Source organism: Orbicella faveolata, unplaced genomic scaffold (genome assembly GCF_042242905.1).
Source record: "Orbicella faveolata isolate gen_17 unplaced genomic scaffold, um_ofav_v1 contig_25, whole genome shotgun sequence".
Taxonomy (NCBI): Eukaryota; Metazoa; Cnidaria; class Anthozoa; order Scleractinia; family Merulinidae; genus Orbicella; species Orbicella faveolata.
This window is the reverse complement of record NW_028301553.1, coordinates 26355827-26500005: the sequence shown is the minus strand read 5'-3', so window position 1 is coordinate 26500005 and position 144179 is coordinate 26355827. Positions and strand designations below refer to the sequence as shown.

Sequence of the window (144179 nt, the reverse complement as noted above, 5' to 3'; positions counted from 1 at the left end):
CAATTTTTACTAATATTTTGACCGAGATCTACTGTGGGCGTGGTCACTGGAAATATGAGAGACCTTTTGTTAAGAAGGAGTTTCATATAACTATTTTCGCCCAAACGGTCGCCAAAATGACCAATCGCAAAGACCGAAAATTAGAAATCTAAACTTAATTTGCGTTCGCGTATAAAGAAGAACCAAACCTTATCGATACTTTTTTTTGAAAGACAAGAAAGACAGTTATAAATAGAAAAACAGGTGTTGAAAATTAAAAGTCCCTTTCTTCACTTAGGTGATATTCCCAATTTACGAATAAAATTCAGAGATATTTTTTAACATTTGCTATTACTCCAAATTCCTTGAAACCTCGCCTTCGGAACACTTTTCTGTTTTGGTAACACATGTATTAAAATCAGCTTGGGTTATTAAAACATCACAAAAAGTAAACAATGGATTGCTGCGTGTTGTTCCGAGGACAAGACGGTATAGGCATTTAAAGCCATCACACAATTAGTTCTTTGTAGTAAACACTTTTATGTTGTTTTAAAACATGTATCAAAATCAGCTTGGGTTATTCTTCGCGTGGTTTTTCAGGCGCCGCTGAAATAAATAGATTTTAACGAAAATACCCCAAAAAATTAAACAGCAGACTGCTTGCGTTTTCTTCTGAAGCCAAGAGAGTTTGCTGAAACTCTGCAGTTCTGCAGATCAAGATGCTTCCTTTCAAAATAGAATGATAATGATATAACAGGAGGTGTCTTTTCATCGATTCAAAAGTACCCTCAGTCACAGGGAATATTTCAATATCAGATTACCGACAATGTGTAAATTTCATAGTCACGGCAACACAGTTTTAAACAATTTAACAATTTTTTTGCAGCTGCAGAGTTGGAATTACTTCAGTTGAATATAGAAAACAGGTCTTCAAACTATTTGGGAACAGGCGCTGATTTTCTTACTTTCTAATGTAGAACTTGGCCATGTACAGTGTGGTAGGAAGGTAGAACGGAAGGTGTACTAACCTGCGCCGACAAAAACGACAACATTGGCAGGAAAAGATTCCCACCGACAATCCCGACACGTCTTCGGATGTTTGTTCGATTCTTCTGTCCTTCTATCACTCAACCTGCATTTTCTTATCATTTACAGCTGCTCGCTGACCTCTGACGCCTTCCCCCCACCATCTCGTTTACTCGTCAATAATGAAATAATTTTGTCCACCCGCATTGCTAAGCAATTCTTCTGATCCGAAAGAACAGTTCTTATTTTTCAAAGCAAGGAGAAACGACAGGAACCTTTGAAAACGATCCACATATTGTGAACTTCTGTCGTCTGACCTTTCATGTGACGTGTCACACCTTCCGAAGCAAACGAAGTATCACAATAGCAGAAGTGTCCAAATTAATTTAGGGTAGAGCTTCGATCATTCTTAGTTTGTAGTTTGTTTTATACGACAGAAAGAAAAACAAAGACAGAAAAAAAAACTAAACAAAAACAAAACAAAAAAACCAGGATATATTTCTTTTGTAACATGCACATTGTAGCGTGACGTCTAAAATAAAATATCCAACCTACTTACTGGGTAAATTGGGCGAGTTTGAAATGTTTGCATACTTAAATAACGAAGTCGTTGCTTAAATATTCTATTCTGCCGTTCAACTAACTATTGCAAGCGGATCTTTCAGAGAATCATGGATTATAATCGAAGAAAGTAAAAACAAAGTGAAATTATTAGCAGAACTTCGCTTCTGACCGAAATTTTAATTGGACTTCGCGAGACCTCGAGACAATTGTTACTCCGATTGGTTTTAATTAAACTTAACATTAATAAAAGTACAAAAAACTATCGGAAACATGTTTTACTTCGGACAGAAACTGCAGCTCTTTTGTAAAACAATCCGCTCTGTGAGAATGGCTAAAATTTGGGTCACGTTCACTAACGATTCGGCGGCGATATTTGGCACACGGTGAAAAGCGAAAGCGTCTACTATATCTCAGTGAATTCTTAGTATATGTTATAGGACTACATGCTGTCCAATCTGGAAATAATTGGATGAAAAAAAAAATTCCGAGGACAGCCAAACTTGGACGAGGCCGCAGGCCAAGTCCAATTTGGCTGTCAGAGGAATTTTTTGAATCCAATTATTTTCAAATTGGACAAGCATGTAGTCCTGTTACTTATTAATTATATAGCTCGTGAGGTAATACAGATTTGCAAGGAAAACTACAGTAACTGTCTCTGAAGAAAAACAGACTGGGCCCTCGATCTTCCGAAACTTGGGAAAGCTTCGAAAATATCCGGTGATCTTCGGTGATCGCCGGAGATTGTCTTCGGAAAAATCCTGGGAAGTGTTCGGGTGATCTTCGGAAATCCTCGGAAGTGTTCGGACGACCTTCGGAAGTACTCTAGTGATCTTTGGAAATCTTCGGAGAAGTTCGGGTGATATTCGAAAATCTTCGGAAATGTTCGCGTGTTCTTCGGAAGTCTTTGGAATTGTTCGGGTGATCTTCGGAAATCTTCGGAAGTTTCGGGGGATCTTCGGAAATCTTCGGGAGTGTTCGGGCGATCTTCAGAAATCTTCGGAAGGTTTCGTGTGGCCTTCGATAATCTTCGGAAGGTTAAAAGCTTTTAAATTTGATTGGCTGAGACAAACTGTCCTATTTTTCCCAAATTGGACAGTTTCTGCGTTTTTACTCAGTCCTTAATTATTGAAAACTGTCCAAATTAAATCCCAAATTGGTTTTCAGAAATTGAAGGATAATAGCTGTGCTGACAATACTTGATTAACTGACTGCTATATAATTAAGAGGACAAATACCAACCTCAAAATATAATAGTTTCTAAGTCGTACGCTCAACCAAAGTGGACTCTTATTGAAATTTGACATCGCAAGAACCCGCAATACAAGAGGCTGTGCGGAAAGTGTCGTTGTATCAACCAATAGTTTATGACTGTGTGAACTCATGATTACTCATCAGTCCCTCGAAGTTCCTCCCTTTTTTTCTATTGAAATGACGAAAGAAATTTGCAATTACTTCAAAATTGATACGAGCCAAGAAACGGTGAGACGATCTTTGGGTTGGTTTTTCTAAGGACTGTTCCCATCAGGAGTAAGACATGATTCAGTAATCTTGTATGACAGATCTAAATATGACTCCTCTACTCATGCTCTCATTTTTACTTACCAGTGTATGTGACACCTTCCCTACGAAGCAAATTTAGGAATACATCGTCTTCCCGTGATAAGAGGCCAATAAAACAAGCACATAGTGTAAATGACACAGGAATTAAAGCGTGACCTGGAAATAAAATAAACGGTGAAACTTTTATGATATTTCTTAAGCTCATAAACGACTCAAAGCAACAAACCGAAGTACCGAAGCACACTTCGTTCTTGAATTTGTTCTTGAAGATAAGATAACAATAGTTTTAGTTCTTTCCGGGCGAATTTTCATGTTTAAGAGTAACCTTTAATTTGTCGCCTCCTTTAATTTCACTGCTTCTCTGGTACTCTTTGATATTTTCAAAGCTAAAGGTCTTGTAATATTCTTTCTCATCTCCAAAGAATCCCACCTCGTCTCTTTGAAACCCTGTCACGGCATTCTTCAGCTTTGCAGATCTTCCACAACCGGGAAAAACTAGACAAAATTAAACCGTTTCCCTCCTGATGAAGACTTCATGGTGGTTTTTTTCTTTAAGTTACAATTGAGTTCATCTCCTAAAAATTACTCTTATGATAATAAAAAAATAACTTACTAAGAAGTGTAACAAACTGGCGGGAAACCGATCAACGCTGCAAATTTACATTTCAAATTAGCTCAAATTATTTCCAAAAGCGCACGCTGACTTTGATAATTTATTCATCACAAGGTCAGTTTGCCATCACCTTCGTGGAGTTCTTGCTCCGTTTATGCTGCGAAACATAGAGAGTTTTGCCCCGCAAAGTTTATAAAAAAAAAACAGAAAGTTACGATGTAATGAGAGACAAATACGCTTCCTAAACAAGAGGCGATATTTTGGACCGAAACAACGATATGTTCAACCTCTACTGATGATTTAACGCACACAGAAGCTGCACGTGTTTAATCCTGGAGGTTCAGTCCGACTTGCTCTGTCCTTCTTCTGCTGTGAAGTCTTCCAGTGGAATACTTTCGGGTTGGTGGCAACTTTTATCACCACTATCGTTTAAGTTTGAACATTAGTTTTGTCAAGACTTTTTTCTATCTTTACCTTGAATATAGGCACAATCTTTTTTTGTGTTTAAACTAAAAGTCAGTAAGCGCTCGATCACTGAAACGCTTGCGGAACATTTCATTTTCCTCGAGGCGAACATGATCTAAATTTCGTTTTACGACTAACTTTGGGCTACGTAAAATTTAAAGCCGAGGTCCACAGTGGGTATTTTGAATTCCTCCAACAAGTTCGCAGCCCCCATTATTTAAACCATAAATTCTAGACTCGCGAGTGAACAATCAGTGTTTGATACAAATATAATTTGCGTGCTCTTTATTTTGAGGCTCACTGTGTTTTAAGTTTTATTTATATTTCAATGTATTTTTGCACTTTAGGCCTGCTATGCAAGAGGATCGAAAGAAATGGCTGCATTGTCACAACCACTTATTTCTGATAGGTCTTCACTTGCTGCCTTAACCAAAGACGTGTCGAACAGGTAAGCATAATTGTGTAGTTAGTTTAAGTGTGTTTGTTTGTCGTGGTTTTAAAACTTTTGTTTGTCAGTGTTATTTTTGTTGTCTATAACAAATAGGGCACCACTGATTTTAGTCATTAGGCTTATTTTCCGTTTTTTTGTTTTCCTTTTCAAGGCAAAACAAAGTTTGCAAAGAAACCTCCAATTGTCACTTGATAACTCAACATCACGCTTGAGCAGCAGGGCTTTTGATGCTATTTTATGGTAGGTATTTCGAGGCATGTTTTTGTTTGTACTGGTCAAAGTATGGCTTGGTAACACTTTTATAAGATCGCATGCTGACATAAACAAGAATCAAATCACGCTACAACTTCACGTGAAACATGACAGCCACGTGAAACATGATAGTCTGTTTACGACGAAAACATTTTCTCCCTGGTTAGATGGCTTCCCTCAATACCGATTCTTTCCCCTTCCCCTCTGCCCCCGGCGAGAAAGCTTTTCACACATTTCAATATAAATAGCAGCGAACTGTTTACACGAGAAGTGAGGTTGGTTTAAGGGGAGGGGCTCCCTGGCTGTAGGGGTCACACGCTTGAAGGCAGGGTGACCTTTGGAAGGCATGCCAATTACCTCCATGTAATCTTACTCTCCTGATATTTGCTTCACCTACCAGGGACAAACTGGGACACGTAGAAAATATGCGAGACTGGGGTACAGGGGCAATTTTTTTGTCTCTTTTCGCTATTATTGCTTCGTAAAAGATGCTAACTACGTTATTAAACAACAGCGATGCACATTTTACGTTTTGGAAGGCACAAGAAAGAAAAACTTCTTTTCTCTTTGTAACTTATAATATTTGATTCCCGCCTTTCAAAAATACTATGAAGTGTGCAGATAAATCAAAAACCAAAGATGCAAAATCCATGCGACTGGGCCAGAATTTTTTGGCAAAAAAAAATATTCAACTCAGTTTATTATTTTTTTTCTAGGAACCTATTTGCATGCTGATCGTGCAAAATCTCACGAGGCAGCAAAACGCATTGGAGGAGAGATGATTGGATTTGTAATGAGCTTGTCAGTTTTTGACATCGTGTTTTCAAAGGTAGCTGGCTGTCAACCGGAACCTTCCTTTTTATTTACACTGCTAAACAAGGACTACTGAAAAGGCGTTTCAATTTGCTAAAGATTTCCTGAAAAAAATGGAAGGTTTTTGTAGAACGCAGTACGCCAAATGTATTGTTTGCTTGTGGTTAATTTCACTCAGGTTTGCTTTCGGTCAGCAGTTAGTTATTGGAAAGGACAGCATTATATTGTATTTGGCTCACTCGCCAGAAAGAGTGTTAATTTTTCATTTCGCATTTCAATGGTGTAAGTAATGTAGGTACAATCTTGAAAAAAAGTTTTAGACTATAGCAAACTCAAAACTATTTTTCCGCATACTCGAATTGGCACGGAGAGAGCGGCAAGTTAAAATTACAGATCACTGATTACTGATGATTAGAATTTTGAGGAACTTACAGGACATGGTGTTTATTTTATCAAAAGAGCAATTTCAACTTCTACTGCGCTTTGACATTTTATGAACAAAATTTGTTACGTGCAATGGTATGATCGGAATGTAAACAAATCTTTAGCAAATGAAAGGGGATTCCCAGGGAAGACCAGCCAGACGGCTCATTAACTAATAGTGAACGTGATAAAAAGCTGAAAATTAGTCGTCAATGAATGATAAAAGTTTCGCGGGTTTTCTTTCCTATAATGTTTCTCAACCCAACCCAAAAACGTTTGTTGAAATATTCCGGTTTTTAAAAAAGAAATATGCAAAATGCTAAAGAATGTAGAACTTTGACGCAATATTATGATAATTAGCACGCGTGTTTATGTGGCAGAAACCCGCCAAATTCAAACTCACAGAAAAGTTCAGACATTTTAATGAGGACAGGGAAGGAAAGTTGAAAAAACGTCAAGGGTTTATGTTGACAGTGGATATAGAATTTGCAAAAATACAATAATTTCAAAAAGGTCCTGTTTTCACGTGCTAAACTAAAATTCAAATTAGGTGTCGAAGTTGATTTTAATTATTTTTGTTTTTCAAAAAGTTTTCACCAACGAAGGACAACATAAAGTCATGTGTAGAGTCTTTTGCTCTTCGCTTGCGGTAATTGTATTTGAAGCTTTTAAAGTTGTTTTCAGGGATTTTTTTTTAATTTATTTGTTCGTCTTTTTTGTTTTCAATTTTATTCGTTTCGCGCCTGATAGAGATGGGTGCGCAGTCGCGAAACCCTCGTTTGATTTCTAAATTATCCTGCTTCTTAGTTAACTTGTCTGTAATATGATCAACATCTCACTTCTCCTGGCAATATCAATACATCAGTCAGTTTACCAGTGCGGAGAATAAGGAAGCTAATTTAACTAATGCAACAAAGAAGTGACAAAGTATTGTTATCACACAACTTCCCTGCCTCCTTGGAAAGGCCAAACTTCAGTTTGAAAGTTAATGACGAAAGTACCACAGATAGTAAATCAATTTCACATATAATTCCTGACAATCAATACAGAGACAAAGCAAATTGCCGCATGCTTTGTTACAGCTTCTTTAATTGTAAACAAGTTTCATTTCCTCAGATTTTAACACGCACATTTCCTCTCTTTCAGCGTGAATACTTATTGCTGAATGGTGTGGATCACAATCTAGGAGAGGGAAGACAGAAGTCTGTACGAACTCAACTCCGGAGGACAGGGCAAGATAGTCAAAGATTAATACTAGAGGTAGTAACAGTAATTTAATGGCGGCTGGTACTGAACAATCATTCCGCCTTTGAGACTCCTCGTTAAACGGCAAAATTCAATCATCAGAAGTTTTCGCAAAACCACTGAACAAATTGAAATATCGAGGGACCAGAAATCGAAAGTAAACAAGAACCAGTATTAGTTTTCATCAGGAACTAATTGTCTAGAACCTTGCAAAATCATTAACAAGTGCCTTAACCTAAATTTTGCAAACTCTGCAAATTAGCAAGCATTTCCCTTCAACAAGGGAGGTCAAGTTTCAGTAAAAAGATTTGATAAATCTTAAGCGTTTTAGAGACGGTTTCCCATGAATCAAACAATTTTTTATTTCTTAAATTAATCAAGAAACTCGTACAACTTGCGTAATAGACCTTGCAATCAAAACATGCAAAGCGTGTGTTTTGTTGACATAGTTTATTAGGCTGTTTTTTGACAGCAGTAATTGTCTTTATCATCGTCTTATTTTTGTGTTCCAAGTTTTGCATTCACGAATTATTCATTTCTCTTAGTTGGAAATTTCTAATTTGAAAAATGTTTTAAAATGCCAATGCTCATCGAAATGTTTTTCACATTTTGTATTGGTTAATCAAGAAAGTAGTTGTGATATCCACACTTAGTAATTTTAAGTGTTCTATGATCACTTGCACCTCGCCCATTGTAAATAACGTTACTTCTTATCGAAGGTGTTGTAATTAGTGAAGGATATTGAATAAACAATAAAAACATTTACAACCACTATTGTTTCTTTTGTTTATTGTCTTTCATTGCATACAAATAAGTAAAAAAATATTTGCGCTTTTAAAAGGGGCCTGGAAACTAGTCGGAATGTAGGCTATCTCTTTTACTATTTTTTGACTATGTAGGGTTGCCAAAAAGAAAAAAAATTCTGCGATTTTGAACAGAGTCTAGCCAGAAAACAAACATATACTTTGAATTTTGATGGGACAAATCGGTTGCACAAGGCAAGATTTTTCCCGCCAAAAGACTTAGTATATTTTTGACTCAAAACCAGACACCATTCAAAAGCACAGACTTTTTTTCCTAAGGACAATTTTCCCGCCAAAAGACTTAGTTTATTTTTTTCGACTTTTTTTGGTTTCTTTTAAAAGCGCAGTATTTTAACCGAGAAAACTTTTCCCGCCAAAAGACAGTATATTTTTGACTCGGAACCAGACACCATTCAAATGCACAGACTTTCTTTCCTGAGGACAATTTTTCCGCAAAAAGACTTAGCGTTTTTCCGACTTTGTTTTGGTCCCCTTTAAAAGCGCAATAACCAAAAAATAATATTACGTAAAAGACTTACTAGTTTCTTTTTACGGTCGCTTTAAAAGCGCAACTTTTTAATCCCAAGACAATTTTCGCGCCGATGGACTTAAATGTTTTTATTTTTTTCGCTTGTAAAGAGCAAATTTTTATTTAAAATACACTTTTCCTGTTTTTTCCTCCTTTCTTGAACTCGTCACGTTTTATTTCAACCTGAAAGAAAAAAGGTCGAAAAACATGTTAATGGTACAAGCTTCAGAGTAATTTGTACAGCTAAAATCTATTTCTATTTGCATCTAGCCATATGCTATTCAGTCCCAAGGTTAAAATATCAATTCTCCCAACGAGTCTCATACATTCCTTTGATGAAAGTTATAAATCAAGACAGTACAAGTATATTCTCTAAGATCATGCTTGTCCTTTATATAAGGACTGGCCGCTATGTACATGTACACCACTTTGATCAATCTCTACAAGTTGCCTTTCTTTTCCTTTCATAATTATTGTTCTGAGAACTTGGTGATAAATGAAGACAATTTCTCTAAAAGAATCATTCATATGCACTTGTACTAGTTGCCATTGTTACGTTAGCTGCATGAAACTGGTGACAGATAACCCCTTGATTAAAGATTTTTCTCCAACTGTATACTTTGTTGTTTGTAATCTGTGTGAAGTCTTTCCTTTCTTTTCTGGTGTATTTAATAAACTAACATTTGACATTTCTGGTACATTAGCAAACCGACAGTCCCTTTATTGTTTAAAAGGTGCTAGTTGAAGTCTAAACTCGAGTGCAACTACCTGACAGCAGAGAATCCAACAGTCTTGAAAAATAATCACGACTTTCAGAATGCCCTTTTAACAATAACAAACAAGACAGAGTCATTTTTACATCCAGGTAATTTTCAACAGTCTTATGTCAAAAGCATAACAACTGATCAAATTATTTTGAGCAGAAAATATAGAACAGTTGTTTTCATTCTCCTAAGAATGGTGCCTGCTAGATGCAAAGGTCTTTGCCCGAAATAAAGCCACGAAAAAAAAAAACTGAACAGGTAGAACTAGTGGAAATAGAAGATTCCAACAAGGGCTATAAGCCTATGGGAATCTCAGAAGAAAAGTGAAAAAAACAAAAGTGGGGAACAAAAATGCTGACATCAACATATTTTCTAAAAAGAAGAACAAAAATTTGTCTTCACAGATTTCCTTAGAATTCGCCTTTACGTACACAAAAGCAATAATGTTTATAGAAATCTTTAAAATGCATAGCAAGTGGTGACACAAAATCACCTTTCCTATGTAACTTTTAATAACAAAAAAATAATCGTAACAACAGCAACATTAATCTCTCTCTGTTTAGCAAAAAAATACAGCCTACATAGCTCTTGCACACAACAAGTTAATCACATGTTCAATAGGCTTAAAAGTTAAACTAGTTGGTTTCATCTTTTTGAAATCGTTTTCATAGTCTGCGACATTTTTCCTGTCACCTACCCAATAAATCAAAGACTTGCATCCCTCGCAATAATTGTGCAATACATGTATATGAAAGATCATATATTTGAAATGCGGAGAAAGATATGAAGGCGTGATTGATTATTGCAGTTATACACACAACTTAAGCAGTTGTGAAATTAAAACCTGAAAAAAATTCAGCCTTTAATTTCAAAACTGGTTAAGTTATGTGTATAACATTAATGATCAATCATGCCTTCATATCTTTCTCTACAGTTCAAATATATGACCTTTCATATACCGGTATTCACTTGTATTCTTCACCATCTACGGGTATATTACGAACTCACAATGTGATCAGCTCCCAGATGGCTTGATAGCTAAGTTGGTAGAGCACTGCACTGGTACCGCAGAGGTCACGGGTTTGAATCCCGTTCAGGCCTGAATTTTTCTCAGGCTTTAATTTACAACTGCTTAAGTTGTGTGTATAACTGCAATGATCCATCATGCCTTCATACAGCTATGTAATGTATAAATTATGTATACTTTGTTAATAGCTCATTGCACCTGGGTGCCTTGTTTTCTTGTGCTGTACATTGGCATGAAATTAGCTGATTACAGCCTCAAGTTTAGCAGGCAATCGTTTTCTTCACTTCACAACAGTTTGCAATATGCCAGCTGCTATCCTGGTGTTTCTTGTTTTAGCACATTTTCATTAAACTTGATTTGGTCACAGAAGGAAAATGTTTTCTGATATTTTAGTTGTACACTTGGTAGCTTACATGTAGTTGATTCCACCAGTTTCAACCCTAGCAAATGTGTGGCATATAATCCATGCCTTGTGTGATGCGCAGAACGTGTGGGCACTAACATAAGGAGGCACTGTCCTTAAAAACATTCAAGCTTTTGTAACCAGCTGTTTGTTAAAATAATAACTTTTGCATACAGTGTACAGTTAATGTTGTGAGAAACAGTTATTGAGATTCTACATTTCTGACCGACAGCATTAACTCTAGAAACGCCATACAGATATATTCAAAATTACAAACTTATCTTGTAGAGAATCCAAAACGCCACCTACAACTGGTTTTATATCAACTTCAAAATGTTTTAAAATTCTCCTCAGTAATGAGAGCCATACAGCTCTATCAAAACGTGTACTAGTTCTGAGAATTTGATGGTGGATCAAGACAAGACACTGTATCCATTAACTGATGATTTTCTTACTTTATTCTTGTCACCTGCTTGCTTGATAATATATTATTGGTATTGTAACCAGAAATTGGGTTTTGATCAGTCCTGGGTTAACCAGGGATAGGGAAAGAGCTTTTTTAATATCAATAAATATAAAGTAAAAGCTGCCAAGCATTGCGACTTAATCTGAAATTTATCTAAACAATTTGGTATGCAAGACATCTCAAAATACTTCAATTGTAGTGTAGGTTAAGTGTTATGTTGTTGCAAACAGTGGTCATTAAATTATAAAATTTTATTTGATCGTTCTCTCCTGTGAGTTGGCGAGCTCACTGTCTGGGGCTTGGGTCTGACATGGACCTTGACTAGGTTTCAACTGGATATCATCATGAGAGATATTTTCTAATGGCAAATTTAGGAAACCTATCACATCATTTCCTTTCTTAGCTTTTCCTCTAGTATGACTGCAATAAATTATACTTAATCAATATTGAAAACAAACAGCTAAACAGCTATATAACAGCTCTCTCCAGAACTAGTTAGAGGGTTCGAAAAATGATTAGGAAGGCAATTTTACATTCAAAGTGTAGCTCTTTCATCTAAAAATACCACATGAACAATTTTTCTTACTACACTGACTCTACTTTAGTCTTATTCCAACTTAAGTAAGATTGAAGAAATTCTCGTTTATTAAAATTGATCCTGTACAAAAACAATGTGTTATCATGGTTGCTATGGTAAAATACTGGTGCTGATGAAACAAAACTATTTTCAATTCACAAAAATCCAAGGCTCCCTTACGATGTACATGAAAAGTTTGGTTATGAAAAGCTATCCAGTTAGTCTGATTGGCATGACTGGTCATCATTTAAGAAAATACCTCAGCCCAAACTTTCCTTGAAGTAACTGACTCCACAATGACCACCTACTGTCACTTTGCTTTGAAACAACACAAATCTGCCCATCCCACCCTTACATTTCCCCCATTGGATGAAAAAGTAGTTTAAAAGTGCTTTTTAACACTTAATGTGCTGTGCACTGATGAGACATCCAGGATAATGTTGTTTTGTGCTATCGTGTAAACAAAACCATAATTTTTATTGCAAATTATTAGATTCAGACAAGCTCAAGTTTAGGGAGTGAGAGACAAGCACAAAGAAATCAAGGATAAGCATTATATTTATAGAAGTAATAGAAATTCTAGATGTCCCCCATAGTGAATCTACTGAGCTGGAAATATCAATAAAACTGCCTTATTGACAAACTTTTTAATACATGTACATGTACTTTAGAAAAAAAACGTCCATGATCAAGTGAGCAAAAGCAATCTATCAACCAATTATAAATTAAGGCAGTGTAGCCAATAGTATTGTATGTTTGCCAGTATGTAGCCAGCCACAGAGTACTGCTAACAAAGAATACAGTCATGTTTATTGCTAACAAGGAAAACTGAACTCACCAAACTATGATGCATAGAGTTTCTGTTCCATTCCTGCTTTTGAGACTTGTACCATCGATATAGTAATCTTCAGTAACATCAACCAAAAAAATGCAGAAGCTCTTGAGAAAACAAATAAAATAATTTGATAAATATTCTTTTGCCCGGTATCAGAACATAATGAAATCTGTGCAGCACCAGAAATGATTCCCAGACCAGAAATGCATATATAGATATACTTGAATGATGTCCAATATATGTCAGGCCTTCCTCCTTTTCTCGTCCCCTCCCCTAACCTATCCCTAAAGGAAGGCTTGGTGATACTCAGGCAGATTGTTCTAAGGAGCCCAATTCTTCTTGTTTTTCTGAGGATTCTTCCTTGCATTTGGCAGGGCTTGAAATTAAAAAAGAATATATGAAGTTGCAATGTTATGACCTCTTCTGAAAAGTTAGTTGCAAGTTTGAAAATGTTAGTCCCAAACAAACAGAATTTAATTATTAAAAATCAGATTTAATATTTAAAATGTAGACTTGCAAATGATTTTCAAGGCTCCACTTTAATTTTGTCAAGAGCTTCTATGCCATCTAGCATCATTTGCTGTCCAAATCAGGGATCATTTTGAAGTTTGAGATCACTCCATGTAATTTTGCCCTCCAATTTGGAAGTTATTAATTTTCTGCTCTGAGATCATTTCCAGTTGGGGATCCTTTCTGGCGCCAATTTTTGGAGATATCTGGAATGTTTCCCACCAAAATAATAGAAATAATTATTGTGCTTCAAATAAGGTTAAAAGTTTGCAAGCCAACCAAAATGGTCCACATTGCCTACTATATTATGCTCCTACAGCATGGGGTAAACAATAATATTACATGTATTCCTTCCTACCCCTGCCCCCTCTCCCAACCCTGGATGGGAGACTCTTATAGTCTATCACAGCTTACGCCCTGAGTGAGTATTCTGTCTGGCTGCCCCCACAATTTACTGGTACACAAATATACTTTTGGTTGGTCGACAGAGGCACTGTGAGAGTAAAATGACTTTATTGTTCACTTTGCAAGAACAGTGCACAATGGGTGATCAAATTGGTTTGCAATACTAGGCCACTGCTAGGGCTCCATGTATGTTTTCTATCAAGTTACAAGACTTTCATACAGGGAGCACCCTTAAGCCTGAAGCATCTTTCTTTTAGCCCACCCATTTTAGAGAACTGCTTAAGGTTACAGTATACCTTCAGGGGTGTCTCGCGCGCAAGCGATGTAGCGCGTGCAGTTTAAGCTGTAGATACCTAAACCCCCATATCAAATTAAAGCTTATGGAGCTGGCTATCAAACCATACCATGAATTTTGAAAGAAAATGAATTGTCGAATTTTTCACGACCACTAAATGCGAGCGCCCGAATCACCTTTCGAAAGCTACAAGTCAAAGCGAATTTCGTTTTTCGCCAATTTAATTTTTTCCTCGGTTTCAGGGCCCAAAGCGCTTAAAAAGAGTGTCTGCGTTTTGGCATATTCAATTGCAGTAAAAAGTTACAGAACATTTTCGAAATAGGATTAAAAAAATGTGGAGTGATCGTACAAAAATCGCTCTCAAAGAAAAAGTATCTCGAAATTAACAATTCCCAGACACACTTTTGTAGTTTATATGTTAAACTAGCCACTGTCCAAATTTAAGAGCAATTGAACAAAATCCCTTTGAGTTATAGCTCTTTAAAGTGTCTACTTCAAGTGAAAAAATTTATTCGAGAAAACAGCGCTAAGAAAAATTTTATGCTTCGCAAACAAACTCCGCCCACAAACGCCTTCAACTGGGTTCTCAGATAACTAAGCCAATCAGTGCAGGGAAAGTTTACTACCGTTAACCTCCTGGTGAAATTTACGCGCGAATCGCTAAAAAACTCTTGTGTTTAGCAATGCGCTCAAGGAACCGAAGGCAGAGAGATAATTTTTCTGTAGCTCGGTTTTTCTTGAAGCTGGTCTGGCAAAATGGGGAAGACTAAAAAGGATACGAACGCTAGAGTGGCTGAGCGAAGGAAACAAACAAAAGAAAGCGCAGAGAGCAACTGTGTGTGGGCAACTGTGCATGGATAATATTTCAAATGGTCTCAATGAGTCCGACGATTCGTCGATATCGGACTCAGCATCCCTGTTATTGCTGTCAAGTTCCGAAATTTTTACAGAACCTTTCTTTTCTCTTACCACGAATATTTGCCCGCCTTATACGATAACTATAGCTTCGTCCGCGTGGCAAACTTTCGCTTCTTCACTCATTGATGTATTTTCATTTGTTCTTCGCTGTTTTCGCTTTTTCGAACTGGTCCATGGTTTAAACGTGGTCTATGTTTACATATAACTTAATAGAGACACGCCTAATACCAAAAATGCTGGGTAGTCAGAACAACAATGCTGATCAACTGAGTAGTCAATTCGTGACATCCATATAGGTAATTCCCGCGAAAATCGTCTCGGTTGATTGTATACGCGCCATAGGGCTGTCAATCAAGAGGTAAACTTTTACTTCCGGTGAAAACATAAACCGCCATTTCTCCGCCAATATTTAGCCTTTTTCAATTTTTTTTTTCAGAAATTAGAGATTATTCTTCGACCACTAGTTTGACCCAAAAATCCAAATTTGAAAAAAATTGCTGACCCGAAGGTATACTGTAACCTTAAGCAAGTGGCTCTCTCATAGTTTAATACTTTGGAACATTGGATCCTCAGTTCTGAGCGATACATCACACTGATAAAAGAAAAAGCACATCACAACTTACCTATGTGCTGTGGTGAGTGAAGTTGTTCCATTGTCAGTGAAATCACCCAAAAACTATTTAAGAAAGGAAATAAATAAATAAATAAACAAATAAATAATAAATAAAGTACTTCTCATAAATACATGATTTCTGCTCACAAATCAAAGAGTACAAAGGTAAAGGTCAAATAAGAAACAGTTTACAGTGATGTCATGTTTCAATGCACATTCTTACCTAGCACTGACGAAATATGCACACTAATGGAAACTAAACTACATAAATTTATGGATAAATCTCTTTATGCCTAGAGGAATAAACTTTGCCCTTACCTACTTTGTCCTGAAAGTAAAAAATTTCCAATATTATTGTTGCACTGTTTGTCAAGTAGTTAAAAAGCTGCTGGGAAAATCAAAATAAATAAACAAACATTTTATCAATAAATCATATAAATATGGATTGTACTGGCAAAGAAATTAATTCAATGCCTAAATTCGGGAAATGGTCCAGATTATGCTTGATGATAAAACACTGACTCATAATTTACATATTAACCCATTGACTCCCAAGCCGCCCGTAACCGGCCGTGACAAGACTTGGGCTTTGATCCACCTCTTACGTCATCACATTTGACCAAAATTGGCATCATCTATACTCAAGTTCTGCAGGAGGAAAAGATCTTTCCAGTGATACCCAGATTACAGTAATCGGCTCAATGGAGCCTGAAATATGCACGAAAATGCTCAGAAATTTGAGTGAAAAACTCAGAGCAAAATTTCCTGCAACTACACATGGCTGCTCCAAACGAAAAGCCTAAAGTCATAGGTCACTTTCTAATCTCAAAATTGATTTGTGCGCATGCCCAATCAAAAACGTCATAAAACGCGATGCTAGTGGAAGGAAAGGCATGCTGTCATGTTGCAAAGGCCTTCTTGACCAGATTGGAGCTAATTTGGCCCATATCCAGCCTGAAAATCTCCAAAATCTCCAAAAAATGCATTTTTGGCAAAAAGCTCCAGGAGTCGGTGGGTTAAGTAACAAAATATAAGCTTTTAGTATATTCTCAGCTCCGACTATTGCATTTCTAGCTCTCTGATTGGCTCAAAAACTCCGACTATGAGCCATTAGTCGGAGTTTTACCTTATATGGAAAACAGTGCGCCAAGTTTAAAAATTTTCCGCTCTGTAAAATTGTTGAAATAAAAATCGGCGGCAAAAACCCGATTAAGAATATACTAAAACAATTATTCCATTCGACCTTGTTGGATATGAAGTGATCATAACCAACTCGCGCTACGCGCTCGTTGGTTATTTATCACTTCATATCCAACGCGGTTTCATGGAATAATTGTTAAATGTTTTGATTCATACATCAGGAATTCACAAATTGACATCAGTTTTTCATGCACCAGTCATGAATTTTGTCATAACATTGTCAAAGTAGCTGTGGATCTACTTTGACAATGTTATGACGAAATTCATTGTCAACAACAGACCAGATGCATGAAAATCTGACGTCAATTTGTTTTTTACAATAAATTATAAATTCATGTGTCTGTCCGCTTATTGACAATGAAAATAGCCAATGAACAAGAGAGAATTTCTGCAGTTATGGAAAGATAAAAGCATGATTCAAAATTATTTCGTTCTCAGCAACTGTAATCAGTGATTTCAGCTTAAAATGAAGATTAAATTTAAAAGCTTGCTGATTCAAAAACGTCCAGTTCATAAATATTCACAGCTCTTCACAAAGCGATTAGTCCAACATGGCTGCTCAAATGCTTTTATAAATTCAGTATTGCCATCTGCATCTTATATATGTTTGAGAGTCCAAAACGTTTCTTAAACTCACAAAGAACTATACACAACCGTCAAAATAAAACAGATATAACTTTTGCAGTCCATTACCATGCAAAGAGGCGAACCACGGACATCAGCATGGCTGATTCAATTTTCTTGGTGTGCTTAAATTCTCAACTTAAATCCATCTTGTTGACTTCATTTGACTTAAGTTGCGAAGCATTCTGTATCTGACCATCATGTACCTCGCATGTTAGTGCAAATTTCCAGTTCCGTATTCAGCAGTTCGAAGAGCCTTCCCATGTCAGCGACCAGGCAACCCGACGCAGAAGCTGCTCCACAAGTGGTGTTGACAAAATGCAAATTTTCCCGCTACCCCAGCGCATGAATGAAAAATAGGTACGCAATGCATACATGCGTTCATTGCGAGCAGTCTGGAATACTTAGAGTGGAAATTTATACGGCCACTCAAACCAGTTATGTTCGTATTTCCATGGTTAATATGCATGTACTGATTAAACCTTCAATCTTTTTTTAATTATACCTGCATTTCGGGAGCTTGTTAAAGAACAGCTGTTCAGATGTGCAATAGTCACTCTATTTAGACCAATCAAAAATTTGACACTACCCGGCTGTTTGATAATACGGACACCCTGTTAAAATGGCTATATTTTCATGGCTTGTTGGTGACTGTATTAGCGGAGTTCCACTGTATATTCATATTTCTAAAACAACAATCTATTTTGATTTTTCAACTGTCTCTTGAAGTACACGTTTAGTTTATCCTTTATCTATACTCGAAACACAACCCGCAGCAGTCTCTACCACCAATCCGTTTTGGTCAAGACATAATTCAGCCATCTCAATTTGCTAGAAACATCGGTGTGATATTTGACAGTACCATGACTATGCTTCCGCATATCAGTTCTATTTGTAAATCAGCCTCTTATCATCTGCGCAACATCTCCCGGATAAGGAAATTCTTATCTACGAAAACCACCGAGATCCTGGTCCATGCTTTTGTGTCTTCCAAACTCGACCACTGCAACTCTCTTTTGTACAATGTACCGAAGTGTGCTTTAAAAAAGCTCCAGTCTGTTCAGAACGCCGCTGCCCGACTTGTCACCTGTTCCCGAAAGTACGACCACATCACTCCAATACTGAAAGAATTACACTGGCTTCCTATTTCTGAACGCATTAAATTCAAGATTATGTTACTTACCTTTAAGGCTCTTCATCAACAATCTCCTGTCTACATTCAAGATCTAGTAGCGTACTACCAACCTTCCAGAATCCTCCGATCATCACACTTATTACTTCTTAACCCCACGAATTTTCACCTGAAGACATATGGTTCTCGAGCTTTTGCTGTTTCCGCTCCTGAACTCTGGAACAGTCTACCTGTTTCTATCCGCTCATGTGACAATCTAAGTTCTTTTAAATCTAAACTCAAAACTCATCTTTTTAAGAAAACTTATTATTCTTAGCGATTTTTACTTTCTATTACTTTCTTAAATGCACACTTTTAATTATTAAGATTAGTACAGATCATTTTGGCGAATTGTAGAGCGCCTAGAGCAGGCATGGATAGGCGCTATATAAATATTTATTTATTTATTATTATTATTATTATTATTATTATTATTATTACTAATTAGCGTTTCGTAAATACATAATTAACCGTTTACGTCTCAGGCCATAGCCCATAGCGACTCTTAGAAATTTTCATGTTCTAGAAAACTACTAGACTTTCCAAACGTCCTCTCCAATAATATTTCCATTTTGTTAGTTTCGCTTGGGTTCGCGACTTAGTCGCTGATCAAAGATCAGCCTCTCGCTACTCTCAAGGGCGATGATTGAGAGAAGATATTTCTACTGGACCCGGACCGGCAGGTTTCTTTCACAGGTCACAGGTCACAGGTCACAGGTCACAGGTCACAGGTCACAATCAAAAAGCACTCAGTAAAACTCGCGATGTAAATTTTACCCGAGATTCCCGAGAGGTTTATCGATGTTTCCATGCAACAAACCCCGTACTAAAAATGTTTCACTGTATAATTTTAATGAAAAAAAATCTAGGGGTGATATATGTACGAAATGGGTTGAAATGTAGTTTTCAGACATGTAGTGTTACATATATTTTATCGTAATAAGATAATTCATTATGATAGCAAATTGAACTGTTTTATTTCTATCTTTTTTTTAAATCTTTACAACGAGTATGTACTAAACAGAAACAAGAGGGTCCCCTATACCTCTTCTGAAAGCAATTTCACGCATAAGTAGTAACTGGACTTTTCACGCATCACAAAAAATTCGAAAACAGCTTCTCGTTCACAGAAAAAAAGAAGCAATCACTTTCCACTTTAAAATGCAAAGGCTAAATCGTGCGTCAAATAAAAATACAAATTCTATCTACCTTTTGCAAAACATACAGAACCCTCCATTTTGATGCATCAAAATGCCGTGTGTGACACATTGTGACAGACTAGGTTCTAGGGCCCCCTGGTTCACTGTCAACATCAGTGTAAGCCTCTTTCGTTTTCATATTATATTGAAAGGCTACAAACAATTTATGTTTTCAACAGAAATAACTCTTGGCTTTCTTTGGATCAGTTTTTTTTTTTATTTCAGTGCTACAGCTAATTTCCCCTATGCGTTTTTTTTTTTTCGGAAAAGAGCTGTTATAGTTACACTTGGGACGCACTTGTATGCATCTGTTGGCATATTTTTGTGACCTGTGACCTGTGACCTGTGACCTGTGACCTGTGACCTGTGACCTGTGATCTGTGACCTATCAAAGAAACCTGTCGGACCCGGACATGGGTAAGGGATAAAAGAAGATTTTAAAAATTTAAAAACCACAGTCTGATGGTGCAAGAAAGCTCACCTTCCTGGAGCAAACGTGGGGTCCATATTTCATAATACAAGCTATACTTTCTCTGGACTCCACTCACTTTTACATCTGTTACTATTTACTGTTACTTGTAATTTATGCGTCGTTCAATTCCACCCATTACCATCACCCCCGGGCAACTCCCGGGACAAGTCCAGCCCTTCGTGCCCGGGGGTGGAGGATTGTTTAAGGCCGTCTTATCCTGGGGGCAGAGGGGCGGTGCAAATCAAAAAATTGCTTCTTGCATTTGGTTTATCAAACACAATGGTAAAGCACCGCTTGCTGGACATAAAGAGATTTTTTGTACGGGAAAGCCGATAGAGATTGTTTCGGCTTGGCTGGAACAAAACAATCTTTCTAAATTAAATTAAATTAATGCCCATATTTGAAGTTAAGTTTATTTAAAACAAATATGAACTGGCAAAAGAGTTATACATTATTTTAGAAATCTACTAGCGTTCTATCACGAATGCCGTTCTCTGATTGGCTACGCTACTCATTTTTGAGTTATTTTTTTGTAAAAGAAATACCTCTTAGTCGGCGCGTCGGGTATGTTATGGACAGGTCAATGGATGAGTGAGTGAGTGAGTGAGTGAGTGAGTGAGTGAGACATGTATATATGTCACACCAATCAGATTGGATCTACTATAAACAGCCAATCAAATTTCTTGTTGTAAAGGTAAATTGTATGTGAGAAGATTTGATCCCGATAGAGTTCAGAACGGCCATAATTATTCTTCTATAAAAGAGGAGGAAGTTTTCATATATTGGATTTACTTCGACATTGTCTGCGGGTTAGGCTGAGGATTTTAGTTATGAACGAGATGAGCCTTGAGGTTTGAAACAGTTCGTGAGTTAGTAGTATGCAAATGAAACGAGATATTTTCATTTTTAGTTACAAAGGTAACTTGATACTTTTGTTTTTCGCAAGGAGTAAATTCAATTAGAGGTCACGAATCGTCGCTTCTAGTTCTTAGGACATGTTTTAGAGGAGACGAGACTATTAAGATTTGAAAGAGTTCTAACGTTTACAATAGTAAGTGCAGGATGACGATTGTTTTGTTCTTGTTGCATGCAAATATAACGAGATATTTTTATTCTTTAGTTACAAAGGGTAATTTGACACTCTTGTTTTTCACAAGGGAGTAAATTCAATTAGAGCTGACGAATCGTCACCACTTGTTCCCACGAGATGTTTGCTATCTTTAGTTACAAATGGTAACTTAACACTTGTTTTTATATGGGAGTAAATTCAATTAGAGCTCTCAAGTTATCGACTATTGTTTCCAGGATATTAAAGAAAAAAAGAAGCTTTCATATCTGGACGGTTTTAACGTCTCTGCAGTAGCAGTTTAATGGTTTTATTTGATGCCATTCATTCAGTCCGATATTTTTAAAGGTAAAAAGTATGAAAACTACTCAAATGTTCTTTGAAGACTGCGTGGCACCAAGTTAAAGTGCAATTCAATTAAATCAGACTTTCAACGTGTTAGAGAGGTCTTTTTTTTCTCCTTCTTTCTATTTTCAGTGAAGTAGTGTTGTGTTGTGTTGTGTAAAAAGGGTAAACTTACGACTCGTGTAAAATGCGAAAAAGTCCCTTATTTAACTTGAGTATTTTTGGGCAAAAATTCCCCTTGGGGGTTAGAAGGGCTGTGTGATCAGTGAGTGAGGGAGTTATGCATGTGCGCGTGTCACACCAATCACAGTGTGAGTTGTATCAAAGAACGAATCCAATTGCCTGTTAGAAGATAAGATGGTATCCACATTAATCTGGAGACGTGTCAGATTACGGTAGTTTGTTCAGTCAAACATTTTCTGGCTTACTATTTAGCTATCTTACCATGACCGATGTAACATCGAATGTACATCATAAATTCCCAGTTTCTTTCTTGCTGTACATCGCAACCAAAAAACTTGTCAAATTAACCAAATCATTACTGTAAACAGCTCCATGAATGCTCGTATCTCAGACACTTCACCAAAAAAAAAATAACTCTTGCACGCCTTGCGTGCCTATGTTTACAAGGGTGAACCATTTTTCCAAGTGTGACTTTTTCCAAGTGTGACCCCAAGTGTTACCCCTTTTTCCAAGTGTGACCCAGTTTTTCAAGTGTGACCCTTTTTTCAAGTGTGATTCATTTTTTTCTAGTGTGACCCATTTTACCAAGTGTGACTCTTTTTTCCAAGTGTGTACATTTTTTCCAATTGTGACCCATTTTTCCAAATGTGACCAACTTTTCTAAGTGTGACCCATTCTTTCAAGCGTGACCCATTTTTCCAAGTGTAACACATTTTTACAAGTGTGAGCCATTTTTGCATGTATGACTCCTTTGTACAAATGTGACCATTTTTTCCAAGTGTGACCCTTTTTCTTTACGTGATACCCACTTTTACAAGTGTGACCCATTTTCACAAGTGAGACCCATTTTTACAAGTGTGATCCATTTTTACAAGTGTGACCCCTTTTTACAAGTGTGATCCATTTTTACAAGTGTGACCCATTTTTACAGGTGTGATCCATTTTTACAAGTGTGACCCCTTTTTACAAGTGTGACCCAGTTTTGCATGTGTGATCCATTTTTACAAGTGTGACCCATTTTTTTTAAGCGTGATCCATTTTTACAAGTGTGACCCATTTTTACAAGTGTGACCCATTTTTACAAGTGTGACCCCTTTTTACAAGTGTGATCCATTTTTACAAGTGTGACCCATTTTTACAGGTGTGATCCATTTTTACAAGTGTGACCCCTTTTTACAAGTGTGACCCAGTTTTGCATGTGTGACCCATTTTTACAAGTGTGACCCATTTTTTTTAAGCGTGATCCATTATTAACGGTTTCTTTCTCTCTCGAAGATTGAAACCATGATGACCACGATGGATCCACGAACCCGCCATTTGTATCAGACAATTAAAAAAGTATAAACGTCTGCGATGTCAACTTTGAAAAACGGAAAGGAATCGCTTTCGATGAACTCTTGTGGTTTATGAAACAATTCGCTCGACACGAAGAATCAAATTTGGCTGGGATGGAGCGACGGTCCGCGAATTTGATTGATAGAGGTGAACAGAATATTAATTTGCCGCCACGCTCTAGTTCGCCTCACCTGTTCTTTTATCCAATTTCGGGTTATGCATATACAGCGAAGCCTCTGGTTGTAATATTTTAAACTGTTTACACTTTTTTTTACCTGGCCATATATGGTTGGTGATCTGGTTTACCGCATTAAATTACTCTGTCAAAAGCTAAACGGCTCATACACCACAAACACCCACAAATTTTGCAGTAATGACATATTTATAATCTGATTAGCACAAGCACCATGACGTCACCGAAAATTAGAACCCATGTCCCGCTGGGTATTTCAAAGTCTCAAGAATCTCGTCATGTAATAATAAAATAAAAAATATATTCCCGGTCTCCTGGCCATAGAGAAAAGAGTAGATTTCTACATTTACGCTTGGTCTTTGATGAGGTCGCAACTTTTAGTCTGAGATGCAGTCGTTCTATTGTTTTAAAGTCATGTCATGTCTTGAGTGTGCAAAGCTAATAACAGATGATACAGTAGTTGAAGACAAAACTTAATTATGAATTTATATCCTTCGAGTATCTTATTCGGTAGCATGTCAGCATTTCCAAAACCCTACATTTGAAAACGAAATGTTGTTAAAACAGTTCTTTATTCTAATCATATTATTTTATTAGTTTATTTGATATATATAAGCTAAAGGATTTCCTTTGCCTTGTTTAAAAAAACTTATCTATCTTTATAAAATAGACACGAATGTTTTACTGGAAAATACATCACTCGTAAAATTCATACGAAAGCACATCCGGGACACGGATGGCTTTTTTTCCATATCCTCACTAGTGAAGATATCGATTACTTCACTGATATCATGTTTGGCCCTCAAACTGTACTTAAATTTGTTGGTATATAATCGAGACGTCTTCGGATCTTCCTCCTTCTTCTTTCCTCTTCGGAAATCTTCGGTAATCTTCGGAAACTGTTCGGAAACGTTCGTGTGGCCTTCGGAAAATTCTGGGTCGCTTGTTGCTTCTTCGATTGCTTGTAGATATGGAATTTCTCTTCTCGTGTTCAACTTTGTCTCACTCGTGCGCTGCGCTCACTCGTGAGATATCGAGTTGAACACTCGAAAAGATATTCCATATCTACGCGTGCCCCTGTATTGTCCTCTATACATGTATATTAGACCCCAGCAGCACGACCGACACAAACTTTTCTAAGGTTATTTATTTGTTTTCTATTAGTGGTTTTTCCTTTATTTTAGTTTAAAATTTTAACTTTATCAAATGTAAATCAGTTGCAAAAACGGAAAAACTACTGAATCACAAAAAGAACACTATAAACGTACTTACAATACACTACTCACAAGTTAAATAAATTCCTTATTAACATTTACAGACCAATGAGTCCTTTAATTACAGGGTTAATTTCTTATCTGCATTATAACAAAACTTGGATGCGAGGCAATTAAAGTCTCACATTCATGTTGAATTACCATTTTTTAAAAATCTCTTCCCCTTATTTATTTACTTATTTATTTATTTATCTGTCTGTTTTTTTGTTGTTGTTTTTTTTTTACACTATTTCTAATAAGGTTATTTCGTTAGATTCCGGATGAACAGGGGGAGGATTGGAGGTATGAGCGGTGTTGTTGTATTTATTGGGCTTCGTTAGATTGGTTAGTTTAGTTTCAGGGCGCGCAATTGAAGCAGCTCTCACAACATGACAAACATCACTGACACCTGCATGGCTCCCACGCATGCTTACTGCATTAACATTGTAATTTTTACTTTTTTTCTGTTTTACCATATCTAGAATAGATACCTGACAAAGCATCTCTATTTTGAAGTTTTACACTCGAGTGACTTTCGCCACCCGGGAGCTAGTAACAATGGGTACCCTCCCATTAATTGTTTTGGTAACTGCACATGTTACTTAAGGTCTGGTCCAAACGCTGCTCCACTCATGTGCCGAACCATACTTGATTAAGTTCGACTTTAGAGCGACTTTGGAGCGACGGTTGGTTCAGACGGCGTACTTGCGTGGAACTTAATTCGGGAAGGTGGTGGTGACAATTTTCGACGAGAAAATATGCGTTCTGAATTCACGAACTCTGTCCAAATAGAAAAGCTGTGACTAACATTTCGCTGTTACAGCAATATTTAGGGAAGCAAATTCAAACTCAAGGTTCAGTGTTTGTATTTAGACAGGTTTTCTCCTGGTTAATTCAACTTGTTAAAGGGAAGTATCATAAGCTGGGCTATTATCACGAAGAAAAAGCAAAAAATGAATTTGCGCTTAACCGTTTGAATACCAAACTTTTGCCAAAAAATACCGTTTTTAACCTTTTAGTCAGGTTTTTTAGCTGCCACGACGCTAAATAGGTCTAAGTTTTGCTAAAAAAAGCTTTTTTTTTTTCTCAAAGGAGAGATTTTTCGAGGATTAGGTACAAAATTGAGGAAAACTTCAATTCCGGGCATGCGCATAAGCCAAGACTTATTATTATTTTTTTTTTTGCCATTAACCGTTCTCAATAGGCCCTTTGCACGATCCGGTCACATGATACAAAATCACACAAGCTGGTGAGCAAGTTCCGCAGTGGGACTTCCAAAACAAAGGCAGGTCCAGGTGGACTGGTACGAGTGGCATTGTTTTGGAAGTCCCACTGCGCAACTTGCTCACCAGCATGTGTGATTTTGTACCATGTGACAGGATCGTGCAAAGGGCCTATTTCATTTGTTGGCCCTTTCCTTTCTGTTTTTCTCGGCCCTTTTACACTGGCTACCTTTAGCATTGTATGTTCTTTCTGGCTGCAGTGAAAAGTTGGATGTTAATCACGGGCGAAGCCTAGAAATGGACCTTGATCTATCATAGGCGTTGTAGACCATTTTACCACCGTTTTTGCACCAAAACTGATAACGTTGTTTTTCGATTTGTGACGTCGGAATGTCGACGATATCTAAACCTGACCATTGTGCGGAAAGGGCTAGCCTAGCACTACTATTTGCTTATCAAGAATATCTGATGACATTTAAATTGATGACGTCACAAGTGGTACAAAGAGCACGACCATTAATTACGCGTGTATTTGCGTAGTTGGTATTCAAAGGGTTAACAAACGCGCTGAAACAGTCCCGTTTCTTACAAATCGAAGGGCCACCCTAAAACATGGAATCCGGAAACCGGAATCCGGAACCGGAAACCAGAAACCGGAATTTTCGAAAATTTAAGGTGGCTCTGAACCCTACCTAAAGAATTTTTTTAAAACTTTGCCAAAAGTTGTGTCTTATCATGCTTATCAAAAGTTGATAATATTAAAAAATTTCACCGTGCCGTTTTTGACTAATAAGCCCCTAAAGCTGTAATTAAGGGTGTTTTTTTAGGTCATACTGTTGCTATGGTAACCTATTTCGTCACGAAAATGATAACAACGGGTTCACCAATAATTGGGCAGTCTTTTGATACCGTGATTGTAGCATCAAGTGATAAAAAGGGTTATTAACGACCCATCAAAATCTAAGTGTTGGAAACTGTGTTGAGCCACCTTAATAGAGGTATAAACAAAACAAAATCACCCTTGGGACGGCAAGAAGCTGACTGCGGCCGCTCAATAGAGGTTTTTATTACAGTGTATAACTCACAATTCTTCCGGGATTTTGGCCGCTGGCTGCCAACATACTCACACTGTTTAAATGTAGAGCCGCGACTTTGATTGGCTCTCTCATCGCTAGGTAACTATGGAAAAATACGAAAACTAGGGGACACAAAAAATAAGACTATGAAAACGCACAAGGCCTACATTCATTTGACGATTTTTTGAATGGATACTGTGAGAAGAAATTAGACGAAGATCAACCGTGAGAATGAACTAAATATAAGAACACAGGATAGCTTATGGAAGACTGTTTATTTAACAAACTATATTCTTCACCTTAAAATTTCGCAATAAATAACTGACAATGATGAACGTAACCATTACATTTTAAATTTTACGTAAATAAATTCATTTAACAACCCATATCTGGTACGCCATCATTACTAAAATTGAAATTCTAATTTATTTATCTTGTCAAATTATCAACATGTTAAATAATTTTTTTCTTTTTTTTTTTAGCGACTCCCAAGAACAGAGACGAACGAATTCGAGGAGTTGTCGTCGAAGGAAATTAAATGTCAACTAGAGTACTAACTCATTATCAATTCTGCCTACATTCGGAGGTCACTCCATTTAGTACGGATGCATGAAATGCTCATGGAAATAAAATCCTTACAACCATAAGAGAATGAATTTTATCGCACTAGTATACATCGTTACGTTATGAATGTAGTTAAATGTAATCTAAAGGTGCATTTTGACATGCCTTTGCTCCGATTTTCTTGTAATGTACGAAACTGGTGAAAATTGCAATAACCTATTTGTTTCTATTCGAACAATTCTTCCGCATCTAACTTAAATTTACCAATGTGGTAGCAGCTTAACACTGAATTTTACAAGTAAATCATAATTCACTTAATAACTGCTTTCAAGGGGTATATCTTAAAATCCCCAAGAGTTACTTAAAATGTCAGTGCACAAAAAAAAAGCCTCTTGACAGCACGCGTCTGTAAATATCGAGAATTTTGCGCCAGGACCAAAAATTTAAACCAACTTATGTAACGCTTTCGAGAGGTTTATCATGAAATACCCCACGAGCCACTTGAATTTTTTCCTGTTTACACACGAACCTCTTAGCGAGTGTGGGTACCAAGAAATGCAAGTGACTAGGGGGATTTTCCATGGTGTAACACGAGAGAACGTTGCATAACTATTTTATACCACGCCATAGAAAATAACACAATCAAAGCGACATACGCGCGGAGCATGATGGGAAGGTTGGGTGTAATACCGTATTACTGTATTTTGATTGGCTGTATTTTCTACGGCATGGTATAAAAATGAAGATGATACAGTTACATGAAAAATATGACCAAAACGTAAGTTACAAGTTGTGTTCAAACGATGGTATAAACAGTCATTATAGAGGAAAGATAGCTGTAATTGTCCTAAAACAACTGATTTCTCATATCTACTCGTAAGACGTGACGGGTTAGGAGCGTTCGTACTCGGAAAACCTGTCTCCATTTTTCCTTTCCATCGCCTTCTACTCTTTTCTTGTGGCACTCGAGTTCTTTTTTACGTGAAAGAGGTCCATCGATAAACATAACTGCTCCACCCTCCTGCCTCTTCACTTTCGTCATTTTCAGCTCCTAAAAACAAAAGTGATTTTCAGTTTGGAACACCGCAAAGAAGCTGTAAGGACCCCTCCACATTGATGTGCTTTTATTTTTCCCGTCGACATTAAAACAACTAAAAAACCTTTATCGTTTCCATCGAAAATGGAGACTTCTGGTAACTTTTCCGAAAGAGCAAACTATTTCAAATGTGCCTTCATCATTCTGGTGTAGACGAATGGAAACGAGGACTTAACAAAAAGACAATGCTGTGTATCTTGTGAGGAATCGATTAACCATCATCAGCTTCCCTTTTTACTCTCACGTAATGCCAAATCCAAATTGCTTTCGGAGCAGATGAAAACGGGAGTAAATAAAAATACTTTGTCACGTTTTCGGTAGGAACGAAAACTTATTTTCAAAAAGGCTTTAAATATTACTTTTAGCATAAAGAATTTGTAACCGAAAATTCAAACTAACCTCGTGCTTGTTGTATCACCAGGTCCTTCTCGTCCTGACTGAGCTTCAACATAGTGGTGAGGACTGGAACCAAGTGTTCTCGTTCGCTTGGACGACACTTCAAGAACTGTAATATGACGTTCTTTAGGTACTCCAGGTTTGCAGACTCTTTCTCTCGCTCCTGGTTTCTTTCCAGTCTTTGAAAAAGCAAATAGATTAACATTTGAATCAGTTACGCTATTGATCGTATAAATGGACAGATGGGATATTCGCAAACTCTGAAAACGTCGACGGAATGTTGAAACCCACGATTCTGAAGCTGTATAACAAACTGTTTAATATGTGCGGATGTAAAATACATTCTTCAACCACGTTGCTACGGTTGCATACCTTCTTATCTCTTCCTTTAACACTTTCGCCTGCTCTGTCAGTCTCATAGAAGTCGCTTCACTTTCACGCAACAACTGAAGAAACAAACGGAAAAAACACTGTGTTGAGATGGTTCCTTTTTTCCAGACTGTACCAGGGGTTTCCTCGCGCTGCTCTCCGGCTTACTAGACGCCAATAGCTTCTTACAGGCGTTCAGTTAGTTAGGGGGCGCGGCGCGAAAAACGGCAAGCGACAGGGGAGACGCGCGGCGCCGGAAGTTCGCTCACCGTTTTTCGCGCTACGCCAGACTAACTGAACGCGTGGAAGAGGCTAAGTCAATGATCAACAAACTATTTCTCGACAGTTTTTTCCGCCCCAAACTAAGCAATTTTTCAGGTTCCGTAGTTGGTCCGGAGATATATGATCGATGTAAAAGTCTGCTTGAATCAACTTTACTATAAAATATTTGCCCTGGAGTTTATTTGTGTTAACCTGCATTAACATTCAACCAGTATCATGCACTCCCTTTCCCATTCTCAAAAACACAGTTTTACTACGTAATCACTATAATTATAATCAAAATAATAAACACACTAATAAGTAAGTACTCAACGAATTACCTCTGTTAGATGTTCTACTTTCTTGTTAGCCGTTGCGATATTTGAGAGAAGCAGGTTTTCGTCCAAGGGAGGACCTCGTAATGCTGAAGATAAAAACATCAATTGTTAACCCAGATCTTTTCTGCGCAAAACTTCGTTCGTATTTTGTGAAAAGACTTTTTCTGTATATCTCCTTTTTGTAGGCTGAACAACTGAGAACTTGTTGCAACTGTCTATGCCTAACACACAAATTGAGAACTAGACGCAAGTTTTTCACAATTTTTCCAGCAATCAACACCATGAATTCAGAACGCTTAGAAAAAGCAGGATCCCCTATACTTGTCAACACCATCATATTCAATTGGAAACGGATCATTTACGGCGCGAAAAATTACAGGATAACACGTGACAAATCTCAAAATAGCAGCCAAACTCACGCCTTCGATTTCTTACCTTCATCGCTTCCTGGGGTCAACGGACTTTTCGGAGATGTCGGTGAAAGTATTTTCTCAAGAGTCGAGGCGATGGACGGCGTTATTGGTGTAGTGGGAGGAGAACTGACCTGAAAAGACAGGAATCCTTTCATTACGAAGTACTGTATACAAAAGGTCACGCAAGATTGGGTTAGGCTGGGCTAGGTCACGCTACACTAGCTGGCGCACCACCAGGCTACCCTAACGCGTTTCACTTGAAGAAAACGCTAGATGTTTGAAAATGGACAGGTAAAATTTCGCCAAAAAATTGAGGTGATATGTGATTAAGTCACTCTGGTAGAGTACATTTTCTGGTACATTGTTTTTTTTTTCCACGACAAACAAAAATTAATTCCCATTTTTACGAAACCCGATAATATCAAGGGAAGGTAGGTCGACAAACTGAAGTCGTGATTGGTACTTTAAGTTTGTATCCTGTTTACCCAAGCAAACAACAGGTTTGTTGCCATTGGTTAAGGGCGGGGGGGGGGGGGGGGCACACGCCGAATTTAAGTCAAGGAGGGTTTTACCGGAAAATGTACAACTACTAAAATTTAAACGAATTTACATCCGGGACCACTGGGGCGTATTTTCCATATCCTCAATAGTGAGGGTATCGATGACGTCATTTCGCGCCATTGCATTGCACAGCTGCCAAAACTTTGCAAAAGCCGGTTGAAAGGTGGCGAGCAATAGGAATGTCAAATTCACTGAAGCCTACATAAAATCGTTCACTGAGGAGCACGTAAATACCAAAAGTGCCAAATTGAAGAAAGAAACTTCCTGTGGCTAAGAACTATCCAAGGGGTCTCTTCGAAGTAAACTAAAGGAGAGATATTCAAGATATTCCAGCCGCCGAGCTTCAGTCTCGTTGCAGACCAATATCTCACTCGTACATATTGTTTTTGCTACTATCTTACTGCCACCGTGTAACACCCTACATGTATGTGTCAAAAGGAATCTCTTACGAGATCAACTCACCATCGGCGCGGAGTCTGTTTCTGCTAATTCACTTTGATCCATGCCCTAAAGACGAAAAGGAATGAAAAACTCAATGTCTGTCGGGTCCAATTACGAAATGTAAGTACGAATGGCAACTTACCTCTCCAGGCCTCCGCTCCTCTGTTGCCCTTTGCAGCGCGAGATCTGGTGGCGAACGAGATCTGACTATGGCCTGCTGGGACTGTTGTTGTTTTTCCTGCTGTAACTTGCTGTACTTGTTTTCAGCTTCTGTCAGTTTCTGTTGCACTCTTTCCAACTGTGCCCGGTGTTCTTCTTGAATGACGTCGAGTTTTTCCTTTGATACAACAATCAGAAATAATTCGTGTCACCGCGCAAAACTGACCAAGATGTTCACTCTCCCTACAATACTGATATACTGTTAAGCAGGCAGGTAAAGAGAATGAGAGAAATGATCACTGAACTAGGGTGAGATGCGGTCTTGATGTACCAACAAATGCGGAACTCACGCTATTAAACAACGACCTATCCAGATCTTCACAGGACTGACAACACACAATCCACGGAAAAGGGTAAGATTCAGTAGGTTAGTTTGTAAACCACTGGGCAGTAATTTCTCACATGAATAGCAATATCCACCTTATGAGCAACTGGAGTTCGGCTCTCCACATACGAGAAACCCTTTCTGAACGACTTTCCTTTGGGTATACTTTTCAGTCATTAATCTCGGCAATCTCCAACCCCTGCCATCTCGAACTATTTCGCGTTTTTCCTGAGAGTTTAAAATAGCGGAATTCAAGTGAACAATTATTTCACGTCAGTCATTGCTCCTCTGTGTAGTGTAACGCTTCTATATCCTCTTACCTTAAAAGTAGCGGCCACAGACTCATTCTGAAGTGTCATGTGTCTTATCGCCTCCAGATGTTCCTCGTTGGTAGCGGTTCTTTCTGACTTAAGTCGCTCAAATCTATAACACAAAAGAAATGCTTACAACACACAAAACCATAAAATTTGAGGCGTAATTACTGTTCAATCTGAAGTAAAGTGCAAGTGAAATTTCTTTTAGCACGATTTAGATACTAATTATCAAATATTGATTATTATAATCCATCGAATATTTTCCGCTTGCACGCGATTGGTCTGAACGCGCCACGTGATTGAATATGCCACAGCCAAAACTGGCGAATATCCGAGTAACATTTCCTAATTTTTAAACCCGCGCGTGCCGCGAAAAAATAGTTGAAGGACAATGAACCCAATGTTCTTTGACAAAATTCACGAACGAACGGCGACGACAGCCTATGTCCTACTGCTGTTTGTCTCAGGCAACGTCCACACTACGGCGGAGAAAGTTGAAAACGCAGCTTTATATCTACGTTTAGGCCTACCGTCCACACTACATGTAATCCGTCACGAAAACAGAGCTTTACAAAGACGCTCTTCAAACCGGAGGAATTTGAAAACGCCGGCTTTGCGTTTTCGTGTGGAGGAAAAAAATTTTGAAAACAGACTGAGCTTTTTGAAAACGATGACGTCACGATAATCACGTGACTTCCTTGACCGAGTTTTCCTCAAACACAAACCCAAAATGACCGGTGATTGTTACATTTAAAAATTCCTCCGGCGTAGTGTGGACTGAAAACACTTGATGCCTTTTCAGAGGGAAACCTCCGTTTTCAAATTCCTCCGGCGTAAAGTGGACGGGATCTCACTGTATTCCACAGTGGTGTTACAAACTATGGAGTGCTCATGAACACGTTTCAGAATGGCATTAACCCTGGTTTGGGAATGAAACCACACAAGACAAAAAAACCTCATCTGATTTTAACCACGACCTCTTGTGAATAGATCTTGTTTAAATTGTTTACCTGTCTTTCCAGTGGGCTTCCTTGTTATCTATATCTTGTATCAGTTTACTGTGTCTGGCTGTTAGTCTCTCGTGTTCAGTCTCCAATTCATCATACTCGCTTTGAAGCATGCTGCATTTCTCACTTGAAGGAGATAATAAGAGAGAAAATGAACATTAAGGGTCAAGAAAACGACACCAGTACCCAATCTTCTCGATTAAAAGACGGATCTCCCGGATAGATAAAAAAATTAACAAAATAAATTGCAATATTTAGAGTTGAAGCCACATCAGCCTTATCTGGTTTTCATGCAGGTCCTCTATCCTGGTCGAATTGGAATTTGGAGAAGTTCTTTTTTGTGGTGGATGGAAAACCGGAGAACCCGAAGAAAAGCCCTCGGAATAAGGCGAGAACCAACAAAAAACTCAACCCACAATTGGCACCAGGCCGAAACATTGGTGGGAGGCGAGCGTTCTCATCACTGCGCCATCCCTGCTCCCTGAGATTTGGAAATAAGACCCCCAAGGAATTCATATTCGAGTACAATAACCTTTAGTTATAATTATAAGATTTTTAGCTTTCAAAAATAGTGAATATAAATTATAATGAACTCTAGCCTCGAATGTACTGCAAAAGTCAAACGTGCGCCCTATCAATGAAGTCAAGTTTGAAATAAACCCCGGGCGCGTTTTATCAAGAAAATACGGTATATTGTATTGTTAATTTTCTACTCTTATAATATGTTTTATTAGAGAATCACGGTTAGTTAAAGAAGGGAAATTGTTCGTATTTTAATTTCGTTGCCCTTTTGTCTTGAAAATCCGTGATCATTAAATAGTATAAAAACCCACAATCTATGATTTATCAATATAGCGTTTTTTTCTTAGGACCAAAGACCCACCATTACTTACTTCGCTTCTTGTAGTTTACTTTTCATCTGTTCAATACCCTGCTCCAAACGCGTTCTACATATCCAGCGAAAGAAAAACATTAATTCAAATCCAAGCATAAGTATACATCTAAGAAACCAGGTACATATTACAACATTCTCCTTGAACTTAACTGAGCTGTGTGGTGACAATGTTATGAATTGTAATGAATACAAACCTTTCGGAGTTCTCCAGTTCTGGCGGCTGAGGGGCAGGTTTGGTCTTTTGTTGTTTGAGGACACTGTGAACACGAGTCTGAAAACACCAAGCAAAAAAAAAAACAGTAAGATAGAGACTTCAAAAGAAGTGAATTTTCTATATATAAAATAATCCGCATTCTCAACGGGCTTAAAAGACCCTCATCGAGAAGTAGAAGTCGTTAGAAAACCATCTAAAAGCCAAACATGATCGTTATTTTTGAGGAGCTTCTTGGTGGCACAACATATTCAGTACACCGAGTGCCTGATACGGTAATAATCCTGTCTCCCAGAACTAAATAAACGCGAGTTCTGTCAGAGAAGTGTTGTAAAGTAACGAGACATGTTCGTGTGCGAGTGTTTGTGCTATTTTTGTTGAACATAAACAAGAACTGAAAACTCTTCTTGTGATTCTAAGACGTTATGCTAACATACCTTGTAGCTTTCAAACTCGGCCCGCGTGGCTTCATGGGCCAGTTTGGAGCTTTCCCATTCTGCCTTCATTTTGGTTAGTTTAGCCTCCAGTGTTTCTACGCTGCGTTTGTTACTCTCTGTCGATGAACGAAGCTGCGAAGAGAAAGACATTGATGCTTGAGGTTACTTGCAACCTATTTTTCGTCAGTGCGTTTTCCGTTTCTCTTCACTAATTGCCAACTAACACACTTCTGTTTAGCTTCAAGTCTGCACACACACAGCTTCCCTGGTTTCCCTAGCATGACGGGACTGAATATATAAGAAACAACCTACTTACTTGTTGCTGGTAGCTTTGGCTTTCGGCCGTTAGAGAAGACAACTCGACCTAGAAGATTAAACAGGAAAATTCATCACATAACGGAGGAATTCCTCGATTAAAATATACATTGTACGAATCGTAAATATGGGCTTTTCCACTGAAACTTGAATCTATATGTTGGGTGACGAATCGTCGTTGTATCTCACGGTATCTCTTATTACTCAAGAAAGGGAAAGTAATTTCAATTCGTTTCTGAATACTGAGTTATTCTTCAAAGTCTCAAGAAAATCTGAATACTTTCGTTTACCAGCTAATCAGAATGAGACCATTATTTCTGAATAATTATTTAAGTAAGTGCCTGTTCAGCAAAGTCTGAAAATACTACGAAAATCAAAAGTATTTACGGGTAAAACAGCGCAAGAACCAGAATGAACATTCCGAGACTCTAACAAGAATTCACCTAAAATAAAGAAAAACGAAAATAAAAATTGGGGGGAGGAAGGCATTAAGAAGAACAAATGAAATAACCTTGTATTGCTCTGCCTGTTGAGTGGCGGATTCCAATTGTCCTTTCAACTTTGATTCGATTACTTCCTGTTCCATTGTCTAGAAAAACAGTAGCAACAGACTCGTATTATTTCATCAAAGTTTAGGACGTTCCACGTAGGCTAAGTCACGCTATGTTACGTGACACTGCTGCGTCACGCTAAGCTTGGTCACTGTTTGGTTTATTCCAAGCATGCACCTCACAGACTGATCTAAACTTGACTTACAATGGTCCGTCAGATATAATCGTCGTTTGCACAGAAATGATCATAACTCTTGAATTACGCTATACCGTTTTTAAATTATTCTACTGTTTGTTTAAGTGAAAAGTACAATGGATCAGGGAAAAGGTGCTTAAGGAGGAGGGTCCGGGGGGAAGCAAGTGAAGAGAAGCTTGTTAGGGAGGGGTGGGGAGGGAAATCTTCGCACCTGCTTCTTGGCTTCTGTGAGTTCTTTCTTTGTTTTCACCAGCATAGACTTCATTTTCAGCGCTCTCTCCTCAGCTTGTTGCCGTTGATTGTCAACCATTTCTAAACGCAAGCAAAATGGAAGTCCTCAGCCAGTTTCTAAGTATTCGCACTATTGTGTTCTTCGACTGGCTGATTTACCAAGACCAGCCCAAACACGTTATTTTCAGTTACTTTAACCACGTACAAAATTACCTTTAAATAGAGGGAAACCTGAAAATAAAAGTTCTCTAGGATAGAAAAACACCAAAGACATAATAGGTAAAGTCTGCATACGAGCCAAGTGGCCCATCAGGCCGGAGCTTATCCCGGTTTCTGTAGCATGAAGTGACTAGGAGTATTTCTACTCCCCCCTGGATGGGATGCTAGTCCATCGCAGGGTTACCCCCAGCATTAAGTTCGCCGGTACCCATTTATACACCTGGGTGGAGAGAGGCACTGTGAGAGTAAAGTGTCTTGCCCAAGAACACAACACAATGTCCCCGGCCAGGGCTCGAACCCGGACCGCTCTATCCGGAGACGAGCGCACTAACCATGAGGCCACCGCGCCTCCCAAAAAAAAAAAATTTGGAACTCTTCACGAATTTGCGTGTCATCCTTGCAACATAATAATAACCCATACAGGAACAAGGATGGTTAAGGATGGAGAAGATTAACACGGATTACACACAACGAATTTGAAAACTTTAAGCTAAACTTTTCAAGATGCGCAAAGCGTGACGTAGCTGCTTTTAAGTGCGCTAAACGTATGCAATGATGCGTTTTCAATCTCATTGGATTGCAATCCTTTTTAACTGTCCTCACCGATCTGCGTTTTGAAGTCGTCTGCTCTCTTGTCCACTCTAGACACCTCTTCCTGTGAATCTTGTAATGCCTTCTCTTTCTCCGCAAGTTTGGTTTGAAGCGCCTCCAAGGATTTCTGATAATCCTCCATTTCCAAGCTCATCAAGCTGCTTTGATTTGCTTCCTAGGATTTTAATAGGCATAATGATTTGTCAGATGAGTATTCGTACATCGAGCTAAACCTAGTATGCATTCCAGACGTTTACTCTGAGTGGCCACCGAATTGGTCTCGTTTTAAGTTCCTAAGAGGAACATGGAGAATGGAGGTGAGTTACAAAGTTAGTCTTGAAGAATAATTCTCTCTGCAATAAGTTTCTATACGACGATTCTAATACACGAGCGAATTCAGCGATCAAGCCTGTTATAGAAAGGAGAAAGGAGACAGCCAGATCAATAATAGGCAAATCTTCTGCGTGTAAGAATATTGACGCTACTTAGTAGTCCTCCCGGACTCAATCAGAGCCTCGGCCAACCGTAAAGTATGTAGAAATGTAATAAGAGACGTGGACATCAGCTGCCATATGTGAACTTATTTTAAAAATCTTTTTGCTTTTCTTATCTTACTTATGCAAAGTTTTTATCTGTACAATTTATATACATTGTTATATTCTTATACATTCTTAGATATTTTATAGTAATTATGTATTCTTAGATAGTCTAGCTTAAAATTTGTACCCAATTCTACATACATTTTTACTTTGTTATTTTGTTTTTTTGGCGCACATGTAAACTAGCTGGTGCGTCCTGTAGACTCTGCTTATAAGTCTATAGGACGCACCGTTTCCATAGCTAAATGTGTTGTCTATCACACATAGCTAAATGTGTTGTCTATAAATTGTCCATCTCTATGTCTATGTACAATGTCAGCAGCGATGCAGACATCGTCGATATAAATTGAAATTTGCCAAGATATTACCGGCGAAGAAAAAAAAAGAAGATCATTTCCAAGATGAATGAATTTGGCATGAACGTAGCACCACATTTGAGAAAGAGTGACTCACAAAGCCCTCTGTCAAAATCTTCCGCATGTTCAAGTCAGAGTCACAAACAGTTGTACCTTTTCAGCAGCTTCCAGTTGCCGTTTAGTTGTCTCCAGTTGATTTCTTGTCTCCTCGTGACGTCTTCGCTCTTCTTTCAAGTCTTCGTCCGCGTTTTCCAATTTACTCGAGAGCTGATAAACAGTAAACATAATTAAAATCAACGCAAAGATTACATACAGCTTCTTACACACGCATTGCGTGCCTATATTTGCTAGCAGAGAGGACTGGGGATGAACCAAGTTTCTGTACAAACCTCTGAATTTTCCTTGTGTATTTGTTCCAGATCCGTTGTTGTCCCAGAAAGTTCTTTTTCAAGTTCAGATCTTTCTTGTTTATTCCTGATACTCTCTGTTCTCAGTACCTGAGACGACAAAAATTAGAATCGAGGTTACATACAAGTGCTCTCTCGAGGTACACCGTGGAATATCCAACGAATCACTTGAATTTTCTCGGTATAGGGGAATCCTTGTTTACAATATTTGCCTCATTAGCATAAGCAATTCAGTTTCTGATGGAGCTACAAATAAATCAGTTCTGAATATTGAAAGATCATCGCACGATTAACTCTGCCAATGAATATGAGCCCGATGTATTGAATACTCTTTGTGCAACGCGGGTTTAAAAACTCAAAATTTTACAAAGAACGTATGAGCTCATTAGCGCTTTTGCCAGCCAGAAATTTTGTAGTTTTTGAAAGACAATATCTCCTTCAATATCACACCGAAAGAGCTAAAAATTTCACCATGTATTAAGTTTCACTAGCTCTTTAGCTGTCTGGAGTCAATTCAGATCTAACATGTTTAAATATACATTCCCTCAGTTTTCCCTGAGTGACCATAGCAAAAAGCCAATTAACGCTTTAAAATTGATTTATTAGTAGTTTTTATTGACAATAATAAAACGGTCACTCGATATCAAAATTTACTGGCGACCAGCGCGCGAATGCAAGTGACAAATTTTAATAACTTTGGATTTTGCGTTTGCCTGGTCGATAAAACATTTCTGTCGATAAAACATCACTGTGACTGACGTTGCACGAATTATTTTCCCGCGCTTTGCGTTGGTGGTGTATTTTTCCGCGCTCACCGTTCTTCTGCAAATGGCACTGGACAAAAAAAAAATAATTTGATGACTATCACCTCAACTTCTTTCAAAAATTCCTGAATCTGTGTGTTCAGTTTTTCTTGCTCAGCTTTTGAATCATTCCGCTCTCTCTCCACTACCTGTGAATTAGACGACAAACTCAAGTTAATTAAATTCATGTTACTGAAAGGCTAAAAGGATCCTATCAGATCTCAAACAAAAAAACCTAGTTACCTTGAGTAGCGATTCATAATTCTTGTTCAAACTTTCATTTTCCGTCGACAATTTTTCTGCTTCTTGGCGGATGTTTGCCAGTTCCTGTTCGACCTGTGACACATTACGGGTGGAGCTGGCTGAACTGCAAATAAAGTTTACCACATAAGAAAATCTCTCTCTTCACGGACAAAAGTCATGTCAAAAATTATGAACGAAAGCTTAAGTTGATGTTCGCGGCCCTTACTTTGAAAGTCACGCAAAGATTAAATCCCTCTTGTGGTGTTAGTAGAAGAAGCATTGCGTCAAGGAAACCGACGCATACAAAAAGTGACGAAGTCTTGGGTGTTCGAAATTTCAGACACACCATGGCATACCTTGATTTCAATCGGTATGGCAAAATCCATATATCAATTTGCTTCAAGTCACACAATACACACTTTTCTATAGCTTTCAAGACTAGAATTTCTGATTGGGAGTTCAAACTCTCTCTCCCTTTCGGTTGCCTACACTCGCGCGCTGTCATCAACGGTCTACTATTGTCACCGATTTGAACTTACTCAATTGTACACGAGTATGGACCCGAGTTTTCACTTGCGCCCTGCCCCGTTTTTGTCAACTACCATGTACTTTCATCCTCGTTAGACCCGAGCTGGAAAGTTCTGTCAACTCTGAGCAAATTTGATCGTCGTTTAATTTAGACTTCTTGTTCTTCATTAAGACTAGCATGCAGAACAAGTATGACCCTGCCAAATAGCAAATGGCCTCTAAACATGAACACACGTCACTCGTCAAGTTCTGTTACTAGGACGACAAGGCAAGCATTTGACTTAACAATCCCTTCATTTTGTTGCCTCTCTATTTGGTCAACAAGGCAACTTACTTTGTCTTCTCTGCTTCCAGTTCCTCTTGCAGTCTGGTCAGTTGAGTTTGCATTTCCTATAAAGTTCAAGCACGGAAAATTGGATCTCATTTAAGAATTCTCACCAAACAAATTGCATTATGCACTAAGCCAGAGTTCAAAAAAAATTTCTCTTCTTATGCTTCACAGAAAAAATCACGTAAGTGTCACGCGAAAATCTTACTGTCATCAGCATTACACTTAATTAAGTGAACAACACAACGTCCTGGTCCATCACGTGACCCTCCTAGTAGTCACGCAACACTACTCCTTATCCGACCTGATATGACGCTAAGGGGTTACGTGACAAGCTAAACCAACTACTGCAAGAGAAGTTACTGGTTCAAACGCTGTTATACCTGATACTCATTGCCTTGTTTTAGAGTTTCTTCTTGCTGCTCAACAAACTTAGCGTTCAATGTTTGGGCGTCTTCTCTCAGTTCTTGAATTGTGGAAGTCAGTTCGCCTTTTTCATCCTTCCACTAGACATAAAAAGACAACAGAATAAATGATGCCATTTCATTTACTAACTTAATTGTCAAACTATCCGCGAGTAACATGTACAAAAGACAAACCTGTTTCTTGTGATTCTCCAGCTCTTTCTTCGCCTTTAACGCGACTTGTTTGAACTTGTTCATTTTATCATCTTTCTCTTTATTTTCTTTCTCCAATGCATCTGTACAATGTAAAGAAACGACAAGGTAAGTGAGGTAAACGATACTGGACGTAGAAGTTTGAGCTGCAATTCAAGACAAGCTAATAATGAAACCATGATGTGTCCAGTGAACAAAACTATCCCAACCAAAAAGTTGCATCTTCGACTGATCACTGATGGGAAAGCATGGAAAATCGCCACAGAAAGCGCGGTAAAATGGCCTGCGCAACAGGTGTTACATCTGATCGGCTGAAAGAAAAGGGACCCTTTTCTGTTTGGATAAATCTAAAGAAAAATAGTTAAGCCAGTCAGAGCACAATGCCGACTCAAAACCTAAGTCATTAGGAAAGAAACTCCTTCCCATTGCGCGAAATTTCTCGATATTTTCCTATTTATTTTCCTTATTTCACTCATCAACATTTGATTACCCATACTTATTATATGGAGAAGAGTGTTTTACTGGGAACTAAACCACTCGTAGATTCCATACGCCACTTCATCCGGGATCCGAGTGGCGTATTTTCCGTATGTCACCTTTGTGAGTGTCGTATCGTTCAATGAAGTCACGATTCCCGCCTTTTGCTTTTGTTGAATTGGTTTCTCCATATAATAAAAGGAACATTACACGTTGGCTCGAAGATATGAATTTTATGTTCTCGTGGCAAGAACAATATCTCACGAGTGAGCGAAGCGAACGAGTGAGATATTGTTCTTGCCACGAGAACATAAAATTCATATCTTCTCGCCACCGTGTAATATCCTCTATTTATAACAACTTCATAACTCACCTCTAGCCTCCGTGATGGTTTCCAGTTCTTTTTGTAGTTCCTCTATCCTGTTTGTAAACTCATAGACTTCTCGAGCGCCTGATTCCATCTCGCTACTCAAATTGGACATGGCATTTTGCACAGACTCCACTTCTGTTCGCTTTTCGCTCAGCTGAACCTCAAGATTTTTCACCTCCATTGTTTTCGCTTCGAGGGTTGCGTTCAGTGATTGAATACTCGTTTCAAGGGACGAGATTCGCGCAGCGTTTTCGTCCATTGCTTCTATATATTTCTGAAGTTCTTCGTCTTTGTATTCAATCGTTTGATTCTTATCGGAAATTTCATTTTGCAATTTGCTCAATTCCAGTTGCTGAGCTTCCATTCTTGATTCCGCGTCAGCGATACAATGTTCTTTTTCCTCATTCAACGCTCTCAGCTGCTGCACCTCTTCTTCTTTCAAAAGAATATCTTTATCTATAGAGGCAGTTTGCTGTTCAAACGACTCCAGCTTTTTCTTTAATTTTCGCAGCACCTCCTCCTTAGAAGCAATTGTTTCATTAAGAGAATGAACCTTGCTGCAAAGTTCTTTCCTCTCCAGCTGAAGTCTCTCATTCTCTTCTTCCCTTTCTAGGACGGACAGATTCAATTTTTCGTTAAATTCCTGTAAAGTCTTTATTTCGTTGTCCTTTGACGCGGCTTTTTCGTTAAAATCCGCTATATTTTTTGCTTGTAGCTCTACATCCTCCTTCAGCTTGTCGATGGTTTCGTCTCGTTGTTTACAAGTCTTGTCAAGCATCTCCCTCTCCTCGTTGTGACAATTAATCAATTCTTCCAGCGAACGTACTTTCGACCTCAAATCTTCCCCCACTTCTAACTGCTCCCGTAATTTCTCTTCAACATTGCTATTATTCTCTCCTTTTTCTTGCAAACTCGATTGCAGAGTTTCAACTTCGACTTTCAAATTTTGTATTTGCTTCGTGAGTTTGTCGTTCAACTCCTTTGAAGTCGCTAAGTCCATAGAGGTTCCTTCCACTTTAGCATTCAAACTGTTCACAACCTCTTGAAAGTTCTCCAACTCTTTGTCTTTTTGGTTAAGTCTTTCTTTACAATCTTCAATTTCAGCATCCTTGGCTTGAACGCTCTCGTTCCATTTTTCAACGCTCGATTTCAGGGCTTTGAATTCCTCCTCTTGTGCTGTTAATTTATCAGTGGATTTTCTTCCTTCTTGTTCTTTTTCCTCGAGTTTATCGCTCAACATTTTCACCTTTTCTTGCGATTTTAGTAAATTCTGCTTCAGTTGTTTCACAGCTTTAACAGCTTTCTTAAACTCTTCCTCTTTACTTCCCAACTTCTCGGAAACACCGTTAAAACTATCCTTAAGCGTCTCCAGTTCATTTTTCTGCTGTTCAAGACTCGCTGATAACTCAGTTATTCGATTGTCCTTCTCTTCCAAATTCTTGTTCAAACTCTCGATAGTCAAGGCTAGCTCTTCCTTCTCGCTGCTCAATCCCTGTAAGTTCTCGCTCAGTTGGCCCACAGACTGACTCATGGTCTCCTTTTCCACATGAAAGACGTTAAATCTCTCTCTCAATTCCGCAAGTTCTTTATCCTTTGACACAAGAGATTCTTTTAGCGCGTTAAGTTCGGAGTTCAGTTTTTCCGCTTCTTTTTTGCTTTCTTCAAGTTCACACAATGCCTCAGTAAGTTCGCCTCCTTTTTCCTCAAAAGATGTATTCAGTGTACTGACCGTTTCCTTCAAGTTTTGATTATCCTGTCAGGAAACAAACAAAAATTAGAAAAGCAGTGAAAGTGTAGAGATAGCTTTTTTTAACGTCGTAAGGGCAAATATAGTTAGTCAATTTCATTTGGAAAGACACGTCGCCCTTTCTTTGAGAAGCTTCATTTATTTATCAGTTACAGTAAAAGATAGGCTGCTGACTCTTTGACTCTTGGACACAAGATTCCTTACACGATCACCCCTCACATGTACTGTATGATGTCGAACAAGAGACCATGATCGTCTCGTGTGGATACAATATTTTCAGAGTCCTTATCTTCTTTCAATGACGCTTTTGCTTGTAAATCATTGGTTTGAAAGTATCACCATGCACTGTTCTCATATCCTGATAAAATTTTCAGATACAAAATCCCTTTCAAATAAAAGCCCAGCAATTTTTTGAACCAAAAAAATATTAATACTTTACTTCCTTCCAGGAAACAAATTCCTTTAATTTTTCATTGTTAATTTTTCATTTTCGTGTTCCGTGACATACGTCTGTTGCGTGACTCCACAGACGTCCGTTACGTGACTCATCATGCTTCTAAACCTGTAGTCTGTACAGATTCCTTTAGCTTTTCATTATTAATTTTCATTTTCGTGTTCCATGACATACGCATGTTGCGTGACTCATCATGCTTTAACATCTGTAGTCTGTACAGACATTCCTTTAATTTTTCATTGTTTATTTTCATTTTCGTGTTCTGTGACATGCGTCTATTGCGTGTCTCACCTGCTGTAAGCCGGTATTAATTTCTTGGAGTTCAGAAAGCTGTTGATAATGTTGTGATTCAGTGGACAGTTGACCAGATTGGATTTCCGCTAGTCTTCCAGATAAATCCTTAACATCAGAAAGAAAGAAAAATATCTATGTTGTCACCATTTTGCTTCAGAATATTTTGTTATATCATTAAACAAAACGATATTTCATTATCAATACATTAATAAGCAGACATGGGAATTCAATAAACAAATATACATGTACTGTTGTTTTCAACCAGGAGAAATTGACCAGATGGACTACATCACGGCAGCATCCTGAAAACTACCATTAAAATAATTCAGTAATGAGATTTAAAACTTTGAACATGTGTCAATAGAGCGACTTCCTTTTGTTTACGCCATTTACTCAGCCGGAGCAACTTCAATGATTTACATTTGATCGTTGTGTGCAGTTCACAGGTAGCCAAACAATAAACCGGCACCATATGTATGGCAGCCTACCTTGCAGACCTCAAAGGGATACAACTCCCTTCCATTTCACATAATCGTTCTACAGGAGCCGTATAGTGCGTACATGTATTAAGAGTAATTATTCTAAGTCATTCTTTCAAAATATACAGCATTACCTCAACACAGTCGACCAAGGTACAATATAAGAAACTTAAACCGACCAAAAAAATGTTTAAGAATTGGGAAGATTAAGACCGTGGGATTTCAAACAACGAACTAAATAGGCGACACTTTTTAAAGATGGGTCATTAGTTTATATAGTGCGTGTAATAGTCACGAACAATGAAATGGCTTGTTGGAAGCCGAGAAGAACTTCCGCTTTTATATTGAAATGGCTACACCGCTGTTGCTAAGACTTCATTATCAACACTCAAAGACGGTAAGAAAACAAATACTCAAGGAATTAAGCCGTGAGGTATTCTACCACTAACCTTGTGTTCCTTCGACAATACATCAAACTGAACATGTACATCATCCAATTCTTCGTGAAGTTGTTCAATGTAATCATTCAGCTCCTACAATGACACAAACACTTAAGCAGTCAGGGCTTTACTAAAGGGTTGTTTGTAAATATTTTGAGATAGCGGAATACATACAACACTGGAACGGTGAACAAGTTACTCAGTTTAACAACGGCGGGAGGAAGGAAGATTTACGGATTCACTGGATTTCAACGCTACCCCGCCATGCGGTTACTTATCGCACCAATGATCGAACTAGAAGGGCGCAATTGAGATACAGATGTAAAAAGATGTTATTTCCTGATAGAATCGAATAGTTGGGGCAGAAACGGCGGCTACATCTGCATAAACAAGTCAAACATACAAGCAGGCCAGTCACGAGAGCGTCAGATCGTCCCACATGGCACAGTAACATAAAACGACTGACGAAATCATTCTTACCTCAGGCATAAACAGTATTCACTGTTCACTGTTCCTGCACACTTTCACCAAGCTTTTTAAGGATTGTATCTTACAGAGATCTTTGAACTTTTAGTCTTTGACATCTATTGATAAGTACATTCATTCCGTGGGACCTCAAAGAAGTGAAATTATATCCTACTCCGGACTGAATGGTCTAATTGCTTCGAAATATTCCCTTGACACTCGATGATAGCGTGAACAGGAAACTACTGCATACTTCAAAGGCCAAAGGTTAATTGAAAATTCATATTCCCTTACATAAATTTGGGGAGTTTGTTAAAAATAAAATTGCCCGCAAATCGAGTCACTACTCTAACTAAATCTTTGAAAGGTGGTTGGAAAAGCTATAAGAAAAAATACGATAAACAATTTAAATAAAATAAACTTATAGGCAAAAGGCATCAAGGTCTTTGAACATAACTGGGCTATACATAGGAAAATCTAAATAAAGCAATGTATTACTCCGTGAGACAAAAACCGTAAAACTCCAGTTTAAGCTCTGCACCCCGCTTATAGGACCATGTAAACTGAAAAAAACAAAACAAAAAAACAAAAAACAAAAACTATTCCGCTTTTAGGCCGCTTTTATAAGCCCACAAAAACCCTTATGAAGCTGTATAAACCCAAGGCTTATAACCGGAATTTTGCGGTACCACATAACAACCGCTGACAATAGGACCAATAGCGTGACCCATAATGGATTAGCATACCGACGCGACAATGCAAATTTAGGTACAACGTCACGCAATCTAAAAAATGACACTTTCATAACCTGAAATTCATCGGATAATATTTTACCTTTTTCTCTCTCAATTCATCGTTGTATTTAGCTTGTAAATCGTCCTGTGTTCTGAATAACTCTTCGATCTCGGCTTCTTGATGCTGAATAAGGGAAAAAAATCCAAAACAAGCAGTTAACAATGTGGTGCAATAAATGTTTTGCTGACGAAATGAGATACAAGTTGAAGTCGCTATTAGTGTCAATACTAAATCACAAAAAAATCGTAACACATTAATCTAAATTATGACAGATAACGCGGCATAACGCCGCTAGCACACACATAATTGACCGCATATTAAACGAACAGTCTGATATGTACATTTATATTGCTTTCATTTGCAATAACAGAAGTTCTGCAATTTTTTCCTCTCTGAGTTGTAATAAAAGATGGTTTGCTTTATAATTTGTTTCCCAACAACAAAAGTATGCATATCAAGGAAAGAGTTACCCTAAACTAAGCTGAAACGAGTGATAACCTCTTAAAAACAAAACATAATTTAGATGAGTCCACAACACGGACAGAACATACGAGTTAACGAAACTCCGAACCAATCCGAAGTAGAAGTGCGAAAATGGCAGACTAAACAACACACTTTACCGCAATAAACCACCACTCGGTGAAAACTTTAAATACTCCGTGAAGTTCAAAGCTAAGAAGAGATATTTTCGTGAGCGAAGGCTTCGTTGTAAGCAAACAGAACCACGTAGGTCGCTTGAACAAATACTAGTATGCAAATTTCTTAGTGAAACTTTTTGTTTTACTTTTGTTTTACAACTAGACAGGGGTCTATTAACGCATCGCCAGGTGAAAAAAGCTTATTACGCTCAAAAGTTTGCGCAACCGCTAACTAAATATTTAACACGGTATACAGCCGAATATCATTAAAAGTAAACTTTATTTTATTTCCCTGCAATAACCGCATTATAAAATGACGCGCTTGGTAGGGCACTTTGCAATTAGCAGATTATATTTTCACCTTAAGCTTGTAAAGTGCCAATGTTTGCCAGACATGCTAAATTTACAGTTACATTATTTTGGTAAAACGAACGAACGAACGCCAACGACTTGTCTAAACACCCTGAAAAAACATCGCACAAAGGTCCAACATAAATATGACTGCAAGGCAATGATCCAGTTGGGTAGCACCAATACAAAAGTTTCAATTCGAACTCATTAATCTGCGTCTTTTGTTTTTAGAGCTATAGGCATAACATTAGTGTTGCTTATATAAGCTTATATACTGTCTCGTCTTGCCAATTATAAAGAACTTTGAAATGGTGCAGGTCTCCAGTATATGAAATGATGGTTTGGTCTGTCTAACAAACAAGACGGTGGCAAAATATAGAGCACTCGAAAATTTGTCATGCAAATGTGAGCTGTGTTGCTTAGTAACAATCCTGACGAGGACCGGACCACGGGCTCATGTAGCTCTTCAAGATTGGATATTCCCTTGGTTGAGATGAAATGAAGTCAAGCCAGCGACACTTTGCAGTACTGAGTAACATTCACCGATGCGGAGAATAGGTTACCGGGTGACCAAACCTGTATTTCCAAAACAGTTCTCAAAAACAACGCCGGTCGTGTTTCCAATAAAATATCAAAACACGCGAAGAAGACATTCAGAGACCTGCGTCAGATTTAAATCTTTGTAAACGAGTTTCTTCACTTTTTTAGTTTAATTCTACGAGTCGGTTCACATCTCAGTAGCGTTTAGCTGCGGAAATTGCGAACTGCCATCTCAGGGGAAATAGATAAATCAATAAATATTTATTACATCATTTGAATCATTTTGAAAGCGAAAAGCAACAAAAGTTGGAACTATTCTTTCCCACAGAACTGCACTGTGCGCCCTCAAGCGATAATGAAAGTTTGCTTACGTAGACCGTAATTTAATTCAAATAAGAAAAATAACATTTCGCGCTAAAAATCAACCAACAAAACTTCTGGAAGATGCTTCATTAAACCTAGTATAGCGGCCGCCATTTAACAGATTAAAGAAAACGAGGAAGCTATAAACCTTGAATTACCAACGATGAATAGCGCTGGAAGGTAGAGTATCCAAACAATGTCGTGGTTACCTGTAATAATAGTCCAATGAATTAATTTCAAGGAATACTTACAGCTTTTTCCTCATTCGCTTCCTTTAGATCCTTTGATAGTTGTTTAGCACTATTTTCCAATTCTTGAATTATTCGCCGAGATTCCTGCAAAAACGAAACAGCACAAGTTCTATACAGTTTACCGCAAGACAAATTCATAAACAACCGTCTGAAAAACAGATTATTCCTAATAATAAAAATAACACTTGAAACACACAGTCCACCGTTAACTTTCGATCGGCAGTACTGGATAAAAGCTGAGTCAATCCTTTTGCGTCGAGTAATTTAGTTAGAGGTGGTAACTTTGAATGTACAGTGGAGGATAACGAAATACAAACGCGACTTACAATTAAAAAGAGCCTTATAACAATCGAATTCTTCTGAAAACGTTTCACGCCGTTCCGTCACCAAGCAACTAGCCTCCCTAGCAGTCGTTTCCTGCCCAAACGCGCGACAGTGGCCTCTACCCTCTTCCTATTTTTGTGGGTGGGGGGGGGGGGGGGGGCTTTCGCGCCCTAAGCCTTTGTGTGCCTCTCAAGCTTTTCGTTCACCTCTCGTGCGCTTGGGAAGGAAACGACTGCTAAACAGGATTAGCAGTACAATATGAAAGTACTCGACAGTTTTCATTTGAATGGTCACACACTATAGGGTATCATTTAAAGGCTTAAATGTGAGAACCCCCGTGTACAGCAAAGTAAGCAGTACCACACGAAAGTCCTGCTCGAAAGCGTTTATTTGAATGGTCACACATTAGGGTTTTATCCAAAGACTTAAATGTTAGAACCACCTTGTACAGCATTAAAAAACATTACCACATGAAAGTTCTGCTCAAAAGCTTTCATTTGAATGGTCACACACACTTGGTTTATGCGCAGATAAGAAAGAGCTAAATATATTGCGGTGAGGTTTGGCTCGGGGAATGAGAGGTGAAAATAAAAGGCTTGGTTGAAACGAAAAGCTGAAATAAGCTGAGTGGGCTTATGATGGCCGGAGAACAAAAAGGTGGTGATCGCGCGTGTAAATGCGTGACTTTCTCACACGTACGAAACACTGACACGTCACAAACCTCCAGCTTGTTGTTGAGTGTCGTTTGCTGTTCCTCAGTAAGAGACAGCGACTGCTGCAGTTTTTCTTTATCAGTCTGGGCAAAAATCAACTGCTGACGCAAATCCTGGGTGGAAGAGAAGGAAAAAAACTCAATTGAATTGAATCCCTCGTACCTTAACCCTGATATATTATACGATTTTGCACTTTCGTAATGAGCACCATAGAACTAAGCTCAAAGTACAATTGCCTAGTAAACCAATCAGAACTCAAAACAAAGCCAAGGAACTGTCGTCAAGCGCGGGAAATGATGTTCACGGTGTTTTGTGCGGGAAAACGTGTTCACGACGTCTTGCGCGGGAAAACAAGTTCACGGCGTTTTGCGCGGGAAAACATGTTCACGGTGTTTTGCGGGGGAAAACATGTTCACCGTGTTTTGCGCGGGAAAACATGTTCACGGTGTTTTGCGCGGGAAAATATGTTCATTGAGTTTTGCGCGGGAAGACACGCTCGGCAAAAGCGTAGAAAATACGTCACTGGTGTCAAGATCAGAAAAGCACAGTACAGGTGTTAAGTTCGGGGTAAACAAATTTAAGGTGTCAAACGTTGCTAACAAATCTAACTTACGTTGAACGCAGGAAAACCAACGTGAAACAAGTCACGTGCTTTGAGCAGCTTGCTAATTTCTCCGCACAATTACTATGGATGGTGGCTGAAAAACCGCTTTTGCGTTCAAATCAAACATGACATATACATTTCTAATTGTCTACATCAATAAACACAAACCCTTCGTTAAACAAACAAATACATTACTACCCGCAACACGGCAGCAACAATGGCAACACTACAACTCATACCGGAACGGAAGCCAAAGCCCCTTGTGTTTAACAGCCCAGGGCAGATTTCTACACCCTCATTACAAAGACCAAGAAGAAACCCATTAGTAAAAGAAAGAGCATGAATAGCACAAGAATGAAGAAACAAAACTTTCACAGTTTTAAACAGAGAAAGAAACTTGACTGGCAAATCTAGCAGAGAAAAAGGAAAAGCCCTTTTTCTAAGTTTAACTTTTACAGCAAGCAGGCAAACAGGTAGCAAATGAAAGTGTCAGCTTTTAAAATGAAACGAAATTTCCTACTTTGTGTGCGTATTTCGACTAATCTTTCCGATTAACGATAATCAGTGAGATAGGCAGGATCTGTGTGTCTCGTTAAATACTTCTTTCTCACTTTTGACACGATGGCTTTGCAATAGGCCATTTCCGAGTTGCCTCTTGTCTCTTGCCTTTCAAAACGAGTCCTCGTGCAAAACTTTTCTTATAAAAATGAGTTTGATTTGCATGAAAATGAACTTAAACGCATTTTCATAACAACAGTTTCGAACGAAGACTCGCTTTGAAACAGAGGAAAAGGGTAACTCAGAAAGTGACCGACCCTTAAACCAAGTACCCTGGAAAATCATGCACTTAAATAGACCAATTTCGATATATTAAAATTCAGCCTAAAACAATAGACCTCAGCACGAGGTTCTGGGGAATAAACCCCACAAAGTCTGTATTTATTCCCCGGAGCCTCGTGCTGAGGTCTATTGTTTTAGGCTGAATTTTAATATATCGAAATTGGTCTATTGCACGAGCGCTTGTGTCCTCATTACTTGGCTGAGAAGTTTCACACGTGCGGCGGGATTCAAAAATTAATCCAAAACGTTACGAGAGAATTGACTACGATATAGCCACATTTAAATCAATATGCATTCAGCAAAATTGTTTCACAAAAGCTTACAATATCCGGGCGAAGAATAGTACGTTTCACACAATAAAAGAAACTTGCAGCAAATTTGTGACACACTTTGTGTAAAGGCGGAACAGAAATAGACGAAACAAAGTTGTGGTTGTTAGTAGCGAAGCAAAACAATTTAGATATTAAAATAAAGCCAGAAGTTAGTGGTTAAATGGTTATGGCTTTTAGATGGAACGTTTTGATGTAGCAACCATTTGTGATAGGCCATTTCCGTGTTGCATTTTGCCTCTGTCTCGCGAAGAAATGTGTTCTGTCTACCGGTTATTTTCATGCAAAGTAAACTTATTTTCATTTGAAAGGTTTTGCACAAGGACTCGTTTAAAAACAGCGGCACAATAACTCGGAAATAACCTATTGTGAATGAAAGAAAGTACATTCTTCAAGATTCAAAATGGCCGCCACGCATCAAAACATTCCCAGATGAAGCGATGGAAAAGCCGGTAATTGAGCTGTAGCACGCATGCGTCGGTTAAAAAGATCAGTACCGTAGTCGTGCTTTGCTCCTGGATAAAGCTGTCTTGAAGAGTGATCAGCTCGGACAGAAGGGTGCTCTTTTCTTGAGAGATAGACAATAGCTGTGCATTCAGCCCCTGAAAAACGGCATGCAGTGTCACTGAAAGCCTGACTGTCAATCAAATTCAGGAAAGTAAATTTCAGCGCAAGTGCAGCAAGAGTACGAATGTTCGAGGCCATTCTCGACCCTAGTGCCCTCTCTTTCTCGAAGCACGAAAACCAGGGCACTGGGAAAATTCATTTATGCAGAGCCAAAATCTGGCTGGAAACAAGGCCTGCTCAACTTCCAGAACAAAAAAAAATTGCCAGAAAAGTTTCTTGGAGGAAGTCTTTAAGGTCTCCCCTTACATCTGTTTCACAACTTGCCATGTCTCCTGCTACAAGCCTGTAACATAGCAACACTTCGAGTGTGTGGCGAGCCAAAAGGTGTTCATTTGAAGGGGGGGTTGCTAATAGCAATCCAGCGTCCTTTTCTCCTTCCAGCAGAGTAAGAGAAGGCCTTAAGGGTCAAGAATGCGCCTGCGTAGGAGACTCGAGGGAGCACGCATGCGTTGTCTTACAGCAAAGAGTTATGAGGGTTAATGCAGGCAAGAACAAGTTGTAATGTAGTGTGTCACGTGGTACTGCGGGTTAGGCTACAGACCACAGGGCTTTGGCGTGGGAGATTTTTCTAACCTTCAACAATGGACTGGCAATTTTCAATTCAGTATATAGGCAATTTGTTAGTGTTAGACTTCTGAAAAGCATTGCACGACAAAATTAGGAATATTGCTACTCCCAAAGCAGGCTCCGCCTTCCTCCACCCTCCCCCCCCCCCCCCCCACCCCCCGACCCCATTACTCCATTCTGTTGTTGAGTTAGCCTAATATATATTTGGCACATGCAGGAAAGAACCAAGTGTCTCAGCCAAGAACACAACACAAACACTAACGACAAACGACCCCATAAACTTTTTAGCTTTACTTCTCATCGCTTTAAAATAAAGGCTATTTATTTATCTAACACCCGCCCAGGGCTCAAATCATCTCGTTCCAGTACACTGACCATAACTCTACAATACACACTTTGCATTAATGGCGCTTAGATTTGAATACAATACTTACACATCCTTAGCCTCGTACTTATTTTTCAATTCCAGACAAAGGATTTTTCACTGTCCATTGTCAGGGGTTAATTTAACTGTGGTTTAACTGTGGTTAAACTGTGTCCCGACAAAAATACAGAATGACTCTCTGGTGCAAAAGAACAATGTAAACTGTATGGTTACTATGGCGTAATAAAAACACACTCGCGAAATTGGTATGACTGTGACACAAAGAAAGTACGGTACAACTGTGGCGGGACTGTGGCACGAAAAGACTTCAAGAAAAGCTGTGGTGTGGCTGTGGTGCAACACAGCTACAATACGACAGTGGTAAGACTGTGGCCCAAATGCAATACAGCTCCCAGTATGTTTACTGCGATTACTTCCCTTAGTCAATACGGAGACCTTCGTTAAGCCCTAACATGACCTGATGAGACACTCGACCTTACCTCTTGAGTTTCCTCGGCACTTTCTAACTCTGTCCGTAGCTTTTTAGCGTGGCTTTCAAGAGAGATGTTTTCCTCTGACAAGGCTGTCAATTGACTCTTCAAATCCTTAACAAGGAAAAGAACAACGATAAATGGGATCATTCACAACAGTTAAAATATAACATGAAATGGCATTTTCACCTTGTGATTTTCTTCAGCTTTGTTTAGCTTCTCTTCCGATGCCTTGATCCTCTCTTCTAACGTCAACTTTTCCTTTGACGATGTCGCAAGGTTTTCTGTTAAATCCTTAAGCACAAAACCCAGATAACAACAATTTTTGTTTCAGTACTTCAGACATTAAAAAAGCGAAAGCACGCTACAGTAGAATTTTTCACACAGACACTTCTCCTTGTACGCTCAATTCACCCCTCACTCGAATTCCGCGCAAAAAAAAAAAACAATTCATACTGATGACGTAACGGTACAAACTCTGAATGGTTGATAATGGACTTCGAATTTTCGCGCGAAAGTAACCAACAATCAGAGACACTTAGCGCAACCTCGTTTCCAGGGTACTCAGGACCCCGGGAACGAGGTTGCCCCTCACCGAAGGCTGTAAAGTCACGTTATCAATAAGGAATCGCTCGGGTCAAATCTTTAGTCTCACAAGTAGGAAAGCACTCTGCGTCCGAAGAGACCCGGCTACGAAGCTAAAGCAACAAATTATTAGGAATTCACAAAATTGACTTCATTCTCACCTTATTTTTCTGTTCATATGCCTTCGCTATCTCCTCAGAAGTCTGCACATTGTTTTCTACAGTGGTCGCCTGTTCTTGTAATGTTGTTAGCTTCACGTTAAGATCCTGAATGAGGAAAACAACACAGTTACTTTCTAACGTCCCATCGACCTACCTGCTTGGGATGCCCGTGATGTCACATGTGAGCCATCATTTCTTGAAGGAGCTGGGTCACTTATTTTTTATGTTACGTTTTTGTCATGTCCAATCGTACAAAAGGGAATAATCAAGTAATGCAATACAATCAATTTACGATTAAGCTCACCCAGTGAGCCTTTTGTCACGAGAGAACCGTTACCAAGAGGAACACAAAATATAGGATAGCGTGACCTGGCGTGATGTGGCGTGACCTAACGTGACCGAATCATTTGACTACTGTGACCGGCAGTGATATAGTCGTCAAAATCGCCAACAGCCGGCTAATTTGCACCACGCTTTTCTTAGTCTAACTGAAACTGAGCAAAACGTTTCATCACGACACTACAAGTTAAAATTCCTGCTCAGTAACAAGACTAAGAAAAAACCAATGACGACAGTCAGTACACAATCGATTAGTCTCTAAACGAAAGCAGTTCACTGACCTGTTTTTCTTGCAACGCTGTGTGGAGTTCCTGTTCCATCTCAGCAGTCTTGCTTTGTGCTACTCTCAACGCTTCCTCTTTCTCCAATAAGCACTGTTCTAGCTCCTGTGGATTCGAAATCACAACAAGCCATGACATACACACGTACGGACACAAAACAAGGTCTCCTGGTTAGCTCTGGTGTAAAAATACCAGTCAGGGCTCAAAGTTAAGAGTGCGATCCCTGCTGAACTTAGAGTTACTACGTGAACAAATGCCCCAAAAGTTTCGAAATCTCCAAAAGGTCGTCGTTCCAAATCTTCATTCTCGATCGTTCTTTAGTCTTTTCCCTAACAATATGTAACAAATATACTCACTAATGTAAACACTGTATATAGTACACAACAAAGACGTTGAAGTTGAAGTTGACTTAGTAAAATATTATTTTGTAAGGGTTTCTTTGATTTGAAGGCAATTTTGTGTATCACATAACTGAAGTGGCTTATTTTAGTGACTAAGCACCTCTATCCGGCACGACTGAGAAAGAAGGTGTTCCCTTGGTTCTTACAACAGCAAGCGGTCAGACCTCGTGATAGCTCGTATAGCTACGTCAATATGGCCTGCTTCACAAGTCTCCAACAAATTAATAATCTGATGAAAATGGGCTACCCATCGAGAGTGCACTAAAACCTATAACAGCGGCCAGCCTCAGTGACAGTGGTGTAGTCATCGTGGAATGTTTGTTAAAAGAGCTGTTGTACGAACGCGAACACATCTTCAAAGTAAAAAAGCCAAGTGCTGTCGATGAATTTTCGCATTCGGCAAAGAAAATTCTCGAATGGCACTTAGACATGTTTTCTGTTGCATCCTGTCTCTATAGAAACAAATCAGCTTAAGAATATTAAGATGTCTTTGAGCCGGCATTTTACATGAAATCATGCGAGTGAAAAATATATTTCAACTAAGGTCCTTGCGATCTTGACAGTGTTTCAAGGTTTAACATTCATAGCGTTTAGGAACTGTCGGTTATCTTGAATGAAATCCTTTGGTTATTACTTCTTGAAGCCAAAATACTGCACAAAGACATAAGAGGAGTTTACTATTCATTTTCTTCTTAGTCTGGAGTTTCTTTGGAAGTCATTCGTGAACTTTGTTGCACGCGTTCCGGCCGGGGATGGAGGGGGAGGGGGAGGGGGAGGGGAGGGGGAGGGGAGGGGGAGGGGGACGGTGTTAGAGCCATTTTGCCTAATCCCCGCAAAACAACTCAAAGATCTTCCGATTCTTATCATTCAGTCATCAAATTGTGCAAGCAACCGCAACCACTCCGAAAATAGCCCTTTTCACGGTTAGTAATCCAACGTGCATGCGAGGCAATTTCGGGCTGAAACTACCAAATAGCCCGAAATTGCCTCACATACATATTAGATTATATTGTAATGCAAATGAGAAAAGGTACCTGTCAAAAGCGCTATTACCACGTCAATATAACGCATTGCCAACATGACGCAGTGAGAATACGGCACATTGCTGAACCATCCCCGGCGACAAATATCGCTGGGAGCTAAGGAAGATTAATTACAAACATTTCTGGGGAAACATGATGCTCCTGACCGCCCTCCTCTCTCCCCTTCTCCAACTTACTTGAAACTCACTTGGAAAAAAAAATTTTCCTTTTTTAGTTGGAAAAACGCGGCATTTTCCAACATTGATTAGCGAGGGTGGGGGATACTTCATCCAGTTTAAGTTTCTCAACTACTTTCGTCTGGGATTGTTAGTCTTTTTTTGTTTGTTTGTTTTTTGTTTTTGTTTTGTTGTTGTTGTTTTTTGAAATCACTGATTTTCTTCGTGTTGCTTTCCAACTGAGCGAACACGTGGAACTGACAAAATAACACAGCAAAATTCTACCTTGTTAACGCTTTCTCCGTTTCTCGTCATTTCTTCCAAAGACTGAATCTTATTTTGCAGATGCTCCTGATTCTGTTGGCTTTCCTGCAGGGCTCGACTTTGTTCCTAATGGACAGGAAATTTGGCTAATTTAACAACAGCTTTCTCAAAGACAGGCCATCTATCTCAATGCGAAAGTTTATATTTTCATATCAATTTTGGTCGTTACAGGTTATATATAGGTATGTTTTTAAAATTCTGAGAAATTAACTTCTCAAACTCATTAATAATTCATCAAGTTTAAACACAGGAAATCATGACCGTGACGGTGTTTGGATATCTGATCTTAATAGGACATGTTCGATATATCAATATTCTAACATGGCTCCGAGGCTTTCAGAACAAACATCTATATTTGGTGGTGTTTTCTATGTATCCAAGTCTCTTTTTGGGAATGGTGAGACAAAAGAAACTTAAAAATTTTGCAATTTTGACCTGAAACCTTCGGATTCATGTCAGAATATTGATATATCGAATATGGCCTATTGGCACAGATTTTACGATTTTATTTCTCCATTTTCTCCTTAGTTTTAGTTTCGATTGAGAAGACATATTAAACACTCAAGACAGTGTTTGACCACATTTCCAAACACCCGAAAGTTCGTCAAAGATACTCCCCTGCGCATCGTATGTTCAACTCTCTTAACGGTGTTTGGAAATGTGGTCAAACAAGGTCTTTCGTGTTTGATATATTACTTAAGCATGAAGGTGAATGGGGTCATTGGAAACATTGCCTTACTCCACTGATCTTGTTCAAACAACAGCATCGCTCCTCGCGTAGAATATCAGTTATAGCCGCCGAGATCATATCTCTCATCAATTTACTTACTTGATATCTGCTCTCTGAATCATGCAGCATTTTTTCCAAGCTCTCCACCATCCCCTGTAGCTTGCTATCCTCTGAAGAAGAGCTCTTAATCTGATCAAAAAGTTCCTGGAATGAAGACATCACAATTGCAACTGAATCTTCACAAAACGTGACTACCGTTATTATTTCCCTATATTACTGTAAAAACCTAGTGGTTTAATGACCAAAAAATATAAGAACCTGTTTAGCCAAGCTAGACCAAGCAAGTTCTTATATGTGGGTTAGAGTTAAATTATGACAAAAATTTTAACCAAGGAGAACGTCTTTGAGACTGCAAATTTGTTTTATATAATAATACCGTTGCAATACATAACACAGTTGTGAATAAATAATGAAACCCAAGTTTATTTATTTTCCTGATAATCACCAGCTATATCTCCTTCATAGGAAATTAAGAACCTAAAAAAAGTGTTTAAAGTGAACAGAGATAAAATTGCGTTGACTAATCGTCGATGGATGTGTAAAAAAAGGCAAAAGATTGACGATTACCGTTAACTTTTAGGAGAGAAGTTTAGGCAGCGGGGGAAAAAATCGGGCCCGTGGGCCGTATCGTAAAAAGCTGGACCGATCACGTGCGGATGATTAGCCAATCAAATTCGAGGATTTTGGATTCCGGCCCGCTCAGATGCTTGAGGAAAAAATAAAAGAACATATTTTGCCAGACTTCAAAAAATGGAGGTTCTTACACGCGGGTTTTGTACTGTACTACGTCACGCTGGCGAAGTTTTAACTGTTACAAACCTGCTTTTCTTTTTCTGCAGTTTGTAATGTCTCCCGTAACAATGTCATCTGATTTTCAATTCCAGCTTTTTCCTCCGTAAGCGATGTTAATTTCCCTTGCAACACGTTGCGTTCATTTTCAGCTGATAAAATCCTCTCCTCCAAGGTTGACAGATTGCTGAGTAAATCGTTCCTTTCCTGCGCGGCTCTGTCCAACCTGCTGCTTAACTCCTGCATGAAAAGCGACAATAAAAATTAAGGCGAAGCAAAGAAAGCCTCTTTTGGTCTTAACTCTAGTGCTATCATACCCAACCAGTTTTTGGAGCAGAAAAATAAGAATAAAAGGAGATTTGTAAATGATTACAGAACTTTGTAAAATAGACCATATTCGTATTCTCGGTTTTGGACTAGAACTAGCTTGCAATGGAGGTTCATGCGGGAGAATATCATTAAAGAGGGATAAATGTCATTTGCATTTGAAAAGATTCAGCGCATTAGCCGCAGTTAAAAGCTAGTTCCAGTCCATACCAAGAATACGAATATGGTCTATTCTCATTCTCGAACTAGAATCAAACAAGAACGAACTTTGACGAGTGTGTACAAGATTTCAAACTCCGCTGTGGTCTTACCGCAAACTCTCATATAGCCTGCGTAACAAGTCACAGTGTTCTGGCTGTTTGCCCTTCCACCCCCTTCTCCGTCGATTTTGTGCTCTCGCCCCAATTCCGCGCGACCAGCAGACAAGAAACTCTTCCCCCGTACGGGACGTTTGTTACGCAGACTTGCTCTCATACGCACTGTCTGGTATTCTCATCAAATCAAACCCGCCGAGATTTTCACAGAGTAGACGGGAGTTTCTGCTGGTTTGACTGGCACCCGAGAGTACCATGAGATTTTATGGCAATGACAATGACATCCTCGCAACGATGCCGTTTCCTCGCGGCACCATTCAGGATCAAATATCACACACTCTCGGCTCGTTAGACCAGACTGATGAAAGTCAATGTGTGATTTCCAAGAAAATTCCTTGTCCAACAATCATTCCTCGATTGCCAATCTCTCTAGTTATCCTTTCATTGATGGCTACCACATGGCTTATCAAAATTCCCATACATTTCCCTGATAAAAATACAATTTCCCTGACCAAATATGTACAAAATGTCGGATTTAGTAGCGGCTTCTAGCGTAAACTTACAGCCCTCCGCGTTTTCACTCGTACAGAAAGACGATAAGTTTTCAATGAATCTTTTCCTTCATAACGTAAAAATAACGATGAGATCATAGTGACCCCAAATGTTTCTTCCAGCCGTCAATGGTATTAAATCAGTCGCGTTAAATTATTTCGATTTTCCCTGACTTTTCTTCAAAATGTCAATTTTCCCTGAATGTAAATAAAATTCCCTGACTTTTCCCTGACCTCGAAGAATTTTTTTCCCTGACCATTTTCTGACCTGTGGCAACCCTGTGATTTGGTCTTCAGTTCACTTTTAGTTTCTAAAAAGAGAAAGACCACATCTACTTCATCCTCAGAGTCAATGAACCGACACTCAAATTCCTAACACGACAAACCTGCTTTTCTGTTTCTAAACTCTTCGTCACCGACGCCAGTTTCTTTTCAACTTCATCTTTTCCCTCTGTAAGCGCATTCATTTTATCTTCCAATATTTTTCTATCTTGATCAGCTGATGAAATGCTCTCATCCAAACTCGAGACTTTGCTGAGCAAATTACTCTTTTCTTGAGTGACGTCATCCAATCTGTGGCTTAATTCCTGCACGAAAAAAAAACAGACAAACACGGTTGTCTTCTATGATTGCAAGCATCCTGCACTGTCGTCGCTTGATTTGCTCACGCGGGTTTGGAATACAATATGGCTAACTCCGTGAGCGGGCAAGATGAACCCAATCCTACGCTGTGATTGGCTATCCCAACGGGCAAGATGGCGCTATCTTGTCCGCTCGGGATTACGCGTCGTGTCTCGCAAGAAAAATTTTCCAGAAGCCGAAGCAGAAGCCATATTAATAAATCCTTTATTGACCAAGCTTGTTCGGTCAAGATGGCTGGATATTGGCCTCGTTCTTATTTTGAGTGTTAATGGACATCAAATCCGTACTTGGTCCATAAACACGCAAAAAAAAGAACGACGCCACTATCCAGCCATCTTGACCGAACAACCTTGGTGGTCAATAACCCATTTTTATATTATCCCAGAATGCAACAGCGGTAGGTAGCCCTTGTGTTGTTAATCCGCATGTTGATAGTACCACATACATATTCCCTTGTTGACGGGACCCCTCCCTACTGTAGACAGTCACCCTTTTGCTGATCTCTTGATAAGCAGTCAGTCCTTAGATTTTTCCCTTTAATATAGATCACCTACATATAGTCCCCTGGGATATAGTTCCCCTTAGCATAGTCCCTGTGTTGATAACCCCCAATAGATATTCCCCTGTCCATGGTACCCAGGTACAAAATCCCTCTTAATATAACACCCACCTGTATCCTCCGCTCCCTGAAGACAGTCTGCCCACCTTGTGGACAGTTAAGCTATAATTTATTGTACTGTCAATTTCTTTGTAGAAAGCACCATTTTGTTTTCTTTTTTCAGTGGTACAGTGCATACACATTTTGTCAGCACATAGTTAATAGAGGATAATGGTTAGGAAGGCCGTTAAACATCAAAGAAGCAAACAAACAGACTAAGATTTATGTTGGAAGGTCCTTGACCCTGCACGTATTTTGTTTTATACTCATTGCCTATGCATGAATCACATAATCGCAGTGCTTCTATTGGTTAGTTGTATGAGCACACATAACCACTCTTTGTATTTTGCCAGGTTTTGTGCAGGCCAGGGTCAACCCACAAAATAGCGAACAAAAACATACAACAAAGAACTTTTCCAAGTTTCCTAACTACTTCAGTAATTCCATACTAACCTCTTTTTCCTTCTGTTCCACTTGAAGATTCTCTTTCAGCTCTGACAACTGATCCATCACAGATTGAAAATCCTTGTAAAGAGCAGCTTTTTCTACTGCCACTGCATTCAGTTGGTTTTCGAACGATTTCACTTCGCTCCTAAGCTCATCTCTGTCTTGTGACATGGTCTTTAACTCTGCTTGCAGATTCTTCAAGAAAAATACAATCCCTGCAGTTATAGCTTTAATAATTGATTTACAAACAAGCGTGATTTCTGAAGTCAAGGGGACATGACATAAGGTGTTTATTACAAGGAAAAAAAATCAGTCATGAGACATGATCCAGTGAATTAAACAAAAATGTTTTTAAAAGTCAACACTCAATAACAAGGCACACCCATTCCTAGCTTTGATGCTAATTAGTGGATGCAATTTAATTGCAATTTCTGTAGTGCTGTTATTTCTCCTGGAAAGGGAGGGAAGTTTATTGCAGGCTGGCCACCTCCAGGTTTTTCTCTGGTTGACTTAGTAATTCATGTAAAAAATCATAATCAAGAAACGACCAAACACAGGCAAGACTACTTTCCAATGGAAGATGATCGAGAAACTGCAAATTACTTTTAATTACTAGATGAGGCTTTACAATGTATTTCGGTAATCCCATACCTGGTTTTGCTCTGATATTTGACTGTGTTCTTCTTTAGCAGATTCCAAAGCCTTTTGTAACTTCTCCCTTTCAGCGACTAGTTTCTCGGTCTTCTTAAGATTTTCCTGCAATTAAAGAAAGGCAACCAAGTCTTCACTTGAGAGAGCAATCACAAAAAGAGTTAAGTAGACGGCACTGAACCCCTAAGCCCCTCAAGCCAGTTAACGAGCATTTTTTTTTTTTTTCATCTGTGAATAAACTTCCAAAGTACACAACGTGGTTCAAACTTTTAAGTCCACGGATGAACCCCACTGTGTGACAGTGAAAAAGAAAGCTACTGAGCAGTACTTTCATTTGGTTCTGTTTGTTGTGTTGTACAACGTGGCTTTGACATTTCGTCTCTGAACGAAACTAAAGTATGTGACCACCTGAATAAAAGCTTACAAGCAGTACGTAGGTCATAGAAAAGCTGGAAAATTGCCCTTATCACAGTTATCAGCCTCATTAGTGAAGCATCCACAAATTATAGAACTTCCTTTCTCCATTTGAAAAGTAATCCCTGCACATTCTAGCAAGTTCAGTTGTTTATGGGAAAGTTCATGTTTGCCTTTGCTGGGCTGCAGGACATCAAATGTACACATAACTCAAAGTCTAGTACCTTATTGCCTTTACCACACGTCGTGAAATGTTCTTCCCACTGTTTCTTCAGTGCATCATATGCACTCTGTACTTTATTTCTTTCACTCTGTGCGAACTGAAGTTGTTTCTGGCCATCCTTCAACATAATTATGAGACATGAGCACGGTTTTCAATTTAGTGCTGTAAGACCAAAACCAAAGTAATCACTCCAGCCAATCACAAAGGAATCAATCAGCCAATCACAATCCAGTGAACCAATCAAAACCTCGAAGTAATTGAATGTAGCTGACGTAAAGCGCGGGAAAACGAGTGCGAGCGAGCCACGATTGGTTTTGGTTTTACTTCTGATTGGATGAAAAAGTGGTGCGAGTTTTTTTAAGCCAATCATGTAGCGTAGTTGATGCAAAACCAATTACTTTTCAAATCTCAAATGGAAACTACTCTATTACTATACCACAGTATTACACTTGGAATCAAAATTTACATCCACAGTGTTGGAAATCTATCATGGCATTCATACACAAATCGGGGACGGGGGGGTAGGAACATATATTTCAGGTCGTATCAGGCAGTGCTAATTACTTGTCTCCTCTGCAGCTGGCGTTTAAGGTCGTCAGGTAACGTTACATGAGCAAACAATGGCCTCCAGTTTTCAAGGCCAGCACGCTAACGGACGGACGATTGCCCAACCCCAACCCGGGGTGAGGGGGATTTGGGCAATTTCCTGGGCATGAAAGTTTTTTTTCACCTTAATTATAAGGTTGTACATGATTGTTTTGGTGGGCAACAGCTTGAGCAAGAACTTTTTAAAAGTCCAACACAGGACCTGAATATCAGAAAGCAATTGCTCAATTGTTTTTTCTTCAAGGTTCCCCCCTGCACGATTTTTTTTTCAGCCGTTTTTGCTGTGCAGGATTGTTTTTTTGGAAATTGTCCAACCTCTCCTCAAAAACATAATGGTTTGTCCCTAAACACCTAATGTACGCTACCTCCTTAAAAATATTAATGAACATACAAGTAAGTGTCTGGAAGTGGATGCAATTTTTTTTTAAAAAAAATTCTAAGGAGACTTTTAAAGCTGGACATACTTTACTGTTTTCCAGTTCTGTTTTGAGATCCTGTTCTTTCTTCTGTAGCTCTGATTTTAGTTTTTTCTCTCGTTCAATAACTGTCTCAACTTGCTTCTTGAGCTCCTGAAAAACAGAACTCAACAACATCACTCATGTACTTTTCCTCATGTACAATTCCTTGCATCCTGCATTAACTAAGCCTGGTTTTCAGCACAAGTATAATGGTAGTGTAGACGCCCACAACACAAGCATAACCACGTACGCATGCGCAGAATTGATAATTGCCTTATATTCGATTTCATACCTCCCCGATACTTCAAAACAATATGGCAGACTTATGCTTATGCAGCGTGTTCTCACTTGACATAAGCACAAGCACAAGAAGAACAAAAACGTTAGTTCTGCTTACAAGTGCCTATGTCTGTGTTGTGGGCATTCTTACTGCAGCTATGCTTATGCTTGTGCTTGTGCTTACGTGTATGTTGCAATGAAAACCAAGCTTGAAATCTGAGCAAACCTAACATTGCTGACCTTTGATCACCAGTCACGACACATAAACTGTACATTCAAGCATTATTTAATTGGGCCACTCAACTGTCAAGTTCTAAACAGTGAATTCACCTTTTTCTCCAGAATTAAAGGGTTGTAAAATTACACCAGTTGGTCCAATTCAATGAAATGGTTACCATGTATAGTGTACCTGGTTTTCAAGGAAATTAACTTTGACTTCTTCCTTTAAGTCTTGAATAAGATTGTCTCTCTTTGCGTTCTCCGCAACAGCTGTATCAAACTTCTCCCTCAGTTCAGTGAGTGACTTCACAAGTTTCTTCCTTTCTGCTGTCAATTCTTGTATCTGTTTGGTGAGCTACAAAGGAAAAGAAATATCATCTATTCGTGTTAATAAAATTCATGTAAGCTTGCTTTTCATCTGTTCCCTTATTTAGTACAAAACTGTGTCAAAACATTGTCAAATCAGTAGTGGATGACACAGGGAACGTATAAAAATGAATCTACAGGTACATGCATTTGATTTAATTCAATTTTAATTTTTTTAAAACTTCCTGTCATTTCAGAAATTAAACGTTAACGACGCACTTTTGGACCAACTGAAACTTGCATTATAGTCTATACATCTGGCCCACGCTAATTAATTCAGACTCGGTTATTTCGAATTTCCCATTATTTCGAAGTCAAAACAATTTTCCTTTGATAGTCCCTCCAGTCATTTACTCTCGGCTACGTTGAACTCCCGTTTTTTTCGACCTATTTCTTCATTTCTCCTGAGAGTTCGAAATAGCGGGGTTGAACTGTATTTTAGGGGTTTTGGATCTTGCTGTCACATCAATACATAGAAAATATTACATGACCACGCGGAGATACGAAATTTCTCTTCGAAGATTTCCGAAGATTTCCGACCACTTTCCGAAGATTACCTAAGGATCTCGAAATAAAGTTGTGCAAAGGCCACACGAACGTTTCCGAACATTTTCCAAAAATTTCCGAAGATACATGTAACCGAAGATTGCCGAAGACTTCCAGGGAAGATTCGAAAATATTTCGATAATACACAAACAGATTTAAGTACAAAAATGATATCAAATTTATGATATCACACATGTGTGGATAAAAACGATCTCGTCACGTGGGAAAGCGTTTTTATTGATTTCGTACCACTCAGTATACAACTAAATTGTATATAATAAAAAACTTCATTTCCTTATCACATACCTTTGTTTGCTCTTCGTCATTCTCATTTGATGATTCTGAATTCTTCTTTGTACTCTCCATAGCTGAAGTCAAATCCTCAAGTTGACCTTTCAGCCCCTTGACAAAACAAACAACAAATGTTACAATTCAAAGTATAATTATATAATTTTATAATCTCTCTCTAATTTCTGCAAGTGTTGCTGGTCAAGAATCAGAGGTATTGCATAGAAGTAGTTGCTTAAGTTAAGAACAAACAGTTTTATGGGATCACAGTGAAAAGAACTGAACTTCACTTAGTATGATTTAGGGATTAATGTGCCCACAGACCAATGATTTTACTGGAAAAGCTTCATGATAGCCTAAGAATCTCTACTTAAACATATTCAGATGGCTTTATGTCTGCATACGACCTAAGTGGCCCATCAGGCCAGTGCTTATCTTTGGTTTCTGTAGCATGAAGCAAGTAAGAGTATTTCTACTTCTCCCTGGATGGGATGCAAGTTCATCCTAGGGTTGCCCCCAGCATTAAATTCGCCAGTACCAATTTATACACCTGGGTGAAGAGAGGCACTGTGAGAGTAAAGTGTCTTGTGCAAGAACACAACACAATGACCCCGGCCAGGGCTCAAACCAGGAAAACTCAATCCAGAGACAAGCACACTAACAATGAGGCCACTGCACCTCCACAAGATAACCTTAATCTTCCTGTATTTATGGAGGTAGTTTTGGTACATTTTAAAAATTCAGGTTTTCTATTTCTTTAAATTACCTCATTTTCCTTCACTATCTTGTTATGCTCCTCTTGTAGAGACTTGAGAGAGAGACTAAGCTCATCCTTTTCGAAGACAACACATTCCAATTGTTTCTTTGTTGCCTGATATTGTGAAGCAAATCATAGATAAACAAAAATGTAACAACAGTAACAGACATACCGATTACTGAAAAAGAAAATGTCGAAAGCATTGAAAGCTATTGGAGAAAATTAGCCACTGAATCACAACAAAGAAAACAAGGAAATAAGCCACTGCCGGGATGTACCTAAGGGATGACTTAGGATGGCTTATTTCATTGACTGAAAGATACCTTATCACTAACTGACTTTACCTTTATTGCAAAAGGTAAAAGTAAGTCTGCATACGAGCCAAGTGGCTCATCAAGCCAGTGCTTATCTCTGTTTTCTGTAGCAAGAAGCGACTGGGAACATTTCTACTCCCACCTGGATGGGATGCTAAATGTAGCCCATCAAACGGTTACCCCCAGCATTACAATTATACACCTGGGTGGAGAGAAGCACTGTGAGAGTACAGTGTCTTGCCTAAGAACAAAACAAAATGTTCCTGGCCAGGGCTGGGACCCAGACCACTCAAACCGGAGGCGAGCACACTAACCATGCGGTCACTGTGCTTCCACACTTTCATTTAAGAAATAAAGACTGATAACAGGTAATGTTTTGGATGCAAACAGGTCACAAAAAACCAGCTGGGCTTTTTAATGAGCCTGCTTACATGTAGTTTTCTCTTGGCTATGTCCCTGCCGCTTGCACTCATAACTATGACACCATGTAGTATTTAATAAATTAACATGTTAGAAGAGGTAAGGTGTTTTCCCAAGAACAAAAAATAGCAGAGACTCAGTTGCTGAATGTATCCAGTGGGTTTGAATGCTGGCTCAGGTCATTGCTTTGTGTTCTATAACAAGATACTGAAATATTCTGCTCACCTCATTGCTTTCTGCAGTACTTCTATACTGTTGCTGAAGACCAGTGACAGAGTCTTTCAACACTTCATTTTCCACAAACAGTTTCTGAAATTCCTCCACTGTTTCCTTTAAATACAAATACAATGAAGAAACATGATTATGGTATGGCAGTATGCCTTGAGATTAAAACTTATTTCAGTGTTCATGTACGGTTGCATTCTTTGAAAACTCAGCCTCACCCCCTATATTAGTCAAATAGGCATTGCTTCAAAAGAAGTCAACCATAATTTATCTCTACATGCATCATGTCTCTTAAATAAATTTGAGCGCAGTGAGTTATTCAAAATGAATCTACAAGTAACCTGTTCGTTTTCACTAGAATTCTCCAACACTAAAAAATGATAACTTTAAATGTAAATAGTGGGAGCTTCTAAGTGTCTTAGAAAGTCTAAGGTACCCAACTTCTGTTTTGTATGGCCGTTGTTAAAGGTAAATTTAGAAACCAACACTACCCAGAAACATACCTTGTTTTTCTCTTCCAGTAGCTGTAATTCTCTCCTGCTGTCATTTAAGGCTGTTTCAATGTCTTCTTTCTCTATCTTAACAACTGAAAGCGTCTTTCTTAATTCCTATAATAACAGACAAAGAACCATGATTCGCTTGCCCACTAGACCACCTAAAATATCACTACAAGCAGGTCATCTATGGCTGCTTTACAAGTACATGTACAGTAAAATGTTAATAATGCTGCAAAGCAAACAAGAATATTGGAAAATGCATGTGAATGCGAAAAAGGATAGCCATGGATTTGAAATCAATTCAAGTCAGGGAATTTAATTGCTGTTGTTGCTCTTGCTGTTTTTCTTTTCAGGGGAGAGGAAGCTTTCTATATGACTTTGGTACTGAACTTTGCAAACACTAATACAAATGGTAAGTTAAGTACCTTAACTGACATCTTGCTCAAGTCTTCCTGAGAAGAGCTCATTTCTTTTAACTTGTTCTTCAGTCTCTACACATTTTCACAAAACAAGAAGGAAAGCATACATATTAAATTCACTTGCAAGGTACCGGTAAGTAACATCAAACTTACACTGTACGTTAACATGAACACAGTGATTTACAGACAAACATATTTCAGGAATGTGTATATAAGGAGAGGGTATGTGTCTTTTTAACCAAGTATGATAGCTGTACTGAAAGAAAACCAGCCCAGGGCCAGTATGGTCCTGAGGCTGACCCAAACAATTGAAAATGTCCCCATGGATTGTCATCATTTCAGTGGTGCAATAAATGATTTGCTTGCAGGAGAAATAAAAAGAGGAAACAAATCTTGTGCAAATGTCCAGGTTCCTAATTTTTCATTGACCCTTACCTGTGCATAATAAGATTTTAATAAACAAGTTTTATTTTAATCTGACAACCACACAGAATACTTACATCGTGACTAACTTTGAGTGTTTTAAGAGATTTCAGAGCTTTCTCTTTCTCTGCCCTCAGTTTGTTCAGTTGATCACCAAGTTCCTGATTTCAAACGAAAATGTTGTTAGTTTATGTGGGTACATGTAAATACAAATAACTTAATATTATGTTTTTAGTTAACAATTAGACTCCAAACCTGGGTTTTATATGAGTGAATAGTCAACAAGGCATAGCAGAGTTGACAATCACTCATAGAAAACAAGGTGAGTAGTCCAATCGCTTTAGTAGACACAGCAAAAACCCTACAAACTTTCGTATTTACATGTATAAGCCAAAAATTACGAACAATGTTCAGTTTCGTCACATGATCATTGTCTATCAGAGAATAGAAAATAATGACAACACCAATCAGATTCACAGATTTCTAAAAGAAAACAGCCAAGTGCCTACTAATTAACATTATAGGATGAAGTCTGGCTCATAAAATGGAGGGGTCTGCAGGACTTGAAAAAACCTGAGTTCCAACTTGCCCTTTGAACAAGCGGCTCTTAAATTTTGCTCGGGCTGGGTAAGTCTTAGTTAACTTTCTTTTTCATTTAGTTGGTAGACATCTCGCCTGGGTCCTTGCTGAGTGGGAAAGCGATAAATGACACGTTACTTGTCTGCCAGGAAAATCAACAAGTCCCAGATGACTGGACAGCACTGGTCTAACTGTCAGGTCACTGTGACACTCACCAGAAAACTCACCTTGACATAAAACTTGTTCTCCTCACACTCCTTGACAGCAGTCTCTAAATTTTCCTCAACATCCTACAAGACAGATTATCCAATCAGTTCCCTTTTGTACACAACAAATTTGACTGTTACTTGGCAAATAAATAAATAAATTTATATTCAGGATTTTATATTAGTTTCTGAGAAAATAAGCACAAATAATAATAATAGTTGCTCTTATCAATCTTAGTATCTGGAGTTATCCCAGAATGTCATGCAGAACTGACAAACAATAATACAATAACAATTATTGTTATTTATTAATGATCCCCTAGTAAGAACAAGAAGATCTGTTAGATCTTATAACCACGCTTTTAAAATTTAACTGTTTGCTTAGCACTACCGTCGGAACGCAGTGCACATTCCAAAGCAGTCATTGATGATTCTTTTCTTACTGTAGACATCACATCACTTGATCAACACAAACTGTATTATAGCACCATCAGTGGTAGCCGTTGACAAATCTCCGATGACGTAATGGTCTTAATCTAGAACTTTCTTCAGGATATGTATGGGCATGAATGATATGAACTACACGATAATAGCACTATTAACAACAGCTTTCTTTCTTAAAAGTTATGATTAAATTTAATTAGTGTTTTCCAGGAGTAAAAGGCTAGCAAAGTAGTCACACAAGTCATATAATTTAATAATAAAACTCTAGCCCGACCGATGTATCAATTTTGGTCACTCCAGTGACCACAGATTGAAAACGTGACAGAAAATTGGCGTTATTTTCGATTCTCACCAAATTTGGACAGTGGGATGATCTCATTATTAGCCAATTACAGGCCATTTTTCAGCTCTTTTCATCATATCCCCCCCTTGGGAGAATTTTGTCAAGTTAGCTAATTTAGTATGCAAGCCACCGTAATGGCAGTCACCGTCGGCGAAATGTTCATTTGCTTAAAATTGGGGCAAAATCTTTCGGATATGGAAGTCAGGACATTTGTAAGGATACAGAAAGTAATTTGGGACCAGTTGCTGGCTTCTAACACTGAATTTATCCAGAAGTAAGCTGTATTTTTGTTTTCGCACCAAAAGCCATGCAATGAAATATTATCGGCTTGTTCTGCTGTCTTGTTCTGTTTTTTCTCTTGGAAAAAGATGTTCCCATTCAAGTTTAAGCTCTCAGGCGATAATTCTGGAGTTTTTTGGCCGAAACGTCGGCTTTGTTATGTTCGTTTTTTTTCGGTTGCTATGGGCGACCGTTGCTTCCTTTGTTAGGTCAAGTCTGGGGAGTGAGGTCACAAAAAAATTCTAATTAATTCTGGTTTTGTTCGATTTCGCTGAAATTTCAACACTATAAAGCTGGATTGTTGAGGAATAGATTTACCATCTGCCGATGTGTGGTAGCTATTAACGCCAAAGTGATATATCACTTCAAAGTCAGGGTTTTGAAGAGATTTTTTTGCAACATGTGGGTTTGGCGTGATTTTGTAATTAGAGGTTTTTGTTGACCCCGAAGGAAAGAATATCCGGAAAAGGTCATTTCATCGACGATTCAAACGAATATAAATATGTATATGTTCCAAGCTAAATTTCTGGAGAAAAAATATAATTTTTGACGAACGCTGGGTTTTTAATTTTTTCCCGCGAAAGTCAGTATCGGAGATGAGATTTATTAATGTTTCAACAGCTTTTGGTGAGTAAACATCACAGGTTGCGTGACTCAAAATTTGGCCGAGTGGAAGCTTGGGTCTGGTCGCCGACAAATCTAAAAAAAAAAAAAATCACGGGTAAACCATGAACCGCGCTCGGCCCAAGGCCGCGCAGTTAATATTATATTACTAACAGTGTTAATTAACATGCTTTAAGGTGATTGTTAGTTAGTTAGGCATTGTTTATGTCAGAGTTATTAACCAGCTTATGTTAGAAGCACCATGCACAGGTTCAAAGGTTGTCAGAATCACTACACATAATTTATTTCCTCACAAACCATGCAGTACAGAAGGTAGGTATGGCAGCTGAGGATTAATTGTTACACAAATTCAGAAAAAAATAACAAAACACAACATAATGGTTATAGGGCTAGGAAATATGGAGCAAAATAGTTCTAGTAGACCTACAGCTGCACATCTCTTAAATTTTAATAGAAAACATTCAAGATTTCCATCAGCTGCCAAACTACTGTGAAGTTCCAAAAGTAGCACCACCCTTCCGCATCCCACCAAAAAGTAAAGATCCTCCAAAAGTGGAATTAAAGTTACATGGTTGGCATCCAAGAGGTAGCAAAACCCTAAGTCAGAATAACAACTCTTGCTACTTTTGGGAACTTTACAGCAGCCTACCATCAGTAATATGAAGCGACAGCTGCATACCCTTACAGCTGTCTCCCGCCCCTCATACTCTGTACGCATGGTCTCCAGTGCATTCCTAAGGTGCTCCACTTCTATTCTAGAAAGCTCCAGATCACTTCTCAACAGCTGCAGCAAGTTAAAAGTGATAAACATCAAGAAAGCACACAGTCAAGAGAGATGGATTTACAGTGCATACTGAAAAGAAAGCTTTAAAACAGTGTGCAGTGGAGCATACAAATCTACAAAATAATTCAATATTCTAACAAGTATTTTTGGAGGCATGTGGGCTCCCTGACTTAGCTGCCCAGAGAAAAGCTGTTTTACACATGAATTTTAGTAGTGGGACTGGGTGGCAAGCCACCCCTCCTTAATCCATCCTTAATTCATCCAAAATAAACATTAAATTTCTGTTGTTCTTGTTCTTGTTCTTGTTCTTGTTCTTTGTTTTTCTGTACCTTGATCTTCCCACCCCAGACAAACTTGTTACTTTATGGGTAAATTGCATCAACAAAAGGCAGTTCACACATTAACCTGTACTCAGCCATAACAGCTGACATTATGGATTACAGCCCTTAAATGCAAACCTGTAATAGTAGGGATGGTACACGCAATAACGTAAAATCTAACCTCGTTCCTGTCTTTAAGCTCCTCATTTTCCATAACAAAATGTTCCCTAATAACTTGACCCATGCCAGGCTCACTTCTAACTTCAGCTCCTCCCTCCTGCGCAAGGCGATCAAATCTACATTGGAGTTCATTTCTTTCCAAAAGTAGCTTCTCTATTTGATCCTTAAGATCCTGCAAAAGACCAAATAATAGACTCCTGTGTATGATCAGTTGCCACATAACATTACAGCATGCTTGGCATCACCAATCAAATCAACATGAACTGGCTACTAAATGTATATTGCAATCATGTGGGAGCCACTTTGTGTTCAGAGCAATTTTTGTTACCTTAACCTCTTGTTCCTCTTTCTCATTACAGGAATCACTAGATAACTCCACAGCCTTCATGAGCTCCTCCTTTTCAACCATGAGCTTTGCTAATTTGGCTTGAAGCTATAAAATAAAATTGAAGAATATAATTAATACAACCCTATGCGCTAAAAAATATTAACATAGTAAATGGTTTGAACCCAGGAGTATCAGTAGTTTAGATACATGTAGTGTGATCATCCCAGTGCAGGACTGGTACATGTTGGTGATTGACATTTCAGCAACCTGAGTGGAAGTCATCTTCAGATTGTCACTTGATGATGTGTGTTATAAGTCTGGTCCACTGAAAGTGATTGGTCAGTTTAGCCATTACAGGTATGTTATTGGCTGACAGGCTCGTGTAAAGTTTGTCAACAACCATTGGTCCATTCAGTAGTATGTTTTGATCCATATTACAGTAAGTCAGTTTGTTTGATATCTGTTTGTCATAATTTGTCATCTGTAAGCTGCCGGTAGTAGTGACTACATTGTAAGTCTTTCAGCCATTAACATCACAGCTAAACTGACCAGTCACTTTCAACAGACCAGACTTATAACAGCATTGACTGACTAACACTATTCACTTGACTCTAAAGATGACTTCCACTCAGGTTGTTGAAACATCAGTCACCAACAACACTTCTTTTCAGAAGTACTGTAGAAATACCCTCATCTGGACTATCACACTGAAAAATATTAACTTCACTACTGCCACAAAATACAGTAGTAGGTGTCTTGCAAGAACTCATGAACATGAGGTTGCATACAAGTTAGAGGGGATAAGGTTAAAATTAAATTCAGTTCTGTCTACAGTCTGCTGGCTCCGCTACCTATTAGGGAGTTTAAGAAAACCGTTACAGCAACGGCAACAGCAATCTTGCTAAACAAAAGGTTTACTGAGGAGAACAATGGCTGTGCACATGCATTATGATTTTTGGTACATTTCTTTGCTGTCCTATGCAAAACAACAACATGAAATGACCAAATTCTGCATTGTCTGGAGAACATGAACCACGACAGCTAATTTTTTAAGTGTTTATTTCATATTTAACAATAGGTCCTAGATTCAGTTTTGCAATAGCTTTGACAGTGATAAAATAAAGTAAATGACTTTAGGGTACCACGAGATTCGTAGTTAACATATAAAATCATATTTTAATTGATGTCGTCCTTGGCGTTGCTGTCGTGGTTTCTTAAGCTCCCTATTCTTCTAGTTAACGTGCAACCCATCAGTCCCATGTGGGCTGGGAAGAGAGTAGTCTGTCTGCATGATTTTTTTCTTAGTACTAACTATTGGTGAACTTGGTTACATATAAAGGCCTGCAAAATCATGTGATGTCCATCCATAGCATGGCCACAGCCACAGTCACAAATCAAGCAGTGGATTAAAAAAGTGCTTTCCTTACAGAGCTGTTAATAATTACTGAAATGCATCAATCTGATGACAACTACTTTACCAGATACGTGAACATGAACCAGTCTGTGCACTACTGTAAGAAATTTCCAAGATAAATGGATTACTTAATATTATAATTAATACTCTCACCTCCTCTGTCAATGCCAAGGATTCAGAGTTCTCAATTGTTGCAGACCGCTGATCATTGTTCAGTGATTCAATGTTACCTTCCAGTTCCTGCAAAAACAAAATGCAGTTCTCAGAACTAATTCAAAGAAAGATACTTACATCATACATGTCCTACCCAGCAAATAAAGTGCTGTCTTTTGCCAGAAAATTGCCAGTTATATTGAATTGACTAATAACAGCATAATTTGATCAACACACCACGAACAAGTGAAAATTTCATGACAAGGCATTTTAGGCCCCAGCTGCAAGTGCAACTAAGAACTTCTGTACTAACACTGAATGGCTAAACAGCAGCCCAAATGTTCTTGCAAGTGCAAAGAAGTTGCCAGAGGAAATCATGTCAGTGCCACAGGCTGATTCCCATGGGTGCTCTGATGACTTCAGAAGTGTAGTCAAATGATTAAAAACCTTGCAACAATTTGCATACAATTAATCCTTTTGATCTCATTTAAACTGAATGCAAATCATTGGATGATCAGTTACACCAAAGATCTATCTCTAGCAGTAATTCCATTGGGCCATGCTATTTAATGTCTTGAACAGGTTGTAGGTTTTGTGAAAAAATCCAAACCACTGCATAAAAAATCTTACCTTGCACTTGTCTAGAAGTTGGTAATTCTCTTGTTCAAATTTAGTTAATGTCTCCAGGGTCTGCTCTTTCTCCAGTTGGAGGGCCTAATATGATCACAACAAACCATAGAGTGACATTTAATCTCTAGCAAAGAATCCAGAGATTGTCCTATAAACCTTGTAAGCTCAGTGGTGAGAGCAACCCCCCCCCCCTCCCTACCAAGTACATGGGAGATCAATGGTTCAAATCCCATTGGGACTCAGAATTTTTCCTTATAAGTCCCAAGTTTACATCAAGCTGAATGTTTCATCTTTTGCAATGTCCTTGTTGTTGTTGGATTTAGTTTTGGGAAACATCAATATCACTCACTTGTATTTTCTGAAGCAATTCTCGATTGTCTTTCTGTAGCTGTTCTTGTACTCTGTCTTCTTGGAGAGCTTGTGTTTCCAAAGCATTTTTGTATTCCTTAAGTACACAACCAATTGATTTAGATACATGAATGTTATAAATAGAACCATTAAAATACTAACCTCTTCCCAACTGAACACCAGGGCCGTACTCAGGAATATTCGCCCAAGATCCGCCCAAAAAATGACTAAGGGTTAATATTCCCTAGTACAGCTAAAGCAAGCTACATGTAGGTTGGTAACTAACGACAGTCAAAAGTTTATAACATAAGGCGCAAGGGCCATGCTTGATTTTAAAATACATGGTTTATGATCATTTCCATGGAAACCGTCCATGTGGCTAAATCCCAACTAAGAAAGAACCATCTGGACTGGGATGTTTGAAGGCCAGTTAACGCTAACCCGAGATTAAAAGTTAAACAAAGTATTCACGTATCTTGTATAATTATGTTTTTTCACTGCTAATGTTTTGTGTTGTTTGAGATTACTCATGTTGAGCTTTGAACAACCCGGGCCAGAATGCTTGGAATTAGCTCCAGACTACCTTGCCATATAGCATTTAAAGCACAATTAATTTCCAAACTTGCTTCACTTACATTAAGATTTTTTTCTAAAATAATAGTGTGAGCTCTTTAATGAACATAGTTTTATTTGGAATTCTTGTGAATAGGAGAACATCCATTATCTTATAAGAATATTTAAAATAATATGGATGTTCTGATGCCCAGCCAGTCCCATACAACTGTGCCTCAAGTGTCCAATGCATTTTATATATTGAGCAGTCATGTCAGGTGCAGTTGATTTAGATCATGTTTATCTATAGTACAGAACTCCATAAAATTGCTTTCTGCAACTCACTATGAATTTCACGCCTCCAATTCTCAATTTTTTGCAGGGAGTATAGACCCTTTTCATAAATAGCTACCAATTTAAGATTCTTTTGTCTGCATTTAAATTAGCCCCACTAAACTCATTTGGGAGTAAAAATTCTTTTGAATTATCAACTGAAGAACGAGGTTAGTCAGGCTAATTTTAATACTTACAAAAGAATTTATAATTGGCAGCCAATTATGAAAAGGGTCTATGAGATGCAAGATTCACAGTGAGTTACTGAAGGCAAAAGTTACGAGCTACTGTACAACAGAATACCTTTGCCTCCTTAGCAACGCTTTGATATTCTTCCTGCAAAACTTTAAGAGACTTTTGAAGTCCATCTCTCTCCATGACAATAGTTGATAATTCCTCTTCAAGTTCCTAGAAAATGAGTTTGAACACAAACATACAAGAATTAATACTTACTGTTACCACATGCCTTTCACAAATAAGGGATTCTATACTCACTTCCTATATTATGTACCACAAATGTGACAACAATATTCCAGTTTATTGAACAAATAAAGAAGCCTAAGCCACGTGTTACACTGTGATAAAACATGACGGGCATTTAAGAACACGAGGGAAATGTAGAAAACATGAGCCACAGGTGAGTATTTTCTACATTTCTTGAGTGTTCTCAAATGTCCGGAGTGTTTTATCAGAGTGCAATACACGGCTTAGGCTTCTTCATTTGCTTTATGATAGAGGTACATGTGATGTGGCGAAAAACAATAAAACACACTTTTTCTATGTATTATACTCTAATAAAACATGGGTTTTTGACCAACCAGAGTGTGCGCAGGGTCCTATCTATATTATAATATCATATAATAACGCAATCATTATAAATATCAAACAGTTTAGAAACTTTTACCTCATGTTTCTCCTTAATAATATCAGACCTGTCATTTTAAATTTTTCAAGGGCATTTCAATGTTTATAGCCACGATTTTAAGTTTAGAATTCCTGAGTTACTTGAAAAAATAACCGGTCATTCAAACAAGCTTTTAACTATTATGAAAACTTGTAATTATATTTAACACCATTTGTATCATTTAATCCTGCTGTCACAATGTGCTGCAAGTTGTTATAGTGATTGAGATGTTTTATATTGATTTTTCAGCCATTGGAGTAGTTCAATGAGCCCGCGTAGTGTACAGCGGTTGCATGTATTACCATGTGCTCTTATCAATACAATCTTGTTGTTGGACCTGCCATCTTGTGTGTGTATGTTCACTCTTCTAACTCACTAATGGAGACAATAATTATTAGCCTACAAGAACCATTGCATCCACCTCACATCCAAAGCTGAAAGGCATGGTATTATTTGCAGGGTATTGAACGAAACGGGGTCAGTGTTTTAATTTGGTTTTGATCTGAAAAACTTTTGTTTAATCATCGTTAGTTAATTTTCTGACATTAATAATCTATTGAATGCCTGTAATAATGATTAATTGGATCCTCATGGTTAATCAATAACATGGTCCTATTATTAAAGACTGGATCATTGGATAATGCAATTCAAGAGTTTTTATTGGCTTAGCCATCATGGTCATGAGCCATTATACCATGCTCTACAAATGCAGCTGTACATGTATGGTTAAGCATACATGTAATTTTTGGGCGCATCTTCATTGTCTATTTTATTTTAGTTTTCTATATTTTGGGAGTGTTTTTAATAAAACAATTATTCCACTCACACTTTTTGGATATAAGATGATTACAGCCAACTTGGCACTATGCACCTTGTTGGCTAACTACCATCTTATTTTCAACTAACGTGCATGGAATAATTCTGATTAAGTGTTCTTTAATTTAAAACTTACGACGCATAGTTATTTAAATAAATTAAATAAGGGTACTTAAATTTTGAATTTAAATTTAAGCCAGTTTTCTTACTTTAACTGTCTTTTCATGCTCATGCTCCAGCTCATTGTACATTCCCCGCAAACCATCATTTTCCTCAAGCATCTTTCTTCCAAGTTCAGCAGCCATTTTTAACTCTCTATTTTTCTTTAAAATCTGATTAACGAAAGGGTGGCAATAATAACATTTACATCCTACATGTTTAGATCTTTTTTTAGTTTTATGATTCACTAGTTCAACAACGCTTAAAAAATGGAAGGATTTTAGATATATAATTTTAGAAAACACAAATGTTTGGCAAAGGTGTCCTCAACCAGTTACAAATTATTTTTTAAAGTATACCATGTGTTTAAATATAATAATTGCCCATCTGTTTATGCACTACAGCCATTACTTAATGCAATACACCAGTCAACTCAAAGATAAAGTTCCATTTTTGCAACAAGTTAATACAACAATATTAACTCTAGTTAATAGATACGCAAACATGAGTTTTTCTGAGGGTGTGTTTTTCAGATGCCAAAACAAAGAAACACTTTTGCAATATGGCCAGGAGATATAACATCCTTGAAATACATAGCTAACAGGTTATGAATCCCTTGGATGAAGTCACTTCTCAAAAGAAATAACAGAAGATCAGTAAATTATTTTAAACCACTAAATTATATATCTGTGATACATGTAACTCTAGAATGTCTAAGACAAAAATGAACCGAACCAAGCATTTGCAGTTACCTCAAAGTAAAAAGAAGTAATGTATCAAACAAGAAAGACTGTGTCTGACCACATTTCCAAACACCGAGAAGAGAGTTGACGAACTTTGAGGTGTTTGGAAATGAGGTAAAACACTGTCTTGAGTGTTTGATATATCTTCTAAGTCGAAACTAAAACTAAGATGAAAATGGAGAAATAAAATCGTAAAAATCTATGCGAATTAAGATCAGATATCCAAACACCATCACAGTCATGATTTCCTTTGTTCAAACATGATGAATTATTAATGAGTTTGAGAAAAATACATTCTATACATGTAATACATGTACCTTGTCTTTCTTCTCAAATTCTGCATGCACCCCTCTTGAGAGCCACTCTCTTTTTTCATTTTCCAATCTTTGAACTTCATTCTTTTCTTCTTCCAGTTGGGATGACAATTCTAAATATCAAAAATCACACAAAGCTTTTAATTAATACTTCACAGTACTGGATGGACAGTGTACAGCTGAAATATCACAGCAGAACTACAATTTAAGTTGTACATGTACCTTCACATTTTCCTTTAGTTTGCTTTAACACAGCAAGCTGTTTCCTGACGTACTTGATGAGCTCTTCTTTAGGAAGTGACTCAAGCTGTGAACACAAGATCACACCAAGAAATCAATATTATCATATTGATGTTACACAGAAGTACTACTAACATGTAAGTTCTCTCATGAACGTAGGTCAATTGCAATGCTGTTAAAAAACTATAACTGGGAAAATAAAGGGGTACTGACGCAAGTCAAAACTATGAGCACCAGAGTGTAGCAGTGGTTAGAAAGGAAAGAAAGGACAGAGGCAAAGAGAGCTAGCTAAACGAACCAGTCATGCATATTGTATTCCTCTCCATTTCAGGGCTGCAAATAATTTTTTCTCTTAAAAGGACATATGTCCTACTAAGACACCATCTTAGTTGGACAAGACAAATTGTGGTTGGAGCCATCACCAAAAAAAGTAAGAGTTACTCAAGGTAAATTTTTATTCATCCTTAGCATTATGTGATTTAGCATAAAAAAATTGATGTGAAGTTTATATGAAATAATTCATATATGAACTGCGGTTGTGGATGAAAGTGAAGAATGATCATCGCAGTTAATTTTCCAATTTAAGCAATTGGAAAGAAGAAGCCTGAAAAAAATCAGGGCTTCAACGGGATTCGAACCCGTGACCTCCGCGATACCGGTGCGATGCTCTACCAACTGAGCTATGAAGCCACACATTGGGAGCAAGGTCAATTAATCGAGTTCATATCTTCCCGTGAGGAGTGAAATGATGTGAAGTTTATATGAAATAATTCATATATGAACTGCGGTTGTGGATGAAAGTGAAGAATGATCATCACAGTTAATTTTCCAATTTAAGCAATTGGAAAGAAGAAGCCTGAAAAAAAATCAGGGCTTCAACGGGATTCGAACCCGTGACCTCCGCGATACCGGTGCGATGCTCTACCAACTGAGCTATGAAGCCACACATTGGGAGCGAGGTCAATTAATCGAGTTCATATCTTCCCGTGATTAATTGACCTCGCTCCCAATGTGTGGCTTCATAGCTCAGTTGGTAGAGCATCGCACCGGTATTGCGGAGGTCACGGGTTCGAATCCCATTGAAACCCTGATTTTTTTCAGGCTTCTTCTTTCCAATTGCTTAAATTGGAAAATTAACTGCGATGATCATTCTTCACTTTCATAAAAAAAATTGTTGTAGCATGGCTAGTCCCTTAGCAGGACACCCTCTATCGTCAGGTTGACTTACCAATTCATCAGTATTCAATAATTGGCAATTTTCCAACAACACCAACAACAATGCTTTATTTACTCTAGACACTTAATAAACATTCCAAGGACTTTGCAAGAACTGTGTGGACCATTGTAAATTATGTAGCTCTAACAACCCAATGTATTACAGTATATGGTTTGAACCCAGGAGTATCAGTAGTTCGTACAGTGTGATTGCCCGGGTGAGTGTAGTTCTGAAAAGAACTGTTGTTGGTGACTGACGTTTCGACAACCTGAGCGGAAGTCATCTTCAGACTGACCAATCACATTCAACGGACCAAACTTAAAACATCATCGACTGACAAACACTATTCACTTGACTCTAAAGATGACTTCCGTTCAGGTTGTCGAAACGTCAGTCACCAACAACAGTTCTTTTCAGAACTACACTCACCCGGACGATCACACTATACGAACAACCCAATGTATTCTTTGCAAGTTACAGGGTACAATTTCAGCTATCCAGTAACGGTCCCAAATGCATCTGTTTTCTGTGTTCTCGTAACTTAAAGATAAAAGAATAATGCCACTTTACCTTTCCTTGTGATTTCACAGGGGTTGTGCTTGATGAGGATTCCTTTTTTAAACCATTTGTTACACCAGGAGGGTCAGGACCATTCTGTCACAAGAATTGAGAAAAAACATTATTGCTACCAAAGCCAATGACACTTGTTAACTAGGCAGAAGCAATACAAGAACAGTAAGAATTAAAAAACAAATTGAAAAAGATTAAAATTGACCAATCAGGGGATACAATAGAGTCTGGTATACCGGAAAGAGCTTTTTTTTACAGATGATCCTTGAAGAAGTTATTTCACTCCTTGCTCCTCACTTTGGATGCCTGGAACAGGATTTTTCCACCAGGCATAATACACCTACATGCACAATGTACACAGTACAGTACATGTGTTCTTGATGAGAAAATCTCTTCAAGTCTGTATAATTTTTTTTCTCATTGAATCACTGCATCACTGAGTATGAAAAACTGATTTAAAGATTTGCATTTATGCTCAGCCTCCTGGTAATACCCCACCCCGCCCCCCTCTCTCTCCCACCCTCAGAAGCTCAGAGTTACATAAAAATGTTACCAATAATACGCACCATTGAATATGAGCCTATGGATTTCTGTTTCAAACTTCTTTTGATTATATACATTTTCAGGGTGCAAAAAAAAATTTTTCAAGCCAGCCATTTGGGCAAGCCAAAAGTAATTCTCGCACTAGCTCCTAAAACATTTCTTACTGAAGCATGATTAATTATTAATGAAAGTTACAATAATTTCATTTCTTAGTGCATTTTAATCTGTAATTTGAACTTCCTCATGTATTTTCCCCAAAAAAGTTCTCTTGCCCAGTGGGCAAGCAAAAGACAAAATCTGCCCATCAGACTGCAAAATTCACGAGCTCTAGTCTATCAGACATGACTTCCTTTGCTCGCTGCATCTTACATGTACTTAGAGTTTGATATGTGTATTTATAGATACTGATCATCGGTTTACACCAGCGTCTTCCTTCCAGACTTCGCTAATCGGTCTTTCAGTTTTAAATAAAGCTTTTATTATTATTATTATTATTATTATTATTATTATTATTATTATTATTATTATTATTATTATTACATAATTATCTACACTGTTACAGAAACTAGACTGTGTGCTATTAGAGACTAGCTTTTTGTTTCATATCAGTTTGGTACAGTACAGAGTTTTATTGAAATTAAACCTTGTTATGCATCTAACATTGTTTAGACCAAAATCCATTCAAAACCCCACCTGTTTTTGAGACACAAACTTCCATCAATGTGAAAAATAAGTCCTGTCTCCTCCATCCCTCCAAAATAATAGTAACTTTGAGGTACACAAGTTTTTTTAATAAGATACAGAAAACATGTCCTGTGTACCTATCGAGGTATAGAAACAAGAGTGGAAGTTTGGGAGAACGAGAGATGCTGTGGAAACACAATCCTACACATACAAGTGTTTCCACAGCTTTTTCAAGTTCTCCCAAACTTCCACTAGCGTTTTTTACATGTATAACTCGATACATTGTAGAAACACGGAGAACATGTTTTCTATTTCTTTTGGAAAACAACCTGTTTACTTTGATCATCAAAATGTAAATTCTCTTTGCTTGTGCCATTATTACGTCAACAGCTCATGCTAGTTGTGTTTCTATCAAGTTTTAGTACAAATCTACGTCTAGTGTTCTATCACGAATGTCATCCTCTGATTACACTGTAGCTACACTACTCATGTTTTATTCTGTTGTAGATAGTGAGTAGCATAGCAGCCTGCACTGGGGGCCGCTTCTTTGTGTTTTCAAAGTGTCTTTGAAGAGGATTTAGATGAAAGTTTTGAACAACTACTAGATTATTAGATTATTCGCTCTCGAGTGATAGTTGAAAAGGGCGCAACCCGAGTCAACTATCACGCAATAGAAATCTCAAGCTCATAAACTAATTGTTTCAGAGAAACACAATTTTAAACCAATCAGTGCAGGTAATTTCTTTGGTCTATTTTCTAAGTGGGGATAAAATATAAAGTAACACAATTTTGTCACAGGTGTAAAAGTTAACATTGTTAGACCTTGACATGACTGTTCAGGAACTGGTTCTAAACAGAACATACTGCAATCTTTTATTTTCCCTTCCAAATTCAGAATACTGCAAGAATTTTTATTTTGTGCCCCAAATATCTCGTACCATAATATTGGCTTGAATATTTCTCTGAGCTAAATATCATTTAATAATTTCTTGGGATTTAGCCTGCAAAAATTCATCCATGCTGTTTATGGCACAATTCCTAACCCAACATGATTGACAATTACAGTGGTATCTATTTTCTGACCAACATGTTTCACTAATTTCACTGAATTGATCAAAATGGATTATGGTACGTTTTGCAAAGTCAAACTGATATAATTATTCACTGTGCCTGTTATCCATTCACATTTTTATCATTGGAAACTGTTTAAGATTTTAAACAGATCATCCACGGAGACTTAAACAAAACAATCATCAACTTTCCCTCCCTCAGTTTCCACAGAGAACATTGTAGTCTCATTTACAATCCCGTCATTAGTCTTTGTCTAGTTGACCGTTATACCAGATCGGATAAATCCACGTGAAAAAATTGACTCCACATATACAGTAGAACTCTCGAAAGTGGAGTATAAATATTGTGGAAAAGCAAACTCAAATAGTACGTGGAGGCAAATATTTGTCACAGCAAGGTACACAAGATCTATAATAATTCTTCGCTATCAACAAGGCAAGACGCCGTTCACAGCCGACAACAAATTAGATGTTTATTAATTAGTAAAAGTACGAACGGATAAACAACGTTTTAGACCTTGGATGTACTTAGAGGGCTTTAAGAGGATTAGGGTGTGCGTCTAAAGGCACGAAGTCCAGCATGTAAATACACGCGACCGCTTTTCAAAGCGATCAATGAACTTCACATAACGTCATCTCTTGTCACAAGAGCCTTGAAATATTCTAGAGCCCCAGCTTCTTGCTAAAGGCCACTAAATAGCGCGATTAATTTCAAAATACCTGCACAAAGCAAAGAAATTCTCAGCATGAATTTCTACTGAGAAACCACACGAATAAAAAATATTAGTTTAATAAACTCGGCTATGAACTTACAATTGCAGCCATATCTTGCTCTCAATCGCTGTACGTTTCGCGGTAGAAGACTCCTAACTTTAGCAATCCAAGCTAAACATGGCCATCATGAAGAGCACTCTTTACCCTTGTTTCCACAAAAGCTGCACCCCAATCTCAGGGCCAGGGATCTAAAAGTTCTGTCTCTTTATGTTCGGGAAATTTCGCACTTGTTCTCTTCGCTTCCTCCTGGTGTTTTTGCATTAGAGCGAACTCCCCACGTCAAAACTGCGCCGCGGAACTCAGCTGATTCAGCGTATATCCGCCAGACTGTATGCGACTTGAAAGATTGCGCATGGCTACGTGTCTAGCCTCGTTATGAGGCTAAGATCGTAAGTGCACTGGATCCAATGAGGCGGGAAATTTCCTTTCAGTGAAGTATGTTTCTTGTCGGCGTTAGGAAATTTTCATGTCATTTACTGCAGATCTTTCCATCTAAGCTATCCAAGACAACGATGATCGGCGATTCACAGTTTTCCACATTCATTTTCCTTGATCTAGAAACCACTGGATTAAGAAAACCCGTGGAAATCACAGAGCTCAGCTTGATTGCTGTTGAACGAGCTCACATCATCAACAGCTCGAAAACGAAAAGGATTCCTCGTTTACTCGACAAATTGACCACTTGTGTTCGACCAACAAAGGAGATTGAATCACAGGCTTCTATGGTGACTTGTATATCGAACGAAGATCTTGAGAGGAAGAAAGAATTCGACATCGAGTTAGGAGGAACTGTAAAATCATTTATCATGAGGCAACAGCAGCCGGCCTGTCTAGTAGCGCACAATGGCGACAATTTCGACTTCAAGATACTTGTTTCTCATCTAGATGCTGTGGGAATAACATTGCCTGAGACTGTTTACGCCACTGATTCGCTCAAAGCCTTTCGAAAACAACACAAAGAAGCTAAAAACGAGTCACACAATGGAGAAACTACAGAACAAACAGGAAATGGAAAACCAAAGCGGTTTTCTTGTTCTTTGAAAAATTTGTACAACACTTTTGTTGTTGGAGAATTTGAGAACGCTCATAGTGCAGAAGGAGATGCCTTGGCTTTGTTAAAACTCGTTGTACACAAACCAGATGTGCTGGAGTATTTAGAAAAAGGCGCGTATGAACTTTGTTGTCAGGGCAGTACAAAGCACTCTTCAAAGAAACCACAAGTTTCTTTGGAGGAAAAGGATGAAAGCCAAGTGCAGGATGAATATTTTTCACAGTTAGAAAAGGAAGGACTATTATGACAATAGGTAACTGTTAAAACTAGGATCATGCTAGAGCAGCCTGAAAAAACGGTGTACAGGTAGTTTTTTAACCTGCAATCCGGCATTCTTTTTTCAGCGAACAGGGGAAGGTTAAAAAAAAGAATGCCTTATCACAGGTTAACGGATGGTTCACCCAGAGCGTTAATCAGCTACAGCTTTGCAAAACTGAAACCAAAGCAGTCAATCACAAAGGACATAACAGTTTTCAATAAAGTGTCATAAAACCTAAACCAAACCAATTACTTACCAATTAGACTACTCAGCCAATCGCAAACCATAACAAACCAAAACCAAAGTAATCGCCTGATTACTTTCGACACTCAATTGAAAACCACTCTCTAATCTAATGAACAGAGTTCCCATTAATGCACAGTTGTTCGTCCTTTTCACACAAAAATTAAAAAAGACGCACAGTTTTAGGGCAAAGCGCATCCCTGAAGCGCAGGGAAAAAGTTCTCAAAATTGTAATATGCAAAAGACCCCTGAAAAGCAAAAAGAACCCCCAACTCTTTGGAACTGGAGGTTTCAAGGACCCTTAGCTATCAAAATTAGTGGGAACTCTGAATGAACCAATCAAAAATTGATGTAAATACACTTAACAACGTGTTTGCAAATTAGCCACAATTCATTTTGGTTTTACTGCTAATTAGAAAAAAAGTGGCACAAATTTGTTGAGGCAGTCATGTAGTACGGTAAAACCGAAGCAAATGCCAATTACCTTTGACACTCAAATGAAAATGCTTGAGGTAACCGTTAATCGTATCCCTATAATGTGAGACATAAGTCCTTGTACCAAGTGACAATACATCTGTGATGACAAGTCAGCTTTTTTTATTTCTAGACATCCCATCACCCCAGTGGAAAAGTGGTCATCAGTGCATTGGGAGTGCTCACAAAACTGTTAAGTGTCCAAAGACTTTTGTTTGGGTTTGGAGCTTGGAAACATTCTATGCTACGAAATTTTTAATGAGAATTTCAGGAAATTTCCAGTGGTATGAGGATGTCAACCCTATACAATATACGGTAACCCTAATTTCGAAAATTTCCCTATCATGATCTGTCATGATAATTAGTCGTGTTCTGGCAAAATCAGGTTGGGTGGCAGAGAGAGATTCAGGACTAGATGATAATTGCATCAATATGCAATAAAATTCTGGTTATAAGCACCCCCAATTATAGGCTCATTCACTACTCTAGAAAAGGACAGGGGTGCCAGTCATACCTTTAAAAGGTTAAAAAAAAAGTGGTTTTGGTAACTCCGAGGGGTGTTCAGCCTCAAAAGGTTTTGACAGCGGGAACTTCAGAAGTACCTTTTAGGGGGTACTGAGCCAAAACAAATATCATGGGAGATGTTTTGTTTTAGAATTGGTAGTGTCTTAGGGGTGAAAAAAATCCAACCATGCCTACAAAACAGGATCTTGATACCTCTTAAGGATTAAAAGACTGATTTAATGAACACCGCCATACCATAGATAACCCTAACAACAAATCTAAACCTTCTACAGCCACCGAACATTTCCTGCCCTCTCCTAATCACACTGCTAACGACATGCAATTAATCCCCATCAAAAAAATCTCTTCTAACCAAGACTCTATCCGTAAGGCCAGTCAAGCTTTTTTAATTCAAAAAGGCAGAACAATTGATGCTGATGGTCTGAACATCCGCTAAGAAACATATTAATTGTTTCCATTTGTTTTCTTTTACTATGTTCTCGGTATCATGTTATTTTATTTTACCGTATGCTTATCTTTAATTTACACTGTCAATTACTTTTACACATTCCCGGTATTACGTAAATATCGGCTACATAAAAACACGCCCCAATGTAAAAATTTCCATTGTACCTGAAGAAGGCTGGTTTGGCCAGCCGAAATATAGTGCACCTTCAAAAAGTCATCCTACGTTGTGTCGGTTTTTGCTTTTGTATTCTTCATTTTATATGTAAAGCCGATTAGATCACTATTGATCCAACGTATACCAGCAGGATCATTGTTCTGGTTGCTTGCTTAAACATTTTATACTTGTTTTTATCAATCAACTTCACCTCGTCATTCGTCAAAGATGCGTTGACGGACTTGCAACTTAAATCTTTGAAGCAGTCTTCCATCAGCAGTTACCTATCGTAACTAACCAGACTAATATAACCTGAAGCCTGACTGAAAGACACACAGGTCGTAAACATTTTAAACTGTATCACTACTTTTTGTTGAGGCTGTAAATATTGTATACACGTTGATGTTGCTTGCAATTATAATTTGTTGTTTTTAAAAATCACTAAGGGAAAGTCCTAGTACTGCAGTGTACACTGTAATACTGTTCAGTTATCGTCATTATATCGCCGGTTTGTACAGTATAGCGCGCAATAAAACAAAAATGTCATTTAATACGGTGGTATTTTTTTCTATTTCCAATAAGGTACTGTATTTATTGTTAGCTGGGCAAGCTCCTGCAAGCAGCCATCTATCCCCTACACCTCTAGTGGCTGCTTACAAGAACCATTCTCATAAGCCGCCAGCTCCAGTTACGGACACTTTTTTCACGTCCCGAGGATGTCCACTTACGAGAGCTTCGACTGTATTTGTAGATACAGAGGTGGATCCAGGGGAGAGGATTAGAGGGTTGCAAACCCCCTTTGAGTAGCATTTTATTTTTTATTTGTTTGACTCATCATAGAAATAATATGACAAGATAGTTTTATGTAGTTTGTAGAGGGGACGCTTCCCCTCAGCTAAACATTTTAGACACGGTAATAAAGTTTATTATTATTATTATTATTATTATTATTATTATTATTCCACCAATTGACTGATTATCAAGTTAAAAAAGATAATGTACATTTGGCAACTACACTACTACTTTTGATCACTGGTTGATAACAGGGAAACTCCAAATCTCATATCATGCCTTCACAAACTTTTTTCAAGTGTCAGAGATGCTAGAAATGGTGTTTTAGAGGGTAAAATTGCAGACTTTTTTCGGGCACATGGTCACGGACCCCCTCCCCCCCCCCCCCCTAGAAACTCACACCTGCAGTGCTCGCCATCCATGCAGTGGCGTTGAAAGTAAAGGTGTACAAACCCCCTTTAAGGAGTTCCTGCATCTGCCCCTGACATAACATTTAGTTGTCATCAATTACATGTCTAAATTGTGGAGGCCCTAAGGCTTATTAACAAGCTGAAGATAACAGGTAAGCAGAGAAAGAGTGCCAAATAGTTGAAAACTAGACCATAAACCCATATTTTTTTTTTAAAGGACAGTACTTCAACAGTTACCAATGAACCCATGACTCAGAACATTTAAAATTTCATACATTGCCTGGTATGGCTAGCGGATAAGTGAGCACAAATAATTATAATGTTTCTTTCTGTAAACAGTTTGCTGTTTTGTTTTCTTTTGTCCACGTATCAGTGAAAGAAAATTATTGTTTATTCCCATATTCAAGACATGGCCTGTAAACACACTTGACAGTTTCTTTCAAAGCTTTCAGCGTCTTCACTTTCCTTGAAATCTGGGCTCAAAACTTTTCTTTCCAAATGAAGGCATTGCTGCTCACGCATTCTTTTCGTAATATATGGTGACGCAATTCGTAAGGTCGCATACTTCGTTCGGTAAACCACTATCAGCGCCATTCGGTGAGGCCATCCTGGCCAAAACAAGCCAAGCGCTCTGGAAAAGGTTGAAAGACTAGAAAAACTAGACAGGATCGGGGGAGGGGGCAGGATTACTGACGCAAGCGTCGAAAATGTCGGAAATGGACAGATGGCATTGATGTCAGAGGTCAACACTGAATGATTGCAACAGGGCTCAAAGACCTTTTATTATATGGCTAGCTCCGTGAGCGGGCAAGATGAATCAAATCCTGCGCTGTGATTGGCTACCCGAGCGGGCAGATGGAGCTATCATGCCCGCTCGGGACTATCCGCTGTATCCCGCAAAAAAAAATTTCCCCCAAAGCCGTATAATAAATCCTTTATTCATCAAGCTTGTTCAGTCAAGATGGCTCGATATTGGCCTCGGTCTTTTTTTTGCGAGTTTATGGACCTCGACTCCGTCTCGATCCATAAACACGCAAAAAAAGAACTTGGCCAATATCCAGCCATCTTGACCTCACACTTGGTCAATAACCCACATATACAGTCTTATGATACTAACGTAGTCAAGCGATAACGGATACGTTTGACAGAACCTGACAGGGTAGAGAGCCGCTGCTATTCATTACTTGAAACCTGACACAGCTATATGCACAAAAGGTTCGTTTCTGCCAGCTTATGGCTTTTGCACTGGTCAATAACAATTTATGTGGTCATGTAAGAATTGAAATCCCGTATCCCGCTCTATTCCCCTTGCGAATCCCCTATCCCATTCCCATAAAAACACGAAATCCCGCTCCCGCTCGTAATTGTAATTCCCGCTTCCCGCCCCTGTTTTCAGCTCAAATCCCACATATCACGGCAAAAGAGAAAAGCCAAATCCCGCATCCCGCCAAACCTATTGGGGACCCTTGATTTAGTGGTTGGCAAATACATAATGATATCCGCTAGACTCGGGGACTGTATGCGACTTTCGAAGATTGCGCATTGGCTACGTGTCTAACCTCGTTATGAGGCTACGATCGCGAGTGCACTGGATCCAACGAGGCGGGAAATTTCCCTTCGATAGGTAATTATGTTTGTTGGTGTTAGGAAAATTACATGTCAGTTACCGCAGATCATTCGATCTAAGCTATCCAAGACAACGATGATCTCTGATTCACAGTTTTCCACATTCATTTTCCTTGATCTAGAAACCACTGGATTAGGAGAACCCGTGGAAATAACAGAGCTCAGCATGATTGCTGTAGAACGAGCTCACATCATCGACAGCTCGAAAACGAAAATGGTTCCTCGTTTACTCGACAAATTGACCACATGCGTTCGACCAACAAAGGAGATTGAATCACAGGCTTCTATGGTGACTAGTATATCGAACAAAGATCTCGAGAAGAAAAAAGAATTCGACATCGACTTAGGAGGAACTGTAAGATCATTTATCATGAGGCAACAGCAGCCGGCCTGTTTAGTAGCTCACAATGGCGACAATTACGACTTCAAGATACTTGTTTCTCATCTAAATGCTGTGGGAATAACGTTGCCTGAAACTGTTTACGCCACTGATTCGCGCAAAGCCTTTGAAAAACAACACAAAGAAGCTAAAAACGAGTCACACGATGGAGAGACTACAGAACAAACAGGAAATGGAAGACCATTTTCTTTGAAAAATTTGTACCGCAGTTTTGTTGGTGGAGAATTTGAGAACGCTCATAGTGCAGAGGGAGATGCCTTGGCGTTGTTAAAACTCGCTGTACACAAACCAGATGTTCTGGAGTATTTAGAAAAAGGAGCGCATGAACTTTATTGTCATGGCAGTGCAACGCACTCTTCCTAGAAACTAAGAGTTTCTTTGGACGAAAAGGATGGAGTGTTTGGTAAACATGAGTCAATGAGTTATGAGTGATGAGTCAATGAGCCCTGAGTCAAGTTAGGAGTCAGGTCAGCGGTTTTCAAAATTCAAAATGGCGGACGTCACAAAACTCGGAGTAAGTACTGACTGTGAATTCAGTGGTTCGCCACGCAACGATTTTTGTTTCTCGAATTCATTTTAATAGACGAACAAGTTCAGAGGTTGAAATTACTCAAAGGACGCTAGTTACAGCGAAAGACCTTAGAATTTTCTTGCTGAAATGGGTTGGAAAAGACGGGCGACTGCCATCGCTTGATCACAGCTGATCACTCCCAAGAAGTCGTACAAGAAACCTACTGACCGGAATATCATCTGATATGGTAGAAAATATATGGTTTACCACCTTTAAATCTAGTGTAGAACCTTTGGAACCTAAGCCAGCACCAATAAACAGCATGTCATGCTGTGCAGCCGATAAGGATTTACTACTGTCCCTCGAGCACATTGCCAAATATATTAATGGCACGGGTCATAAGATCAATATCCAATATGGCAGCCAATGCAATAGAACCGAACATCAAGACAAGAATAATTACTCCTTTTCTGTGCTAAACAAAAGTAGAAAATAGACAATTTAATAAAAATTTAACTAGTGAGCAGCACTCTGCAAACTGTAGTTGTATAACTTCTTTATTTCTCCTACTCGTTTCATGTGACTGGCGCACACTTCATCAGGGAGGTTAACAATACAACATGAAGCGCCTGTATATATACCTAACTCATACTAGAGGTAACATTTTATAAGAACACACCTACGGATATACATATAAGAATGACAAACTCTGCGGTAATATGACTAGGAAACAGGCGGTAAATTTCGGCAAGGTGTGACATATTTTAGGCATGATGTAATTTTGGCGCCCACAGTTTTAGCTAAAACTGTGGGCCCCAAAAATTACTTACCTACAAAGACTAGCTAATGTCACAGTTTTCTTGTGACATACTGCACAATCTAATTCTGATAAGATAGTGCTGATAATACTCTTAATACATGCGTGACTACAGTTGAAGATAATCTTGAAGAAAATAATCCTACCCAAGCTAGACTTATTCTTAGGTTTCTTGTATAGTAAAGCCATTACTTTCTGTCACTGTATCACATTTCACAAAACAATGGAAGCAGAAAGCTGAATGGATACCCCCTAACTCCTAGTTGTTTCCAAAACTTTTCCCTAGTTTCATAAAATGAATTAAAGGAAGAACTGTTTCTAGCATACCTCATAAGTTCCCCTTTGATGAAGGCTTTCTTATTGCTAGAAGGGTGAAACACCTCGAAGGGTATGTAAAGATATTTGTTAAGAGGTTTTTGAAAGGTGGAAAATTGCAGCACGTTCGAAGAGGTATCTCTATAGAGAAACAAATCCAGAAAAGAAATGCTACTTTCGCTAATACAGTAAGTAAGTTTAATTCGATCAGTTTTGCTGTTGAGAGCATTGAGAAATTCCAAGAGGGTACCTTTGGGCCCACACCAGATAGCAAAGATGCCATCAATAACACACTTGTACAGTTGTGATCAAGTGATGGCAGTCGCCCGTCTTTTCCAACACATTTCAGCAAGAAAATTCCAAGGTCTTTCGCTGTAACTAGCGTCCTTTGACTAATTTCAACCTCTGAACTTGTTTGTCTATTAAAATGGAATCGAGAAACAAAACTCGTTCCGTGGCAAACCACCAAATTCACAGTCAGTACTTACTCCAAGTTTTGCAACGTCCGCCATTTTGAATTTTGAAAACTGTTGACCAGACTCATAACTTGACTCATCGCTCATTGACTCATTTGACTCATAAAACAGGAACCCTCAAAAGGATGCAAGCCAAGAGCAGGATGAATATTGTTCACAGTTATAAAATGAAGGACTATTATGACAAGAGGTAACTGTTAAAACTAGTAGTTTCTTAACCTGCACCCCCAAGCACCCCCAATTATAGTCTCATTCACTACTCTAGAAAAGGACAGGGGTGCCAGTCGTACCTTTAAAAGGTTAAAAAAAAAAAGTGGTTTTGGTAACTCTTAAGGTGTTCAGTCTCAAAAGGTTTTGACAGCGGGAACTTCAGAAGTACCTCTTAGGGTATACTGAGCCCAAACAAATATCATGGGAGATGTTTTGTTTTAGAATTGGTAGCGTCTTAGGGGTGAAAAAAATTCCAACCATGCCCACAAAACGGGATCTTGATACCTCTTAGGGGTTCTTTTCAAAATTTGCTCCTTTGATTTTTCTTGTTTCATCAGTAACAATCACACTCAGTGAACCAGTAGTCAATGGTATTTTTTGTAGTACAGACCTCACTGTGTTCAGTCTGTATTCACAACCTTGGTCAAGATTCTCCCATAGAGACCTCCTGCTTGGTTAATAAGAGCTAATTAAATGCAATGTTCTTAATTAAGCATTGTTTCCTTTCAGTAAGTATTGTAAGTAATACAAATATATATTTTTGCCTTTTATCCAGGTCAAATAGAGATGTGGCATTTGATACTTTATTGCTTCCATCACTTTTAATACAGTAAATAATTTTAAATTTTATCAGTAACAAACCTTATAATCAAAAGTGATGAGTCTATAGAAAAGAAATAATGTTTTAGGTTGTCACTTGGTACAAGGACTTATGTCTCACATAATGGTTACCTAAAGCATTTTCATTGAGAGTCAAAGGTTACTGGCATTTGCCCTGGTTTTACCTTAATTCATGACTGCCTCAACAAACTTGTGCCACTTTTATCTAAGTGGCAGTAAAACCAAAATGAATTGTGGCTAATTTGCAAACACATTGTTTAAGTGTATTTGCATCAATGTTTGATTGGTTCATTCAGAGTTCCCACTAATTTTGATAGCTAAGGGTCCTTGAAACCTCCAGTTCCAAAGAGTTGGGGGTTCTTTTTGCTTTTCAGGGGTCTTCTGCACATTAAAATTTTGAGAACTTTTTCCCTGCGCTCCAAGGATGCACTTTGCCAAAAAACTGTGCATCTTTTTTTAATTTTTGTGTGTATAGGACACACACCTGTGTGTTAATGGGAACTCTGTTCATTAGATTAGAGAGTGGTTTTCAATTGAGTGTCGAAAGTAATCAGGCGATTAGTTTGGTTTTGGTTTGCTTTGGTTTGTGATTGGCTGAGTAGTCTAATTGGTAAGTTATTGGTTTGGTTTAGGTTGTACGACACTTTGTTGAAAACTGCTCTATGTCCTTTGAGATTGATTACTTTGGTTTCAGTTTTGCAAAGCTGTAGCTGATTAATGCTCAGGGTGAACTATCGGTTAACCTGTGATCAGGCATTCTTTTTTTTAACCTTCCCCTGTTCACTGAAAAAAGAATGCCACATCGCAGGCTAACAAACTACCTGTACACTGTTTTTTCAGGCTGCTCTAGCATGATCCTAGTTTTAACAGTTACCTATTGTCATAATAGTCCTTCCTTTTCTAACTGTGAAAAATATTCACCCTGCACTTGGCTTGAATCCTTTCCCTCCAAAGAAGAGTGCTTTGTACTGCCCTGACAACAAAGTTCATACGCGCCTTTTTCTAAATACTCCAGAACATCTGGTTTGTGTACAGCGAGTCTTAACAAAGCCCAGGCATCTCCTTCTGCACTATGAGCGTTCTCAAATTCTCCACCAACAAAAGTGTTGTACAAATTTTTCAAAGAACACGAAAACCGCTTTGGTTTTCCATTTCCTGTTTGTTCTGTAGTCTCTCCATTGTGTGACTCGCTTTTAGCTTCTTTGTGTTGTTTTCTAAAGGCTTTGAGCGAATCAGTGGCGTAAACAGTCTCAGGCAATGTTATTCCCACAGCATCTAGATGAGAAACAAGTATCTTGAAGTCGAAATTGTCGCCATTGTGCGCTACTAGTCACCTAGCAAAATTAAAAGGTGACTAGGTGCATAAGGTGGCAAAATACACTAAGTGACAAGAAAACAAGAAAAAGTGACTATTAGGAAACTACGTTAATAATTTAAATAAACAGTTTGGTTCTGATTGAGTCTGAATGAGTACTGAGTACTGGCTTAAGATCTCTAATCAGAGATCTTAACTCAAGCCAGTAAAGAAAGCCAGTAAGCATATATAAGGTGGCAAAATACGCTAAGTATTTTGTGTATTTTGCCACCTGATGTATGCGCATAATAATCGATCTATTTATAATGCAAAAACTAACCTACACATTTACTTGACAATATATCAACGATATCAATATATCCAACGATATCAATGTCGAAATGTCGTTTACTAATTTCGCTAATTTTGGTGTTGAAAGTTTTCCCTCAAGCCTTAGTTATTCACTATTCAAATCGTCATGGTCTTGTGGCTATTTAACACATGCTTTTTCCAGTTCTGAAATTCATATAGTTGTAGCTATTAAAAAGTTTAGAAATTATCGGCCACGTGACCAACTGTTGCCCAAAAAAAAAACCTATTTCGCTATTTAATCACGTTCATTTTTACTTGCCAGTATTAATTTTTCGCGATTTGTTTCCAAACCTCGAAAAATCGCGAAATTTTGTACGCGCAGAAATTAGAAAATTAGTAAGAATACATATGGGTTATTGACCAAGCGTGAGGTCAAGATGGCTGGATATTGGCCAAGTTCTTTTTTTGCGAGTTTATGGACTGAGACGGAGTCGAGGTCCATAAACTCGCAAAAAAAGAACGAGGCCAATATCCAGCCATCTTGGCCGAACAAGCTTGGTCAATAAAGGATTTATTATATTGCTTTCGGGGAAATTTTTCTCGCGGGACACGGCGGGTAGTCTCGAGCGGGCAAGATAGCTCCATCTTGCCCGCTCGGGTAGCCAATCACAGCGCAGGATTTGATTCATCTTGCCCGCTCGCGGAGCTAGCTATATAATAATGGTAGATATTTGTACCGTTGCAGTTATGTCCTATGTAGCAGACATGTCCTCTGACATAATGTGATATACGGAGCCAATCATATCATGCGTTCTATCTGATAACACGCAGCATAAGACTGGTAACTAAACTCCGTTGCAGTTCGGTCTTCGAGTAAAATTGGTTTTTGGAGGGTTAGCGTACGGAAGCAGTATTTGACTTTGTAGGTCTTTACTCTGAACCAGTGAGAACCAGAGTGACTCTGAACGTAAATATGCAGCGACTATTTGCAAGAATGGCATTTACCTCACAAGATTTCTATCGGAAATTGACCGCTTAGTGTATTTTCAGTTTCAAATTCAACATGAAAGTTCGATCGAAGATTTAAACAGTGGTTGCTCTCCGGTTTGCGAACTGCGTGTTCCCGGCCAGCCAATATTAAACTCCGCGCTTTGATTATCCTCAAATTATTCAGATCGTTTAATGATATTACAGAGGCAAAACAAAATTTCTGAGAAGGAGTGTAACCAATTTTAGTTTCGGTGCTGTAAAACTACCACTCAATCTGCGCAATATTTCTCTATTCCCAATCTTGTCACTCACACGAAATCCGGTTCGCGAAAGCCCTCTTCTCAGTATAAGTTTGTTGAGGCTGACTGAACCTTTTTGGATAAGCCGTCTCCTGTAGCATCGAACATTTATTACAGAAATTTTCTTGTCGAGTAGATTTTTATGGCCGAAGGGTTTTCTAACTGTTCCTAGTTCGCTTTGCTTTACAAAACAGCAGTAGTAGTCAAAAAACCACAGAGCACTTTGTGGCCTATTGAAAACACCACAGAGCGCGTTGTGGCCTATTCAAAACACCACAAAGCGCTATGTGGTGTTTTATTTTGGGATTTAACATTGAAAACTGGATGGCTCGTTGACTCGCAAATATCTCACAGCTATTTTCTGAAATAATTTGGTTTTTCCAATTTTTCACACCACAAAGCGCTTTCTGGCCTATTCAAAACACCGCAAAGCGCTTTGTGGCCTATTCAAAACACCACAAAGCGCTTTGTGGCCTATTCAATACACCACAAAGCGCTTTGTGTTCGTCATCGTAATCATAGCGATTCTGTCAGTGGAAATTATACTATGTGGACAAAACTGGCAGAGGGGCTCTCTTATTTTGACAGGGAGGTTGGTAAGATTTTCGCACCACCCCTTACATTAATTATGCATGCAATTTTTTGACTGACTCGTTCTTTTCACGATTGCTGTTTGAGTATAATGTGATAGTTTGAGATAGTTGCATACATAATTAATGTATGGCGCTGTACGGAAATCGTACCTGGAGGTTAGCCGAGTGCTGTTAAAGAAACCTCTGAAAGGAACCAACAGATTTTCGCAAACGGTCTGAGCAAGGTTATGTTGAACACTATTTCAGTTTTTGTTTTTAGAAAGAAATATCACCGAACCTCCGATATAAGACTTGATACCCTTAAAAGTACTCCTTATGGTTATCAGAGAGAGCACTGACTGCTAATGAGATTTGCATTCTTGGGATCGGCTGGAACTAGCTACAACGGGTGCGTGTTATTAACCGGGAGAGACGATGAAATGAAAGCAGAAGGTTGAAAATTAGGAATTCAGTGATACCTCAACCTATCACTTGTTTCGGTTAGAGAATCTTAGAGGGATTTATTATGTTCATTGATTTATAGCTCTATTGTTAGTCCTCGTTTGTAGGCACACCCCTCAGGAATGTAGCATTGAACATGGAATGAAACTTACGTCAGATACTGATATGGGTATTTCTTTTTTTAACAAGTCTATGGATCTCGCCGTAACATTGCGAGGCGAAGAACTCGACCAATGTTTTACCAACACGGACCTCATACTAGTTCAATAACATAATTCAGTTACGACAAAGAAGATTACAAATCTTTTTTTATTTATTTATGGCTAGACTGGAATTTATACAACTGGTGTTTTCATGAGCAGGTATAATTACCATTATCACTATCAACTGGAATTTTAAAGATCTTTCTACACACGGGCGAACCAAAACAATCTGACTTGTGACCTTGAATTAATTGGCTTGAATTATCTGCAATGCTCACGTATGATACAAACCGTTGCTTTATCCAAACATTTTCGAAAATTATATTTTAGGGCATGTTTTTAGCCTGTGTTGTAAAACCACTATAATCTTGAGATTTGTATTGTTACTAAGGCAAAATAACCAAAGTTAGAATTAGTTTGAGAAATTCTATTTTTGACAGATAAATGCCTTTTGGACATACTAATATAATACTTATCATTGCATTTAGAGTGGTGCACTTCTAACACAGACCACCAAACTAATTTTTTTTCATCATTTTTTGACATGTTTTCAACAACTTTCCTATGGCTTCCATTCAAATCTGGCAAATCCAAATTATGAAAAGAAATGTGAGAGGTGGAGTTGTCGACTGATCAACAGGTTACATGATGCTTGATATTTTCACCATTCATGCATTTTGATTAGCTTATTTAAACCAAGGAAGGTGGACACAATTAGTCAAGCACGACTGTGGCTGGGTTCTTATTACAAAGATGAAAAGTTCTGTCACTCTTTTGTCCCTTAAATCTAGATCCAACAAACTAGTCACAGGCAACACAGTGATTTGTGGTTCATTTAGTAAAAAAAAAAGTAATGACATATTTTCTTCAGCCTTTGAGCTTGGGCTAATTTGAATAAGCTGTTGTAAATGTAGAACAATCAAAACAATTTCAGATTCATCCTCTATTTACTTAATTATTACTTATTAATACATCTGTTAAAGAAATCCTGATAAAAATTTTAAAAATCTACGAAATAAATACTGATTTTATCACTGTCACTAAACTCATCCTCTATTAACTTTCTGTAGAGGTGTTCATCATCATTGTCTTGTTCTTCTTGCCCTTCCGCTTGTTCTTCTTGATCCTCTTGTCCTTCTTCTTCTTCTTTGTCTTCTTCTAACTCCCCCTCCTCCTCATCGATCATATCATCTAATGCCTCCAGGTATGGTTTGGCCAGGCTATTAAAAATATGGAGATGAATTTACTTCATCAATAGACACAACAATATTGTGGAAAACTGAAACTTTCTGTGAAGGGGCCTGTTACGGCTATTTCGTGTTTTCTTTGTGTCCTTTTTTGTTCCGTATGTTAATGTATTTTTTCACATTCTGCATGCTTTTTTTCTCGCGTCGTATGTAAATTTCGTTGCGTATATATTTGTGTTATCCTTTCATGTTCGTCTAGTGCTAGTTTATCGTCCAGTACACTTGTATCTCCTTGGTTCCCTGAACCCCGTTGCCAGCATTTTGGTAAGCCGTTTAGTTTATCGTCTGTTTGTGTTTTCCTCTTAGTTTTCTGCCGTCTTCAGTTAGTTATTTGTAGTAATTCGTTTCATGTTTATCTTTAGGAATTTACCTTCCTCCTACGGAAAGTGAAATAAATTTGCTGGACTAATTGAAACTCGCTTTAAGTTGTGTGTAAAGTCGGCCCTTTGCCTCTTCAGGGCCCATTTCTTGAAACTTCCTGGCTATTCAAGGGCTTGTCAACTTACAAGGACCGTTTTCAGGCTGCTGTTTTGGACCCAAAGCACCAAACTACCTAATGAAACTGAAATCAGTTTTTAAAAAGAGCATTGGAATTACAATCTAAAGTACAACAGTAACATTATTATAATTCAAATTATAAATATTCATACTGTATTTTGAAAGTGGAAGTTTTTTCACGAGGAATGTGAACGCCTTAAAGAGATCTTTTCCCGACTGTGCTATCCTGACGACCTTGTGCAGTCAATCATTCGCAGATTTATTGAATCAAAAGTGTCCGAGGATTCACATACTCGAGTGGCTGATAAAAGAGAAGCCCCAGTCAGAATCGTGTTGCCCTACAAGGACCAGAAATCTGCAAACGTAGTACGTAAACAGCTGGCTGACCTCAGTCGGAAGATCAACGCAGATATTAACCCAGTTTACACAAGTAGAAAGATCAGATGAAATTAAGGTCAGGGAAGACAAGCAGCCTCTTGTGAGTCAACAATGCGTGGTGTATTCATTTCGGTGTGGTCTGTGTGATGCAGGCTATGTCGGTTACACGTGCCGACACCTACACCAACGAATTGAAGAACACAAAGGATCGGCAATCGGAAACCACCTCAGAGAGCAGCACGATATGGAGCCAGAAGACATCGCACAGAGTTTTCGAATCTTAAGAAAGCGTCAGAACAAATTTGGCTACCTTATTTTTGAAATGTTTTTTTTTTATCAAAGAACTGAAACCAATGCTAAACAAACAGTGCGATTCAATTCGCGCCCAATTATTTGTTTAGAGCAATTCTTGCTAAGATTATTTTCTTTTTCCATTGTATATTTTTAACACTTTTTCACATATTTTATCACATTTTAGCGTTCGCCACATTTTTATCTATTATAAGTTGTTTTTAACATATTTATGGCTATATGCTATTGTAGAAAATTTACTCACTTGAAAATGACCTCGTAGAGGTCGAAACGTCGTGACTTTTTAGCGCTAGTTTTTATTTCAAAATCGATTTCTAAGAAACTACTTATTAACATACTGTATTTCTATACCTAACTAAGAAAACCAGTTTTTGATTAATATGATGCAAATGGACTTCTCTATAAACTCACTTCCTTCAACTTAATGTCTGCTAATTTTTCACGCAAATAGCAAACCACCAGTTGTGATTGCAGTTACCCGTCTCACTCTACATAGCAATTTTCAATTTGGTTTCAAAATTAACTTGCATTTGGGTTTGCATCACTGTGCTCTGTTTTGCATCCTGTACTTTCTTTGTTGTGTTGTTTGTAATATTGTTAATACTCTGGTTCTGGTTTCGAGGCACTTCAATGAAAACTGTTCAGACATCACTTCCTTCCTGCATGAGATGAAGTAATAGTTAAAAGCACATGCCATTTTTGGTCTGGGACATTGATGGGGATTCCTGGACAGGCCCCCAGAGGAGCTCCCATCTGCTTTCAAAATTACATCATTAGCCTAGCAAAACTAGTGCCAGTCCTAAACCCCACATTAGAATTTAAAATCCTTAAAACTCATAGTCTTGTTGTTATTGGGATAAGACGTTCTAGGTTCCGAGCTACTGTGTCTGAAACACCTCACAAGATTAGAAGCCACAGATTTAGGAAAGCCATTCCCTAACAGAACGTTTTAATCATTGTTCTTTGTTTCTGAATGAGAGAGTCTATTTCACATATACGAGAAGCCTGGTGCAACAAGGCCTAACCCAAGTAATTTTGGCAAGTCAACGTATTTGACTAGAAAACAAGACATTCTGTCCAGTGTTTGTGTGATTCCTATATATGTCAATGGATGTTCTTTTCAGAGAAATGTCCAGGAAATGGATCAAGCCATCTTCAAATTTGTTGACTGTAAAACATGTCAGATTTATTTGGTTTGTCCATCAACAGCATATCTTCAAAATAACGTCCATAAAACTACTCATTTATAAGGCCACTGTCAAGCATTTTACGAACAATATCATTTTTGAGTTCTGTCATGATAAAAAAACAACAACAACAACGGCCTAATGAAGAACCCAACAAAATGCCATCAATTTGGTTGTCGAGTGCTCTCTTAATTAATTTGGTGTTAATCAATTTATTGTCATTAACTCCAAAGAAACCAATCTGAACAACTGTCAGGGCTTGCTGTCAGGGCTTGCAAACTCCAGTTCCTCTTAGAGTGAAAACAAGGTGTTTTCCTTCCACATCTACATGGGATAGTATCATAATTTATGTGGGTGGTGGTGGTGTATCGAGTTGTGTTTGACAAACCCTTTTCATCTTTTATGTTTCTACATATAGCAATATAAAGGAACTGTTTTTTAACTGTTTAATAGCAAACCACTTTATTTTTAAAAAGTGTCTGTTATGTTTAGTTAAAGTTAATTTGGCTCACAATTCCTTTCTATTTAAATGTATGTTGCTTGACAACTGTGATCTGGTGGCCCTAGATGCAATTTGAGTTTTTCTGTCATTTTGAAAAGTCAAGCCCCACTGTTTGTTATTAATATTGTATCAAAAGGATAACACCATTCTTATCATGGTTATTCTATTGATTCCATTTCATCATTACTTAGGGTGGTTCTGCAGTTATTGTGGGCACACTACCCCATGTCAAAGTTTGCAACATAAATTTTGGGGCTTTGAAGTGTTGGCTAAGAAATTTTGGGAAATATTTTGTCTTTCACTCGGTGATAATGTTACTTAATTCCATTTACTGGGGAAAATATTTTTATTCTTACTGGTGTTTGACTGGACCCCATTTTTTGGACAACAACACTACCAGTAAAAAAAAATTTGCTGGCATACTTTTACTCAATTTCTGGAACCAGCTTATTTTGACTTAATACAAACCATGCCCAAGTTTTGGGGAAATCATTTGAGCAGAAGTTCAGAAGTATTAACTTAAAGGTCAAAGACATGTAAACTCAACTCTAACATTCACTGAAAGTTTCTACAATTGACTCTCATTTCCAAAACAAGCCGTGAACCCAAATTTTGTGAGAAGCTTGCCCCAAAGCTTGCTAAATAAAAGTGGCTAGTCGATTAGTGATCGTGCGAACCATAAAGAGCATTAATCCCTAGTTCTTAAAATACTATAAAATGCTTGATAACCTCATTGAATTTTCAAAGATGCATTTTGCAACAGTATTTGGAAATAACTTTTGTGTGAAAGTCTTTCCACACAAATTGTACGGTACGGCAATATTTTGCCTATAAGTTTTACTGTTGTGACTCAAAAAGAAATGGGGCACTGTTGTCAGGATTGTAAGCTACTCCCCGACCGATCTCTGGTGAGGAAGAGAAGCAGTTTTATTAATCTATGATTACAAATACAAAATAGGTACTACAGGTACAGGCTGAGCCATCTTTTTGCCATTCCTTAATATATAGTTAAAAAGACAATTATTAATAATAACAATAATAATAAATAAAAATAGCAATAAAAACAACAACGATGACAACAAAAATAATAACAATAATATTAATGATAATGATGTGCTTCTGGGCATGAATTATGTTTTCATTCATGACAGTTGGTTCATTGTATTTGACCAGTAAAAGTGCTTCACTGGGTCTATTTGTTAGAAAAGTGGAGTCTCATCAAAATGTGTGGGCAAAGTTCGTGGATATTTAAAATCTTGTGAGGGTTGTGCTCTATGACTGATTAATCACCCAATCAATCACTGTTGCAACACCAAAACAAGAAGGCAAGTTTATAAAAAAGTTGAGCATTTCTGCAAGTTGAAATTTTCTCGTGAGTGCTAATGGGCAACAAAAGTCTACCAGGTAGGCAACTAAAAAGACACACGGGGAACCAACAAAAACAGAACTAGTTGCCCAAAGGGCAAATTAGCAAGAAAGTTAGTGTCAAACACTGCATTAATAGCTGTCAAGCTCATTCTAAGAGCTTTGCGGCATCCAAAAGTTTTCTTTACTCTGCCTCCTCGACTCCTCAACCTCTCTTAATTCATTTATGTTTGTTGTGCCCCAAACCATTGTAGGAAAGAAAGTGAGTGCTTTGCAGGCTGTAAGTATACATGTAGAATACAGTAGGGGCAATTGTACATGTATGGTTTACCAGCTGTCATTTAAGTTAAGGTTGTCATTTGCTAACACAGAAAGCTCAACTTCCTACATGCTGTCTTGTTCACAGCTTTTGGGGTTTTAAATAAGAGTCACAACAAAGAATAGAAAAAATATGTGCACTGCGACAAATGCTTGAGTAACTACATATGATATGCAAATATCTTCGGTGTAACATGCAGCAAAAATTGCTTGTATCACTGCCATACATCTATACCTTAACCTATAAAATACCACAGAACCTCCCAAACTACCGGTAAGTTGAGACTTTTATTTTATATCAATTTTAAAAACAAAATTATTTTGTTCTAGTGGGGACAATGGGTTGTTGACTAGTTTAATGGATACACAAGAATAATAAGCTGTGCATTAAAGAGGTACTGTACAATCACTTCTTCCCTAAGATTTTGAAACTCCATCTACTAAACACTCCCTGTGCTAAATTTTAAGCCTTCATAGCAGGGATGAAAAGGAATTAAAAACTAGAAACTGGCTAATTTATCCAGGTGCGAAGAAGATGTGTTTTGAAAAATAGTTGGCCTTCTCTAACACATAATAGTTGGCTTTCTCTAATACATAATAGTTGGCTTCCTCTAACACATTTGGTTTGCAATGTTCTTCTTAGTATTGCTGGAGTACTTAGTGTACAAGAAAAAACTCATAAGCTAACCAGATACTCAAGTATAATATGAGGACATAAGCCCTAAAATTCTTGAGAAAGTGCTGCCATTACAGTCAAGACCCAATTACGTACAGGTAACAAAAAAAATGAATTATTTTGGCAAGACACAACTCTAAAAAAGTTATCAATGCATGGCAACTGATACATATCATGGTAAGGGCTGATGCTCACCATCCCTAGTTCCTTCTCTACTACGACTTTCTTCGGTTTGTGCATGTTTTCCCTCATCCAACCCATGATGATCATCCATTACTGCAAAAACAGAAATTCAAAGCATTATTGTTAAACACAAAATCACACAAATGCAATTATATTTTAAGTTACACTGACTGTTTTAAAATAACATACATGTACAGCCTTGTAGATTAAAAGCTGTTCTTCAGTAAAGGGAAATTTAAAAGAAAACAAAATTCAATCAGAAACAACTGCAAGAGTATGACTATCTTATCAAGACCTAGGTTTTTAAAGTCTATTTCAACTGACAATGAAACCAAAACAGAACAGACTGAATCTCTAGTGGCAAAGTTTAGCTGGTGAGAAGTACATCTTATTATATGGCTAGCTCCGCGAGCAGGCAAGATGAATCAAATCCTGCACTGTGATTGGCTACCCGAGCGGGCAAGATGGAGCTATCTTGCCCGCTCGGGACTACCCGCCATGTCCCACAAGAAAAATTTCCCCGAAAGCCATATAACAAATCCTTTATTGACCAAGCTTGTTCGTTCAAGATGGCTGGATATTGGCCTCATTCTTTTTTTGCGAGTTTATGGACCTCGACTCCGTCTCGGTCCATAAACTCGCAAAAAATGAACTTGGCCAATATCCAGCCATCTTGACCTCACACTTGGTCAATGACCCATATATATTTACCAAGAGATAAAAGACATCCTTGAGAATAAAAATACAAGTAGATAAACAAACCGTTTTCTCCTTCTTTAATTGTTTTTACATTAAAAGAACAAAAAAACCCAAGTATCCAAAAACATGAATAAATTCTCCAGAAGATAACAAGAATGGCAATGTTCCTCACACAAGAGCTGGCACAAAGAGATAATGGCAATGCCACCTAATGAAGACATGACAAGGTATTGGCATGTATCCCTGTTTAAACAATAGAGAGTTTCTGTCGAGGAACTATCAGTTGATAGTTGCCCCATGGAAATTTGATGTTCTTAAAACAAATATTTGGCCGAGAAGCAAAGCTTCGAGGGCAAATGTGCTAGTTTTAAGAACATCAAATTTCCAAGGGACAACTATCAACCGATAGTTCCAAGACATAAACACTCTATTGTCTTTATCGTTCACCACTAAATTTTCTTCTGTGCGCCAGTTCAAAATTCATATTGAATTATTTTCAACTTTTTTAGATGAAAGCCATGGAAGGTCGTTGAAGCCAAATGTAAAATTTGAAAAAGAAAACAGACAAAAACCCACTTAATATATTTCAATTGTTTACTTTCTGTAAGCCCGCTTCTTTACAGAAACATTTACACGGATGAGTACTATCCATCCGGGTATTTTCCTCAGACAGGCATTATGGGCTGATAGTGTCTCTCCACGGCTGAACACTATTACGTCACGTGATCAATTTAAACCAATAAGAATTGGAGAAAATTCAGTGGTGAACTATAATATGTACTAATTGGACCAGCCGCATAGAAAAGGAAACCTAGGCAAGCACTTCTTGAAGCAGCCTCACATGATGACTATACACACTGCGTGTCTACAAAACACTGCTTCGTAACAAACAGCTTAAAGGTAGCAAGTCAACAACAGAGGAAAAGAAGAACAGAAGGACAAACAACCCTGACCTTAACAGGTGATTCCTTACCACTATATTGCGAACACTTCAAGCGCAGAATTTTACACTTATTCAATAGCATCAAAAACAAAATCATTACTCATGGATTGTATGTTATTTGGATTATTTTGATTCTTTTGCATAAGTTGTTTATTATGTTGTTCCTTATGCTCAAAAATTCATGTATGCCTATCAAAGTTCATCAAAAAACTGTACCTTCCAGCCACCGCAAAATGTAATGCGGAGTGATAAAATAAATGAATAGTATTATTTAAAAGACCTGGCAAAAAGGGTAAGCCTGGTACATCATATCTCTTTTGCAAGCATGGTGACCTATTTTAATTTATTTTTAGAGACTGTGCTTGGTAGGAAACATTCAGGGAAATGTATTGTGCGTTTGTTTTCATGATTGTGCCCAGGAGATTACTTTAAGCTTACTTTAACATCGGTAGAAATCATTCCCAATACTGATAGAAGCAAAGAAATACCAGACAAAATAAAGGCTCGAAAGTTCAAACTGTCACAAGAATGGTAAACTCGATTTCTTGACATCCTGAACTAAACTCAAATTTCTTGAACTGTAACCAATTTCAATCCTTGCAATCCTGCACATTATTTCGAAACTACTGTTTTTGCTTGCTCTATAGCATTTTTATCCAACTAAGCTGTATATTTGGTGGCATTTGGAGATACAAGGTGGTAATAAGCTGACTGAAAATTTGCTCTGTCTGCACGACAGCGTTTCTTTATGCCCGTGACGGAGGCAGATCTTAATTGCAAAATGCAAAACACAACAGTGTGGACTATACAAACTAGTGCCAGCTTAGTTCGTGCCGCTTAAAAGCAACACGATCAACAAAACTTAGATTGCTGATGAACATGTCGAAATGGCTTCGTAGACTTGAGCCATATAAATTGCTCACGCCATTTCTACAAACAACATAATACAATACACTACACTTCACAAAGCTTCTTACCAACAATATTAGGCTTCAAAGGCAGCTGTAAATGTGTTTCGGAACATGCAGAAAGATCCGGCAAAACACCCTCACGATCACAATCGATAGGTTTCGAGCTTTCAACTGGCAAACACCGTCCCGTCCCCTAGTAAAAGAATCTCAGAGGACACGATCACAACGCATTTTCATTGGAAGAAACAACAACACATACAATTGGTCAAAAGGTGTTAGACATGTCTGCCACGCAGGACGAAAGTGCAACGCTACAGTTATTCCATTCTCTCTTTTCCCTCATCTCTGTGGAGACTGAGGACGAGTCAGCGTCGATTCATGTGACGTCAGGCGTTGCCGTCTCTCGTTGGTCGTTTCATGTCGGGGATTCCCCCTCTCTAATCTCTTGCAACGTAAGCACTTTCTTGAACTTTCAACGGAACTGCTCGACATATCTCAGCACTTTTACTTTCGACAAGGCTGGCGCAGGCTAGCGGAAGTGGGTAAACTTTTACCGAGGTTGCTAGAAGATGGCTTCGTCTTATTCTGCTGTCGAATTTGTCGATGGACAACTCGAAGAGCGTTACAAATGTATAGATTGTCATCAAGTCTTGTTCGACCCTGCTCAGTCGTCGTGTGGTCATCGGTAAGTACAGAGCGAAAGTACCATACGCAGTATAACCGATCTGTATTCAATAGATAGTTCTTCTAATCATTTTATAACATTCCGTTGCTTGAATCGAAGAGCAATTGTGATCCAAAACTGTCATGTTGGCGTCACGAGTTACGAAGTAATTTGGGTATTTCCCCGTACGATGGCCAGCGATGCTCTATACATGTAACAACATGATTTCTGAAGAAAACTTCTTGAAGAGTAACAATGCAAAGGCAAACCTTCGAACGTCGACGAACTTTAATTTTGTTATCCATAATTACCATAATTTCATGTACCAAGTGTCGGCTAATATTTACTACACCAACCTTGGCAAAGTTTCGCAATGATTTGTCGAATGAGACGAAGAAGTCAACTTTTAGTGAGGGGCTGAAATCGAGGATTCACCTAAAGGTTTTATTGAAATTTGGCAAAACGAGTGAAAAAAAATTGGAATCAGTTATGGCCGACAAACTGTAAACTGCCCGCAAAGCAAATTGAAGTATTGCACAATATGTTCTTTACTCGGTCGCAGCGCAAATTTCTGTGCACTTAGCGCAAATTCCGGTTAAAAGACTCATATCGAAATAAAATAAATCCCATATATAGAGAGTTGATCAATATTCATCGCAACATATATATCGCCACCAGTTTGCGTGAAACCCGTCTAGTTGAATTATATTATTTCAAATAAGTGAAATGATTAAATATGTGAAATCATCGCTTTGAATACAATATCTTCTTTGGTGCAGTGACGTTACGACTTTTTATCATGAGAGATAATACACCCACACTCCGTAGAAATTACATCATGTGCTGATAAGATGCTATGTCAGACAGACAGTAAAAGTATGTCTTTTACAAAAGTGACTTCATATGTACAACACTCAGTGAATGCATGCTGGTACAAAACAGCCAGAACTACTGATGCAGAACTGCTGCTTCATGTGCAACAAAATATCTTTCACCGATCTTTGACAGTTTTGTTTTACTGTGTGAACGAAGAGCTTGTCCGGGGAGTTTGTGTAATCCTTTCACTCTCTTTGTAAGGTTTCTTTCAAAAGTTTTATTTGCTTGGGTACAATACTGAAAGTTATCTTGCCAAGTTTTTCTTGGAAGGCGCAATACTACGATGTAATCCGGAATTTCCCAAAACTCCAGCGAAAGTTTTCCTTGTTGAGCCACGCACTGGCAAGTTTTATTAATTGGCCAAGCTTATACGTTCGTGTATACAGAGCTTATTAACAGTGATTTGTTTCACTCTTCAAGCTTTCACTTTACTCCTAATTTTTGACGAACACGTTGACGAGGATTCTTCAGTTTACATTCTCGTCCCAAGAGCGCCTGTTCCTCTTTAGCCGGTGAGGCCTGGACACAAGGAAACGGAGCTCCAAGGGAGACACATTACTGAATTGATTGGCTAGATTCTCATTTGACTTTCACTCGCCTTTCCGAAAATATCCACTGACGAGAACGAAGTTCTTATACAACTTCCTGAAGGTCTGTAACTAGGTGATTTGATCGAACAATTAAGATCAACCGGAGGATATTTAAGGAAAGAAGACCTTTTGAATTGGTGAAAATCTTAGCACTGGAACTAGCCGGTCAAATCATCTTCCATTTCCTCGTGCCAGGCCCTCGTCGATTATGCGGTACAGGCGCCTCAAGGGAATGGTTGCAGATGATGTTTTCAAAGGCGTTGAAGAAGAAGTCTCGCTTACAAAGGACAAGGAAGGAACTGCGCGCCGTAAATCCTGGCCAGCCACCAACATCCTGGGCTTCATAACGAGGCTTCAATCACTGTACTTCAGTAGCAGACTGAAAGGAGTTCAGAATCAAAGGGAACGATGTGCCAAAGATGTGTCACGAACGGGGGAAGGGGGAGTGGAATACTTAGTTGTAAAATACGCTTGGCCATACAATTTAATCAAAATGCTAATAATCACAAAAAAGAACTTGGCAATATCGCCGTTCGGCTGAAAATACGACAAATCAAAACTTCCATTTTGCTTCGAAAAACTGCTTGGTATCTTCGTTCTGTAAATTCCTTATATTTGTTTCTGTTTCTTGGGGTGTGTGACGCTTTCTAGATGTTTTTCTTCTTCCTTAACACGTATAGTTTTGCGTCAGTAAATGTAGACTGTTAACAGGCCTCTACTTTCTCGTGTTTTTATTAAATCGTTGAACGCGCGGGTAGAATCGTGATAGAACTGGACTTCAGAGGGTGAGGACCGAGAAAAACATTCCCTATTTCGTTTTGCTCGCTCACCCACCGCCAACCCCACGTGCTTCGCTCGCTTTTCCTCCGCGTACGTTTAAAAAGAGAGACGCTGTGAACAGTCTAAAGTAAATCTAACTAAACATTAACATAGTACTAACACATCTCTCGTCTTGCAGATTTTGTTGGCTATGTTTGGAAGATATTTTTAAAAAGGATCCAACAAATCCCAAATGCCCGGATGATAAAGAGCCACTTGAAAGGCGTTTCATTTTCAGGGACAAATGCGCTCAGAAAGAAATCGTGGCACTCGAGTGTTATTGTCCTAAGAAATCACTGGGATGTCTATGGTGCGGAAAATTAGGTCAGCTGCAAGCCCACGAAGCAGAATGTTCTTTTTCGGAAGTGAAATGCCTGTATCATCACCTTGGCTGTAACGTTGTTGTCTTGAGGTACCAGTTAGCGAAACACGTGGAGAATGATTGTCTCCACAAAGTCGTGGATTGTCCTTACTGCCTGGGTGGTTTCCCTGGGGTTAAAATGAGGGAGCATTTGGAGGAGTGTGGGAAGTTCCCTGTCAAATGTCCTCACGGTTGCGATAAGAGTGACATTCCCAGGGAAGGCCTTCTGGAGCACTCAAAAACATGTCCTCAAGTTCCGACAAAGTGTAGCTTTAGTTCCATGGGTTGCAATTTTCAAGGTTCTAGGGATTCCTTGGATGAGCATCTACGAAGTCATGCCTCGGAGCACTTGACACTATCGGGAAAATTCATAGTAGACGTGTTAGAGCAAATGAAAAGCTTACAGCTACAACTGAAAGATGCTCAAGAATTAAACCAAACCTACGAAGCGCGGTTAGCACTGCAAAATGAAGCACTGGCGTTGAACAAACAGACGCTTTCCACGCACCAGGTCAAGCTGATGAGAGTTGAAGAGAACGTGGAAGCGCAGCGCAAGGGCATGGATGAACTTCGAAAAAGCGTCGAAACCATGAATTCTAAACAAAGCAAACAGGCCAGTGATGAAGTTAAACAGCGTTTAGATTTACAGGACGAAAGGCTAGCAGTACTTGGAAACGAGATAGCAAGACTCGGCGACGCTGCGGGGGGCCCTCGCGCTCGCTCGCGGGACTTCGAGCGGGCATCCTCGCCGAGTCATCATCGATTCGACCGTGTGGAACATTCCTTAAGTTTGCACGAAATTCAACTTGCTGATCAAGATCTTAAGCTTCAAATACTAGAAACGACGTCCTATGACGGAACGTTTCTATGGAAAATCGACGACTTTCAGCGAAGATTTCGTGAATCCGTTGACGGGAAAACTATCTCTATATACAGTCCTCCTTTTTACACCGCTCGCTATGGTTATAAGCTCTGCGCACGAGCGTATCTCAACGGGGATGGCCCGATGGCGAAAGGAAAATATATTTCTCTGTTTATAGTGTTAATGCGAGGAGAATATGACGGTTTGCTTTCTTGGCCTTTTCAGCAAAAAATCACCATGAAGTTGTTGGATCAGGAGCGCATCACTCACGTCACCGAGACGTTCCGACCGGATCCGAACAGCTCGAGTTTCCAACGACCGCGCTCGGAGATGAACATCGCTTCGGGCTGTCCCCTGTTCTGCTCGCACGGCCAGTTAAGATCGAGAGGGTATATTCGCGATGATACCATGTTTATTAAGATAGTCGTGGATGGCACTGGCTTGCCGATGATTTGAAATTTACCGAGGGATTCAGGAAGGGAAGCCTCTGCTCTGAGGAAACGGATCTGAGAAAATGAAGAATCCCAGGAAAGCCAAGCTACGCAGTTAAGGTCGTCTGCATCATGCACTGCGCGGTCGTGTACACTGCCAGGTAACAGCTATCCTCCCCAGGGCGGCCATCAAGCAAATAACGAAAGCAATCAAACCAAGCAGGGCACGGGATCGCAAGGAGTAAAGCAAAGAGAACCGAGATAGTATGTTGGTTCGAAAGGCGTGATGGGCCCTGCAATTAACAGTGCATACCGAGTTTAAAGTGTCACGTGGTTCCTTTGTTATTGAATCAACACGCTCGTTTGGTTGGAATCAAAATAAAGTTATGATATTCGCGCTTATACCAGCCATGAAAAAATGATGCTCATTAGTGTGAGGCGGTGTGATTGACTGCTTTGTGATCACAAGATACAAAGTTAAAGTGTGCTGCATGTATTTATCAAATCGATCTGCTTTCGCTGGCCACTTATCATGGAATCGACTTTGTGCTGTGTTCAAAGTCCGTTGAAAATCTCGTGTCGCTTGTTTCAACTGGTAAACGTTTCAACAACTTTTGTCTTCGATTCTGTTTCGATACTTTAAATATATATTTTAACACAGCATAACGCTAGAAATCGCTTTTGATTGTTTTATGAAAAATTATTTAATTGGAGTTCAGATTTGGTTTTGTGTTTGCTATGGAGCACTTCGTCCTTCGGTCAAGGTTAGTGAATGGTTGTCATGGTAACACACAATGTTTCTATATGCGAGCAAGGAAATCACGTTCGTAGAAGAATTTCAGAATAGACATCCGGAGAAACATCATCAAAAGGCTCGAATACTTTGATACCTTGACACGTTGTTTTACATGAAGCCGGCTACGTGATGTCTAAAAGGCTGTGATTTGATGACCTTCGCTTTCTAAGATTTATTGAATTACCATTGTGATGTATTGTTGAATAAAGTGAATTAAATTATTTTTGCTTTGGAGTCTGTTTCAGCTGCAATTTTCCAGTCTCATACGCACTAGCGGCTTTTCAGCAAAGTGAACCGGCTCTATCAGACAGACAAATTTGAGAGGGGCCTGGGGCATGAAGAGAGGTACCCGCCATGCAGTGACTGTATATCGTCTAGCGGTTATTCAACTCTTACATAAGACCATTAGTTTAAAAATCCCCCTTTTCATGTACTAAAGACCACCTTGTGCTTTAATTCCTAAAATAGGTAGAACTGACTGAGCCCCATGCCCTCAAGCGTGATATCAAAACTAATTCGTGGTTAAATACTCCAACATCAATTTACCATATGGGTTAATTTTAGCCTAAAATAAACTGTCGGTACCTTAATGATGGGCTCATATTGCGCCCCTCTAGGCAACAAAACGAACGAGAAAACCGTCTAACCGGCTGGGTTTCGATTTGTACAGCGAATTTTCTCAGGAGTCAATATCCAAGAACATTTCCGAGAAAAGCGGTAATAGAATAAACGTGTTAAGTTGATTTTTGTTTAATTTCCAGGATAATCATCACTTCTCCAAGGCAGTATTAAAACTTCGACCCCATCAAAGAGCTGAAGGGGAACTTCCTGCCACTAGCCGGAAATGATCTAGGTAAATAATCCAATTCAACCTATTGAACAGGAAATATCATGCTTGACCCCAAGCTACCGGCAACTGCGCACGTATTAAACGTAGCGGACACGCGGTTCTGTGGGAGTTCTACTGGAAGCGCGCGTGGCATTCGCGAACTACTTTCCAGTCAGCCACGCGTATTAAAATCGCGCGCGCACGATTCAGAATAGCGAAGTTGTTGAGGAGGGGGACTGGAATAGACTATCCTGCGCAAATCGAAGACAGAAATCCCACAAGTAAGAAAAGATACGAGAATATGTCATGGATATATCTCCTAATGGGAAAATTGTCTTATATTTTGGTGTCATCATAAGCATCCAAATTTCTTGGCTGTTACTATAGCTATAGCGTTTCTCGAACTCTTCTTGGAAGAATTTCCATCTAGGTCAGTGAGAGGCTGATCAGTTACTTAGAGGGCAATATAGAGAAAAGTTAGCATTTTATCACCACTGGAGAGAAGGGTTTATGACCGAGCTGTACGGAAAAGAGAACTCGTTATTCCTGAGTCTGGTGTTGGTAACTGGGTAATCATTGACTATATCAGATCACAAGTTAGGTTAATAGCATTCTAAGTTAATTACAAGAGAGAAGCCGATTTTAGTAGCTTACAATCTTTATCATCAAGTTGGAATGTTTCGGTTCCTGTGTTCCTTTCCTTGTCTGTAAACAATCCGAGCAGCTCTATTGATAATATTGATATCAGACTCAAAACTGCATGGACGAATTCCAGCTCTGCAGGTATTGGTGACCTTCTTACAGCTCAGAACAAATTCTTGCTGCAATGATCGCTGGCTTCAGACCACTAACTCGGAACAACGATCACTCTCAGGACCTGTAAGCAGTGAAGCACGCTCTTCTTTCCCGACCAGCAACGATCCACATCCTGTCAAGAGATAAAAGACAACCAAAAATATAGATGGTCCTTGTAAAGGGCACTGATTGCTAATTCTTGAATTCCCCGCACTCAAAAAACTTACAACAATAATGCGGTGCGGGATAGGCAGACACAAGTCTTAGCCCAGGAACAGCATTTGTTCAGAACAACTTTCAGTAGAACAAAAACTAAGTAAGAAAACTACGCTGAGGTAAGTAGCGCCCAGAAAATAATCTGAACACACCAAATCGGAACTACTGTGTGAATGAACAACCAGTAGAAAGCTGAAACTATGAAAGAACAATGGCCGAGGCCAGGCAAGACAAACTCCCGTAAGACTTACAGGAAAAAGTAAAAAATCGCGAAGGTTCCAGCATTAATATACAGAAAAAGGAAATTAAAGTAAACAGAACAAAATTAAACTGTCTGCTTCGAACACAAATGCACAATGAATCTCAATTACTGAACCGCCAATTTATACTTGCTACTTCAGATAACACACCTACATTGCATAATCTTAAACCAGCACATGCATATGTGCTTAGGAATTCAAGAAACCATTTATCTTTTGTTTCATTCCACTTCGCTGCATTCAGACAAAGATAAATGAACAAACTGTACAATGTACTTAGGGCCTCCCTTCACCAGTAGGAAGACAATGTAACCGCTATACATCGCCCGCCTTTCGTGTGTTTTGTCTTGCTAGTCAGTTTACCGGCGTCTGAAATGGAGCATCCAACGGTGCATGACATTTCGTTCTCGTTGAGTACGAAACGTTTGTTTTTAACACATTTATGACCTTTCTATGAATATTTTAATTTTTTTCTTTTACCTTGTTATAATTCTTTTTAAACATATTTTCGTATTTTACAAGTCACGTATCCATCTTCTGTTTTTGTGAATAGACAGTTCCAGCTTCTTTTCAAAATCAATGTCTGATTGACAACTCGGTTGTGAGGCAAACCAAACTGACGCCCAGGCCGTTCAGGAGCAATAAGTGTTTACTTTGAAATTTTCGCACGTAACAAATAGAATGATGATATTGAAAGAGTAAGCACGCTGCAATGTAGTCGCGTCCTATTGCTAGCCCCAAACCTGGGCCTTAAATGGAGCAGATTGTCAATGCCCCAATAAAGTACTTTCACGAAACGAAAATGACTTTAGAAGCAAATGACAAAATTGCCCATTACTGGGATTCCATTTGAGCTGAATGGCATTTAAAAAAAAAATTAGCCAGTTGATTCCCCAGATAAACAAGTTACCCTCTCCATTACAGGTTCCGCTGCGCGCTGACTAGACAGAAAGAAAGCAAATCCCGATCACGCAGTTGACTGAAAATGATTTTTTTTTTTTCGGACAAACTTCATCACTCGTTACTCATTGTCACGAAAGTCCATTAGGATTCCAGGCTCTTCCTAATATGAAAATCACAGGACACTAGACGTAGAATACGCACATGGCAGTAAAACCAAAGGCCAAACTTGATTACTGTATTTAACTTTCCACGCCCCTCGTTGCAAATTAAACCACCTCTAAAGAAAGCGAATCTGGGAGTGGCTAATGGTTCACTTGGCCCTTCTAAACCGTGCAAAATAAGACCAGAAATGATGGATCAGTGTATATCGATCTAAATCATGAGTACAGTATGTCGGCGTTCATCATTTTTTTGCGCGTGGGCTGTCCTGATCCTTACTGTTATGAACACCCAGAATGAGACCAAAAGTCCTAAATTGACTTCCCTCCCTATAAAACGAGACGACGAGAATCCCCCCAGGGCCAGGGTGGATGTACATGAGGCTCCCGCGCTGTACCGCACGCTGTTTTTGAACGCAATTGTATCTCTTACTGGCCTCTTTTGGCCGTTCAGTTAGTTGGTGCGCAGCGCGAAGAATGGCGCACGAAAAAAATAGGAGAGAAGCGCAGTTCCCGCTTGGGATCGCTCCTCGCACCAAGTCCCTCTCTTCCTTTTTCGCTTACATGCCGTTGCTCGCGTTACGCCTCAACTACGCCTCAACTCATGGAAGAGTCTAAACTCTTACATAATGTAAGCGGGTAAAACGCTAATTGCTGATACAGCAAGTGATAAGTGCGATCCAGACGAAGGTAAGCGCTTTATGTAGCTTGACCCTACTTTGGACCACTCTGTCCATTTACACCATTTATAAAAGTTACGTGATATGTACGACAACCTGTGCGCGCACACGAGCGCTGGGGTCTTTAGTTATCATTTTTTCGTTCCACGTTTTCTGCTCTGAATTTCTCTATCTGAATTGATATATCCTATTTCCCAGGGGAGGGAGGGAGGGAGGGAGGGGAGGAGAGTACTCCCATATAAATAGGTCGGGGATGCTCGTCATCTACAATCTTGGACAGAATAAAATGGAACAATTATCCCCCACCCCCCCACACACACACACACACTACCAAAGCAATGATGAAGGCGCGAAGGAGCAAAACCGCGCCATTTTGGCATCATTGAAATGGGGGGGAGGGGTGGTCCAGATGTTCCATTTATTTTGTCCAAGATTGTAGCTTAGCTTAGTGGTATAAATCAATGATTCTGGTCTCACTTGGGGTGTTGATAGCGAAACGCATTTTTAACTGTTACAGTATCTTTAAGGCTCGATTTCTGCCGGTATCTCGAGTCCGATCCGACCAGCGAGGGCTCCTTTCCTGAACGTAAGCTGGTAAATCTAATCCGTTTAAAGTGGTATCTTTTAGGGGTCAATTAGAGTTCGAACCACGCCCAGAGTGGTCTCCTTTAGGGGTTTAATTCAAATTTTCCGACGAGCATTCCCGACCTTTTCGTGTGGAAGTCCCCCCCCCGGCCTATTTCTCGCAGACCAAAAAGACGAAATCTATGCTACATTGTAGACCAAAATAGTTCAAATCCCACAAAGTGTAGCAGCAATAATACCTGTTGCCGAGTGAGAGTAGAAAAGAAGTCCACCCCTGGGCATGCAAAATAAGACAAAAAATTCGCGAAGTCCTAAAAATAGCGGATCGTGTACGTATCATGTACTCTTGCAACAATGATTCTGTTTTCCTTCTAAAAACAAAGCCGGTCCTAAACGTAGCGTAAACCTTTGTTGTTTTTATCAGCTCTGCAATGAAAAAACAAACAGCATCAACAACAATGTCGTGCAGAATGTTCATTGGACAAAAAAGGTCACCTCAGCCAGCTCACCACCAGGACACCACGTGATACGTTCAAAAATAAACACGTCAATTGTCGCACGACATTCCCCGGTATCTAACTTACTTATCTAGGCTCGTCGCTTTGCAGGCGTCACACATGCTAATAGGATCACACACTTAAATTACATCTCCAAGGGGGGCGGGGAAGGGGAAATGTAATCGAAGCCGCACAAATCTCAGTGTTCGACGGCGATCAGGATGGAAGCTGCAAAGTGTTCCGAAAACGATCTACAATAAGACATGTAGGCACTGATTTATGTCAGGATCTAAAGTGACTTCAGCAATTTTTTTTTCCTGGGATTCAATCACATGCGACGTTGGTTTGAATCCCGGGGTCTGAATGAACTTTCTTGGTGAATCAAGGTAACCAAAGTGGAATTGTTTCTCTTCGGGTACTTCTACCTAACTCCTCTGAAAAACACGCTGTTTAGAAATCTCCAACTTTGTTCAAATTTTAGCCATAGAAAAGCAATCACTGTGCGGGTTCACTGGAAGCTGGGCCAGGCTTACCCTACCCTAGGACCCAGACAAGGCTTTTTGTAGGGGGGCGTGATCTGTGATCACGGTGAATCGAACCGTCGTCGTGGCGAAGAATAAAACAACCAGATTCTTCTTATGTTTCGTGTCTCCGCTCGCCGCGTTTGACACTTAAGCGGGTTCATCGCTCTTCGCGAGAAAGGAAAATAAAAACCTATATATGACACCGACACGGTAGGCTAAGCAAATGGGCAGGGAAAATGGCCACGGGCCAGGCGCATGTTATAGTGTGACCCACTTGACCTACGTACGTGGATGGGAAGGTGCGCCGTAGCAAACTTTGGCTTTTGCATGTTTCAGTGAAAGAACAGGAAAATATCTGAAAATGTCGACCAGAAATTTGTAAGAAGAGATACACAGGTACGCAAGGAATTTTCATCGATCAACTAACTGAATCAGGTGCAGTTGATTTAATTCTATTGTTGTTTAGTGGGATTTATACACGCACTCCTCGTTTTTGTTTATTAATATTTATGCGTTGCATTATAAATGAAATCTTCAGAAACAGATTTGTCTCAAATAAACTATTTAAAGATTCCTCAGCTTCACGGCACCCCTCATAAAAACCACAAAAAGCCCCCTTCTCTAACAGAAACGACAAAGCACACACCAAGGCATGAATTACGCAAACGACTAAAGAAAAACTTCGATTCTATTCAAACTCGTTTTTCAAGTCCAGTTAGTTCTTCCTCATTTTGCTGATGATTATTTTGCGGTATAAAAACTGCGAGAAATTGGTCTCATTCCGGTAGCACCAACGCCCCCACCCCATCCCCGAGGGTCGCGCCTTTGGCTTTAACCTTGGCCTTGGTTATAGCGCATTTCTGAAAATTGAATTAAGGAATTCAAAATCAAACATTCCGCAACGATTCAGCTTTTTGCACGACGAGGAAACCCTACGGCCACCCTCAGCGTCAGCTTTGGCAAACGAAAGCGCAGGTCCGAACTGCGAGTCGTCTTCGCACGCGAGCAGAAAGCACGCTATAATCGTTTTTTACAGGAAATGCCTGGAAAGTCCCGTGACATCTCGCCACATAAAATCCAAACTTGTGACTTAGTATATTAGCTCGGGATACCAAGAAACGTGCAGCGATGACAACATATTAGAGAGACTTACGAATGACGTGTGCGACAACCAGAAAATACTGTACAAATACAAATATTCTCACTTTGCTGTACAAGAGGCTGAATAAGGAACGGCAAAAGGTTGCCTTTAACGTCATTCTCAACCTTAGCTTAACCTCTAGTAGTAGAATATTCCTGGGAGTATTATATTGTAACAATTAAAGACAAGGACATGTTTCCTGCGATTGACGAACACTGCATTACAACGATAACCTGGTAAGAGTCTGTCGAGTGAAAAAAGACTCTTGAAATTTTTCAAGGTATTATCCGTGTAAAGTTTTTCGAACTTAAACAAACAACTCTGCATAAAAACACTCATTCTGACAACGTGGACAAAGCCTCCAAAACATTTTTTGATGATAAGCTCTGTGACCTTTCAAAGCTACTTTTCCACTTCGAACCCTTCTTCCATTTCTTGGGCTTCCTTCCCCTCGTCTCGTGCCAGCCTGGTATAAAAACCTAACTAGTGGACCCCTCACGGCAACCACACTACACGCACAATATTGAAAGGCCTTTGAAATTCAAACAAACCGCGAACTGCATGAATGATTTCAACGACTTCCAGCAAGTTTGTGCTAATTCTGCGAAATTCTTTGTTTTTTTTTTTAGAAACTACGACCCCGCGTCGGCGGTACCCGGGGGCCCGGGCGGCGTTCGGAGCATCAAGACGGCTTATTATAAATTTGCGAAATATTGCGCCATAGCTACTGTAACAGCGTGTTTCGACGTTGAGAATCAATTTGAAAGCAGGAAACTTTATTATTTTTTTGTACATTACGTTTTAATGAGAAGTGTACTCGAAATTTACAATAGCTGAACGTGAAAATTCGCGTGGGCGGTGAAACCGTTCAGTTATATAACACTCGGATCACAAAACGATTCGCTTCAGTTCCTTCAGCTGAAGCTAGCTGAGCTAAGGTAGAAAATTTTAATTAACGAAAGAACTAGAAAGTATTTCCTTGTTCTCTGCGAACAAGTTCGAACAAACTCATATGAATTTAGGGTCTCCAAATCTTCTTCGAAACTTGAACACAGGAAAAGTAAATAGGGATATTTTGACAATAAATCGTGTCGTCCGAGATTTGTTTTCATTATTATTGTTTCAAACAAGCACGTTATCTCCTGTTAAATAGTTCAAGTGTCTCTTTGTGCAAAGCAAAAACTAAACGTTCCCCCAGGTGTTTTTGTAGAACCGTTAAAAAGCGCACGGTTTATCGATCAGCGATCTACAATCTGGCTGCGCGCTATAAAAATTTGAAATCACAAATCAAGGAACACTAAAACAAGGGCAGAAAATTTGAATGTTTATACAGGTCGAAACCTCAGTAAATGAGTAAGTGGTCATCACTAAAAATAGAAAAGGACGAAGAATTTGATCTACCGGTACGAAGCGCTCTCAAACATACATACTTTTTACTCTATGTGAGCTGCATAACCCCTGGATAACCGAAACACCGGGTTTGAATTCTGCAATTCAACAATTTTAAACTCAGCATAACATGTTTTGTGTTGAGAGATTTGTCAATCTGCGCCGACCATCGCCCAGTAAAATCTGACCTGCACATTAAATAATTGGATCAGAACTGGGTTAGGTCAGAAAACATTGATTTGGAAAGGGCAGCAAAGTGATGTCCGTTGCATGACTTTAGTATATTTACATGGGTGAAAAAACAATTTTCTGAGCACAAAAGACTTAAAACCTCAAAAGGATCCTTTCTTCAGAATCGAAATTAAAGGCTAAAGGTCACTACATACCATGTTCTTTTCACGTGCCGGAAATGGAAAATCTGATATGGAACGTTAGACGTGGTTAGATGGTATTTATTTATACACATTCTTACCCCCAATGAACTACAAGAAATAGATCCCTTTAGAGTCTTTAGAGTTCCCCGACCTACAGCTAAGTTCGCGATGCAGAACGAGCAAGCATTTTTTTTTTAAACACGGTCTTGTCATGCAAATCACTAGTCACATGAGTCTCGTAAGTCACGCCGTAACAGCTGACAATCTGTTGTTTTTTTAGGTGAGGAGAATACACTCGTGATCAGCGCTAGAACATGCAGCTTAGCGGCAAACATGTGTTATTAACCAATCAGCGCCAGGAAATGCCAGCTTGATACAAAGACGTCACTTCCCTAAATAAAGAACCCATCAACCCGCAGCAGAAGTCGTTCGGCTTGCAATTGTCACTCGATTCCAAGCCTGGGTCAAGGTAACATCTCTTGTAAGGACACCGCTTGGTGGAACAGCGCAAAACCAGTGCGCAGAGAGCTAGAACCTCAAGCAAACATCCAAAGCAGTTGGAGGTCTAACAAAATACCAGCAATCGAGCAAAAAAATCTTCGAAGAAAATGGCCTGCTGCAAGAAGAAACCAATGGACGAAAAACCCGAAGTTATTGTTCCCTTTCCCGATGGTGGCTGGGGCTGGCTGGTTTGCCTGGCAACTTTCTCCACGCAGTTTATCGTCCTTGGCACCATGAACAACTTCGGCGTCATGTATGTGGAGCTGCTTAACGAGTTCAACACCGGCAAGGCTGACGCAGGTAACGCCGATATCGTTTTCTCTCCTCTTTCTAAAAACAAGATGCAAATGAGCTTGCTTGTATTGTGTTGTATTTTTAATCTCTTGCTGAACGCTAATTGCTTCTAGCTGCTGCCTGTACAATCCAGCAATTTGGGCGCAGAAAATAATCACTTACATTAATCCTGGAGCAATGTTTCTTGATATGTTGCAAGTGGATTTCCTCTCTCCGGCCGGCGCGCGATCGAAGGTTCATATAATTCTGAAAGCCGAGAGGCCGGCTATCATTGAAAATCTACGGCAACTCGCTTGTCGAATCGATATATAAACCAGCGAAGAAAAAACGAAACCTGGACCAAGGAAATTTTAAGATCAGCTGTTCAAACGATATCAAGCATCGACTTTCGAGTCACGGCCTACAGTGGAAAGGAAAACCCGACGCCGGTCATGTAGGAGGTAGCTGAAATAATTTTTGCTCTCGTATCTCTGCACAAAGCAAGGCGCTATACGACTCTGGAATATTTTCATAGTAACACAAGATTCCCGAGTGATTGTTACTTCTTCATGTGGGACATGCTTATGTTATTTTTAAGGCTAAGAGATTTCACATTGAGGAGTTCATTTGCTCGAAGAAAATTTTCTTCTTCGATCGAATTCGCTCGTCATTGTCACATATGACAAGAACTGTCAAATTGTCAAAAACCTGTTTTTCTTGATTTTCGGCCAATAGCAACATTGGATTGAGACTGCGTGAATTTTAGGGGTTTTCCATTGCATTCGACCAATACCCCCAAACACACCCCCAATTCACGTACTAGCTTGAATTTCGTGACGAAAAGCTTTAGTTTTTAGCCATCCTGAGTTAATTCCCTACCTTGCTGACACTCTCTTTACGTTTTGGTTGCCAAAAATAAAGAAAAAATTACTGTAAATATTGCCATTGTATTAGCCAGGTTTAAAAGAGCTCATTTGCATTCGAAAGGTTATGTCATTTACAAGATAACAACTGCAGATAACTGTGCCATTGTTTTATTTATACTTGGGCAAATAATTCTTGAATTTACCTTATCTTTCGCAGAACGTCTTTCGTTACGAAAACATCAACTGACAGATTAGTTAACTTTTTAATAACAAATTCAAAGTTCTTTTTATCTTCTTTCGCTCTCTGTGGTCGCTTAAAACTCGTTAACAAGCACTGGTGAAATTTCATGCAAATTTTATGGCAGCTCAGCTAAATGAACTTTAAAGGTAGATGCTTGACCGCATGGATTAAGCGTTCCGAAACAACGCTAAATTTGGAGATTTCTACATTAACAGACCCTCTGTTTAGATGTCATAAAATATCGAAATTTGCCTGTTTCGTCCCAACTGGAAGATCGGATTCCTTCTCTATAAATAACGAAACACCGGTACGTGCGAAATGGCACAAATGGGAACGAGAAACGAGGTGTAATTTTCAATATAAAAATAATAATTATGCACACTATCTAATGTATATCTCTCCTCTGTATTATAAACACTTCAAATCAAAACCTAAGTCCGGCTCGGATTTAAGCTACAATGTAGCTTGGAGTAAAAATACCAAAGACTGAGTTTCCGTTTTACGAGCTAGTAAGGACAGTGGGAAATGACCTACAGAGGAAGGATTTATGAAAACTCTTTCGCAACAACTATGACGCAGAAAATATCCCTGCAGGAGATTTTAAATTGCCACACACCAGAAACTTTCAAAATTATGCATGGATAAAAATGAAACACGACACTGAATTTAAAAGCTTCCTCCGTTTGTTGTTCTAAGAAGTTATAAAAACAAAGCCATTTAATTGCGCAGTTTAGTTTACCACTGCAGTTAGACCGCGGCAATTTCATCGTCGGAAGCGGGGATTTCGTTTCGTTATTTCCTAGAGCAATTTGTCACGGAATGTTCGGTTTCAGACCTAATCTCGTTGCATGTTTTTCCTTCGACAAATAATTTATTTGTCTGAGTAGGAAAACAACACGCTGTTTTTACTGAGATGAAAATCTGCATGTAATTGCAACAAAAGATTCACGCAAGCGGAATTAACAAAACTTTTTATGACAGATTTCAGATAAGAAGCAGCCTCAGTCAATATATCAAAATATGTTAAATCTCCGTTATAATTCTTTAATTCTATCTTATCGGCCTGTAAGTAAAGTTACTGAATATCTTTTAATTAGAATACTGAATTGTGTGCAGATTCAAGCATAGCGATAGGCAAACAACACGTTTAGTGAAAAACGACCTTGGCGTTGAGAAGGATGCAAACTGCAGTCCTGTTACGAGAAATCGGGTTGTACAGTTATCCCCTTGCATGCGATTAAGTTTATTCCTTACACGCTTTGGCCAAAATTTTCCCATATTCTCGCAAATTTAAATGCAATTAAGCCATTTATCGTCTGCTTTTCCAAGTGGCATAATTGTTAGGGATGATATCTGATGCGGTTCTTCACCTTTTTCTGCTACAATATCCCCAATCATGTGATTTCCAAAAAATTTGAGATGACCCGTGGGTGGAAAGTTTCACTTCCCTAATTATCCAATATTTCAACATTTTAAACGAGTAAAGCACCTTCAAAAATCATTAGACTTCTGAAATTTGCGATTTCAAAACAATACATTATAGCGACGCCACAAACAAGAATATTTCCTTGACCTGAAAACCACACGCGCGGTTTCGTGGGGTGGTCTTTGAAAAGCGCGTAGTGGGAAAAGAAAAGCGCGAGAGCTCACGCGCGATTTAAAAGTGAATCTTCCTCTTGCACGCGCTTCCCTCCCCTTTTTTTTGCATTCATGGCCTAAAACCATCTCAGACTTGTCTCTGTAGTGGTTCTTCTCGCGAGTCACTCTTCCCTTCTGCTCTAGGTCTTCACTTTTTTAATCTCCCTAAATTTATCGGTTGACTTGTTGCCAGTATACACAACCAACAAAACCACTTTATTCAAGGGACGCTATGTTTTTGTTGAAAATCAATATCTGTTTTTTTGTAACATGGACGCGTAAAGATAACACAGAACTGTTAACACTTCGAAAGATAAGTCATCGTTATTGACATCCATCATTGTTTCCATTTCGCCTCATCACCCTCTGCTCTATTTTCACAAAAAAAAAAACTAATCTGTTCCGGGCTGCTTCTCAGAAAATGGTACAACCTTTTTTTTTTATCTGGGTACAAGTAACGAGTCCGTGCTTATTTTTAAACTTTAATGCCGTCTTCAGTGGCTTGATGCTGGTCCGAAAAATAAACTGGTGGTCAGTTCAAACTGGTTGTTACAACACAATACTCCTTTGTTGTATGCGCAAAGAGGGGACATTTTGTACCCGTAAAATAAATTAACCCAAACCAAATGAAAGACTAAAAATTTCGTACCAAAACACGTCTGTGAATGTAAGCACCAGTTAGACTTCCTAACGATTTCAGTAGACAACGAAGAAATATTCACCATTTTATTGAGTGCAACTGAGAAAATGTGTTAAAAAGTTCTTTGGGATATTCAATTTCCCAATCATAGTAGACAAAAAAATATTCTATGCTATCTCCCTTAATTAAAGAGGAAAATAATTGCAGGTGGTAGTCGCTGCTGAAAACTACAAAGAAATTGCTAACTTCTTATATCATGCAAATTGCATCAATGATGAAAGAAAGACCTTTTCCGTGGCAAAAATTTGAGCAGCATAAAATTATGCCTCAGGCTTTGTTCATGTGTAAAATTACACATCAACTTATTAACACCAGATGGCAGTGGGATGATATTTTTTCTTAGCTGCATCCCTGCTTTATAATCAAAATCTCCTTAATGGCAGGATAAGAAACTTATCAAGACAATTAAAGAGAACATATATGTTGATATCAAGGCACAAAGTGTCTTTACAAGGTTGCTCAACTCACCTGAACAAATTGTTTATTTTCTCTTCAGCATGGGTTGGTTCCATAACTTACGGTATGATGTTCCTTCTCGGGCCTCTAGCGACCACCCTGTGCCAAAAGTTTGGCTGCCGTGCGACAACAATGATTGGCTGTATGGTGGCTGCAGGTGGTTGTCTCTTAGGGTCAATATCTACCAATATTTACTTGATGGACTTGACCTATGGATTAATGTTTGGAGTCGGAGCAAGCATGTGTTATTTTCCATCTGTAGTCATATTGGGACAGTACTTCTCAAAGCGCCTCTCATTAGCCAATGGAATCACTTCCTCAGGCAGCGGCGTTGGAACTTTGTGTATGGGACCTGTCATGCAGAAACTGATTCAGCACCTCGGAATGCGTAACACAATGAGGATCTCTGCAGGAATGCTTGCTTGTGTGGTTTTCTGTGCGCTTGTCTACAGACCCATAAACACTGGCTTTCTTCAACCAGCAAAGCAGGTTGAAGGGGAAAAGAAATCGCGATTTGCAATTCTGAAGAGTTTCAAGGAATTGTTTAAAAACAAGGCATACATTTTGTGGTGTTCATCATTAGCACTTTGGATGCTGGGGTACTTTGTACCATTTGTTCACTTGGTAAGTCCCTTTAATTTTTCCCTCTGAAATGACACACTCATTGCCACTGTAAAGCAACATCAGATTCATTTAAACCCAAAAAGAAACATAATAAAACCTGACCTTTATGAATACTAAGAGTAAATGCCCCACCAGCAGTGATACTATAAATGTATATAACTCAAAACAAAGCATTTAATATCACACCCTCGTCTAACATGCCAATTATAAATAGAACTCACTAGTGGCCCTCTCCCAAAGGCTTTTCAGCTCAGCTGGAAGTTTGAGCATTTGCGGAAGCTGGCATCAGCAGAGGTCATGGGTTCGAATCCCACTGAAGCTTCAGACTTTGAACTCTAGATTTTTGGTATTGCTTTCCAAATGTGAAGGTCTTTTTCATTTTGATAATAGAGCAAGGTCTTTATTTGTTCTTCCCCCCTTCTCTCCAAAGCAAGAAGAGATGAGTCAAATAAAGTCTCTACATTCTTTGCAAGTTGTGAAAAAATTTGTTTTAATATGGTTGAAACCATCATCAACAACCTGGTTATTGCAGAGAGTTGGAATAACTGCATGGAATCAGCATCTGGTCACAAACAGACCTGTCCATTGTAAAGTAGAAACTCTGAGCGGAGATTCAACTGCAACTGCATGTACTCAGTGGTTGTTAAACTAATTTACTATTTCTTTCTCAAACCTTTTTTCAGGTGCGTCTTGCCACTGAAGAAGGAATTGACCCATTCAAAGCAACACTTCTCATCGGTATCATGTCAGTTGGATCAACCCTCGGACGCCTCCTCTTTGGCAAGATGGCAGACCACCCAAAGGTGAACAGGCTGTATCTCTACCAGATCTCATTTCTCATGATCGGAATCAGTAACACACTTTGCCCTGTTCTAACTTCGTATTCTGGCCTTGTTATCTATGCCACGGTTTTTGGCTTCTTCGAAGGGTGCTATGTGCTTTTGGCTCCTGTCCTGACTGGTGACATTGTAGGAAGAGACAAGATGGCGCATGGTGTTGGCGTTCTGTTTGCCCTCAAGTCTGTGCCTCTTACACTTGGGCCCCCAATTGCTGGTGAGTTGAAAAGAGTGAAACAAGGATTGATTTCTATCCTTTCACTAAAATCAATTATCAATGCACTTGGAGGCCATAAAATTAAATGGTCAATCCCAACAAACAAGAACTACAATAAAACATGTAACTGGTGCTAAGTACAGAAAATATGGATAAAACAAAACCAGAACAGATCTGTGTTGATCACCCTTAACAGTGGCTTAAAATCCAATCTTACTTCCAGCTAATCTAAAATGTGAATATTTTTGGCTGCCCTTTCAGGTTTTATCTATGATGCCTCAAACTCGTATCAAGTGGCCTTCTACATTGCTGGTGCTGTACCGACTGCTGCTGCCTGCATGATGTTCGGCATTCCATTTCTGATGCCAGAGAGAGAAGAGGACAAAAAATGCAGAGTTGTTCTTGCAGAGGAAAGTGGCTATAATGAAAAGCCTACATACTTTGACGAAAAAAGAGCCTTGGCCGAGAAAGAACAACAGATGTACAGAAATCGCTACAGTGGTATTCCTGAGGTCATCATTGAAGAACCAGAGACAGAAGATAATTTTAGACCAGCATCTTTCTACAGTGTGGCAAGCAATGATAATGCTCTCTCCACTTTGAGTATCAACAACAAGAGAAACACTATTGGACTTAGCACAAACAGCATTTCAACAGTGCGAGAGACATGTCTTGTGTCGATGGACACCATAAATGTTAGACGAAGTCGGCTGCTCCAGCTCAGAGGGGAACTGAGCAGCTCTGTGTTCTCACTTGTAAGGAGATACATGGACATGCCCAAGGAGATTGCAGCCAGTGAATGTGGTAGCATTGCATGCATTCCCCAGCACATCGCAAACAATCCTCAACAGCCTCCTCCACCCCAAGCAGAAAAAGTAGTTGTCGTAGGCTTGGAGACAGTTGTATAGGTGCAACTGATGACTAGTCAGTATGCCTCATAAGAGGTGCAAAGTAACAAAGTTATTCATGAAAATCAATACTGAGTTTTGGTGTTTTAAAAAAATTACCCCATGGTAATGGAGACCATATTACGGAAGTGAGAGTCAAATCTTATTAGTTCCAAGATGGAAATAGCAGTTCTCCTAACCGATTGCCATACAATTTGTTTCATATTCATTGTGCGAATATGGTAGTACATCAAGATGATAGATTCCATAGGTGTATGATTTTCTACTTTCTCCTCACCTGGCTGCTTCAATATGCTTCAATATGTCAGGTCAGAAAATAAGTGTTTTCACTCTTGGATGAAAAAGGATCTTTTTAATTGACCAGATTAATCAGCGTCAGGGTGAATGTTTGTGAATTAAAAGTACCACATGTGAGGGTGGAATAATTTAATGCACTTGATGAAACAACCAATTTCAATATTTAAGGAGGAGCTATGTTAGATTCCGTCATTAACATATATCATTATATAACATTGTCAGAGTTAATTTAACAATACTATCCAGTCACTAAGAACTCAGGGGCACCCAATAGATCGGTTTGGTAAATTATCTGTTTAATCACCTCTGATTTTCTTCAGAGAATTGTCATCTCCGACATTTGTGATATCAAAAATTTAATGCCTATTGTTTTAGAAGTGATAGAAATGTCATTTTGGGGTACCTAAAAAAATTCAGCTATGATTTTTGGAAAGGCAATGGCACCCAAGATTTTCTTGAAATGGAAAAAAAAATAATAACTTCCTCTAGAATACTCAAAAAGGTAAAAATTTTATAGGACAGCCTAACAGCAACTTACCGAGTTTTACAAGCATTCTAGATAACCTAAAACAGCATTTTAAAGCACTTGAGAGAAAACCATCATCAGGTGCCCCCAAGAATTGAAGAGTGAAAACAAGAGATGTGTTCGAGTGACTTGCCAATTTAACCACAATGACCAAAAATCAAGAAAAAGATTAAATATTTTGCATCTCACTGAGAGTGTATTGGTACTAACTGAAGCCATGAATTCAAAATTTATCAAAGACAGCAAGCAAAAAACATGAACTGACATTTCAGATGTAGCTCATTGTGAAATTTGCATTCATTTTAGGGATACCCCGTCAAGCAACATGGCACTTTTGAAGGAAAAGCCTTTTTTAGCCATCAGTACAGTTGTTAAAAACAGTTTTAACAATCAAATGAAAAATAAGAAAAAACACAGACCAAAGCCTTATATTCTAAAAATCTTTTACAGTTAAAATCTTTTGCTATAAATTAACATTGCATCAATTAAACTGAAGATATGTTGTGCTTATCAAAGATTATCCTACAGTGTGTGCAAATTTATTCACATCAGTGATAGTAGCTGAGTGAAAGCAGAAAGAGCCACATCTAAACTAAATTATATTGATTCAAGATTATACAACTCAGTTGTTCACGAAGAAATGCTACAGTAGTTCTCTAAAAATACAGTTAACCAAACCTCCACGAGTGTCATAACTTTGGAAAGAACTATTTATGTTGACCACTGGTTCAATATTTTAAGATTATTTGTCTACAATACAATAATATATTTTATTCTTCTTGGGGGGTTACAATAGGGACTTGGTTTAACACAGAATTTACGAGTGATTTTTATCCTGAAGTTTGCAAGAAATACTTTACACTTACACTATTCCGTTGTTGTTGTTGTTTCTACTGTTTTGGCATTATTCATGTACCCTAGGGCCTATTTGTTGTTGTTGTTGTTGCTATTATTAATTATAGAGATGGGTGGACAGACACAGTTCGAAGACAAATAACATGACATGCAGATGTTGTAGCAAGGAAAATATCATTCCACAAGGATCACATTTTAAACAGAAAGACTGAACACATTTGTGATCTCGCAACAACTTGCAAAATTAGCCAACAAGCTGTTCCTTTGCTACATAGAGCACTAGGGTTTGAAATGTGTGTAAAAATGTTTTTAAAAGATGTAAGTTTACATTTGTTTTATAAGTGCTATTAATTTGTCATTACCACAGTGTAGCTGGTCTTACAGTCAATGATTTGTAAGTTTACTCTGCTACATAGACCACTCAATTAGGGTGTCAATGTACCTCAGGTTTTATTTTAAACTAGTTTTAGAAGTTGTGTCACTTAGTTCACATGTTTGTGTATTACATAGTGTGAAGGATTCTGTAGAACTCGTTTGTACAATCAACTCATTTTAGAGTTGCTTTACCCAAAAAAAAAATAAATGCAACTTGTTCTAAAGTTGGAAAAATTAAACACAGTTGTCTGGACAGTTGTCTGGAGGTATTTACTTGAGCGATTGTATTGATGGTATGGTCTTCATATGAAATTATTGTTATGGTTATTGCTACTCTTTCCAATGCAAGTCCATCACCAGTTAGTCGGTTACACACCAGTATATTTTTCAGCCGTTTTGTAGGGTCTCCCAACAAATGCAACTTGTCGAAAAGGGAAGAGGAGAGATAACGAAAAAAAAAAAAAAAGCATCAACTGATGTGGTGTTGAACCAACCTCTAGTCAAAAACTGCAAGGCTTGCAGCGCAACGCATTAATCACTTGTGCCATCAAAGCACCGTTTGCAATATGGGTCAATTATTTGTTTATAATACTTGTTTTGGCTCCATCAACTGGCAGTTAAAGTGATGCTTCGCTGGTTTCATTGTTCAGCAGAACAAAAGACTTCTTATTTTCTCGTGCAACAAAAGATCTCCAAAAGATGCCACAGGAAAACTGAGTTTTTTTTGCATACATTATTTATCAAAAATGAAGAGCAAACCAGGGGGAAAAATACAGGGTGATGTTTTTCTATTCAATTAAAAACCACATCCAAAACTTCAGGCACTTTTGAGGAAAAAAAAAAAAATTGTCACTTAGCATGGTTTTGCACTCACCCCTTCAATTATGAGGAACTTTAAGGTCAATTAGTGCTGTGTGGATGTAACTGAGAGCTAGCTAACGGTATATTTCACAAAGGGAAGTTAATTCACTCACAGGTTGTAATTTCACTAGCAAACAAAGGCTTTTGGAAATTCTTGGAGCACAGGCCAGAGGGCTTGTGAATGAACCTTCATTGTTTTTCCTTAGGTAAAATTCTAAAACAAGGTTGTAAATTACTTGGCTGGCACTTAAATGCTGCTAACTTGGGTTTTCGAACTTCTACGATTCTGCAGTAGGCCAGTAAACATGGTTGTAATTCACATTTCATTTTGTCCTTTTACAATCTCTGCAATCTCTGGTGTAATTACAGCCAAGTCCCTGGAGGGGGGGGGGGTATTTGCAGTATACATGACGGGGGGTCCGACATTGTTTTTGGATTGAAAATTTACACCCTCAGTATTTTTTTGGGTCAAGAGATCTGTAACATGATGGGCTCCTATTTTTCAGTAGGGCATTTTGATGCCAGGTATTTTTTTGGGTGTAAAATTTCAGGTTCATGTATTTTTTTTTGGGTTTGCGATGTCAAGCTCCATCAGACCTCCCCTCCCCCCCCCCCCCCCCCACCCATCATGTATACTGCGAGTACCCCCTGGGGCCGAGCCTTCAACAAGCCAAGACACTTGTGACAAAAACAAGTGTCCCCTTAGGAGCGGGTTTTGCTAATGGGAGATTAAAAACATAGTGTTTGGTGTGGATGAGGACCATGACTAAGTGTCAGGAGGTATGTGCACGCAGACATTCAACACTGTACTTGTCGATGTAAACTTCATACTTGTACTCAGGCAAATCACAGCTCATGGATATCCAGTAGATCACATTTCAAATGCAAAAGCAACAATTGTTTAAGGCCAGTTTATCTTATACCTACCTAGCTTTCAACATAACCTAAACAGAAAATTTAGTATATTATGATCTATGAACAAAAAGATAGACCTGTCAACCTCCAGTGGCGGATCTAGGGGAGGGGCCCAGGGGGCTCGCCCCCCCCCCCCCCCCCCCCTTATTTTGGATGAAAAAAGAAAATATCACAAAAGGAAGAAAAGCCGGCAGGGCAATCAAAACAAAACCGAGCCCTTCCCTTAGCTTAAGGTCTGGATCCGCCACTGACCTCTATGAACTGACAATCTGTGGAAAATAAATTTTAAACAGTTTTGCACTGAGAGGGTGGCAGTGATGCCTTTTCTGTAACAATGGATCTATTCTTTAGCAACAGGTCAAGTTGAGGGGTTGGTCATCCCATTATTTTAAGTTAGCTTTCTTCAATTTTTACCAATTTTAACACGATTTGTATTTGGTTAGCAATCGTTATAAATTTACGACTTTCAGGATTTGTTTTAATTTTGATGATGTAAAGCACACAAGTTTGATCATTTCATGGACATTCACACTTAATAAATTTTTAATATTATCATTATTATAATTATTTTGGAAAATTTCCAGGATAGGCATATGCTGAGTAGTGGTTTTATAATCATCAGTAGCTACCATATTAATCATTAATCATATTTTCAGCCAATAAACTGTTCAAAATACCTGTCTACTCCTTAAAAAGTACAAAATCATAATTCATACTGCTGTACGCTTGCCTTGGAACAACCAGAGGGTTCGCCAGTCAGACACAAAGTCTTGTTCTCCGTCCGAGTCTAGATGCCAGGATATTTTGATTCCTTCATCATAAAGGGAAGAAATAACAGAAACAATTGGTAAGAAGAGACTTTTTGCCACGTGAAATGTTGACAGGAGTGTTACGATAGTAAAGGTGGGAGCGGGCGCTAAGCTGAAAACAAAGTAGTGCCCAGAGCCTCGAGGTAAAAAACGTTGTTCCCGGGAGATCGATGTCGTATCCAACAACAGAGCAGCTTCTTCAATCCATTGGTTAGGTTGGACATCTCAGTTTGTTCAAAATAAAATGATAGTCTGAAAAGGCGAGAAATTTTGTAGCGTTGTCCACTTTTCAGGATTGAATGAAAATGGAGTCATAAAATATGTGTAGAAAGCGAGCGAAATATTCCTTCCATAATCTCTTTTAAGGTGATTCCTCACATTTGCATTGCGCATCCTTACTGCGCATAATTTATGGCGTCATTAGCGTGCGTTCGTGCACGCGCACATTGAAAACATGGCGGATTTGCCTTGATATTGAGTTCTGTCAGTTGAAAAATGGCTATAGCTCACTAACGAGATCGGACACCCCCAAATTTTTTCCAGTCATTTTAATCAGCTAATCATTAGCTTTGCGTGAGAAAAGACTGATCTGATTTCTATTGTTGAAAATTGAATAAATAAGGAAAATAGCAGCTGCAGTGTATTCTTTTCTATTTTGCAGTTTGAGAGCCGTGGCAAGCAATTTGGCTCCAATATATTAACAAGGATTCAGCTGTCTGTCAAAATCAAACTTAAAAAGTTTATTTGTGTCCGACTCAAGTATTGACTGTAGTTTGAGGTGTGTTTTCATGAGGCTGGACTCACAAAGAGTTTACAATAACTTGGAATGCGTTCTTGTAATAAGCACTAAATAATGCTAAAATGGGACATTTTTAATGCCTCACTGCTCCTTAACGAGCATGGGCACCCCACTTTTTTATTTTATAATTTAAGTTCTCATATGATAAATATTCAGCGGGCAAAGTTTGAACTAAAATCTATTGGCAGTTTTATTTCAGGGGAATTACCTTAAGGTCGTCTATCTTCTCGAAAATTATCACAAACGAGAATAACCGAATTAATAGCATTTCTGAATATTATACGCCTTGCACAAGAATTTCGGGGGGGGAAACCACCGCCTATGAAGAAGGTCCCCTCTTTTATCCGACCAGTGGGTCTGAAATTTGCCGTTCCACTTTGACAAACCGGTTCGTTGCCCCACTTCTCTCCAAATAGATTTTCACTCATGTGGGGGTTTGAAAGGAATAGAAAAAATAAATGATAAGAGCAATTCTCCTCAGCTGACCCGGTTCCATCGGAAGATGTGGTTCCATTTTACAACAATTGATCAGGCTGATCAATCTGATAAAAATAATGGAAGCACCCTCAGTGAACCAATTAGGAAGCTAAAACTATCTCAATTTGTTGGCACTGTATATGAGATTCGCTAACGTAAAATCACGTTAATTTCACGTGCAAGTCCCTATCTGACGTCATGCTAATTGAAAAATCTTGTCGTGTTATTTAATTAGCGCAATTAGAATATGTGATGTAATTAAGCTTCTTCCTAATTAAAGAGACCATCATAAATGTCACACGCTGGAGCGCGATGGTGAATGCAGAGCGGGGTCTGTGAAGTTTTCGGATGCATGATTGCGCTATTTTACTTTTAGAGGTACGTTCAAATGTCTTCGTTTCATTGTTATCGCTACAATTTCCTTCACATTTTCTTTGTGATGCCGTGTTTGTCGACAAAATAACATTGTGACGTAATCCATATCGACTAAACGGCGTGTAATTAATAGGGAGGTTTTCATTCGAGTGTCGAAAAACCGAAGCAATAGCAGTTACAATACAAAATACTGAAACAACACAATTAAGCAATGAGATCGCTCTCACGGAACAATACGCGTGATCGGACTAAAGACGGTGAAATGCGGGGCGTGAACAGCTCGCGCCTTGTTTGGTCGAGATAGTGACGCGAGTTTGCAATCACGGTGCTAACGGAAAGCCCAAGGAATTCTGGATTACTTTGAGTTTGGGTTTGCTTTCCCAGTGCTCATAATTTTGGAAAAAAGAGTTTGTGAAGCATGGTGAGCCAATCAGAAGTAAGTTGTTTGTAAGCCAATCAAATGCAAAACCAAACCTGAACCTGTCCTCAGTAGCTTGTCGTGAAAGGGACTGGTTAAGTGATTATATCTTGAGGCGGTAGTTTCATCGCCTTGGTTTAAAAAGCGATCTGAATTATTTGAAATTAAGTTTAGAATAAGAACCGCTTGGCCTTGCTAGTTTCAAGCAGTGACAAACAGTATCAGGAACAACTTTCTCTCCGAGACCGTAAAATTAAATTCATGTTAGGAAGCTTACACTTCTGATAAAATCTATTTCTTGATGATTGGAAACCGATTTCTCAAACTCTTGATCTTTCGAACCTCTCGATAACTCGAACTAAACGTCGTTTCCCTCTCCTCAGTCGAAGACTGTAATTTTACCCCCCGATTTCTCGAACAACCCGATTTTTCAAACCAATTTTCCGTTTCCCTTGCAGGTTAAAAAAAAAACGGGATTCCACTTTATCAGTTGTTTCCATTTCGCCCATTGATCTTTTTTTTCTTCTTCTTCCGCAGGCTCCCGCCATAAATGCGTGACGCTCAAGCTTCCAACAATCGGATCACACTCAAATCGGCCCCGCCTAGGACTTATACACTGTCTCTGTTTGTTGAGTTTGTTCTTTCTTTGAGTTTGACTGCCCGTTTTCTCGGGAATGCCTGAAAACCATGACCGGCATAAAAGGGAAAAAGACGTGGTTTACAGTCAAAACAGCGATGGTGGAAACTATGTAATTCCACATTTTCACTCCGACACTTCATGTGTTAGTGTAGGTGAACACTGTTTGCATGCTGTATCCGATGATTCATCCAATATAAAAGGTGATATTTCACATAATGAGTTTTCAAAAGATGATTCTAACGCACTGGAAGCCGTGCCAAATGCAACAAAGGGTTCCTTGCTTAATCAAACGGATAGTGACACAAATGTGGACACAACCAAGGGGACATTAGATGAAGAGGACAAAATAGCACGAGGAATACGGAGTGCAGTTTTCATAGGGAAGGAACTGTCATTGTTAAGCGGGACAAAATCATTTACAGAGTGTCGCTCACTGGGGACGTCACAGGAAAATTGTTTCCTACAGCAAAGCGGGCTGAGTATATCCGCCGTAGACCAGAAGGCTGTCGACATTGTATATGATACTCTGCGACTCATAAATGAGGTGCTACAGCTGGAGAGCGAAATACCTCGACGAGAACGAAGAACTGTGGACGCCGGAATTGAAGAACCGCAATTCACAAATCTGGCGACGTCAGGCATCGAAAGAGATTCAGTACTTGGTGAACAATCATTGTTCGCAATTGGAACACAAGAAGTTTCTAATATCACAGGACAAAGCGCGGCAAACAACAAGGATGAAATAAGTTGCTTATTCCATAGCGTACCCCTAATTTTTCCAGAAACGTCGGATATGGCGATCCCCATGACTACAGCATCTAAGACGAAGAACAATAGCTCGCGATCACCCAGGAAGACATCTCGTTTGAGTGACGTGGAAACTGGTACCACCTGCGACTGCGCGGAGATCACGAAAACAGGTTTCACCGAGAGTCGCAGTGGAAACCCGTCAGACAGCGGTTTGACTGACTCGAACGCTCGTCAGTTTCACATTGTCGTCAAAACTCATCCCGATGGAGGCTGGGGTTGGGTTGTCTGTCTCGGCGCATTCCTCGTTCAGTTTATTGCGCTCGGAATGCAAAACACGGCAGGAATTGTTTACACGGAGCTCGTAAAGGAATTAAAATCTCAAAGAGGAGCTACAGGTTCGTGTCATATTCCCTTTCTGTCACTTCTGCTTTGAACTCTTTAGTCTCAAGCAGGGACTAAATTCCCGATATTTCCCCAGGGGGAATTCCAAAGTTTAATAACACAAAGTTATACTGCTCAGATAATTTGAGTTTAACCCCTGAGGGATTCCAATTTGGAATTGACTCAGGCGCCAGGCCAAAAGATACCATTTCAAAACAGACAAACAACTTAAAGATCTTATTTATGACTGAGACAATTACTTCATTGTGATCGGCTGAGCGCAGGCAGTGCAAATATATGCGCCCGCGCGTTCGTGATTTTTTTACAAATGATTATATTATAGATAGGACCCTGCGCGCGCTCTGATTGGTCAAAAACCCATGTTTTATCAGAAAACCATAGAAAAAGCGTGTTTTATTGTTTTTCGCCGCATTACCTCCATACCATAAAGAAAATGAAGAAGCCTAAGCCATGTATTACACTGTGATAAAACACTCCGGACATTTGAGAACACTAGAGAAATGTAGAAAACACTCTCCTCGTGTTCTCAAATGCCGGCCGTGTTTTATCACAGTTTAATACACGACTTAGGCTTCTTTATTTCATTCCAATAGTCATGATTCGTGATTTTTGAAAATTCTTTTACCTATAACTATACCTACCCACTGTTCTATTATATAAAATCGTTATTACTGCGGATAAAATTTTGATTGTCATGTCTGCGATCGAAAACACTCCTCAGCAAACTGTGTCGGAGTCTTTTCTCTTTTTCTTTAGTGTACTAAAATTGCTCTCAGCAAGTAAAACTAATATTACGACTAATACGGACATGCGGGTCTCGGCCTTCAGTGTCAGCTGTAGACCTGGGGAGAGGTTAACCTGTAATTATAAAGCGCGTCTATCTAGAATGAGACAAAAATAGAATTTAGATGTTAAAAAGCTAACTATTGCATTTGTTACATTTTTTTTAGCATGGGTCGGCTCCCTTGCCACTGGCATTATGTTTTTGCTCGGTCCCCTTGTCACCTCCCTGTGCGAAAGACTCGGTTGTAGAATTGTCACCATATGCGGGGGTCTGATCTGCATAGCAGGACTGCTGCTGTCTTCATTAGTTACCAGTCTCCTTCCGTTGTATCTAACCTACGGCTTGATGTTTGGCTCTGGGACAAGCTTGTGCTACTTTCCCACCATAATAGTACTATCGAAGTACTTCAAGAGGCGAATTGCGGTCGTAAATGGCCTTGTAACGGCTGGAAGTGGAGTTGGGACGCTTGTGATTGGCCCAGTCGTCCAAGCGCTCTTTCTACGTTTCGGCGTGGCGAATACGTTTCGAATTGTGGCGGGAATTTTTAGCCTTGTTATATTATGTGGAGCGACGTTCCGACCTGTTCCCGCCAAGTATTCTCAGTACAATAGCAGGACTGAGGGGGGAGAGGCGAAGAGGCTTTTCGACTGCAGCATATTTAAGAACAAAGGATACGTGATCTGGATAGCATCCTTAGCGACATTTCAGCTTGGCTATTTTGTGCCATTCGTTCACCTGGTAAGAATTTTGAATGGTAACTTTTAAATGTTTTGCTTCACTAAAAAATTGACGTGTTGCTAATTTTAAGTCTCCCTTCCTGCTAGCTTGTCTACCTCTTATCCCCAGAAGTGAACAAATATTGCCTTGTTTAATTGTTTTACCTTACAGAGGAGAGCAGTAGATTACAACATAGCCATAGATATGAAAACGGAAGGCTTATGTTTTATACACGTTTGAATCGCAAATGCTTACATAGCCACAGGAATTTTGTGGCCCTCTAATAAGTTCCCAGCAGTTAACTGTTTTCCTTACACGTAAAGGACAACAGATTACAACTTGGGCTTACCTGCAATACGTGAAAATGAATATAAGGCTGAAAAGCTCTTGTAGGCATGGCTGGCTCATTTACACATACTGAAAGCGGACCGAACCGAAAACATCTAATTTTCTCTATGTGACATTTTCAAGAGCTTTTCAGCCTTACGTTTAGTTTATCGTCATAGTGCCACGTATCTTATGATTTTTTTTACCAATTTTTACAGACAGATAAAAACGTTTGGCTTAGTATGGTTTATACACGCTTAGATCGTCGATAAATTTAAATTTCTCTAGGAAATTGGTTGTTGTAGTCTTAAACCAAATTAAAAAGTCTTAACAGCATCGAGGGCTTTATAACCATTGGTATAAAGGTGCTCCCCATAACGTACACACATGCGATCTGAGTTCTAGAATTGTTGGGTAATTTGAAATGTCGCGGACAAAATCACCCCTAACAGGTTTTAATGTACGTCATGGGAGGGATAAAAACCGGATATTTTTATTTTTTACAATTATGTTTTAGATAGGCTCGAAGCTGAGAGCGGCGGAAATCGAGCCTGTGTTGTAGATAGAGGTATCATAGAAGCCGATCAATCTTTATTTTATGATTATTTGTTTTAAATCAAGGTCAGGCACGCCGAAGATCTTGGTGTTTCTCCGACAGACGCTTCGTTTCTGATCGGTTACTTGTCGGTAGCGTCGACAGTTGGCCGACTGTTTTTCGGCAAAATGGCAGATCTCTCCTGCGTCAACCGAGTTCGCATGTATCAGATGGGTGTGTTTGCAATCGGGTTATGCTCCTTCTTGGTTACCTTGGCAACGGGTTACGGAGGACTGACTGCTTATGCTGTAACCTTCGGGTTTTTTGAAGCATGCTTCATCCTGTTGATTCCGCTAGTTTCCAGTGACATCGTTGGCGCAGAAAAAATGTCGTACGCTCTGGGGAGTGCCTTCACAGTTATGGCGTTTCCGATGTTTCTTGGACCACCTATTGCAGGTACGGGACTTATTTGGCAATATCGTTAATCTTAAACCAGAATGGTACATCGTTAGAGCGGTTTTCAGCTGAGTGTCAAAAAACCAAAACCAAGACCAAAACCAAACCAGTTACTTAACAATTAGACTACTCAGCCAATTTCAAACTGTAGTAAGACCAAAACAAAGTGATTGACTGATTCTTGTCAACACTCACTTGTCTTACTAATACGATGTACGAGGTTTTGCCATATTAACCCTCACCTCCAGGTTTCTTGTTTTTGGCTGATTGATGACGGGAGGTTGGTCCCGAGACAATGATTATTAAATTTTACAGATAGAAACATATTATTATAATTAAGATCAAAAAAAACTTTAATTGACTGATTGAAATGGAAGGAAAGCTACACACGCATGTCTAATGAATTATTTGATAGATCGCCAGTTTGCTTAACGACAGGTGTGGATTCAAATTGGTCTCTCTGTCTGTCTCTTTGTCTGCCTAGGCTCTGTCTGCCTGTCTGTCTCTTTCTCTGTTTGCTGTCTGTCTGTCTGTCTGTCTGTCTGTTCGAATCTGTGCCAGTGTCTGTGTTTGTCTGTCTTCCTCTGCCTGTATGTCTGTCTGTCTCTTTTTCCGTCAGCTTTCTGTCTATCTGTGTCTGTGTCTGTGTCTGTGTCTGTATCTGTGTCCGTGTCTGTCTGTGGTGGTCTGCCTGTGACTATGTCTGACTGTCTCTTTCTTGGTCTATCTGTCTCTCTTTGTGTTTTTTTCTTTCCGCCACATAGACGTTTAGTGCTAGTTGTGAGAGTCTGGACATAAATCAACACGATGTTAATTTATATAACTAACGACTTAACTGTCTTATTGTAAATGGTGCATTGAAATGATACATTGATCCGCGCTCGTTGCAGGTTGGATGTATGACATATTTGGTGACTACGCCGGAGCGTTTTACTCTTGTGGAGGCATCTCCTTTCTTGCGGCCTTTTTGATGTTTTTCGTCCCGCGGATGTCGCTACAATCCAGCAGGGAAAGCAATCAGAGATTCGCGAACCTGTTAAAGATGAGAAAACCAAGTCATCACTCCGAGGTGATGCGGGCTTTATTTGGATGTTTATGGAAAGACCGGCATGAATCCAGGACATCAAGCAATGTACAGTACAGCGTTATTATAACAACCGAACGAGCGGAAAGTGTTTGAAAGGAAAACAAGCCAGATCATAGCTTTGTTCTCTTCTTTGTTTCTTAGCTTTCGCAGCAACCAAGACAGCAGGAAATTACATTGTGCACTGAAAAATCAAGCGTTTCATCAATATTCGAGGGAGATTTAAAAAATGTTTTTTTTATGAACCCGTTCCATTCCATTTCCGCGCCTAAGCTCCACATTACTTCGCTTGTAAGGTTGCTAGGCAACGCAAAATAACCTCGTTGCGACAGGGTATAGTGGCAATGTTTGGTTCTGTGATAAGATACTTGAAATCTCAGAGAGTCCTTTCCTGTCTGAGGGATCTTGAGGGGGTACCATGAATTTTTTTATTGTATTTTCACTTGGTCTGATCGACGCTTTCAATGCATATAGAGCAAGCAATCAGAGACAAAATTACAGAGAGATCAAAAAGGACCGTTTGGTACCAGGGCGAAAACTGATCGTTAATTAAAGATGGTTTGAAGGAACACAAAATTACCTTCCTAATTCAATAGGGATGAAGTTATGTTGTCATCAGCGTACTAATCTAGATTATATGAGAAAAGATTGCCGTTATTTTTCACAGTTTCCAATCAACAAAAGACTATAGATTTCTCTCCTACTTAGTGGCCTTCGAAGATAACTATACTTTCAAGCTGAATAAATGCTATTTCAGTGCAGAGTCAGTCTCAATTTTTCGGGACCATTTAACAAATTGATGCAGTTTTTCATGTGTCTGTCCTGTTATTGATTATCAATTTCGTGATAACATTGTCCGCAGACTACTTTGTCAATGTTATGACGAAATTCACTGTCAATAACAGGACACGCGTGAAAAGCTGTCGTCAATTTGTTTTTTTACAATAACAAATTGTCAAATTGTCCGCTCTCGCTCGTTGACGCATCGCATAAACTATAAATTCACGTGTCTATCCGCTTATTGACAATGAAAATAAGACCATGAGGGCGCGAGAATTTCTGCAGTTAGCGTAAAACAGCGCCTCAAAGCAACAACAAAAAAGCATTTTTGAAACAGCTTATCTAGTTACCGGCAAATTTATATTTGTTCCTTTTTTCCCAACAGAAATGTCTGAACTTCCACCTCCCGGCAAATTTACTAGTCAAATTTTCACAACCTGCAGACTCATCACATAAGTTTTACACACAATCACTGACTAACTAACTTTCATGGGAATATATGTGGTTCCGTTCTAATGTAATAAGTATGTCTACATTTTGCACTTTGCCTTGTTTTGATCTTACGTACTTAACTAACTCTAAAATCAAGCATTATATTATGTTAGGCTAATGCAACAAAAGTATATTTTGTACTGGTAACATACCATATCATGCAATACTTTAATAATTAGAATTTTTCAACACTTTTAGGAATGATTATACACCCTCCTCTTATTTAGGTCTAACAAGCGAGCTAAGCGAAAGACAAGAACTAGTGAAATTTAGGATAGGTAATCTGGCACAAACTAAAGATTGAAACTGGTAGATAGAATCAAATTCCATGGGTTAACAGACTCTGCCCTATTTGTGAATCTCATCAAATTGAAGATGAATCTCACCTTCTTATGTCCTGCATTAAATACTTTATTCTGAGAGCCCGGTGAATTTTAAAGAAAAATAGAAAATGTCGTTGCGACTTTTCAACAATTATCTTCGTTACAAGCCATCGGCGAACTTATGACTTCTACGAATCATTATGTTAATATTCAATTAGCAAAATTCATTTCATCTTGCTTTAATCTACAAGATTTTTTTCTTTCAAATCAAACCGATGTAACTTGATTGCTATATCATAAACGTATATTATGTGCGTACCAACACGGTTATCATTATTGTTTTCGTTTTAGTTTGCAAAAACTTTTGCAACTCTGTATGTATAAAGCTAGTTGTTGCTGTTGCTATTGTTGTTGTTGTTGTTGTTGTTGTTGTTGTTGTTGTTAAAAAAACAATTTAAACTCAGGGAACAGACCCAGATTCCGGCTTGGAGCCAGCGATCACGGGTTTTCTAGGAGTAAAATATCACCTGGGATCTGGCCCGAGTTGTTTGAAAGCCGGTTAACGTTACCCAGAATTAAAAGGTAACCCAAGTATTAATTTTTCTTGTAAAAAAATGTTTGTCTCTGCGTATGTTTTGTGTAGTTTGAAACTATTTAAATTCAAAACTGAAGAGCAAACATTATAAGCAGAAAACTTCACCGAAAACCGACAAAACTTAAATCAAAATTTTCGCTAATCCTGGGTTAGCTCGTGATCGGGCTGAACAACACAGCCCAGGGGTTCAGATATTTTAAGGAACAGATCCTTTGCGTGACTATGTATAAAACTCCTTGACCTTGTGCACGAAATCATTAGACGAAAACAAGTTATTACTGAGCTTATTCCCTCAGACTGTTACATTGGTTCAATGAACAAAAAATTACTTTTAATTTACAAACAAGATGATTATGACTATATTACTATTAGAATTAGAAACAACAAACCCAGATTTAACTGCTAGTTACGGCTGAACATTAATTAGTTAATTAATTAACTAACTAATTAATTAATTAATACATCTTGAACGATTTGTGTCAAGAAAAAGCGTGTAATACCTAGCCTCCTTAGACATTTTCGTAGCGAGCTAAAAGAACGTCTGCAAGGGAGACGAAGTAAGATTCCGGTTTAAAAGTTTCAAGTTCAGCACAGGAGCCCAAGCTCACAAGATGGCCCCCCTTAAGGCTGGGCTTCCTGTGAATGTGGTTGTTGAACTACGTATCTTGGTAGAGAGAGAGCTAAACCACAGATTCCCTCTCCTCCACGTCAACGTCTCCATCTCTATGGCGGGTGGCTTGTAAAAGTCGAGCAGCCAGCAGGTGAAGCATGTCGGGGTCCTTCATGGAGCGACACAGCGCAGAGTCGCCTGCTCGGCTAACCTTAGGGGTCATGTTCTTAGGAGTGCCCATTACCACCGTGCTCTGCCCAGACTGCCAGCGTGAACCCACGACCGTGCTCTCCCCAGAGCCACGTCGAGAGCCACCATCGGTCAGAAGCTGTTCGGCGTATGGCGGCGATATTTCTGGGTGCAGCTTAGCGGAATTCTCGTCAGATGAGTCGTCGCAGTTAGACCCCCCGGGATGTTCAGTGGAAACCCGCCTTGACTCCACTCGTGAACCCTTGCCTGAGCCACTTGACTTGGGAGCGAGGCTTGAGCATGATGTCCTGATAGAGCCCCCATAATAACTGCTCATCGAGCTCATGGGCGAGCTCCTACCTGATTGGTTCGAGGAGCCTCGACGAGATCCCGACACCGGCGACGAAGTCCGGGAGTGCGACTGAAGCTGCTGCTGCAACAGAAACTTTGTGATGGATCCACGATGAGACATGGTAGAGTTAATAGCAGTATTTATGCTCGTGTCCATTGATAAGCTATTCGATGCGCACAAGGACGTCTTGGCCGCGTCTTGATCATCACTGTTCTCGCTACCGTAGCGAAAGTTTCTGAGGTACTCCATTTCGATTCTGTCTGCTTCGCAAAGGCTGATCTCTCCTGTGGCGGAAGTGCTAACATCTTCACTGTCCCCACTGCTGCTCTTGGCCGATCGGTCCTCGAGGAAAAACGCCCGTGTTCTTGATCTCGGTGTAGATTGCTGCGAGCTAAGGAGGCTTTCTATACGGCTCGTGCAAGAATCTCGACGGAAAACACCCCCCAGTTGGTTGGGCATGAGCCACGGTATCAGGAACATTAGACAAGAAGAAAGAGTTGTGGTGGCTCCACAGATGTAGAACGCTGTGTGGTACGAGTTCAGCATGTCAAAGATTAAGCCTGAAATGACGAAACAGATAAATAGGTAAATAGGGAAGTAAGTAAGAAGATCAAGTAGCTTGTCCAAAGTGTGAGCGGCTCGGAGGATAGGGGGGAAGCGTACTCTACCAAGTTTAACGCGGAGAGGCTTCGCCACGAAGTCCAACCCGTTACCCTTTTGTATACCATTTTGACAGAAATGTTACCCCTTTTTTATACCTTTAATTGAAAAAAGGTACCTCTTTCACACTGATGCTTTCATAACTGGCCCGTATAATGAATAAATCGCCGAAAAAGGAGTTCTTCGAGTCATTTTCATGTAGTACGTGATAAATTAAATGATACATCATGAGGTGCGTGTGTTCCAAATATCTTATTTAAAGGCTCTTTATAAATAATTAAATGACAGATTTCCCTATCCTTTCATATACTTAAACTTGTGAAATTCCTTCCCTTTTATGAGGCCTCCAATATTTAACCCGTTCGGGGGTGGGGCCTTCCCGTATAGGCCAT

General features: G+C 38.9%; 7 protein-coding genes and 5 long non-coding RNA genes across 20 annotated transcripts in view; 6 read left to right on the top strand and 6 right to left on the bottom strand.

The window, feature by feature from the left end:
• Window positions 1-3637: 3637 nt before the first annotated feature.
• Window positions 3638-8165, top strand: LOC149109688 (uncharacterized). 3 transcript variants are annotated; one of them, XR_016208788.1, is made up of 5 exons: window positions 3638-4141; window positions 4617-4655; window positions 4810-4898; window positions 5627-5739; window positions 7293-8165. It is a non-coding gene; the product is annotated as an uncharacterized LOC149109688 (long non-coding RNA). The 3 variants fall into 3 exon arrangements; XR_016208787.1 differs by having other exon boundaries at window positions 4555-4655; XR_016208789.1 differs by lacking the exon at window positions 5627-5739 and having other exon boundaries at window positions 3640-4141; window positions 4555-4655.
• On the bottom strand, window positions 8164-17676 carry LOC110062854 (uncharacterized). Of its 3 annotated transcripts, none has more exons than XR_016208791.1 (5): window positions 17567-17676; window positions 15855-15924; window positions 15547-15599; window positions 12799-12899; window positions 8164-8906 (listed from the first exon to the last, which is right to left on the bottom strand). It is a non-coding gene; the product is annotated as an uncharacterized LOC110062854 (long non-coding RNA). The 3 variants fall into 3 exon arrangements; XR_016208790.1 differs by having other exon boundaries at window positions 15855-15921; XR_016208792.1 differs by lacking the exon at window positions 17567-17676 and adding an exon at window positions 17430-17557 and having other exon boundaries at window positions 15855-15921.
• Window positions 17677-27132: 9456 nt separating this feature from the next.
• Window positions 27133-83996, bottom strand: LOC110068090 (uncharacterized). 4 transcript variants are annotated; one of them, XM_089293058.1, is made up of 62 exons: window positions 83732-83996; window positions 80622-80705; window positions 78818-78902; window positions 78599-78708; window positions 77589-77711; window positions 75963-76067; window positions 74776-74871; window positions 74427-74510; window positions 73797-73883; window positions 72230-72334; window positions 71903-72073; window positions 71297-71401; window positions 68949-69011; window positions 68220-68303; window positions 67726-67791; window positions 67307-67411; window positions 66804-66908; window positions 65854-65958; window positions 65106-65201; window positions 64078-64242; window positions 63396-63500; window positions 62327-62443; window positions 61689-61793; window positions 61044-61232; window positions 59677-59877; window positions 58129-58338; window positions 57349-57453; window positions 56481-56585; window positions 54597-54701; window positions 53977-54081; window positions 53420-53524; window positions 53240-53344; window positions 51679-51783; window positions 49417-49521; window positions 48372-48455; window positions 46268-46351; window positions 44978-45061; window positions 44047-44154; window positions 41558-43307; window positions 40690-40790; window positions 40474-40596; window positions 40097-40152; window positions 39235-39358; window positions 39057-39140; window positions 38171-38278; window positions 37935-38048; window positions 36839-37001; window positions 35997-36097; window positions 35550-35627; window positions 35040-35087; window positions 34724-34855; window positions 34270-34346; window positions 34074-34127; window positions 33184-33306; window positions 32180-32282; window positions 31458-31652; window positions 31337-31381; window positions 30336-30444; window positions 29904-29986; window positions 29305-29378; window positions 28936-29111; window positions 27133-28491 (listed from the first exon to the last, which is right to left on the bottom strand). In XM_089293058.1, the coding sequence occupies exons 1-62, from the start codon at window positions 83741-83743 to the stop codon at window positions 28418-28420; spliced, it is 8178 nt and encodes a 2725-aa protein (XP_089149184.1). In that variant the 5' UTR covers window positions 83744-83996; the 3' UTR covers window positions 27133-28417. The 4 variants fall into 4 exon arrangements, with proteins under 4 accessions (XP_089149184.1, XP_089149185.1, XP_089149186.1 ...); XM_089293059.1 differs by lacking the exon at window positions 51679-51783; XM_089293060.1 differs by lacking the exon at window positions 71297-71401.
• Window positions 83997-84098: 102 nt separating this feature from the next.
• LOC149109687 (three prime repair exonuclease 2-like) lies at window positions 84099-87396 on the top strand. Its single transcript, XM_089293057.1, has one exon. It carries the CDS (start codon window positions 84130-84132, stop codon window positions 84988-84990), a length of 861 nt encoding a protein of 286 aa, XP_089149183.1. The 5' UTR covers window positions 84099-84129; the 3' UTR covers window positions 84991-87396.
• Window positions 87397-89634: 2238 nt separating this feature from the next.
• On the top strand, window positions 89635-92982 carry LOC110067608 (three prime repair exonuclease 2-like). Its single transcript, XM_089294547.1, has 2 exons — window positions 89635-89671; window positions 89796-92982. The coding sequence occupies exon 2, from the start codon at window positions 89840-89842 to the stop codon at window positions 90434-90436; it is 597 nt and encodes a 198-aa protein (XP_089150673.1). The 5' UTR covers window positions 89635-89671; window positions 89796-89839; the 3' UTR covers window positions 90437-92982.
• A 4265-nt stretch (window positions 92983-97247) lies between these two features.
• Window positions 97248-106691, bottom strand: LOC149109686 (uncharacterized). 2 transcript variants are annotated; one of them, XR_016208480.1, is made up of 3 exons: window positions 106441-106691; window positions 103834-103914; window positions 97248-98375 (listed from the first exon to the last, which is right to left on the bottom strand). It is a non-coding gene; the product is annotated as an uncharacterized LOC149109686 (long non-coding RNA). The 2 variants fall into 2 exon arrangements; XR_016208479.1 differs by lacking the exon at window positions 97248-98375 and adding an exon at window positions 98574-98964.
• Window positions 106692-106821: 130 nt separating this feature from the next.
• Window positions 106822-112007, top strand: LOC110068058 (TNF receptor-associated factor 3-like). Its single transcript, XM_020775430.2, has 2 exons — window positions 106822-107059; window positions 109463-112007. The coding sequence occupies exons 1-2, from the start codon at window positions 106944-106946 to the stop codon at window positions 111000-111002; spliced, it is 1656 nt and encodes a 551-aa protein (XP_020631089.2). The 5' UTR covers window positions 106822-106943; the 3' UTR covers window positions 111003-112007.
• Window positions 111678-132538, bottom strand: LOC149109684 (uncharacterized). Its single transcript, XR_016208313.1, has 4 exons — window positions 131944-132538; window positions 126097-126473; window positions 124812-125151; window positions 111678-113530 (listed from the first exon to the last, which is right to left on the bottom strand). It is a non-coding gene; the product is annotated as an uncharacterized LOC149109684 (long non-coding RNA).
• On the bottom strand, window positions 118971-124743 carry LOC149109685 (uncharacterized). Its single transcript, XR_016208314.1, has 2 exons — window positions 121082-124743; window positions 118971-120955 (listed from the first exon to the last, which is right to left on the bottom strand). It is a non-coding gene; the product is annotated as an uncharacterized LOC149109685 (long non-coding RNA).
• Window positions 120257-129676, top strand: LOC110068377 (monocarboxylate transporter 10-like). Its single transcript, XM_089293398.1, has 4 exons — window positions 120257-120925; window positions 124840-125423; window positions 126107-126476; window positions 126738-129676. Exons 1-4 carry the CDS (start codon window positions 120733-120735, stop codon window positions 127382-127384), a joined length of 1794 nt encoding a protein of 597 aa, XP_089149524.1. The 5' UTR covers window positions 120257-120732; the 3' UTR covers window positions 127385-129676.
• A 2085-nt stretch (window positions 132539-134623) lies between the features above and the next one.
• LOC110068577 (monocarboxylate transporter 10-like) lies at window positions 134624-140515 on the top strand. Its single transcript, XM_089294507.1, has 4 exons — window positions 134624-135876; window positions 136834-137405; window positions 138333-138702; window positions 139593-140515. Exons 1-4 carry the CDS (start codon window positions 134766-134768, stop codon window positions 139880-139882), a joined length of 2343 nt encoding a protein of 780 aa, XP_089150633.1. The 5' UTR covers window positions 134624-134765; the 3' UTR covers window positions 139883-140515.
• Window positions 140516-142471: 1956 nt separating this feature from the next.
• LOC110068050 (monocarboxylate transporter 10-like) overlaps window positions 142472-144179 on the bottom strand; it is a 6070-nt gene continuing 4362 nt past the window's right edge. Inside the window, exon 5 of the mRNA XM_089294229.1 lies at window positions 142472-143687. Within this exon, the coding sequence (XP_089150355.1) occupies window positions 142657-143687 (1031 nt within the window). The 3' untranslated portion in view covers window positions 142472-142656. The remainder of the gene's footprint in view (window positions 143688-144179) is intronic.

Bases quoted from the DNA above. Each gene is read 5' to 3' on its own strand.
- LOC110068090 (XM_089293058.1), bottom strand. The intron at 35,628-35,996 runs GTGCGAAGATTT...CTGTTTTTCTAG, and splicing joins TCACAGAAGCCAAGAAGCAG to ACAATGGAACAGGAAGTAAT. The intron at 31,382-31,457 runs GTAAGTTGCCAT...TTTCGTCTTTAG, and splicing joins AGGAGCGGAGGCCTGGAGAG to GGCATGGATCAAAGTGAATT.
- LOC149109687 (XM_089293057.1), top strand. From the start codon at position 84,130: ATGTTTCTTGTCGGCGTTAGGAAATTTTCATGTCATTTACTGCAGATC.
- LOC110067608 (XM_089294547.1), top strand. From the start codon at position 89,840: ATGATTGCTGTAGAACGAGCTCACATCATCGACAGCTCGAAAACGAAA.
- LOC110068058 (XM_020775430.2), top strand. From the start codon at position 106,944: ATGGCTTCGTCTTATTCTGCTGTCGAATTTGTCGATGGACAACTCGAA. The intron at 107,060-109,462 runs GTAAGTACAGAG...CTCGTCTTGCAG, and splicing joins CAGTCGTCGTGTGGTCATCG to ATTTTGTTGGCTATGTTTGG.
- LOC110068377 (XM_089293398.1), top strand. From the start codon at position 120,733: ATGGCCTGCTGCAAGAAGAAACCAATGGACGAAAAACCCGAAGTTATT. The intron at 125,424-126,106 runs GTAAGTCCCTTT...ACCTTTTTTCAG, and splicing joins TTGTACCATTTGTTCACTTG to GTGCGTCTTGCCACTGAAGA. The intron at 126,477-126,737 runs GTGAGTTGAAAA...CTGCCCTTTCAG, and splicing joins ACTTGGGCCCCCAATTGCTG to GTTTTATCTATGATGCCTCA.
- LOC110068577 (XM_089294507.1), top strand. From the start codon at position 134,766: ATGCCTGAAAACCATGACCGGCATAAAAGGGAAAAAGACGTGGTTTAC. The intron at 135,877-136,833 runs GTTCGTGTCATA...CATTTTTTTTAG, and splicing joins ATCTCAAAGAGGAGCTACAG to CATGGGTCGGCTCCCTTGCC. The intron at 137,406-138,332 runs GTAAGAATTTTG...TTTTAAATCAAG, and splicing joins TTGTGCCATTCGTTCACCTG to GTCAGGCACGCCGAAGATCT.